Raw genomic sequence first — 121011 nt, 5'->3', positions numbered from 1 at the left:
TAGCACGCTGCTTAAGGTGGGAGCCAGACAGATCCTTAACTGCAGCTTTAAGGCCATACCTAGTTTATACATATATACAAAGAAGTTTCCATAGAAAACACACAGTCACATTCTTTTCTGGGAAAGGATGAGGAACTTCCGTGAGAGTTATTTGGACCCAATTTTCCAGGTCAATTAATTAGAGCTGTCCCTGGCCTGCAACTCTTCAATCTGCTTTGTCTATTGGCTTGTGGAAACCTCTCCCATCATGAGTGATCAAGCCCTTTACAGCTTAGCCCACAGTGCCTAGCCTAGCACAGCTCTTGTATGCTTTGGACTTAGACAGTGTAGGTATCTTACCTCTAATGGACCCCACACCCACTCTGGCACTGTGATCGGAAGGATGGCATGGTGCCTTTCTGTTCTAGGGTTGCAATGTCTGGGGAGTCAGCGTTGACTGTTGTAAGGGACTGACTTTTCTCCCTTGAGCATTGTGACACATTTCAGTTGGAACCTAGCTTTTGTGGGGGAGGGAAAAAGGAAATGTAAAGTTACCCAAAGATTCATCTGGAGTTTGTTCTGTCTAAAAAGCCAAGCCAGGGAAATTTTAAGACAGGTTAGCTCTGTGCAAATACCTAGATGGATGAACTAGTGACCACAAAGGGCATGTCCTTTGGAGGTGACTCCCAGGTCCACAGGAAGTCCCCTTGGGGGACTATCAAGTTAGTGAATGCATCTGTAGTCCAGATAAAAAGCAGGAACGTATCAAGTCTGAGATGAACAATGCAAACCCAGCATTGCTCTTGACCACCCAGGCATATTGAAAGCCAGTCTGATCTGGTTTGGAAGCCCCATCCATAGCTTGTTTGAAGAGTCACTTCATTTTTATCAAGGCCATATTTTGACTGGCACTGTCAAATACTTGCATGGACCCCAACAGGGCTATGACGGCATTTATCCTGGCAACAAGAGGGCCTCAAAGTACTTATGCTTTTGTTTTGACCACTTGGTTTTTGAGACAGGACCCTACTATTCAGCTCAGGCTGGTCTGGAACTCACTATACAGCTTGGGGTCAGATCTTTCTACCTCAGCCTCCATGTGCTGGGATTACAGGCATGCACCACACAACTGGCTGTCTTGGTCACTTTGTGATTTACTCTGTCTATTCCAAGCCTATGGCAGCTGAAGACTTGTATTTTGTCCAGTTTTTAAAATTTTCTTTGAGGCTACTGAGGCCTCTGCTGTGTCAATCTTTTGTAAACAGAACTGTTTACTTAAAAGAAAAAGAGGATATGCCCCTTACCCCTTTGTTGTCGAGTATGCATGTCAGCGAGTAGTAGGCATTGTACATGCGTTCAGTAGGAGAAGAAAGCAACTTGAGCCCCCTTGGAGTCCAACTCGTTTGTCTTATTGTAACTTGTTAGTGGTGTTATTATTATCACAGCTCCAGCATCGGAAGATGAAACCATTACTACATGAAATCGGATAGGTCTGAAATGCTGTGCAATTTATCTCACCCAATTCTCAGCTTCATTGATGCCGTTTTGGCTAAACTGGCGGGCTGAGGCCACCGTGTCTTTTAACATGAGGTAGAGATGCAACTAACATGGAGAACATTAACGTGTCTAGCAGCTCATGTGAGGCCCTCCCTGATCCACGTTCAAGCTAAGACTTGGGAACAATCTTTTATGAAGGGAGACAGCCTGAACCAGTCTGCCAAAATACCCCTTCTAAATTTGCCACAGAGAAGAAATGGGAGTTCCTCAGGGCGGGGAAACCCGCCCTTTGGCATGCGCGTGCGCACTTGTGATGGCGTGACAGTTTCTGGTTCCTTTTCCTCCATCCTTTTTTTTTTTTTTCTTCTGATTTTGTGCCTGGAATAAATTGTCTCTAGGTTGGCGAGTGGTTTTTAGATGCAGCTAAGAGTGAAAACAACATCCTAGACTTTTCCTCTGGGTCCGCCTTTCAGTTAGATCAACAAGGAAACAAATTCGGCGGTAGAAACACCTTCAGTATACCTCTAGGGATGTTCGGTGGTAGCATTGCATGTCGAAGGTCATAGTTTCAATCTCCAGCACCACAGGGGAAAACAGAAAGAGGCCCAGGTCTTCACTGTATTATGCGCCCACCACCAGCTGACTGACTGCTCCAGGAAGATCCTTTCCAGTCATTGTTCATGACATGCTCTTTGCAGAATCACAACTTTCAGGGCTCAGTCAGTAAAGTACTTGCTGCAGAAGCCTGAGGGACTGAGTTTGGATCCCCAGACCCATGTAAAAGATGGATACAGCTAACTCTCACCTCTACACACACATGCACACACACACTTACATCACACACACTACAACATGAATAAAGAAGCCTGAATCCCATGCTCCCAAACTTGCAGCACTTAAGGGGGTGAATCTATGCCTTTAAGATGTGAGTTGCCAGGGACTGCTTTACATGCTTCTCAGATCAAGGCAAAATGGGTTCTCCCATGAGAAGTGTAGAAGAAGCCGAGCAGACAGGGCACACTGGGAGTCAGAAAGGAGATAGAAACTTCTTGCTCTCTTCTGCCAAACTGCCTAATGAGACCTGATCTGTGGTATGTCCTGTAAGTGGGCACCTCTCCTAACTGTCTCCCACTTGTTACCCTTCACCTGAGAGAACAAGCAATGCTTACAGGAGCCCCTTTACTTTACCTCCAGACCTCAGCTCTTGCTCAGTCTGCCTGATACTGCCCCATCCAATCTGTTGCAACGTCACCTGTTCCTTACATGACTGCTCAGCTGGGTTTTCAACCCACCACAGTCTACCTCTTTCCCTTTCTATGGCATCCTCCATCTCCCACGCTAATTTTAGAGCTTCAATCATTGCCTCTTACGTTGTTTTATTTGAATGCCCGGCTTTCATAGTATACCACTTCCAGACTTAACATAGCACATGTAGGGAGGGTAAAAAGAAAGTCATAGAAAAATTGCAAATACTTCTGTTTTAATGTCATATGTGGTTATCTTTTAGTCTTGGCTGTGGCATACAATAATATTGCAGAATTCTCTGGCCCACTAAGGCCAAGTTGCTTTGTCCAGACTGAAACATTCAAAGGCAAGTATATACTTTTCCTGTGGAGACCCACTGAGCCAGACTCGGGCTTCACTAGAGTCCAGTCAGAGTGCAACTGACCTTACTACACAGAAGGGGTGATCTGGGGCCTCTCAGGGCAGAAGCTAACATGTTCCTGGGTATACAGTTTATGGGCCTGTTTTGTCAACACCCTAGCTTTGGGGTGCAGCTGAAGAGCCACAGTTGGGGCTGCATCTATTTAGTTCGTAGGGTCTTTGTTTCATGGTGAGGATGAGGTGACTGTCTACATGTTTTCTTTTCTAATCCCTTTCTCTCTTCCATTTCTAGATCTGGGATGAAAGTGAAGAGTTACTGGACATCCCTTCTTTACTGGAAAGTTGGTCGGTATTTCAATCCCAGTCAGCTCTTATCTGAAGACTTTTTATTTTATTTTATTTTATTTTTTCTTTCCTCAAACACCTGCTTGGGACAAGTAGCCGGGTAGCTGTCACACAGGGGATAAGCCATTTGACTGCTTAACAGGTGGACGAGACCATCAGATAGTAAGTGGTTGACATGGTCTTCAGCATTTGAGCTCAATGCTGTGCCCAGACACCCTGAGTTGTCCCCGAGATGCTCTCGGCACCATCGCTGCCTATTGCCACTGCATCTCCGCCTGAATTATTCACAGCCGCACCACGTCTCACCCTGCTCAATTTCAAATTCAGCCCTTAGAGAAGACGATGCTTATCTCTGGCTCCTGCGCCTTCTGTTGTTCTTCCTCCTGAGTGGATGTGAAAGGAAGTCTAGACTTTGAAAAGCCTCAGGAAAGATCGTTTTGCCCTAACCCTTCACTCTAGCCAAGTCCAAACATTCCTGGCACAAAGATTCCCCTGCTCTTCAGGATCACAAGTAAGGAACCCTCCATGTCTGTATCCTCCAAATGCCAGCGATTCCGTGATTCTCACTCCACTGCACTTCTCTTTGTCTCCAAACTTCAGTAGCCCCACAGTGACCTCATCTCAGCCTGGCCCCCTGTGTATCTAGCTGTGTTAGCAGATGATTAACCTTGAAGATGGGTTAGTGCAGTTATATTGTTCAGGACTACATCTCGAGAGAAGAGAAGGTGAGCATTGGCTTTTGATGAAGATCTTTGTTCTTTTGTAGAAGATGGCATTCACCAGGACCTGAGAGGTAGCCAGGATGTTGAACGTTCATGTGCTGGGGTGTACTTACCCAAAAAGATCTACACTTTTGACCTGTAGCTGTCAGATTCGTATTAGTGCATCATCTCATCTGTATTCTGCTTTCAGTAGCAGAAACTGATTATTTTCTTTCCTCAGTTTTATGCTCATCAACAATTTGGAAAGTTAGGGTTTCTCCAAGGTCACAGAAGGTGAAATAATTTGTTGAATGTTAAACACACACACACACACACACACACACACACACACACACACACACACTAGAGAGATAGCTCAGTGGTTAAGAGCAATGGCTGCTCTTCCAGAGGACCCAGGTTCAATTCCCAGCACCCACATGGTGACGCACAACTGTCTGTAACTCCAGTTTCAAAGGATCAGACACCCTCACACAAACATGCACACAGGCAAAACACCAATGCACATGAAATAAAAATAAATAAATCATTAAAAAAAAAAAACCCATATTCGTGGAAGAGGTAAATGAACACCAGCTGGTTTCAAAACTCAGTTCCCCATCTTTTGTGGGACCAGGCCTGGGTACTCTCTGGGCTAGTTATTCTTGGCTTCCATGATTTAGTTATTGTATGCTTTGGGCTCTTTATGTTCAGTGGCTGTTAAAGGAACTCTGGGCTTTGGCATTTGACTGCTTAGGAACACCATGGATGGATTTAGAGAGCTTCTGTACGGTGAAGGGTGGGACCCCTTCCCTTTCTCTGCCTTGTAAGTACCAACCTCCTACACTAGATTCCCCCTTTGCAGGCTTTTCTCCTTAATAAAAGCCAACTCTGTTGTCAGTCACACCTCCCTTGTTTGTCTTTCTTTTCACTAACCCTGCACCAGGCCAGCACTCTTTCAATGAAGGTTTTTCACACACACCCCCTTTGGGGATTTTGACCTACTCAAGGGTGTCCTCTCTGTCACTGGGATGTCAGAGTACAGCAGAGCAAACTCTTGCCTGGATATATGTTTTCTTTGTGCAGACAGAGTTCTCGTGGTTGAGCCATTAAAGCAAAGCACACATATTCCTCTCTTGTCATAGATTCTTGTTTCTGGTTTTATAGAAGTAGAGGGAAATAAGAAGGCTCTTGCTTCAAACTTCTAAAGTAGGGAACAGAATCCACATTCTATTTAAAGAACATGCTTTCTGATTGCTTGGGTAGAGACATTTTGGTCTGGTTGATTCAATGTGTAGAAATGGATTCACCCATTCCCAGACTTATTGGCCACTTATCCAAGAAACATCCCAAGAAAGCCGAGCATCACCTGCCTGGGCGGAGCTAACGGTGGAGAGTAGGTAGAAAAGGCTGAAGATGTTTCTGAACTAGATATCGGTAGCTTCCAGTGTGGAGTTCATTGCTCTGGATTGGGTTTACATCCTGGCTGGAAAATGTCTGTGACTCTCAGGGCCCTGAAAAGGATACATCCTGCTTGCAGCTTCTCCAGAGGATGCAGTTGCTGTGAGGGTTGTGATATCCCCCCTTTGGGTTCAGCATGCTGCAATTAAGTAAGTAATCTAATTTGCCCAAAAGACAATTATCAGTGGCAGTACCATCTTAACCAGAGTGCCATCCTGCCCTGTGCCTCGAAAGACACCATTTCTTTTTATGATGCTTGTAAAGATGCACATGTTGGAGGAAATGAACCAACCATCTTGTTTATTTGTTTCCTAGGTATGAAAAAAATGCTACGGGAAATATTGGTGCACTTCTGAAAGGGGTTACTTTCTTATTTATTGTTAGTTTAGAAAAGGAAATAGTTGGACTGAACTATTCTCTCTCTCTCTCTCTCTCTCTCTCTCTCTCTCTCTCTCTCTCTCTCTTTCTCTCTCTCTCTCTGTCTCTCTCTCTCTCTCTCTCTCCCCTCCCCCCCCCAGCCTTTGTCAAGAAGGGATTTGCAGGTGCTAGGAAATTCCAGCAGAGGGCAGAATGGGGCTGTTTCTTTCAGAAACCAGGGGGATCCTGCAAGCCCACAGGGTGAGAAGCAGTTGGTGTCCCCATCTGGTTCCTGGGATAAGCTTCAACTCTGGACTTGCGTTGAAGTCATCCACTTCTTTCCAAGTCTCACAGTATGCATGAGCACCAGTCTGTACTGGGGAGGGGCTCAAAAATCAGTAAGCCATTCTCGTTATAGACGTATGACATATTTCCACACACTGAACTGCCCCTCTTGCATCTGTAATTGCAGGGCACAGATTCCCTTGTGCTCAACCTAAAGGGGAAATTAAGAAAGCTTTGCCCTGCTCATCGGGGTCACCCTGAACCTTTGGCCTAAATTATAGTCTAAATTCCTTCCTTTCTCCTCTCTACCTTCCTCCTTTCTTCCTCCCCTCTCTCCCTTTCTCCTTCCTTACTCCTCCAGTGTCTTTCTTCCTCTTTTGGGGTTTTTATTAAAAGTGGTACAAGAGGAAAAGCAAATTTGCAATTTTTCTAAGGAAGAGAAACAAGAGGAATTGTGTGGGTCAGTGCACCTGTGCATAAATCTACATGCTTGTACGGAGCCCTGAGAATCGAAAGGATGGTAAGCTTTCAGTTGTGCAAAGTTCCTCAGTGTAAGCATAGAGTCACAGCAGGTAGAGCCTGGGAGAGATCAGATACAGTCCCATTCTCTCCATGGTGCATTCAGAGAGACTAAAGCTTGGACATTGACCCAATTCCGTTCTGTGTATTGACTTCAGGCTTGATTTAGGTTTTCTCTTTGTTTATAGTCTGAAGGACTTCAGTAACATTTCTCCATTTGAGTCCATTGCTTGCTGGATTTGTCACCTTGGCCAGGCAGCTCACAATGGACCATTCCAAAATGGTGACATGGGGGCCTAAAAGCCCAGCTGAGATAGGGCAAATGTTGCATCGATTTCTCTGTCCCTGGGTGATTCCAGATGCTTTCCATGGAGGCCACTTTGGAAGGTGCTGGATGGTTTAGTGTGAGGGAGACATGACTCAGCTCGGACTCTGATGACTCCGGATGCTTCCTGTGGTTGCCCATTTACCTAGACTTGACTCAGTCTAACTACAATTAGGAGAGGCCTTCATTGATTACTTTCTATTACAAATATATTATTACTTAAATAAAGAGAATAAAGTGCCACTGGAAAGGACTAATTGTGGCTTCTCCTGAGATACATGGAACTGGAGTGACAAGATTCCTTCTCTTGTGTGAGAAAGATGCTTGTGGCTGCACACATTGGCATTTTCATCTCTGGCTTTCCAAGGCCATCTTCACTCTTCCTGCTTTGAATACTTTTGTGGCAGGAAAAGACCACCTCAGAAGAGAGTTACCCTCTCTTGGAACTCTCACTGCTCACGATTTCCCATAAACAAAGGTCCAGTGCCCCTCACCCAAGGGCAGAACACGCATCATCTTTTTGGTTTGGACAGTTCAAGAGGAGGGAAGGCACGGGTCAGTTGGCCTTGGACCTGGTGGAATACCAACAGTTCAGTCTCACCCTGTTGGCTTCATAGTGCATTTTCTAGACATAAATCGCTTGGTCTTTGTCTTGGCTTTCTCTCTTAGACCCATCTAGGCATTAGCTTTGATGCCATAGGGAAGGGAGGAAAACTCCCTAGGCAAAGTGCATGGTGGGTGGGGCTGGGGGCGGGCGGGTAGGCATCATCTCCTCATTCCATTCTTCCATCTGCCCCTGAGCTCCCTAGCTCGAAGGATACAAAGGAAACTCAGGACTGATTGTCACTGACCAATCTCTATCCTACCTACAATACTGGCTCAAGGCCAAGACAGTAAAGTGCTAGGACAGAAGTGTAACTCCTGTGTACTAGCCATGACACGCAGGATGGCACCTGCAATGCCTCGCTCCAGGCTCTGTGCCATGGTGGTTCTGTGCAAATCCAGATTTGTCAGCAGAAACCCCTCTCCCAGCCCAGCTCATCCTTGTTGCTTTCCCCTGGACTGCCCTGGCTAGTCTGGGACCATTCTGGCACTTCAGAGTTGGAAGGAAAGAGAAATATTTGTCTAACTTTCCTACACGTTAAAGCTGTGCAAAGCATCTTAAAAAAAAAAAAGGCTTATAAAAATATAATGGGATCATTCCCCCAAAACTTCCCATGTTATGATATATGAAATGTCAAAATATAATGAATGGACTTTCTAAATATCACCGTCTCTTCCCATGCACGCCGCTGCCTTTGCCCTTTCACGTCTTCAAGCTTGACTCCCCGCTTGGCAATTGGGACAGGTTTCGGCTCTGCTCACCTTTCCCATAACACAGTTCCTTGCAGTCCCAAAGAGACTCTCCAAAAAAATAGACATTTGGAAAAAAGTCCATGGGTTTATACTTAGTCTCTCCCCATATTATTTCTTGAGATTATTACTTTTTTTTTTTAAATAAAAAAATTGCATATTGGTAATACAACGAGAAGACCGTGACGGCCGTAGGGCTGGCGCTGAGTCCGGCCAGTGCTGAAGCGCAGAAGCGAGAGGAGCAAGCTTGGTGCCCAGTGGGGTTTTCTGGAGTCTCCATCAGAGGGCTTCTGCAATGATCCTCTTCTTTAGTGACTTCCTGCTGGTGGTCCACCTTTATCCATCTCCGAGACCCATGTCTGTGTCATGTGACCCTCTCGAAGCAGAGGTGGAATGGCTTTTTTTTTTTTTTTTTTTTTTTGGCATGTGTCCACGGGGGTCAGTTTAAAGATACACATGGCATTTGTAAGGGCGTGATGGGGGCACATACCACAGCAAGCTTATTTGTGTCCACTTCTACTCTGGGAAATATTGTCCATCATGTTGGGGACTTTAAAAGTTTAAGCAGTTACTAGGCTGATTTAAGAGATGTATCTTTTGTTCTGGTGGGTTTTGCATTAATGTTAAGCATGGTTAAATGTTATATATTACACTGCTTTCCTGTTCTGGGGCAGGCAGCACTGACCTCCAAACAGGAACCCCCCCACCCCTCAACCCAATGGACTTGAATTTTGAAAGCTGTGATTTCCCAATCCCCTCCCTGACCCCCACCCACCCCTCATGGTCCCTAGTTGCTGTATTCAAAAATACCTCCCACCTCATGCCCTTGGAGGCTAGATGGCTATTGCCATACCCTGCAAGTATCCACCCCTGTGGTTTCTATTGCACTTGGTGGAGGGAGATGGGTGTGTGCTCTTCCTTTCTTTCTCCCTCTCTCCTTCCTCCCCTGGCTCCCAGCCTCTGTGCTCCTCCCACCACCCTCTCCCAGCCCCCCACCCCACCCCAGAGCCTTCACTTGTTGTGTACATCCTCTCTCCGGACAATCTTGTAGATGATCCAGTAGAACATGTTGAAGATGAGGAAGGCCATGGGGAAACCAATGCGAGATATCTTGTCGATCTTCTTGGCTCTCTGGATGAAGAGTTTCCGCATCTCTTCCGGGGACTTGGATGGTGCAGGAGCGGGATTAGTGGTGTTGTTGTTGTTGGCACCCTTGACAGAGATGCCATCCTTGGCCTGCAGACAGGCTGGGCCCATCCCATAGGCAGAGAAGTTGAAGCGGCCTTCTCCACCCTCATCATCCTGAAACAGATTTAGCATGGGGCTCTACTTAAAATAAGACAAGGGCTGGGCACCCTCCCTGCAAGGCACTCCCCCGGGGGGCCAGGACATGCCATCTGATCCTCCCTTGCCTCTCAGGCTTTGTGTCTCTAGTTGCTGGAGGCAGTCTGGCTGGCTGGGGAGTTCAGCCTTATAGAGGGGCGCCACTCACATGTTGAAACAGATGCAAGCCAGGGGATGGGAATGGTTACAGGCTCTGAGGAATAAGCTCTGCACCAGGGTGTGGGTCTTTGTCATTTACTGACTTGTGACCTCAGACAGGTAAGTTCCTTCTTTATGCCTATTATTTTAAGGTTTCTTTTCAAGGCTTTTTGCACTTTGGAGGTTTCATTGAGTAGATGACTCAAGGACAGCCTAGATTTTGGTTAGAGTTTCAGAGGATGGTTTGGAGACATCCCCTGCTTTGCCTCTGTTGCATCCTTCCCATCTTCCCCACCCCTTGATGGCCCGGGAAGGGACAGAGAGCTCCTGGCTTTCCTGTGTTACCAGCCAGGGAAGCCACGGCTTCTTCCCGCCTCTCGTTCCCATGCCATCACCTCCAACAGTCTTCCAGTTTCCATAGGCTTGTCAAAGGCTCTTTGTCATTCGGCTCCAACTTACCTTTCCGGCCCCGCCCACTTCCCATGTGATCTGCATCTCTGCCAGCTTTGCTGGACTTCTCTTTGTAAAATGCTCTAGTGGTTCATCCCTTCCCCAGCCAGCTCCAGCTTGCCCTGGCCAGTCCCCTTCACCTGTCATTCCACAATGGGACTGAAGGGCCAGTGTGTTTGTTTTGTTTTGTGTGTGTATGTGTGTAGCACGTGTGTATGTATTTGCATTTAGAGGACAGGGGTTGATGTTAAGTATCTTCTTGGATCCTCGTTTTTATTTCTTGAGATGAGGTCTCTCAGTTGAACCCAGAGCTCATCTGTTCAACTAGTCTGATTGGCCAGCTTGCTCCAGATATCCCCGGAGTCTGCCTCCCTTGAGTTGAGATTACAGACAGGTTATGGCACATAGGAAGTTGCTAAGATTCTGGCCCTAACACTTAATCCATGAGCACTTTAGTGGCCATGATGTATCCCCAGGCCAAGGCCAGTGTTTTGGCTAAGGTTGAGTTGCCAATTCAATGTGTGTTGCTGGCAAGGTTCACCAGCTCACATTGCCCTCCTGGACATGGAGAGCTTCCAGGAGAGGGATTCTGTCTTTGCTTGCTCCCCGAAAGTCAGGGTTGATGTGAGTAATCACAGGAGCGGATACTCTAATCTTCCCACACCGGCCAAGATTAAGTGAAATCTTCACCAGCCCCAGACTCCTTATTTTTTTTTCTTAGATTGATTTATTTTTCTGTGCATGGATGCTTTTTTTGCGTGTATGTTTGTGTTCCAAGTGCATGCAGTGCCTTCAGAGGCCAGAAAAGAGTGTCAGGTATCCTAGACCTGGAGTTACAGACAGCTGTGGTCTACCATGGTGGGTGCTGAGAATCAAAGCTGGGTTCTCTACAAGATTAGTTCTCTACAAGTCCTGGCTCCTCTTACAAGTGCTCCTACTGTCTGAGCCAGCTCTCCCATCCATCCAAGCCCCTTTTAAATTTTTCTTCTTTTCATTCCATTGGTTTGTCTAAGTGGGGTTGCATCCTGCATTAGACACATGGCCAATGATCAGAACATTTATGATCAATGACTGCATCTGGTCTAGCATTCATGGTAGAAGAAAGAGAATGTGGACATATGACAGGGCCAAATGGGCAGGGCAAGCACTGCCTGTGGCCAGGAAGGTGATGAAGGCTTCAGACCCAGGCCAAGCAGGGGAATGGTGGAAGCCAAGACTTTCCAGGATGCAGGACCCAAAAGGGGGCCTGGGACTTTACAACACCTAAACATAAACTTGCCCTTACTGTTAGGAGGTAGGGAACAGAAATGGTTGTTTTTGTTTTTTTGTATGACCTTTATTACCACACAGCATAACAAAGCATCTGTGCAGACAGTGTAGTCATGTGTGACACATGGTCTTTATACATCTGCAGCTCTAACTCAGAACTAAGGCACAGAAAACTGAGAGCAACTTTGATTGCTCCAAGGAGAAGCCAGCCTGGAGAGATGGCTTCTTCAGTACTTAAGAGCACTGGTTGTTCTTGCAGAAGACCTGGGTTTGGTTCCCAGCACCCACATAGTAGCTCACATGTGTCTCTAACTCCAGTTCTAGAGGATTTAGTGCCCTTTTTGGTCTCCTTGAGCACCAGGCATACACATAAACATAGACAAAATACTCATAGACATAACATAAAAGAATAAATTATTAAAAAATTAAAAGAAAAGAATAAAGTAGGTATAGACTGGTGAGATGGCTCAGTGGGTAAAGGTGCCTGCTGCTAAGTCTCAAAACATGAGTTCAGTCTCCAAGACCCACACAATAGAAGGAAGGGACAGATTCTTGCAAGTGGTCCTCTGATCTCCATATTTCTGTACATGCAGACAGGGCCATCATCAGAGAACATGTGCATGCATGCACACATATATGCACATACATGTGCACATACACATACACAATGTTCAAGGCCAGCCCAGTTTATATGAGATTGTCTCAAAAATCAAATAAATAAAAGGAATGAACACTTCAATAAATGGGTGGTGTCTCATGTATATAATTATCCATCTATAGACAAACAGGAGCACCACCATAATACCCATTATATATAATGGGCTCTATTGGCATAGGAAACACCAACTTTTGCTTTCCTGGACATTTTTGGGGAGTTATGCTCTCCTTCCTTATCTAGTACACACTGGCAAGGAAGAAGGCTTGGTGCTGTCTAGCTAGACCCATTGTATCCTGGAGAAAGGAAATGCCTAAGCAATGACTGGAAAAGTCTTGCTATTCCTATTTTAACCAGCAGGTGACAGGATGTGCATGCTTATCTGCTGGGAGATGCTTGTGGATGGGATGGGGAAATTGGGACATAGACTGTGGAATCCACCAGAGAGATCTGGAGCTCCTGCTGAGTCTGGCCCCCACAGACACTTCCTAATGATCCTTCTAATGAGGCAAGCCAGGACTTGGAAGATTAGATGTCTTCTGCCCAGCAAATGAGGCAACATATAAAAACATGGAAAAACAGTGGGAGTTGGGGACCCTGGCCCAGATCATTGGCTGAATGAAATCCAGGCCAGAGCTAGCTCCTCACCACTCACCACCAGGACCTCCTAAGCCTGTTTAGACTTCTCACTCATGGGAGATTTCTGCAGCCCAGATCAGCAGGTCTCCAGTGTAAGTCATGTCCAGATGCCAAGGAAGGTCTTCCACACAGTGTGGGTCCAGTTAACTATCTGTGGTTTCTGACACTTGGGCCAAGCGCAGAGCATTTGTGAATGAGGTCATGTTAATTCAGCTATGCATCAGGGAGTGATGAAGTGAACTGGGACTGTGGTGATCTGGAGAGCGTGTGCTCTGTCTAAGGGCAGCCCCATTGCACAGATACACATGAGAATGGGTGCTCAGTTCGGCTGGAGGCAGAAAGCCCAAAGTTCATGGCTCAAGGTGATTTTCTATGTATTTTTCTCGCCTAAGAATGTTTATTTTATGTGCATGTGTGAGAGCCTGTGTGTATGTGTGTATCTAGTGTCCTCTGAGGTCAGAAGAAGGCATTGAATCTCAAACTAGAGTTACCAGTGATCGTGAGCTGACATGATAATTCTCAGAATCAAACCCTGTCCTCTGCGAGAACAGCCTGTGTTCTTAACCACTGAGCCAGCTCTCTAGCCTCCTCTCTTTTCCTCTTTCTGTCTCTCCTTCCCTTTCTTTCCTCCCTCCCTTCTTCTTTCCTTCCATAGTCAAGGCTAGCTTTGAAATTCCTTCACACCCTCAGACACCTCCACAACAATAATTTTGTTGGGCCTACTTATAGAGCTGGATGAGGGGTTACTCACAGGAGCACGGGGGATTCCAAAGCTGCCACACTGGAAAGTCTTCACCCAGCCTGGGTGATGGCTTCCCTATAGCTACCTAGAAGTCTTCAAATAATAGAAAAATGGAGGGTCTTCTTAGCTTTTTACCTTGAAATTTTGATCCTTCTGCCTCAGGTGTCAGAGGGCTGGGATTACAATGGAAATCATTGCACTTATTTTATTCTAGATTATTATTATTATTTATTATTATTATTATTATTATTATTATTATTATTATTATTATTATTATTTTTGGTTTTTCGAGACAGGGTTTCTCTGTGTAGTCCTGGCTGTCCTGGAACTCACTCTGCCTCTGCCTCCCAAATGCTGGGATTAAAGGCGTGTGCCACCACCGCCCGGCCATTTTTTTTTTTTTTTTTTTTAAAAAAAGAAAAGGCCTTATGTAGCTCAAATTTCCCTTGAACTTGATATAGTAGAGGATGACTTCAAACTTCTGATTCTCCACCTCTACCTCCAAGTACTGGGATTATAGATTTGTGCTCATGTCTGGATTTGTGCAGTGTGAGGCATGGAACCAGGGACTTCAAGAGGGAACTCTACCAACAGAGCTACTTCTCCAGGTTTGGTTTTTTTTTTTTTTCTTTTCTTTTTCTTTTTGTTTTGAGACATGATCTTGTTCTGTAGCCCAGGCTGACCTTGAACTCTCTATCCCCCTGCTTCTGCTCACCACCCTCGGCTGCTGGGATTGCAAGCATGTACAATGCCTACAGATGATTAGTACTTCCAAGGAGGGTCCTAGTGTCTAAAGGGCAGTAGGAAGGGCTAAACCTTCTAAGAGGTCCTGTCTAGTCTGAAAAACCTTTGCTAATGCAGACATAGAAGGACCTTGCTGTCTGGAGCCCCCAAGGGCATCTTCTGTCTCAGAAGATTGGCCAGTGGTAGATTGCCAAGAGTTACTTGAATCGTGTTTCGAATGTTTAAATAACATACTAACGGGGAGCTGTGTGTGTATGCAACAGATTTCATCCTTGACACAGGTGTGGCAGGAACAAAACTCAAAGCTTCCTTGGAATCTTTGTCTTTAGCAACAGTCTCCCACCAAGCCAGTCTTTTTTGTAGAGGATGAAGAGACTGAGCCCAGAGCTGGGCCAGCTTTGCAGAAAACAATTTGCAGACCTGCCCCAGCCTGCTGTGTCTATGGGATGAAAGCGGATTATCATCATGGGCATTTGTTTCTTGGTGTCACATGACAATCCCTAAGGCACCGCTGCTGCAGTTTTTGGGGTTACCCATGTAACCCCAAAACTAGGTTCTTATTCACAGGGTAAAAGCGAAACTTTTCAGGATTCGCTCCTGCTCTCAGCTGTGTTACCCATGGAGACAGCCCAGTGAAGCACAGGTCACCGACTGCTTAGAGCCCCTTCTGCTGTTCATCACCAGACCCTCCCTAGGCCACTCCCCAAAGGCCTACCTTGTGATGTCGCCGCTTCCTTCTAAATCGAAGCAGTTCCTTGTGTTGCCGGGACACAAAGTTGACGGCGGCGTATTCCAGCAGGGCCGAGAACACGAAAAGCAGGCAAACAGCCATCCAAATGTCAATAGCTTTCACGTAGGACACCTGCAGGGAGAAAGCACAGGGAGGTGAGAGAAGGGGAAGACTTCCTGAAATGTTGTATGGAAGATTCCAGAAATGAGCAATTTGTAGGTTTTAGGCTGTGCACTGTTCTGAACACTGTGGTGAACGCTAATAATCCTGCTAATAATATAAATCATCCTTCCCCAGAGCAGACACTGTGTGCACACTACCCTTGTACCAATCACTTAGCCATGTGAATTATCAGGTGGACTGTGGCCAAAGCTCAGTTTACTTAATAACGGCCCCAAAGAACAAAACCAGTGACGTTGGCAATCTGGATACGACAAGAGAAGCTACAAAAGGCTTCTTTGAAGCCAAAATGCGAGGTTCTCAATTTAATACAGAAATAAAAAAAATTCTTTGCTGACATTGCTAAGATCTAAAAAATATTTTTTTATTAATTATTTAATGTATATGAGTGCTCTGTCTGTATGTACATCTGCATGGCAGAAGAGAGCATCAGATCCCTTTAGAGATGGTTGTGAGCCATCATGTGGTTGCTGGGAATTGAACTCATGATGTCTGGAGCCAGTGCTCTTAACCACTGAGCTATCTTCACAGCCCCAATGGCAAATTTTTATATAAAGAAAATTTTGATTTTTTATATTATATGGGTATTTTGCAGTATGTCTGTGTACTACATGCATGCAATTCCTGAAGTGTCCTGAAGAGGGCACAGGAGCTTTTGGAACGGGAGTTATATCTAGTTATGAGCTACCATGTGGGTGTTGGGAATTAAAAGCTGTGTCCTATAGCAAAGCTGCCAGTGCTCTTATCCACTGAGCTATGTCTCTAGCCCAAGAATAAAATTTTAAAATGATTTATATTTAAATTATATGTCTTTGTGTGTATTTGTATGTGAGTGTAATATCTATAGAAGCCAGATGAAGTCATCAGATCCTCTGGAGCTGGAGTTACAGATAGTTGTGAGCTGCCCAGAGTGGTGCTGGGAACTGAACTTGGGTCCTCTGAAAGAGCAGCAAGCATTCAACCACGGAACAATCTGTCCAGCCCCACAACAGAACACATTTGTTTACAAAATTATGGTATATATAGGAAAAGTATATGACAGATAGTGTTTTATACCATTTGTCATTTTATGCAATTGCTAGAGGAAGAGTAGAGTGGAGGGTTCCTAGACTATGTATGACCCCTGAGGATATTGTTGTACTGAGTGTGGATGGGGCATGTTCTGCTCTTCAGTAACTTTCCCCAATGCCCACTGCTCTTCCTGGGATATTTGGATGGAAGGAGCAGAAGAGGACAGAAGAAGCACACTAGATATTGAGCAGAATGTCACGGAGAAGATGTGATGCTTACAGAAGAAATGAGGAGAGGGGGATGCCACTTCTCCATCGTCTTCAGCTTGTGAAGCAGAGCATTGTACTGAAGTCTGAGAGGATGTTGGACTGAGCACTCGTGTGAAAGAAGGCTCTTAGCAGACAGCTCTGTCAGGACCCTTGCAAGCTGTCCCTTCATAAAACCAGTGAGCACACTGGCAGAAGATGCAACAGTCCGTTATCTGGAACTCTGTTGATTAACTGCCAAAGGCTCGTAGCAGTCCTGTGAGAATTTATTCAAGACAAGCAAGCAGTGGATGGCTGAGAGATGACTCAGATGACTCAATGGGAACGGACGCTTGCCAGCAAGCCTGTTGACCCGAGTTCAAACCTCAGGACCCATGTGGTGGAAGGAGAGAACCAATTCCCCTAAGTGGTTCTCTGACCTCCATTTATGCCCCATTGCTTACATGTACCCAATACAGACACACAGACACATAATGTGTGTGCATGCAGGTACACACACACACACACACACACACACACACACACACACACACACACACAATTCTTTTCTTTCTTAAGAAGATCTTGTTATATAGACTAGACTGGCTTGAAGCTCAGAGACCTTGCATCTGGCTCTTCCATGCTGGGGTTAAAGTCATGTGGCACCACGCCCTTTGAAAGCTCCTGGTGTGTTTTACATATCACTTTTCTACTTCCCCAACCCTGAAGACCCAATAATCCACTTCACGTTTCTGTCGCATCTGTGTCCTGAACACTCAGGAATTTCATTCTGGAATAACAATACAATATGTGTCCTCTCCTGATTATCTTCTCCCACGTATAATATAATATTTTTGAGGCTCATCTTACTGTTGTGTACAACAGCAGCAGCGAATTTAAAGATTTATTTCATATTTATGTGTGTATATGTGCATGTGTTTGTGTGTGTAGACATACAGGGATGCATGACCCATAGAGACCAGGAGTTCCCCCTACAGCTGGCTGCGCACTGCCCTGTAATGGATGCTGGGAACCCAATGCCCATCCTTGGCAAGAGAAGGAAGTGCTCTTAACCAGTGAGCTGTCTCTCTAGCTCCGGCAGTTTATTTTTATGGCTTAACAATATCCCATTGTATGGAGACATACATGTGTCTGTCTGTTCATTGGATGGTGAGTGTCAATCATTTCTGCCTTTTGGTGGAACAGAATGATGCTGTGAACCACTGTGTAGCGTGGCTGTGTGTATGGGTTTCATTGTCTCTTGGGGTTTTGGTACTTCAGTTTTCTCTGCTCCTATCATAACCCTCCAGACCACAGTAGCCTTGAAAATCAACAGCCAGAAGAGCATAGTAATAACCAGCCCTCAGGCATCCACTGGAGGGGGCAGAGGAGTGCGAGCCGGCTCCAGCCCGGTTCCCAGGGCCCTGCCCTCTTCCTTTGCCCTCTCCAGCTGTTCTCTTAGTGCTCCTTTCTACCACGAGCTGCCTTTATTTGACCTGATTTGGAGAGGGCCCAGTGGGGACCGTTTTTCATTTGTATCTTTTAAATCTGGGGGACATTTGTCGAAAGCAATTAGAGGCGATTGCTGTCAGAGGCACTGAGGCAAAACAACAGGTTAATCAAAAAACTCAAGATGGCACTGGGGACAGAGCTCAGCAGTGGGACGCTTGCCTGGCAAGCTCAAGGGTCTGGGTTCAAGGCTTCAAAAGGTTAAGTGAAAAGTTCAGAAAAGTGAGCCATGTCATGAGATGTCACAGCAGGCTAATCTGTGAGTGCCCAGGGGCAACCCAGGGCTCCCAGGCCATCCCCCAGCAGGAAGTAAAGGCTAAGCTGTCAACTGCCTGGCTGATACTGAAGATACACACACACACACATACACATACACACACACACACACACACACACACACACACCCTAACAGGCGCTCTCAGGAAGAGATGGGGGACACTTATGAGATCTGCACAGTCCATAAAATATTTCTGTCTTGTTTCACATGGTCACCAGGCTCAGTGAGCCCAGACATTAAGTGGTTGACATTACAGAGAATCCAGGGTTCACAGAACCAGTTCAGACAAAGTTAAGAGCAAACACTGACATTAATAACTACAAGTCCTCAGGGGGTGGAGTCTGAGTTCCAAACATTGCCCTCCTCTCTTATGTAAAGTGTGCAATTTGTAAGGTGTGCAAAACCAACAAATAAACAAATAAAAAAAAAAACCCTCAAAACTGAAAAGTTCCAAAACAAAAAGTAACTCTTCCACCAGAAAAATATGACCCAGTTACAGGAAAAAAAAAAAAAAGTGTGTCAAAGAGGTGGCACCCAAGGAAACCAGATATCAGACTTAGCAGATACTTATTTTATTTTTAGGTACTTGTATGCATTATGCCCATGTATGGGTATGTGCAAAAGAATCCCGAGGCATTGGATCCCCTATGGTTGGCCTCATAGGAGGTGTGTTGTGGGAGCTGGGAATTGAACTTAGGTCCTCTGCAAGAACAGTGAGTGCTCTTAATCCTTAAGCCATCCCTCTAGTTCCATTATTTTATTTTATTTTATTTTTTAAAATAGGGTATCATATAGCTGGCATTTGAACTTGCTGTTGTAGCTGAGGTTGACTTTGAACTCCTGCTGCTCCTGTATCTGCTCCTGTATCTGTCTCCTAAGGGCATGCGTGTCACTACCATGCTGGGTAGATAAAGACGTTAAATTAATTATCTTAAATATATTCAAGCAACTGAAAGAAAGAAACTGTGTATAGGCAGTTTCTATATAGTTCCATCGACCTGTAGTCCCAGAACTAAGGCTGTGGGTGGAGGAGCACCGTGAATTCAAGGACAGCCTGAGCTACAGAGCAGACTCTGTCTCAAACAAAAGAAAACAACAAGGAGAAAAGTTGAGAACATTCTCTCACCAAGCAGACTACATTAATAAAAAGATGAAAATAAATAGGGAACCAAATAAAAACTCTAAAGTCGAAAGTAAATGATTGAGATGAGAATTTCACTGACAACGGTGAATGCAAGGAGGTAGAAGAAAGAACCAGAGATGGAGGAGAAGAATCAGCAGCCTTGAGATCATGGCAGAAGAGGGGAGTCACAGAGATTCATGGGAAACTACCAAAGCCAACACATGATGACCAGACCCTCAGAAGAGACAAAAAGAGGCAGAATATTTGACTATCCACCTACTCTGTGCCTATCATCTATTTATTAGTCATGTATCTTTTATCTATTAATCTATCAATAACCTACCATCTCTCTATATAATTTTTTCTTGTATAAGTTCTTCCAAATGTTTATCTTTTTTTCCAAATGTCTGTCTGTCTATCTGTCTGTCTATCTATCTATCTATCTATCTATCTATCTATCTATCTATCTACCATTTTTCTATTTTTTCTAATTTTTTTTTTGTTGTTGTTGCTTGGACAAATGTTTTGACCAAAAGCAACTAGGAGAGGAAAAGATTTATTTGGCTGATACTCCCAGGTCATATTTTATTATTGAAGGAAATCGGGGGGGGGGGGGGGAACTCATGTTCTTGAAGCAGAAACCATAAAAGAATGCTGTTTGCTAGCTTGTTCTTTGCTCACTTGTGCTGAGCTAGCTTTCTTATATAGCCCAGGACAAACCACATAGGGATAGTGCTGTCCACAATGGGCTGGGCCCCCTTTACATTATCGAACAATTAAGACAATTCCTTCATAGACCCACAGGCCAATCTGATCTGTGCAATCCTCTGATTGAGAATCTATTAGGTGACTCTAAGTTGTATCAAGTTGACAGTTAATGCTAGCTAGGAGTGTGTGTGTATGTATGTATGTATGTATGTATGTATGATCTAGTATATATGTCTTGTCCACATATATCATCTAGCTATGCTATATGTCTACCTATGTGTCTATATATCTATTTATTTATCTCTGCATATAGATAAACAAAGCAAACATGGCAAAGTACTAACAATTGGAGAATGTAGGTGACAATCTTGGAGTATGTGTTAGTTGTTTTTTGAGTGTCCCTGTATTAGAACAGAGGTAATGTCTGGCCCTGACTAGAAGCAGTGAATGAATAAAGTTTTCTTGCTATTTTGCAAACTGTGTACACCTTCTCTCCACTTCCAATTCTTTGAATAAGATGCAAAGAACCTAAAAATTGTGGTCCAGATAGCAACTTCCATAAACAATACCACATGCAGCATGTATATGTATGGTGATACACAATGTATGCTCCCCATGTCCCAGGTAGGGATGAAAGGTGATGGAGTCTTCTTCATTCTGGGGTACAGTATTTCCCAATGGTGGTGCCACTCACCTTGGGTAGGGAGGCTCGGGAGCCAGAGCTCTGTGTGGTCATAGTGAGCACTGTGGTGATGCCCAGTCCCACACGAGCTGGTGCAGCATCCATGTTGATCCAGAAGGAGATCCAGGACAGGATGACGATGAGCAGGCTGGGGATGTACATCTGGATCAGGTAGTAGCCCATCTGCCGTTCCAGGTGGAATCGGGCCTCAATGCAGGTGAATTTACCTGCAAGGAATGACAGCAGAGCCATGGAACATGCTAGGAGTAGCAGGGATGTTAGTGTTAGCTCAGCTGGAGTCCTGGTCCAGTCCCACACTATCTGTGTTCACTGGCAAGAGACTGAATTGTTTGTTCTGTGCTTCAGTTTCGTTCTTTAGGGTGAATAGGTTAAGACAGTTGGCCATCCACATCCATAACTTCTACATCCATGGTTTTATCCAAAGTGCAAGTAGGATCATTCAGAAGAAATTCATCTCTCCTGAACATAGACAGACTCTGCTCCTGCCATCACATCCTAGACAACAGGTGAACATTTGTCTCCACAGCATTTACATGGAGTTAGACACTGTCACTTGTCCTGAGATAACATATTCAGAAGGATATTCAGAAGGATGCATGGGTCACATACAAACACTGCTCCACTCTATCAAGGGAACTTAAACATTTTTGGATCTAGGTATCTGAGGGGGTTCTGGAGAAAACCTCCTGAAAATACTAAAGGATGACAAAAATAAAAAAATACATACTTATAAATTATACATACTAAAAATTATACATTTACTTATTACATTTGTGGTGTGTGTGTGCATGTACATATGGTGGCCCTTGTGTGGAGGTCAGAGAACAACTTTTGGGAATGAGTTTATCCTTACACGATTTGGGTCCTGAAGATGAACCTATGATTGTCAGGCTTGGCAGTAAGCACCTTTACCCTCTGAGTCCTCTTGCCAGCCCTCATATAGTAACTTTAATGGTTTTTGTTGGGTGAAGTGAGATGATGCTTATGAAGAACTATGACCACCATCATCACCATCATCACTAGTGTCATCATAATTATCACCATAACCACCCTAATTAACATTACGTTACCATTATCATTCAACATCATTATTAACATCGCCATCATTATCACTCCATCACCACCACCACCACCACCATTACTATTATCACCATCATCCTATTTGTTTGCTAAGAGACAGTGTAAGTGCAGTTTTCAGACCTTTCTGCTCTGGTGTCCCCAGATGTGACTTGATTCTGTTACTTCTTGGAAACCTTTTGTTTGATGACTCTCTATTGATGTATCTTTCTTCCTAAGCATTTATCTTTCTCTTAACTCTTGGGTTTAAAAATGGCTGAATCAACCCCTTCTTCTGCATAAGAATCTGTGCTGGCTAGTCTTTTGTCAGCTTGACACACAAACTAGAGTTATCTGAAGGGAGGGAACCTCAATTGAGAAGATACTTTTATAAGATCCAGCTGTTAAGACATTTTCCTTCCTTCCTTCCTTCCTTCCTTCCTTCCTTCCTTCCTTCCTTCCTTCCTCCCCCTCCTCCTCCTCCTCCTCCTCCTTCTTCTTCTTCCTCTCTCTCTCTCTCTCTCTCTCTCTCTCTCTCTTCCCTTTTTGGTTTTTTGAGACAGGGTTTCTCAGTGTAATCAGCCCTGGCTGTCCTGGACTCACTTTGTAGATCAGGCTGGCCTTAAACTCACAGAGATCTGCCCACCTGTGCCTCTGGAGATGTTGGGGTTAAAGGCATGTATCACCACACCCAGCTTAAAGCATTTTCTTAATTAGTGATTGATGGGAGAAGGCCCAGCCCACTGTGGGTGATACCATCACTGAGCAGGTGGTTGGGTTCTACAAGAAAGCAGCTGAGTAAGCCATGGAGCATAAGCCAGTGAGCAGCACCCTCAATGGCCTCTACATCAGCTCCTGCCTCCAGGTTTCTTCCCTGTTTGAGTAGTTGTCCTGATTTCCTTCAAGGATGAACAGTGATGTGGAAGTGTAAGCCAAATAAACCCTTTACTCACCAACTTGCTTTTTGGTCATGGTGTTTTGTCCCAGCAACAGAAACTCTTACGAAGACAGATTCCCTTTTGTTCCTTCTTTTCTTATATGAAGCATTTTCTATTTTTCTACAGCAAAGTTTAAGCTGTCTACACTGTCCTGCCCAGTTACCTCTGACCTGTCTTTCTAGCAACTTCTCTCTTTCCTTTCCCTAATGGCTACTTCCAGCCCCCAATTTTGTCTGGAGCATGCCATCCCCTCATCCTTCTGAGCTTTGATCTTGCTTTTCTTTGAGCTTGTCTTGCTGGGAGGCCACTCTTCCTTCCCAGGAAATGCCTTTCTTTTTGTTGGGCAGATTCTTCACAAACTGACAAAAGGTCCTTTTCCTTCCTGTGTTCTCAGCTCCACTCATGGGATCTCCTGAACCTTTAAGTCACAGGGCAGCAGGTGAGTGACTCCTAATCACTCCTCTTCTTCCCTTCCCTTCCCTTCCCTTCCCTTCCCTTCCCTTCCCTTCCCTTCCCTTCCCTTCCCTCCCCTCCCCTCCCCTCCCCTCCCCTCCCCTCCCCTCCCCTCCCCTCCCTTTCTCCCCTCCCTTTCTCCCCTCCCCTCCCCTCCCTTTCTCCCCTCCCCTCCCTTTCTCCCCTCCCCTCCCCTCCCCTCCCCTCCCTTTCTCCCCTCCCTTTCTCCCCTCCCCTCCCCTCCCCTCCCTTTCTCCCCTCCCTTTCTCCCCTCCCCTCCCCTCCCCTCCCTTTCTCCCCTCCCCTCCCTTTCTCCCCTCCCCTCCCCTCCCCTCCCCTCCCCTCCCCTCCCTTTCTCCCCTCCCCTCCCTTTCTCCCCTCCCCTCCCCTCCCCTCCCTTTCTCCCCTCCCCTCCCTTTCTCCCCTCCCCTCCCCTCCCCTCCCTTTCTCCCCTCCCCTCCCCTCCCTTCCCCCCTCCCCTCCCCTCCCTTTCTCCCCTCCCCTCCCTTTCTCCCCTCCCCTCCCTTTCTCCCCTCCCCTCCCCTCCCCTCCCTTTCTCCCCTCCCCTCCCCTCCCTTCCCCCTCCCCTCCTCTCCCCTCCCCTTCCTTTTCCTTCTTTCCTCCCCTCCTCTCTTCTCTTTTCTTCTTTTCACCTCCTCCCCTCTTTGTTTTTTTGAGATAGGGTTTCACTATGTAGCCCAGGATGTCCTGAAACTTACTGTGTAGATCAGGCTGTCCTCAAACTCACAGAAATCTACCCATCTCTGCCTCCAGAGAACTGAGATTAAAGGCGGGCACCAACATCACCTGCTTTCTTTCTCTTTTGTGCAGGACTGGGCAGCTTATCTCTTTGCACTCATGTATCAGTGGAACTAGGACATGCTTGTCTGAGGAAAGGGTAAATTTCCTGTCTATTGAAGTTAGTGACTAGGAGATTTTCTGGGGCCCAATGTGGTCAGGACCCTGCCCATCTTTGTCCCTGTCCCCTACAGGGCCTTACTCAGGACTGTAAAAGTGAAGAGTAGAGGGAAACAGGGAGGTTCCCTGCACATCAGACTCTTTCCACCTCCCAGGCGGCTGTCACTAATGCTGCTGCAGGCACAGGGCAGCAAATGTGTCTTTGAAACCTTTGCTTCATTTTCCAGATAGATATATAGAAGTGGATTGTGGCATCCGAATGTAGTTTTCAATAGATGAATGGAGAAAATGACAGAGTATTAACCTTCAGAATATGAAAATCGGGCAGAGGCGGCAGCTTAGTGGGTAAAGTACTTGCTTGCTTGGGTGAGCAGCTGTAACCCCAGTGCTGACGGGGGTGGGGTGCGGTGGGGGGTGGGGGGAGCGGGGCAGGTGGATCCCTGGAGCTTTGTGGCCAGCCAGGCTACCCCAACTGTGAGTCCCGGTTTTAAAAATAAAGTTGGGGAGTGATAGAAGAGGGTACCTGGCATCCACCTCTGACGTCTGTGTGTGCAAGCATGGTAACATACTTCTCCTGGCCCCTCTCCTCCACTTCCATTTTCCTGGACCTGCCATCATCCTATAGCAGACATGCCGCACCTCTGCTCAGCCGGGGTCAGACACAGCTTCTGACCAGTACGCCAGCCAGCATGCCAGAACGCTTGGCCCCTCCCCGCTGTGTGCACAGGAGCTGGCTTCCCATCTGAGATGGGGTATATGTAGTTTTCCCTGGTCTAACTCCGATTCCTTTCCTGAATTCAGCCTCTCCCAGCAAAGGCTGGACTAGGCATGGATGACAGGGAGCTGACCAAGCATTTGTGGCTCCCACTTCTCCACCCACCATGGCTCCCAGCCAATGGGCTGATTTCTAATGGTTACTAACTACCGATCAGAACCACGCCCTCCCAGCCCCCTCTTGTTTGGCTCTGAGGCAAGTACTTTATTTACTCCTTCACTGTCAGAAACACAAGCTTCTATGTGACAGGGCTTACCCTTCAGCTACCAGTTCCCCTATTTACCTCAGCAGTAGGATCCCTGCCCAGAGTAAAGTGTTTGCTAGCTTCCCTCGTAATTAGGTGCCGTCTAAGCTTAAGTTAACATCCCTAGGAGAACATCTCAGTGGTACGTCTTCGTTGTTTTTTTCCAAACCTGTTCCATAACCACCATGGTAATTAAACACAGACCCACACCATTCTATGGCTGGATGAGCATCTGAACTGACCTGGGGTCCTGGGGACATTATGGCTGCTTGCACTCACCTGTGTTGTAGTGCTTGGTGCAGTATCTCAGGTCCTTCTCTTCCTTCAGGATAAACTGAGGCAGGGTCAGTCCATCTGCTACCTGCACAGCTCCTTGCTCCTGCCACTCAAAGATGAGGTCGTTCATGGTATATCCAACTGGGAGACACCGGAAGAAGGGGCGGTCACCAAGGACTCAGCGTTGCACTTAGGTCTGGAGGCTGGGTGTAGCCCCAGAGCATGGTGGAAGTTAGGGGACCCTGCTGTCTTTTCTTCTTCATCGCCACAAGAAGTGAAACTTGTTTAAATTAGTTCCCCAGCCCTCCCACTTAAGTTTGTCCTGGGGCTCACCCCATGGCAAAGGGTGATTGACACCAGCAGTCCCTGAACATGGCATCCCCAAAGCTTCCTGTTTTTGCTCCTCAAGTTTTTCTCTGGGGAGTAAGACTGTCATGTATACTCTCGATGAGAAGAGCAGGTGGTTCAATCAAGGCTATCAGATTTTTGCCCCAGCACCAACTCCCCTTTATTTTTTGGGACATGGTCTCATGTAACCCAGGCTTGCCTTAAACTCACTATGTAGCTCAGTCTCTCTTGAAACTCACAACCCTTCTGCCTCAGCCTGTGGTATACACCACCTAGCTCTTTCCTAGCTTGTGTGTGTGTGTGATATAACATGAGTACATATTCACGCGGTTATGCAAACGTGTGTGTGTGTGTGTGTGTGTGTGTGTGTGTGTGTAGGCCAGAACCTGAGAGCTGATGTTGGGTTGTTCCTCAATTGTGCTCCACCTTATTTATTTTAGAAAAGATTTTATTGTATTTTCAAATTGTGTGTGTGTTTGTGAGAGAGAGAGAGAGAGAGAGAGAGAGAGAGAGAGAGAATATCTGTGTGTGTCTGTGCATGCCACAACCATGTAGATGGCCTTGGAGACCAAAGGTGTCAGATTTTCCTGGAGCTAGATTTTTAGGTGGTTGTGGGCTGACCAGTGTGGATGCTTGGAACTGAACTTGGGTCCTTTGCAAGAGCAGTATTAGTTGTTCTTTCTTCTTCTTCTTCTCCTCCTTCTCCTTCTCCTTCTTCTTCTTTCTCCTTCTCCTCCTCTTCCTCCTCCTCTTCCTCCTCCTCCTCTTCCTTCTCCCCCTCTTCCTCCTTTCTTCTTCTCCCTCTCCCCTCTCCCTCTCCCCTTCCTCCTCCTTCCCCCCCTACCTCCTCCTCTTCCTCCTCCTTCCCCTACCTTCTCCTTCCCCTCCTTCTCCTCCACCTTCTCCTCTTCCTCCTCCTTCCCCTACCTCCTCCTCTCCCTCCTCTCCCTCCTCTTCCTTCTCCTCCTCCCCCTTTTCTTCTTCCTCCTCCTCTTCCTCCTCCTTCTTCTTTCTTCTCCTCCCTCTCCCTCTCTCCTTTCTCCTCCTTTTCCACCTACCTCTTCCTCCCCCTCCTCCCCTACCTCCTCTTCTTTCTCCTCTTTCTCCTCCTCTTCCTCCTTCTTCTTCTCCTCCCCCTACCTCCTCCTCTTTCTCTTCCTCTTCTTCTTCTCCTCCTCCTCCTCTTCCTCCTCCTCTTCCTTCTCCTTTCTTCTCCTCCCTCTCCCTGTCCCTCTCCCCTTCCTCCTACTCCTTCCCCTACCTCCTCCCCCTCTTCCCCCTCCCCTTCCTCCTCCTCCTCCTCCTCTTCCTCCTCCTCCTCCTCCTCCTCCTCCTCCTCCTCCTCCTCCTCCTCCTCCTCCTCCTCCTCCTCCTCCTCCTCCTCCTCCTCCTCCTCTTCTTCTTCTTCTTCTTCTTCTTCTTCTTCTTCTTCTTCTTCTTCTTCTTCTTCTTCTTTTCTTCTGTTTTATATGTATTAGTATTTTGCCTGCATGTATTTCTATGTGAAAGTGGTGAGCTGCCATGTGGTTGCTGGGAACCCAGGTCCTCTGAAAGAGTAATTGGTACTCATAACTGCCGAGCCATCTCTCCAGTGGCCACCTTATTTTATTATTATTTTTTTTGAGACAAGATATCTCACTGAATATGGAGATCATTGATTCAGTTAGCTTGGGTGGAGAGTGCATTCCATCTCTACACCCGTAATCGTGCCTGGCTTTGACATGGTGCTGGGGATCCAAACTCGGCTTCTGATGCTTGTGTGGCAGGCATTTTACCTCCCCCCCCCCCCCCCCCCCCCCCCGTCTCCTGCTTTCAGCAATGTGCTCCACCAGTTTCCCTTTGCTGGAGTGACCTGTGCGGTCAGTTGCCTCCCTCCCCTGCTGAAGTGAGCACCCTCAGACTGTGCTTTTCCTCAGCCATCTCTCTTCATTCCTGGCAGGCACATGCACAAGGGACTTGGCACAGTGCCTCCTCTTGGGAGAATGCAGCTGATGACAATGCCTGGACCCCAGCGAGACAGAGCCAGGGGCCGGGGGAGTTATGTTTCTAATGCATTTTCTCAATGCAAGCCCCTCACTTGGCACTCTGAGTTATAAAAGTACTCTCCTGGGGTCCAGCGATTAGGGGATTTCTGCCTGGCAATGGGTAAACAGAAAATCTGACTCCTTAAAAAAGCGATTCGGACTCACAGCTTTCCAGTTGCATGATACACGTCTGTACATCCATCGGGAAATTCTTCAGGTCCATGGGGCAGGCCAATGTCAGGGTGATTCTGGGAAGAGAAGAGATAGGGCTGATGTTGGAACTATATTCAGGGAGTCTGTGCCTCCATATTTGCACTGGTTGAAATCATTGTTCCAGGGTGGGGACCGACCAGGGGACCAGTGCTTATAGAATATGTGTGTGTACATTTCCAAATTCATGGGATGGGAAGAGAAGGCTTGGCGATGGAAAAGAGGTGGCCCAAAGACATCAGTCAGAGGGACTTCTGTTTTTATGTTTTTTTTTTTTCCATCTACAGACCCATTTTTAACAGGTTGCTAAGGCACCAGGTGCTGCCCCCACTCCCCTCCCTCAGGTTTTCCACGGAGTCCCCAGCCTCAGGTACTCCCATGCTTCTGCAATAAGTCCTGCACATGGCTCTTGGCTGCTTCCGTTCATACACTGGGCCTGTCAGAAGTGAGTTCAGAACTGTCCCTCCTCCCCACCCCCAGCTGTTTCCACACAACTGAGTTCTGTGAGTTCAGGCAGGCACAGGGGGAAAGCAGTGGGCCTGTTATTTATTTTGGGAGTGTTCAGCTTTATAAAGGCTGCAGCCCCAGAGCCAGAGGGAATCCTTCTGTGATATCCCAGGCTGGTAGCCCGGGCTGTGATAACAACTTTGGAAGTCTTTGCTCACACCAGAGCTCAGGCTGCAGAGGGGAGTGGAGGGCTCTTAGACAACCAGGCTCTCTCCGGGTCTGTGCTAAAGCCACATGGATCCAGCTTTTGTATGCTGAGTCCGTTGGCTCTGGGTTTAGCTGCTATGCCATTCATTCCTGCTGTCCTGAGTCCCTCTTCCTTGAGGTACCCAGTTGGAGGTATCTCCACAGAGCATAGCTACTGCCACCTCAGCTGCACACCTGGCCCCCTGGGAACTTCCCTTTCCAGCTCATATCTCCAGTATGCGTACTCCCCTCTATGGACAGAACAGAAGTAGGAGGGGAATGGGGAGGAGGAGGGAAGAGAAGGGGCGGTGGGGGGAGGGGGAGTGAAAGGAAAACCAGCTGGCCCATTTCTGAAGATAAAAGCTCTGAAGTGGGGCAGCTGTCAGGATGGGTTAATTTCCAGATGCTGAATGTCCTTGGGACCATCACTTTCTGCTGACCTGTCCTTCTGTCAGCTTGCACTGGGACTTGGTTTTCCAGAGACATGAAACTGTCCTGGCAGCAGTGAATTCTAGGCAGAGGTGACCCTCCCTCCAGCAGCCTACCAGGACCTTGGCGGCTGACTCCATGTCTTTCTTCATCTAGATGTGACTGGTAGGTTGGATGAAGTCAGCAGAGCTTCTGCTGCCCCTCAGTGGTGAGGGTTTCATGCCCCTTCCCCACACACTGTGAAGGATAAAGTCCCGGTTGTCTCTGAGGGTCAGAATCAGCCCAGGCTTCTCACTTTCCACTCTGCCCCATCCTGGATATTTAAGGTTCCTATTTGAATGAGAGTTAAGACTTCTCCCTCACTGAGGAACTGAAGGTGGAAGAGATGGCCATTTACCACTCTGAAGCTCTTTTAAATCAGAGAACAGCCATTCATGATCAAGAATTGATATGCAGATGGAAATGGTGGCTGGTGGCCATTCTGAGGCTTCAGAAGTTATGGGACCCCACTGGAAAGCTGTGGCTCTTCTGATGTTCCAGAGGGCAGGGAACTTAACACTAGTACCCCATCAGTATCTACTCTCGGACAGCTGTTTTGGATAATTGGCCAAGTTTCCTACATTTTCACATCCCCACTTCTCTGCTGTACACAACGGGGATCATCAAACCTAGCTCATGAGTTATATAATGAAATATTACACGAAAAGTGTTCTGCACCGTCTGTTTCCCAAGCTGTCATAGTTGAGTGTGAGCCATATCTCTACTTCCATTGTCTGTTGTCCCTGTGCCCCGGACAAGGAGATTAGGGACTAAGTGTGTGGGTGGCAGGGAGTGGGAGTCACAGGACACTCTGAAAGTTTAGCAATCTACAGGATACAATCAGGAGGGGGGAGGGCTTGATTCCCAGAACTTAATACAGGGTATGTGGGATTCAAAGCAGGGAGGTGGCAGCTCTGGCTTATCCTTGTGGATGGTACCATTTACATGGTGGTCAAATTTGCCACCAAGAGGCTGTGTCTTGTCAAACTTTGTTCCCAACACTTGCTTGCTGAGAACACTTGGAGGCTGAGAAGTCTATTTTGTCTTTGTTGAAACACAGGGTGACTTAAACTCCAGCTTCCCTCACAAGCCTTTCCCACCCTCTCTCCTTGCTTTCGATGAAACCCTTTCCTAGGATTCCCCGGGCCTTGTCGTTGGCTCTGGAGCTCACCTGATGCTGTAGAGGACGTTGCCATTGCGGGAGATTCTCAGCAGTTTGTTGTCAGTGGTGATCTCATGGAAGTGGGCCCCCTTCTCATTGGCAAAGAACAAGTCAGGCTTCCAGATAGAATCCAACATGGACGGGTCGAGGTCCAGAGAATCGTCAGGGTATTCATTGTAGGCCAGACGAGGGTCATTCCACTGCTGCCTCAGGAAGATGTTGACCCTGTAGTCCTGCAGTCCAAGACAGCAGTGGGGGTGGGGTTAGGCTCTGGGTGTGAACTCTCAGAGGTCCCTCTGGCTCATGGGTCCTAAAGCCTATCCTGGAAGATATTGAGTGTGGCTGCCTGTTTGGGCACCAAGGACCAATATCACCTCTCCCCATCCTCAGCTAAGTATATGCAAATCTGAACTTTAGGAGAAATGTTTTATTTTGAAGGGATTTAGGTGGGCATGGTGGCTCATGCCTGTAATTCCAGCATAGGCAGTTGAGGTAGCAGTACTGCCATGAATTTGAGGCCAGCCTGGGTAACACAGCAAATTGTGGGTCAGGACGGCAGAGCACAACCCTGTCTTAAGACAACAAAGAAACAAACAAAACAAAACCAAAAACAAATTAAAAATAAATCTCAAAGACTAATGTAAAAAGATAAGCTTTTCTTTAAAATTAAATTTTTTTCTTTCTTTTCTTTTTCCTTCCTTTCTTTTTGTGTGTGTGCAGCACACATGTGGCAGTCAGAGGACAACGTGTGGCAGTTAATCATTCCCTCTCACCATGTGGGCCCTGGGGATTGAGCTCAGGCCATTTAGACTTGATGGCAAGCATCTTACCTAGACCCATCTCTCCAGCCTGCTGTTTTTATCTTCCTCTTAACATTTGGTTACATTTACTTGCTATTTTTAGGTGAGGGGATTTTTATTTTATGTGTTTGAATGTGTATATACATGTATGTGTACCACATGTATGCCTGGTATCTGAGGAGGCCAAAAGAAGGAACACTGTTATACCCCATTAGCTCCCACTTTTTTTTTTTTTTTAGACCAGATTTCTCTGTGTAGCCCTGGCTGGCCTGAGACTCACTGTGTAGACCAGGCAGGCCTCTAACTCAAGGATATCCACCTGCCTCTGCCTCCAGAGTGCTGGGATTAAAGGTGTGTACTGAGATGTTCAGTTTACTCCTCTACAGTGTAAATAAGTGTGAAAAGACAAGTTCCAGGTCTTTTATAGCTATGTAGTTTGAGGTCACTCTGGGATGCAGGCAGCTGGGTGGGTCCTGCTGAATCCTTGTTCAATTGCTCTTGCTGATCATAGACTCTGAGAGCCATTTTATTTCCGTTCACACCTGAGAAAGTTGTCAGGAACCTGGGCAGATGTGGCTAATGAGTAGTCTATAAGAAGATATTCCATAAGAAGTCTTTTGGGGCTTGAGAGGCAGAGTAATTAACAGCACCCCCTGTCCTTCCAGAGGACTCAGTTCAATTCCTAGTACTCAGCTCACAACCACCTGTAACTCCAGCTTCAGGGCAATTTGATACCTTCTTCTGGCCTCTACCAGTTGCACCCCACCATAAAAACAAAATAAGATTTAAAAAAAAAGAGAAGTGTTTTAATTTTGCTGGAGAGGTACTGTAAATTTGTAGCCCTTGAATGCAGCAGCACTGTAGACGGAATTTGTAGTGCATTTCTGTTTCCCAAGGCAAAGGCCAGAGCCTCAGGGTTGGGGTCCCCAAAGGGTATCACTGTCCCAAAGATTAATTACCCCGAGTCTGACTTTTGATGCTAACCTTTAAGAAGTAACACACACACACACACACACACACACACACACACACACACACACACACAGGCATATAGCCATACTCATGCATACCCCGCACTTATGTGTGGGAAAACTCTGCTAATTAAGATCAAAGTCACCATGACCAGATAGCCTCTGAGCTTGGTGCAAAATGGGAGACTCCCTGGTTAGCAGGTTTTCTCCTACCTTCTCTGACCTTGCCTTGGGAATTCTAAGTGGGGATTCCTCCCCTACCTGAGGAATGTTACTCAGCCTCAATTAGTTTATAGGATCAATTTCCTTTCTCCTGACAAAACTTGTTCAGCCAGCACCCGAGATTCCTAAAATGCTTCCCCATGCTAATGAGGTATGCTAAGCCCCCAGCCAGTGACCTTTGCCCAACCTAGATGTCCCTATCCTCAATCTCCCAACCTTTTATTCATTCAACCTAAGTAAAGCTGATCTACTTACTGACAAGTGGTTCTGGTGTGGTCATTTGCTGTACTCACAGACCCCTGTGGACTGTATCAGCCAATGGTCCACGAGGATGGGAAGACCCACACCCATGTACCCACTGCATATTCACCCCTCCCCCGCATACATCCCTGTATACACTCTAGCGATAACTCTTTCCCCCAGGGTGCCATAAAAAGGAGGCCACACTTTCTCTTGGGGTGGGACTTCTGAGCCCTCATTAGTCTTGATCTGTCTCTGGCAGGGACGAATGAAAACAAATGATCTCCGCGTGGTCACTCCACCCCTGCCTCCCATGTGCTTCATTCTGGTGGAAATATCAATAGCTTCATAAAACGTTCTAAAGCATTTTATAGGATTTTCCTATAATTTAATTGCAGCCTGTCCCTCAAGCCCCATAGAAGGTGACATTTCGTCTCATAATCTCAGGTCTTATGAGTCTCATGATGGAGGCTAGGCCTGGATATTGTTGTTTGAATTTTTCTTTTAAGTTGTGGAGTTGGAGAGATGGCTCAGCAGCTCAGAGCACTGGCTGTTCTTCCACAGGACTCCGGTTTGAATCTGAGCACTTACATGATGCTCACAGCCATCTTTAACACTAGTTCCAGGGAATTTGACACTCTCTTACAACCTCCATAGGCCCACACGCGCAGACCTACATGAGGTGAAACACCCATACATATTAAATAAAATTTTAAAATTAATATTTGTTTAATTTGTTTACCTCCCCCCCCCCACCGTGTGTGTGTGTGTGTGTGTGTGTGTGTGTGTGTGTGTGTGTGAATCATGTGAGTGAAGACGTCGAGGTCAGAGATAAGTTCTCTCCTTTCACTATGTAGGATTCTGAACTCGAACTTGGGTTGTCAGGTGCCTTTAAGAGCCATCTCAACGATCCTGGATGTTGGGTTTTGTTTGTCTTGCATTGGTGGTGGCATCTTTAAAGTTGGCCCCTCCTTTCCTTCTCCTTTGGAGCTTACTCAGAGAGTGTGTGTTAGGATGGAATCTGGGAAAGTCATCTGGAAGTGAACAGGCTATGAATGGTTGGGCAGAAAAAACCGCCAGTCCCCAGATCCCAGCCATACTTTAGATGGTCCTGCTAGTGACATGTCAAAACTGTTCATGGAGCTTCGAGGAAGAAAAGGAAATGACATTTCTTAAAATGTTTTCCATACTGTCACACACACTTATTTCTCCCAAATGCTCTGAAAACAAACACCAAGATTCTCACAGCCGTGGAGAGAACTAAGCTTGAAAAGGCTGAGGCATGTGTCCAAAATCAGGGCTCACAGTTGGGAAATGTGGGGTTGGGATGGCATTGACCAACCCTCTGGTGAACACTTGACTTGGATAGAGGGAGTCTGTTCTTGCTTTGGATGCTCTGTCCTTGTTGCCTGGCAAATTCTGTGAACTCAGCTTAAGTCCTGCCCTCTTTAAGAGCTGGATGCAGCAGGTATCCCCAGCTTTCATGCTGAACTCCCAGAAGGATGGAATTCTCAGAAACACTGATCTGAGTGCTTCCTCCCTGAGAGTGGCTCCTCCCTCCCCCAAGCATGATTGGCAGCAATTGGGAAGAATAATGGCGAACTCATGCTTTTCCACATCATCTCTGCCACTCCTAATGGTCCTCGCCTACTTTCATGTCCTGTCATTTTCTTTCTGCAGAGGTAGTGCATGTAAACAAAGAGAAAGGTGCATCGTTTGAAAGAAGAAAACAGGTCCCAGAGGATCTCATTATAAAAGGACTAATGAGTGTCAGAGCAAGAGACTGGGACAGCATATCGTAAGGTTCCTGATGCCTGACATCTTCTCTGGCCAGTGGCCTCCAGCTCCTGACAGATTCTCAGGCTCCTGACTTCTCTCTGTGACCATTGGCTCCTCCTGGACTTTGCTCCTCAGATAGGTTCCCACTATGGTGCTTTCCATCCTGGGGTTGGTAAAGAGTTGTGGGAAATATAGTTCAGAAGGGATGGAAACGACTGGTGCAATGGGCTGACAACCAAGTGCTGCTTTGGTTTCCTAGCCTTACACTTTGCTAGCCTGGTGTCTGACGCACATGCAAGTTTAGGGGGTCAGAGAGGCAACAGTGGAATTCTCTTACCCAGGATTTCTGGTCCTACTTCCTCAAAGGCAGCTCAAATCTCCAAAGTGGGGGCATTCAGAGGTGTAGTCCAACTATCTTCATCGTCAACTCAACTATCTTGTAAGACTTGACATTCCCTGACACTCTCATTTCTTTCTTTCTTTTTTTTTTTGGTTTTTTCGAGACAGGGTTTCTCTGTGTAGTCCTGGCTGTCCTGGAACTCACTCTGTAGACCAGGCTGGCCTTGAACTCAGAAATCCGCCTGCCTCTGCCTCCCAAGTGCTGGGATTAAAGGCGTGCGCCACCACCGCCCAGCTGACACTCTCATTTCTGATAATTGGACAACCAGTAGCTTTGTTTATAGGACCAAGGAGAGACATTAACTCACCCATCTATCCATCATCCATCCATCCATCTATCCATTTGTCTGTCCATCCATCATTAGTCTATCCATCCATCCATCCATCCGTCTGTCTGTCTGTCCATCTGTTCATCCAGCCATCCTCCACACATTTGAAGGCTTCCTATGTCACTTATAATTGGATTTCCCCCTCTTTCCTTCTTTATGGTTTCTAATTTAACATTAAGTATAACACCTAATAAGTGCCTCTAAATTCAGAATTGTGGTGAAATAGGAAGCTCAAAATGTTTGGACAGGAAAGATCTCAGAGCTTGTGAGGTGTGTTATTGGAAAGGAGATGTGGAAGGCAAGAGGCCCGCTCACTGTTTTCAGAAGCAATCGACATAGAAGTAAGGAATGGATGGAAGAAGCAAACTCAGGTTCCTATTTCCTTTTTTAAAAAAATGTGTAGCTATCCTCAAACTCTCCATCCTCCTGCCCCAGCCTCTTGAGTGTTGGTAAGTGTATGACACTGTGCTTGGAGCTGTGCACTTTTTAAAAGGCAAACAATGCTTTATTACTTTTTGGGTAGTATGTGTGTTTACACATGTTATAGCATGGGTGTTGGGGTTAGAGAACAATTTCAGGATTTGGTCTTCTCCTGTACTATGTAGGTTCCAGGGCTCTAACTCAGTTTGTGAGGCTTTGAGGCATTTGCCTTTACAATCAGAGCCATCTTGGAGGCCCCTGTGTAAATTTTGAAGTCTTAGCTTTCTGCTCTCAATAAGTTTTTCTTTGCTAAACTCAAATTGACTCTTAACATTGATTGGGCTGAGTTGGATACAGGCAGGCAAGTGGGCTAAAGCGGAAGTGGAAGCGGAAGCAGAAGCAGAAGAGGAAGCAGAAGGTTCTGGTTTCAGCCTTCAGAGAACTCAGATTATTCAGCATACAAGGCAAACTGTGGTTACAAATATCCACTATTGGAAGCTCAAAGTATCAGAGGTCTTAGGATGTACTAACAACTGTTATCAGATGCGGACCTGAAGTCACAAATGAGAAGGTGGCACCTGAGATGTCCATTTCAGTCTGTCTTTTCTCCTGAAGCTAGCTTCTCAGAGCAGCTCTCATGCTGAGATAAGGGTAGTAACTGCTTATGGTATCTGCGTAGCCAGGAAAGAAGCCAACAATGTGTGAGGGCAGAGGTGACATGTGAACCCTTAGAGCAGCCATGAGGGATGGGGCCACAGTTTCAGGGTGTTTAAGATTAGAATGAGGAGAGTCAGGGGTTAAAGAAATCTCATGTTGAAAAAACCCAGCACAGAGAGAGCTGCGTAGACAGGTGCATTCATGTTTACTCAACCTGGCATAATAACAGCTTCCCCTTATTGAGGACCTACTGTGAGCCAGGCATTGTGTCTAAGGCTTTTTTTTTTTTTTTTTAATTCTGAGAATAATCCTGTGGCATAAGCATATTTTAACCTGATTTAAAAAAATTACGTATATGTATTGGTGTATGTGTTTATGGGTGCACATGTGTGGTCGTTTGAACATCTGGTTCCCAGCTGGTGATGCGCTCAGGGAAGATTATGGAGCCTTTAGGAAGTGGGGACTTGCTGTAAGAAGTATGGTACCGGGCTATGAGGCTTTATAACCTAGCTTTACTTCCTGTTCTCTCTGTTGAGTGTGATGTAATGTTAGCACCCAGCTTCCTGCCCTTGCCACCCATGCCTTCCTCACTCCGTATCTCTAGAACTGTGAGCCAAGACAAAATTTTCTCCCTTAAGTTGCTTCTTGTAAGGTTATTTTATCACAGTGACAGAAAAGAAACAAGTACATTGTGTGTATGCAAGTGCAACTGTGGGTGGAGGCCAGGCATCTACTGTTTGTTTGCTCTATCTCTCCTTCTTCCTCCCCCCTCTTCTCTTTCTCTGTCTCTCCTTCTCCCTTTTCCCTCCTCTCACCCTCTCTTTCTGTCTCTCCTTCTCCCTCTTCCCCCCTCCCTCTCTCTCTGTCTCTCTGTCTTTCTTTCTCCCTCTTCCCCACTCCTCCTCTCTGTCTTTTTCTCTCTCCCCTCTGTCCCTCTGACTTTCTTTCAGTCTTTGAGATAGAGTCTCTCATTGGTCTAGTACTTGGCAAGCAGGCTAGGCTGGCTTACCAGTGAGTCGTAATGATTCACCTGTCTCTGGCTTTTAAAATGTGTATTCTGGACCATACTCAGGTCCATGTTTGTAAGACAAGCACTTTGAGGACTGAGCCCTCTCCTCAGCCCTCAACCTGATTTCAAAGACAAAGAAGGCTTATAGAGATAAGTCTGCTCAAATCAGAGGGTTGATAAAGAAGGGTTGAGGGGGTGGAAGTGGCTGGAGTTTGAACCTCATTTGTCTGATTTGTCTTATTAGATGAGAGAAAAAAGTTTAAGGCATATGAAATAGGAGTTCAATTGTCCCAGCTTGCAGTTGTTATGACTCTATACATGAAATTCCCAAAGACTCCAAGAATGGCTATTGGAAGTGGTAAATGAACGCAGTCAAGTACCGAGATATTTGCTGAGAAAACAATCAATCAAGCAATCAGTCAATAATCAATCAAACAAACCCAGCACAGCATCCTACTCACAATCCCTACAAAATTAATAAAAAAATGAAACCCTAGGAGCTGGGAAGTAACTCAGCAGATTGCTTGCCTAGTGTACACCAAGCTCTGGACTCCATTTTCGGCACCATATAAAGCTGGTGTGGTGGGGCACACCTGTATCTTCAGTGCTACGGAGATGGGGTAGGAGGATCAGAAATTCAAGGTTGGGTTGGAGAGATGGCTCAGTAGTTCAGAGCACTGGCTGCCCATGTAGAGGACTCCCAGAACCTGCATGGTGGGTTGCAATTGTCTGTAACTCTAGTTACAGGGGATCTGTTGCTCTCTTCTGACCTCCTAGGGCTCTGCATGCATGTGGCCCATAGACATACCTGTACATAGACACATTCATACACATAAAATAAGTAAATTATAAAAAAAAAAAACCAAAGAATTTCAATGTCATTTTGGCTACATATGGAGTTTGAGGACAGTCTGGGCTATGAGAGACTATGTCTCGTATACAACTCCTGCCCCCATTCCAGTTCTAAGAATAAACTTAACTCAGGATGTGAAAGACCTCTTCACTGAAAATAACACACACACACACACACACACACACACACACACACACACACACACACAAACCCACGATCCTGAAAGGCAGAAGGAGCTTCCGTGTTCACAGATCGAAAGAACCATTGTTAAAAGACTCCCACCACTGGAAGCATTCACACATGTGCTGTAACCTTCACAGGAACAACAGAGACAGGCTTCACAGAACTAAAAGGAAATAATCCTAAAATTCACACAGAAGCACAAAAGCCCAAACAATCTTGAGTGGAAAGGACAAGACTGGAGAGTAATGGAACCTGGTTTCAAGACATCCTGCTGAGCAGTAGGTAAAGGTGCTGATGCCAGCATAAGAACAGATGCTTAGATCCATGAAGTGGGATACAGCACAGGCAATAAATCCAGTATCTTCAGCCTACTAGGTGCTCTGACGCCAGCATAAGAGCAGATGCTCAGATCCACTACGTGGAATACAGCACGGGAAATAAATCCAATATCTTCAGCCTACTTCTTCTTAGTAAAGGTGCCAACAAAAGATACTGAAAAAAAGACAACTTCATCGACAAGTAGTGCAGGGAAAAACTGGGCATTCAGATGTAGAAGACTGAAATCTCACTGCGTACCTTTTACTCTGTTCAGAAAACTATCTCAAAATAGATAAGAGACCTTAATGCAAACCGTAAGACTTTAAACTACTAGAGGAAAACATTGGGGAAATAGGTTCTGATGGTAGCACAGGCTGTGGTTTTTCTGGGCAATTCCAAAAGCATAGGAAACAAAAGGAAAAACCGACAAACTTAAATTAAAAGGCTTCTGCATGGCAAAGCAAACTGTCCACGGAATAAAGAAACACACAGTCTGAGTAGTGCTCTTAACCACCAAAAAACATGCCTAGCTCCTGGAGATCTTTAAAAATCATTGTCATCACTCACAACGGTGGAAGGAGGAGCTGTCACAGACTCTGTCGCCTGCCTCTGGGACCCCTTCCTCCTACTGGGCTCCCTCATCTGGCCTCAATAGGAGAGGATGCACCTAGTCTTACTGCAACTTTATGTGCATGCCAAGGCTGTTTGATAATCACGGGAGACCTCCTCTTTTCTAAAGAGAAACAGAGGAAGAATGGATTGGGGAGGGATTGGAGATGGGAATGGGGGAGGACTGGAAAGAGAAGAGAGAGGGGAAACTACGGCCAGGATATAAAGTTAATTAATTAATTAATTAATTAAAATCATTGCCATCATTTTCACACCTGTGTTTCTGTTAGAAAGAGCTGTGGCGACTTCAGTCTCAACTACATATTACATACACATGGTCCAAAAAAGCTAAACAGATTTCCCAGGATACAAAGCAATTCCATGACTGAGGCAAGGCTTATATGTTGTCAACTGGACGGAATCTAGAGTCCCTCGAGAGATGGACTGTGCGGTACCATCTTGATTGTGTTGAGTTGGTATTGCCTACCATGGGTGGTACCATTCTCTGGGGAGGGGATCCTGGACTATATAAGTGAAGAAAAGGAGCTGAATGCCAGCATGCACTCACTGCTCTCTGCTTCTTTCTCTGTTTAAAATTATTTATTTTTAATTACGCATATGTGCATGTGCCTGTGTTTTGTATATGCATAGATGCACCATGTCATGTATGTACAGTGTCCATGGATACCAGGAGAGGGCACCAGATCCCTTGGAACTGGGAGTTAGGAAGGTTGTGAGCTGCCATTTGGGTGCTGAGAACAGATCCTGGGTCCTCTGTAAGACCAGTTAAGTTCTCTTAACCACAGAGCCATCTCTGCAGTCCCCCTTCTGCTTCTTGACTGTGGCTATATTGTGAGTAGCTGCTTCAAGCTCTAATTGCCTTTCTTTCCCCACCATAGTAGACTGCACTTTTGAATTGTGAGCCAGAATAGACCCTGACTTCTTTAAGTTGTTTCTGCCAGAGTATTTTTATCACAGCAATGAGAAAGTAACAAAGACACTAGTCATTTTGACTTCCACCTCACTTCTTTTTCTACTCTGTGTTGTGTAACTTTAGAAGTTGTCTCATAGTCAGGAGAACTTGGTTCCAGTGAGTGGCAAAGCTGAGATTTGAACCCAGTAAGTTAGTGCTCTCTCTGAGTTCCTGACCACTTAGTGCCATCAGGTGTAGCATGGAAGTGTCACAGAGGGCAAAGGACAGGCAGCTTCTGTCCCAGCTCTCTCAGTGCCCACTTTCTGATTTGGATCAAGAACGTGGCCCACCGTGTGCCTTCCCCCTGCCCAGAGCTGGCGGAGTCAACCCTATTCTTTCTTGGGGTTCCTTCAGCCTTCTTGATGGTTTCCAGTCAAGAGCATTAGAGGCACATCTCACTGTTGCTCCTGTGTTGTCCCCTGCCCAGGCTCCCTACATGAACTTTATCCTCCTCTAGGACACCACACTGCTGGGCTCTTTCCCAGCTGGATGTCACACGCTAAAAGTTAGCTTTGCAGATACAGGAGCCATGAGGGTGGTTTGGATGAGTGGAGCTAAGGAACCTTCCCTGTCTTTATAGGATCGAGAAAATCCCAGTATGACTCCAAAAATCATATAAAAATACTGTTAGCACCTGCTTTGATTGGATGCTGAATATTTGTTAGAACTTTATATGAATTGAGTCTCTAAACCTTTCTCATCCAAGTACTTGGGGCCCCACGATATCTATTTTGCAAGGAGGACACAAGTTCACTGGCTTAACACCGAGGTCAAATTTTTATTTATATTTAAATACTTATTTTTTGTGTATGTCTCTACATGTATGTGAACATATGTGTGCCACAGCACACATGTGAATGCCAGAGGACAACTTGAGAGTCACTTCTTTCTTTCTACCATGTGGGTCCAGGAGATTTAAGTCAGATCGTCAGGCTTGCCTGTGGATGCCTGCGGGACGCCTTGACCTACTGAGCCATCCCACCATCCTGAGGTCAGGTTCCTACCTGAAGCCACACAATTGGTAGGCACCAGGTTGGATATATGGTATCCAAGACTTTTGGTTTTCAGTTCTACACTATTCTGATAATTGTGTAATGTACTTTGATTTCTTTTTCATAAAAGAAAAAACAGAAGACAGGTGTGCTGTCCTTTTAAATGTATTTGAGCTACACAATCAGATTTTATTTATTTTATGTATATGAATACACTGTAACTGTCTTTAGACACACCAGAAGAGGGCATTAGATCCCATTACAAATGGTTGTGAGTCACCATGTGGTTGCTGGGGATTGAACTCATGACCTCTCATGACTTCTGGAAGAGTAGTTAGTGCTCTTAACCACTGAGCCATCTCTCCAGGCTCCCTCCCCCTTTTTTAAATTTTGTTTTTAGATTTTATTTATTTTATTCAAAACATTTTAAAAGCCAAGTTCCATCAACTTTATATTAAGTTTATTTTCAATTCAATATTGATTATTATATTAAAACATTTTAAAGTGTTTCAAAATTAATTATTTGCTATTTAAATATTAAATATTCTGTTCAATATTTTAAAATGTTACTCAATATAAAATGAATGTAAATTAAAAAAAACCCTCTATGTTAGAAATGAAGAAAAGAATAGAGCATGCAGAATCTATCAGGACCCTGCTGAGCTGTGTCACAGTGTCTGATAATCAGAGTTAGGAGAATTCTCATTTGGGAAATTGAAAATAAGTTTGGAATGCCAGACATAGTGGTGCACACCTTTAATCCTAGCACTCAGGAGGCAGAGGCAGGTGGATTGAGTTCAAGGCCAGCTTGGTCTACAGAGTGAGTTCCAGGACAGCCAGGAGTACCCAAAGAAAACTTGGAAACAACAACAACACAAAAACCAAAGAAAGATAAAAGAAGAAAGGAAATATAGGTGGGTTTATAAGAGGCCATTGAAGGGTGTAGACGGGAGCGTGGGTGTTAATCTTGAGTCTGTCATGACAGTGGTGAGGTACCACTCATGCACTTGGAAAGGAAATCACTACGAAGGCTGAAGGGAGGCCAGGGAGGTTGCTTGGTGGGCAGGGTGCTTATTTCACAAGTAGGAGGACTTGAATTTGGATCCCCAGCATCCATGGAAAAGCCTGGCACTGTGGTGTTGTACATCTACAACCTCAGGGCTAGAAGGCTGGAGACAGAAAGATTCTGGAGAGTTACTAGCCAGCCAGTCTAATTGAAATGGAGAGCCCCAGCATCACTGAGAGACCCTGTCTCAAAAGAGAGAGAGAGAGAGAGAGAGAGAGAGAGAGAGAGAGAGAGAGAGAGAGAGGAGAGGAGAGGAGAGGAGAGGAGAGGAGAGGAGAGGAGAGGAGAGGAGAGGAGAGGAGAGGAGAGGAATAGAGGAAGACACCTGGTGTTGACATTTGGATTTCACAGGCACTCACACTGGTGAGCACACTCACCTCCGTGTGTGCCGTGAGTGATGCTATCCACTCCCTAAAGGCCGATGTGCCCAGTACTATTCTCTTCTACAAAGAAGGACCAAGACTAAATATATATTTGCTTTTGTAAGGGGGATCAATGGAATTTAGCAGGGGAGAAATATTAGTCTTGAAAGCCACAGAAACTCAGGATGACAGTCTGGAGAGGCAACTAAGCTCGCTGATCGGTGACCTTGGCTTCCCAGCCAGGGTTAGCTCTGAGCCAGAAGGAGGTCAGGATGCAGGGTAAAGGTCAGTGGAGCTCCAGAAGAGGCTCCTAGCCAGAGGGGAGTCTCACGGTCCTTAGCTTTGAGGCTGGTTTAGAAATCTGCTGGAGTCCATGTAGCAGCACAGCCTCAGGGGAGAGGCTCCTATAGTGTCTGCCTTGGTCCCTTGGGCTTGAGCTGCTGTATTCCAGCATCACCTCGAAAATGGATCCACCACTTCAGTGTGCCCCTCCATTGCAAAAACACCTTTCCATTCCCAAGGCACCACCAGCATCCTACTATGTTCATGCCGACGGTGCTGACCAGGCCCAGGAGTATACTTGTGACCTTGGGACTTAAGGTTACACATTGCTGTGGTTTCCATGGTCTTAAGCAACCCCTGTGAAAGGGTCATTCAGTGCCCAAAGGGATCATGACCTATATGTTGAGAACCACTGCTCTATGAGAATCAGGCATTCACATGGCACACAGATGCACATTCAGGCAAAAACACCATGTACAGAAGATAAAGTGAAAAAAAGCTTTTGAAGTCTCCAAACCTAAGATGGCACCAAGAGTAAACTACTTGCACCCATGCCCGATGACCTAAGTCTGATTCTAGGACCCACACAGTTGGAAGGAAACAACTGACTTCTGAAAGTTGTCCCCCGACCATCACAGAAACGCTGCGGTGCTCTGCCCTCCCACAAACAATCAAACAAACAAGGCAATGAAACTAGACTCTCTAAATAGATACAACCCCAAAAGGCCCTTTCTGGGTTACTATGGAAAAGACTATCAACATGCCAGACAGAACCTGATGTGGTGGTGTACACATTTAATCCCAGCACTTGGGAGGCAGAGGTAGGTGGGTCTCTGTGAGTGTGAGGCCAGCCTGGTCTACATATGTTACAGCTCTATTGCCTACCTGGAGACCCTCTGTCTCAAAAAAGTCAATAAAGAATTCCATAAACAGTAAAAGAGGAGCATCAAGTGTCATAGAAAGAAATACTATTAGACTAAACATACATTTCTTTGCAGCTTAGGAGAGAATGGGATGATACATTCAGAATAGGAAAAAAAAAAAAAAGCCACTCTCTGAGAGTCAGACCAATAACTGAGATATGATTGAATAGCCTCAGTGAGACCCAGCCTCAGCCATAGTCATTTGTGGCTATGAGACAGGGTCTCATGTAGCCCAGGCTGGCCTCAAACTCACTATGTAGCTGAGGACGATCTTGAACTATTGATCCTTCTGCCTTCACCTCCAGAGTGCTGACTTTATATTTGTGAGCTGCTGTGTCTGATTTTATGTGGCACAGGGGATTGAATTCAAGACTTCGTGCACACCAGACAAGCACTCTATCAACCGAGCTACACCCTCGGCCCCTTAGGCATGTGTTTTAATTTAATAAGTAGAACCCAGATGTATTGTAGTGCATCTCATTTACAGGATGATTTTGTAGACATATTGGAATAATTCGTAGTACAAGAAAAGGAAGGTCATGGAGCAGGATTTTGCAGTTAGTAATGCAGCATCATTTTAAGGAAAGGGTCTCCATGTCCTGATGGGCACTGACTAATCTATGTTCACAGTGAATATATATGTGTACACGCTCATGTGTGTGCATGCATGTACATCTACACATGTGTGCGCATGCATGAGGAGGCCTGAGACTGGCATCTGGTATCTTCCTTGGTTGCTCTCCACCTGTCTGAGTTAGGGTTTTACTGTTGTGAACAGACACCATGACCAAGGCAAGTCTTATAAAGGATAACTTTTAACTGGGGCTGGCTTATAGGTTCAGAGGTTCAGTCCATTATCATGAAGGTGGGGGTATGGTAGCATCCAAGCAGGCATGGTGCAGGAGGAGCTAAGAGTTCTACATCTTCATCTGAACACTGCTATGGAACTACTGGCCTCTAGGAAGCTAGGACAAGGGTCTTAAAGCCCACACCCACAAGGCCACCCCTACTCCAACAAGGCCACACCTCCCAAACGTACCACTCCCTGGGCCAAGCATATGCAAACCATCACACCATCTTATTTTTATTTTTGAGACAGGGTCTCTTACTGGGACCCAGAGCTTTCCAACTAGCTGACCAATGAGTCCTAGGGATCCTCCCATCTTCTGCACGGCACTGGGACTATTGGTGAGTCCTGGCCATCTTTTTCTGTAGGTGCTGGTGACTGGAACTCAAGTGACCATGCATACACAAGTATCTTACCTTCTGTCTTTAGTTTTAAATCTTATTTATTTATTTTCATGTATATGTATGTATGTTTTGCATGAATTCATGTGCATCACATGTATGCTTGGTGTCCACAGAGACCAGAAAAGGGAATAGGACCTCCTGGAACTGGAGTTGTAGGCAGTTTTGAGCTGCCATGTGGGTGTTGGGAATTTAACCTGGGTTCTCTAGAAGATCAGTCAGTTCTTTTAACCACTGAGAGATCTATTCTTGTCACAGGAAAAGGGCTACTGGGTGGTCAGGGAAGATGTATTTTAGATACCTTTCTAACTTGGATGAAATTTCTAGATAGTTTATTTCTCTTTATTCTGGTTTTGTGATTGACAAAGTAATAGTTGCTTGAACATCTTAGTGTGTGGACAGAGGCAAGAGAGTTCCTTTGTGAGCATATGAGCAAGCTCCATTGTAACTGAAATCACTTGCCAGTCTGGTCGCTCCACTTCAGTCTATTTTAGATTATATGGTTGAGTGGAGTCTCCTTGAATTCGGTTTGATGGAGAGCTATATACTCTGGGCTATCACAAACTCCTGGCTGTGGCTTCTTCTCAGTCATAGACTGAGAGCAAGCCACGAGAAAATGCCTCTAAGACTGCCCACAGACTCATTTTTTTGCCTGTTGCAGAATCTAATGCTCTCTGCCTTCTCTTCATCATTGGTGGAGTGTTGAGTGCCTCTGTAAATGCAAAGGATGCACCATGGTTAGAAAACATCGGAAAGACGTCAATCATTTCCATGTGAGTTCCTGTGAACTCAATGCCATCCTAGTTAGAACTGGAAGGGATTTTTATACACTTAAAAATGTTGATTTGAAGTTCACTGGGAGGAAAGATAGACTCCATAAAAGCATGCTATGTGAGTGCTGAATGATGTAACAGTGAAACTCAATAATTTATACAATCAATATGCAGCAATATTGTTGCTATAGTTATTATATATTGTTATATAGTTTATAGTTATAACTATATATAACTCTATAACATATGTAACATATAATATATATTGTTATGTAACTATATAATATATAATATACATTTTTTATATTATGTAGTTATAGTTGCTAATATAGTTGTATTAAATATATATATATATAACTAAAAACCAAATTATACAGCTAGGGTACTGGAGCCCATCATGGTGATGATCCCACACAAAGGGCCTTGGGTACTGTAAGGGAGAAAGTACTGTGGTATGAGGCCTTTATCAGTGAAGTATTGCAGTGAGACTTGTGGAAGGTGCTGGACCATTGAGACAAGGTATATGAGCAGCTGTTCTTATACCTTCAACTGAGAAATGCCATTGAGCCACTCCAGGAGACTAATCACTCAGAGTTCTATGTGCAGGTGGATTTGGACGGTAACTTCTTCATTGACACAGTGGTCCCAGATATTTCACATATCTATGTGTCTCTGGGACATGGCTTTTTCCTGGAGTTGACACTGGCTGAAGCTTTCAAGTTCATTGACTGAGAAAGTTCTCTCCTCACAGAGCTCAGGATTAGCTTCGCCAAGGACTCCATGAATATCAAGGCCCATGTCTGCACAGTGCTAGGAGGACTGAGAGAAGTGCAAGGCTTGCAGAACTTCCCAGAGCCACCTCCCCACTCACTGCTTCCTCTTGCCCTCCAATATTAAAGAGCCTGAATGCTTTAGAATCAAATAGCCCTTCTCTCCTGCCTAACTCTCACTGACTGACTAGGTGTCCTAGAGACAAAGTGCCTGGAAGACCTATCTGTCTGTAGAATCTCTAAAACACCCTAGAGGTCTCACATCCAACTTGTGGTTTCCTCCTGACTTTATGCTTTGCTCTCTTTTGTCACCTTGGGAACCTTGACCCCCTCCTCTTCACGCTTCAATTCCTTCTTCTAGATATTTGTTTCTGTGTCCTTTCTATTACCATAAAGAATGAACTAATTAAAAAATATAGTGTATATAGAAGCAAAAATGGCTGGTAGGGTCAAGAAAAGCTAGTAAGAGAACAGGAGAGGACTTTGCCAGACATGACTATGGGGTTTCACAGTGATGTAAGGTGTGGTATTGATGTAGTGACAAGACAGGAGAAGGAAATGGATGGAGAATTGAGGCTAGGATTGTGTAGGTAGAATTCACTTTATGAGAAAGACAGTCTTCAAGCTAGTGGAAAAAGCCTGTAACTTAAAAAAACACAAAACCAAATCAAACACCAAAGGTGTTGAAATACTTGCTCCTCAATAGTGAAAGAAAGAGTTAAGCAACCAAGAAATAAACACTTCACAGAAAAATAGACAAAGTGGATTAGAAAGTTACAGATGAAAAAAAGAAGGAAATCTAAGGCTCTGCAAGCAAGAACACTCAATGCTGCACAAGTATGAGGATCGACTTTCCAGTCCCCAGAACATGCATGGGAATTGAGGTGTGACCATGGATGCCTGTAACCCCAGCCCCGTTGCAGATGGGAGCAGGAGAGTCCCTGGGGTTTTACTGGCCAGCCTTGTTAGAAAATGGCCAACTCTAGGTTCAATGAGGTAACTTGTCTCAAAAGAATAAGAATAAGGCAGAGAGTGATAGATGAGGGCACCCTATGTCATCATCTGGCCTCTGGGTATGTATGCATGAACATGCACGCGCGCGCGCGCACACACACACACACACACACACACACACAGACACAGAGAGACAGAGAAAGACAGAGAGACAGAGAGTGAGACAGAGAGAGACAGAGAAAGACAGAGAGAAAGAGAGACAGAGAGTGAGACAGAGACAGAGAGAGAGAGAGACAGAGAAAGACAGACAAAGACAGACACAGAGAAAGACACACACAGAGAAACCTGTATATTATTCAAAATGCTCAATCAATATAAATAATGAGGCTCACATTTGCCGAGAACTGAGAGTGCAAATTAAAAGTGACAATGAAGTACCATTTTGAAAATCATATTTAGTGATGATAAAATGCTTGATAATATCCTGGGTGAAGGATGAAGAGAAATGATCGCCACTGCAGGTAAGCAGGTGATGGAGGCTTCACTAGAAGGGGCTGGACAACAATATCTCTCAAAATACTTTCAATAAGTGCACCCAGAGCTGGAGAAATAGCTCAGTGGAGGAGGTGCTTGCTGCATAAGCACAAGGACTGAAGTTTAATTCCCTAGCACCCACATAGAATGTCAGGTGTGGTGGTGTGCACCTAGAACCTCAGTGCTAGAGTTTAGAGACAGGAAGATTCCTAGGGCTTGCTGGCCAGCCAGAAGAGCAGAACTGGTGCACTCCAGGGTCAGTGAAAGTCTCAAAATAATAAGACAGGTGCTGAAAAGATGGCTCATTGGGTAAATCCCTTGCTGCCTAAGTCTAATGACTTGTGTTCCTGGAGCCTACATAAAGATGGACGAAGAGAATCTACTCCTTAAAAATGTCCTCTGACTTTCACATGTGCAACTTGGCACATGTGTGCGCATACACAATCATTAAACAAACAAACAAACAAGCAAGCAAGCAAACAAATATAATAAAATTTTTAAAAAGGTGGAAGAGACACCAGGGTCCTCTCTCTCCCATCTCTTATCTTCCCCCTTCCCTCTCCTCCCCTCTCTCCTATCTTCTCTTCTTCCTATCTCCTCCATTTCTCTCCTCTTTTGTATTTTTCTCTTTCATTTCCTGCCTCCTCATTTTTCAGAGGGAAGAAAATCTGAAAGGACACAGCAGAAGGTAGCTCTGTCTCACTGGAAACTAACCCAAATGGCATCTTGACTTTGGATTCTAGTCTCCAGAATTGTGACAAATTCTGTCACAAGTGACAAATTATGTCAATCACTAATGTTTGGGTAGCCCACTCTATGACATTTTGCTGAGGAATGCAGCAATGTGCAGCCTTGCAATACATCACACCTTCCCTGGCTATATGTGTTGATATAGTAACAGAGTGCTGAGCTGGTACCTGAGGAACAGAGCCCTAGAGAGCCTTTCGGTCCACAGCAGACTGTGGATGAGGAAGAAATGAACCTTTGTTAATTGAATACATACATGTTGGATTCCGCACCCTGGGGAAGTCTACCTTAAGAGAAGTCAAACAGAGCCAGTGCCCTAGAGCTCAATGTCACACTTAGCACCCACAGGGCTGGAAGTGGGGAGGTAAGAACACAAGCAGAAAGCCAGGATAGCAGACACAAAGAAGCAGAAAGGTATCTCTTCGTGCTTCTGTGTTGGATTCCTTGGTTGATAGCTCAGTGGTTGATGTCTCGTACTTTTGTAGCAATCACAGAAGGCTTGCATGTCCAGTGCTTTATGTAAGCCCAGGCTCCACTCTTAGAGACAGGTGCTCAGATGGAGCTGCACTCAGAGGTGTTTTATGGTGGCAGAGTATCCTAGTTTCTTTTCTGTACTGTGATTAAAACACTCTGGCCATTATCAACTTAGGGGAAGAAAGGGTTTATTTTATCTTAAACTTCCAGGTCACAGTCAATCATTGAGGGAAGACGTGACAGGAACTCTAGGCAGGAACTTGAACAGAATGCCATGGAGAATGCTGCATGCTTAATTGCTCACAAGCTCATGATTAGCTAACTTTATTGTACAGACGAAGATTGCCTAGGGTTGGTGCTGCCCATGGTTGACTGGGCCCACTTATATCAAGCAAGACAGTCCTTCTTTTCATAGACACGGCTAAAGACCAACCAGACGTAGGCAATTTCTCCATCAAAACTCTCTTCTCAGAAGACTCTCAGCTATGTCAAGTTGACAAAGCTGAGATCAAAATACATTGTGCAGCTGCATGTACGCTTCTCTTCATGTATACATATGAGGCCAGTGCATGTATATTCATAGCCATACTCCACATGGACACTTCTCTTTGATGTTACATGTCTATTTTCAAAATGGTATCTGCATATACACATGCATGTGTGTTAATCTACACGGCCCCACAATCCCATAGTCCACACACGTACACAAATACTGCCCAGGAACATAGTTCCTGTACTACACAATGCAACCTCATATGCACATACATACAGGAAAGCTCGTTGCTTCTGGCTGCATTCTAGATTTAGGTAAGTTGCTACTTCATAGCTGTAATTTTGCTGCCTTTATGAATCGTAATGTAAATATCTGATATGCGACTCCCAAAGGGGTTGCGACCCACAGGTTGAGAACTTCTGATCTAGATATTTCTCTTGTAGACACAGAGTTGCTGTAGAAAGGGTCCTTCTCCATTTCCTCTTTTTATTTTTCCCTGCTCTTTCTGCTGCCTTCTGAGACAGCTCCGGGAAGGTTAGATGAGAGCTAAGGGGGTCTTTCCCCTCCTCTTGGTGGGATGAGTTGAGACCACTGGGGTCCTTCTTCCTATTCATGCTCTTGGGTCTGTTATTCTGGTGAATAATGCCAGGTTCCCTGAGGGAAAGAGAGGGAAAAGGTGGGAGGAAAAGAGGGAGAGAAGGAGGGAAGGGAAGGGAAGGGAAGGGAAGGGAAGGGAAGGGAAGGGAAGGGAAGGAAAGGGAAGGGAAGGGAAGGCTCAGACTGGGCTCTCCAGTTGCTTCTAAAGATATACTACTCTCCTGCTGTTCTGGGGAACCAATGGTACCTGGGAAGGTTCTGACATGGTGATATTATTTACACCACTATAACCCCTTGGTGCTCAGGCAATTCTCTGTGAGGCTGGAGAGGTAGAGCCCTGGGGATATGTGGTCAACAGCAACTCTTAAAATTTTATCTTTTATTCGCCTGATGTAATTGTCATCTTGGTGGCTTACTGCCTCAGTCTGCTAACCCAGATCTAGTCCTGGAAGCTTTTAGCCTTTGTACAGTCCTATCTAGGCCTAGAATGTTTTCAGCATCTTAGACTTGATGCTGAATAAACATACCCTTTCTAGATTTTTTTAAACTTTGGCTGATTCATCTTAGCTGTTCTGGCTCAAAACCCTCTCCACACTGATTCAATCTGACTTACCTCAGCTTCTCCTGAACTGCTCTGCTTGGTCTCATACTAACTTTGACAATCTATTCTAATCTTCTGGCTCCTTCTTATTCTCTGGTTCATTCTGTCCTTGCCTGGGTCTAGTGTTTCTCTCTCTACAACCTGCCTCTATACAACTGTTCTAGTAAAACTGCCCTCTCTCTCTCTCTCTTTCTCTCTCTCTCTCTCTCTCTCTCTCTCTCTCTCTCTCTCTCTCTCTCTCTCTCTCTCTCTCCTCCCTCTTATAATTTCTCTTTCCTCTCTCTTCTCATGAGATTGGGCATATCGTATTTTGTCAAATCTTTCTCTGATTTGTCACTTTGTCTGCCACTCAATTAGACACCAACTTCAAACATCAATGCTTCCTTCTACAAACTAACTTTACCTTCATTGTTTGGGATTAAAGGTGTGTCCTAAGGCTGAGCCACACCAGAACTAGAAACAGGCTTTTCCAGTAAACAACACAATCTAGGGGTTCACAGTGTGATCAAATATCCTGCAACAAATCCTCTTTCTGGTAGGCAATATTTCATTCTCTGTCAGTCAGTGAGCTCCCACTCAGTTTAGATGCCCTAAATGAAATTGGACAAGCAAATTTGGATGATCTCAAGAGTACAGGAGAACATGAACTTCGAGGTGAGGGAGATCTGAGTTCAAATTCTAGCTTGGCTACTTACTAGTTGTGTGTCTTTAGGTAAATACTCTAAAGTTTCTGATCCTCAGCGTCTGCACTTCTTACTTGGAGTGATCTTGCCTACTGGATTGTTGGGTCTAACTGAGATAACAGAAGCAGAATGCTCTACACAGAGCTTGGCACACAGTAGCATCTGAAGGATTCTCATGAACAACCTGCTGCTCTTGCTGTTAACATGAGCCCAGGATGGCTCTGCAAATGCACCCTAAGAGGCTTGTGGGGGGGGGGGCATATGCACAGGGAAGTTTGACAGGATCTAGGGCAGCAGTTCTCAACCTGTGCGTCAAGACTCCCCCCTCCCCCCTTGAGGCAGCAAGCCAGCAGTGGCGCAGTGGCTTAGGTGCCGGCCTGCAGAGGACAGCCGTGTCCTTCTTCCTGAGTTTGAATCCTGCTATCTCTTCCTGTGTGATTCTCTCTGAGTCTCATGGGGGGAGGGAGGAAGAAGTTTTGGCCGGGCGGTGTGAGGGGTTGAATGACCCTTTCATGGGGCCACCTAAGATCATGAGAAAACACAGATATTTATGGTTTATAACAGTAGCAAAATTATGGTTATAAAGTAGTAACAAAAATAATGTTATGGTTGGGGTCAGCACAACGTGAGGAAGTGTATTAAAGGGTGGCAGGGTTAGGAAGACTGAGAACCATTGCTCTTAGGGAAGAGGAAGGTTCAGGGAGAGGAAACTGGCTATGCACAGAAACCACCTGGGTCTTTGAAACACTGTTTTTTTCCTGTGTGACCTTCCATAAGTGGCCTTGAACTCAGAGGGATCCCCCAGCCTCTGCTTCCCAAGTGCTGGGACTTAAAGGCATGTGCCATCTTGGCAGTTAATTTCTACAAGTTTTTCTCTAGGTATAAGATTTTAGATTTCTTTCTGAGTCATATGCAAAGTAAATTAAGCAAATAAGATAATTAGGAAGGTGATGACAAAAATATCATAATATTCTGAAGTGTGTGGGATGCAAGGGGGCTGCCTCTCCCCTGCTTGATAGGCAGGGCCTGAGTCCTGTGGGTCATCCCAAGGGAAGTGCATAGACCTGCTCTTTATTCTGCTCTGAACACTGACATTTCTGTGGGCTCCATCTGTGGGTTGTCCCCAGAGTCATCATCTCCTGTTTTCCACTTAGAGCTTAGTGTGCTATGGTTGGGCTTCCACTTTTCATTCATCCATGTATGTATGTATGTATGTATGTATGTATGTATGTATGTATGTATATATGTATAAATGAATGGGTGTTATGTATGTAATGTAATGTATGTATATATTTGTGTGTGTTTGTGTATGTATGTATGTGTGTGTGATTATGTCCTTTCTTACAGAGTTGGCTCATTTCCAAAAGCAGATGGTCAAGCTCCTAGTCTGTTTAATTAATTAATTAAAAATTAATCAATTAATTAAAAAGAATAAAATAATCAATTTTTAAAATTTAAATGGCCAAGGACTCACTGATGAGGGTCTGCTGACTGCCAGCGAGTTCCAGGGACCTGCCTGTCTCCACTTCCTCTGCACTGAGATTACAAGTGTGTGCTCACATGCCCAGCTTTTAAAATGGGCTCTGGGGACTGAATTCTGGCCTTCATGACTGTGTGGAAACTCTTTTACTCACTGAGCCAGACTCTCCCCAGCTCAGTAGTCTTGCATGCACACCCACACCTTCTTGACCCTCTCAAGACAAGTTTATTTGCAAAAGAACAGATTTTGGTCTCTCTGCCCTATGAAGAGCTCAGTGATATTACAAGTCTACAATGGGAAGGACAGATCCAGTGTTTGTAAATGTTGAGGACCAAGCAACATCTGGACTGCATAAACAGTGCATCTGCTTTGGCTTATTTATTTAACAGAATGAGTGTCTGCAGCTGCATTGCTGTGTTGGCTGTTGAGGTTTGATCATTTCAGGAAACAAGACAGACGGACATCAGTTGGCCATAAACGTCCAGTATGATCTGGGGAGGGACAAGCAAACAGACTGGTACAGCCCTAAGTGTGACAGTGGGAACTGTACCAGAATAGAGACTTGAAGATGCCAACGAGGAGCTCCTGAAGGTGTTCAGCTGTCTTTGAAGTTGCTATGTAGCCAAGGATGACCTTGAACTTCTGATCCTTCTGCCTCCATCTCCCGAGTGCTGGGATTAGAGGCGTGAACTAGCACACAGTTTATGTGGTATTGAGGATCAAATCCAAGGCATCCTGCATGCTAGGTAGACACTGTACCAATTATGCCATCTCCTCAGTCCCACAGACGAAGTTTTCTGCTCTCACAGACAGTCATGGTGTAATTGTAAAAAAAACAGACAGGATTTCCTACTGTCATTTCTGGTCATGCGTAGTTCAAATTGGTATCTATGCACTGCATTCTGTCGGGATGTTTGATTTTGCAAATTGCTGTTTAGACTGCTGACTTGAGTTTTATAAAAAAAAAATTGAGTATGTTTTGGTTTGGGATTAGAGCAGAATTTCTAACAATTTCTGAAAAGGTCTTAACCACACATCTGCCATTTTTGACTATATTGATGTGATATATACTGATGGATTTTGGCACTGATGATTCTGAATCAAAATATTGACCAACTCTGGCAACTGCTGACAATGCCCTGTATCCTGCGCTGTCAAGTATCTGGTCAGGATTAAGTTCTTGGGGCTAGGGAAGAGCTCTTTGCAAGGATAAGAACCTAAATCAGAATCCTCAGCATTTACATTAAAAAAAAAAAAAAAAAAAAAAAACTGAGCATGAAAGGCTGGTGTGGTTGTGTATACCTTGAATCCCAGCACTCAAAGGCAGAAGTGGGGCAGATCTTTGTGAGTTCAAGGTCACTATGGCCTGGACTACATAGGATGGTCAAGCATAAGAAGTTCCAGGCCAGCCAGAGATGCACAGTAAGACCCGTACTCCCTTTTAAAGCTAAGCAAGGCTATGAGCATTTGCACCCTCAGCATGGATGAGCAGAGACATGAAGATGCTAGGAGCCTCCCTAAATGGCAAGTTAGAGACCCTATCTCAAGGCAACAAAGCAGAGAGAGGTGAGAGAAATAGAGGAAGATACCTAATGTTCTCCTCTGGTCTCATGATGATACCCACTCACACAGGCACAGGCACATACAGGCACATACAGGCACACAGGCACACAGGCATGTAGGCACACACACACACACACACACACACACACACACACACACACACACACACGACACACAGATACACACATATACACGCACATATACAAAATTCTAATTTACCTATTTAAAAGCAAGCGAAGTATATCTATTGCTTTAGTATAAACATTTGTTTTTGTCTTTAATAAATGGTAAAATTATATACATATTAAAGAATTGTCTTAAGATAAATATCCTTATGATTATCAGTGAATATTTAATTTGTGTACTTATTTTATATACTTATAGACTTAGGATATGTAAAAGTTTATTGTGCACAAAGGCTTCTAAGTAGAGAAAATGTAAGAAGCTTTGGTAGGGAAAATGAGAGGCAGATGGCCATGCTTTGGGGACATGGGGTGGCACTGTGTGTTTTAGGAAAGGGACTGGCTGAATCTCAGTCTACTCACAAGCTGATTCCAGGCTGTTCTATTTCTTATATTTTTTTTATTATTTATTATATTTTTATTTTTTCCTCACAAGCTAGATAACTCCCTCCATATGAGTACAACTGACTTATGTTTTGTCTTGAGTGACTGAGAAACATTTTTAAACTGTCATTTCATACATTTGGAATTCCTAATGTCATATCCACTCCTTGAGGAAATGTAAAAGACGGTGACATTGGCAGAATAAGATACAAAATTACCCATAAGTCTGTGGCTCAGAGACTATCACTATTAACACTTACCAATCTTTGCCTTGTGTCCCCCTCCCCAGAATGCACTAAACAGAGAGCAAATAGCACAGTGGGCCCAGCCCATCATTTCAGCATCTACAACCAGCATCTTCTTCCATTTTGTGGGTTAATTTGAAAGTCATCAATGGTTTTTTCACTTTTTTTTTTTTTTTTTTTTTTTTTTTTGGTTTTTCGAGGCAGGGTTTCTCTGTGTAGCCCTGGCTGTCCTGGAACTCACTCTGTAGACCAGGCTGGCCTCGAACTCAGAACTCAGAAATCTGCCTGCCTCTGCCTCCCAAGTGCTAGGATTAAAGGCGTGTGTCACCACTGCCCGGCTCACTTTATTTATTTATTTATTTATTTTTGAGGCAGGATTTTACCATGTAGCTTAGTATGGTGGTTTGAAAAAAAAAATGGCCTTCATAGGCTCGAAGAGAGTGGCACTATTAGGAGGCGTGTCATTGTTGGAGGAAGAGTGTCACTGGGGGCTTTGAAGTCTCAGATGCACAAGCTGGGCCCAGTGTAGCATTCATTCTCTTTCTGCTGCCTGCTGATCTGGATGTAGAACTCTCAGCTCCTTCTCCAGTGCCATGTCTGCTTGCATGCTGCCATGCTTCCTACCATGATGATAATGGACTGAACCTCTGAAACTGTAAGCCAGCCCCAGTAAAATGTTTTCCTTGATAAGATTTGCCGTGGTCATGGTGTCTCTTCACAGCCATAGAAACAGTAACTAAGACACCCAGATAGGCTTTTAAGTCATTATCCTGCTGCCTCAACTTCCTGAGAATTACAGCCTGCTGTCATTACAGGTGTGTACTCCCAGCCAGGCACATTTCCTTTTAATCCAAATACTTACCCTGTTGCTGGATGCGTGCATGTGTGTGTTCAGATGGATGCACACATATATGTGTGTGTGTGTGTGTATTCAGGTAGATGTACATATGTGTATGTGTGTAATGTGTGTGTGTATTCAGGTGGATGTACATATGTGTGTGTATGTGTGGAGTATGTGTGTGTGTACCTGTGTGTGTGTGTGTGTGTGTGTGTGTGTGTGTGTGTGTGTGTGAGAGAGAGAGAGAGAGAGAGAGAGAGAGAGAGAGAGAGAGAGATATTTGGGTGTGTGTGCATATGGATTGTGTGGAGGCCAGGAATCTACCTTGATGCTGTTCTGTAGGAGCCATCTACCTTGTTCTGGAGACAAAGTCTCTCACAGGAAACCGTGGCTCCCCATTAGACTAGTCTGACTGGCAAGCCAGACACAGGGATCTGCATGTCTCCACTCTTTCCCTTGCCAGTCCTGGGATTAGAAGCTTGTGCCACCATAACATCATTTTTTTTTTTTAAACTTGGATTCTGGGATTAAACTCAGGTCTTCAGGCTTGAGAGACAACTTCACTGACTGATCCATCCACTTCCTCAGCCTTATCATTTAATTTTGAAAACTTTTTGTGACTTTGTTATTTTGTTTGAGACAAGGTCTGGATGCCTAGAACTATTTATGTAGACCAGGCTGGTTTCAAACTCACGGAAATCCTCCTGCCTCTGCCTCCTGAGCCTGGGATTAAAGGCATGAACCACCACATACAATCCCCATTGTGGTATCTTTGTACACACAGATATAATAGACTTTAATCATAATTCCCTCTATTACAGTCTATAATTTTGTTCTTGTGATTCTGAAGGTTTGTCCTGTGCTTACCTTGTTAGCAGCTAAACCCTCTTCAGATGTTAAACCTTTATCCAAAACATCGGATTGGACAGAAACTAAAATACCCAATTCTGTGCCTTCTTGGGGGCATATCCAGTTTAGAAGAGAAACATTACCAGGGCAGAGACACCTACTGAGGAAACAGCAGCTGCTGTAATGTACTCACCATGGTTGTCTCAGCAATGGAGCCGAAGCTGTTGATGAAGATGTTGCAACTCACATTCACAGGAGGACCTGCCAATAAGAGAGAGTCTCCACTGAGTCTCAGGCTGTAGAAAAACTAACTTCAAGGATAGACCTCCCTAGAGGGCTAAGGAGCCCCCTGCTTGTTATCTACCCTACCCTTAAGTACCTGGAGTCCCCAGGTTGCACTTAGCATCTCTGCCAGACTAGACTCCCCAGTTCCCAGGTAAGGGGCAGGTATACCTCACAGGAGGCTGAGCCAAGCTGTACCTTCATTAACACAGGGTGATTCATCATCCTGCCATCTGGCTGAAATCCCTTCCCCAAGCCCCACCAGTGCCTTCTAATTTGTGTCTGAGATATATTTATGGCTACAACATTTGGAGGCCATCTCGGGAATTGCAAGGAACAGCAAGTTCTTTGCCTTGAACTTATGAACTGAGAATGAAGGGGTGATGATGGGAATTACCAGGTGAGGGAATCTGGGGGGAGCCTGACGGACAGTCTGCAAGCCTTTGTCAAATACTTTGTGGACAAGTTTTTTTTTCCAGCCCTGATATGTCCAGGAAAGAAAGGAATGAATACCACTACCTTGGTATTTTTTCTGAGGGGGACTCTGACTGGCTGAAGCTGGGACCTTTCATTTCACACTGTGAATGGTAGTAGTTACCATGGCAGCTGCTTCAATGAGACCTTGACTGGTATGATCTCACCATATCCTCCCACAGCTCTGTGAGAAGGCTAGTTGTGAGGAATAGGAAACTGAGGGCCAGAGATGCCAAATTATTCATCTATGGCTTTATTGCCGGAGAGTGGTGGGGCCGGTGTTCCGGTTCTGACCAGTCTGACTCTTAATGGCTATACCATAGGAAACAGTCTGAGAGGGAGGAAGAAGCAGAATTATACAGCCAGGAGCAGAATCCAGAGCCATTATTGTTCAGTGTGTATTCGTGAACATGTGCATGTGTGTGTATGTGTGTGTGTATACACATTCACATATGCTTGGTTGTTATTCTTTAGGTACCAACCACCTCCCTTTTTGAGACAAGGTTCCTCACTATATTAGTTGCTTTTCTGTGGCTTTGATAAAACACCATGATCAAAAGCTTACTTTTGTATGAAAGAGCTTATTTAGGCTTATGTTTCCAGGTGATTAAGAGTTCATCATGGTGGAGGGACATGGCATCAAAGGGTAAACATGACGACAGAAGCAGGAAGCCAAGAGATCACATATTTAACCTCAAGCATGAGGCAGAGAGAGAGAGAGAGAGAGAGAGAGAGAGAGAGAGAGAGAGAGAGAGAGAGAACTAGAAGTAGTAGGGACAGGCTACATACTCTCAAAGACAATCCCCAGTTCATACTTCCTTCAGCAAAGCTCAACCTTCTACAAATCCCAAACAGCAACAGCAAGTGTGCCAAAGCCTACGGGGGAGCATTTCTACTCAAACTACCACAGTAGGCATGACTAGCTGGCCAGAAAGCTCCAAAGATCATCTGTCTCCACCTCGTAGCACTAGAATTATATGAGTAGGTTTTACCTGGCTGCTGGGAATTGAACTCAGGTCCTTATGCTTGCAAGGCAAGTACTGTACCAACTGAGCTATCTACCCAGCTTTCCCTGATCCTTTTATGAAACCCCTCATATCCTGTAGCCCAGGCTGATATGAAACTCACTATAGTGGTTCTCTGCCTCAGCCTTCCGATGGCTGGGATTTCCAGGAGTATGCCATCATGCCTGGCAGAGTCTAGAAAATTAAACATGGGGTTTCCATATAAGCAAGCATGACACAGCTGGAGAGGAAGACCATGAGCAAGAAGGACCAAATGAGCAGAATTCAGCCAAGAAAAGGTCTGAAGACTAAGTCAGGAAGACCTCGGAGAGGAGCTGACCTTGATCTGACCTTGAAGGTGCTTAGGACTTGGGTAGGTCATAGACCTTCAATTGAAGGGTTTTAATCTGTAACTGCCTTCAGAGTCCATCTCTTGTTGATCCTAGGAGTTGCTAAGACAGGAAGAGCATGGTTGTCTCCTCTTCTCAAGGGAGCACAGTTTGTTTTAGTCATTCATCTGGGCTCAGAGGGCAGTACAGCCAGGCCTGGAACCAACGTTTTCTGATTGTGGTAAGAAGAAAGCAGATAACGCCATGTGCTCTGGTACCTAATTCATCGTGTTCATCCTCAGAAAGTAGTCCACAGCTTGCATATAGGCTCAGCTAAGATTTCCTTTCTCTTAGAAGGAAGGCTTGATGGATAGGAGGAAGTCAGGTTTCCCCTCAAGGCAGTGAGTGTCAGCCTCTGGGGTACATGGTCAACTTCAGCCTCAACTGCTGGTGGGGCTCAGGATAGCCTCTTCTATTTTCTGAAACCTGATTCTTCCCAGCAGTTTGGAGAGAAGGCGGATATTATTATTATATCCTCCTCCTCCTCCTCATTTTTGAAAGCAAATTTGTTCAAAGTTGGTCTAGAAGAATATTAAGGAAATTTCAAATATTCACCTCTACCAAGGGCTCAGGGAGGGTCAAGAGCTTTTATGGACACATAGGGACACAGTAAGATAGTGGGTGGGAAATCCCAGGGAAGGGTGAGGTATTTCTCATTACAGGGCCTCATCCATTTCCCTCTGACTTCTCCTCCTCCTCCTTTTCCTTGTTACCCACTGCTGAGGATGAAATTTAGGACATAGCCTATGCTAGGCAAGAGCTCCACCACTGAGCTGCCCTCCCCCCTTTAAAGCAAGTATACCTCTGGCCTCCTGGGACATCTGCATTTCCTTCTCCAATGAACCAATTCATAAGATGAAGAAAAGGGAGAAGGGCTTCCAGAGAGTATTATGAGTGAAGGATAGGCATTTAGAGGATAAGGGAAGGGTGGTAAAGTAAAGAGAAGGTCAGGGGACAGCCTGAGTGGAGTCAGAAACTGGTGAGGGAAGCCGGGTGGCCTGTCTTAGCTCTGACAGTTTGCCGTCATCTCAGGAAAGCTAGCCTAGAGCTTAGTTATGGGCTAGTGAAGCTGGGTCCTTGCTTTCCTGACTTGTGCATGGCTGAAGCCATCTAAAATATTCAGTCTCAGAGCATATGAGGAGCAGTGGCTCATGCTTGTAATCTTAATACCCAAGAAGCTGACACAGGAAGGCCAGAAGTCTGAGGTCAATATGGGCTCCAGGGTGAGACTGCTGTCTCATACCAAACCAAACCAAACCAAACCAAACCAAACCAAACCAAACCAAACCAAACCAAACCAACAACAAACCCAACTAAAACCAAACCAAAACAGAACAAAAATTGCAGAGCCCTTGGCTCAGCCCTTAGCAGTGACTCTTAGCACAAGGTATATTGTTTAACAAGCCACCTGGGTGATCCAAATTCATAGCTAGGCTTGAAGGTTGCTGGAAGGGATCACAGCCTTCTTCAGAATCCAGTGCTTTCAACACTGGATAACTGTGCATATTGTTTGTCTATGATGGCTGAGAATTACTGCTTTGTTAGGGTTACCTAAACAGAGGCTTATTTCCATCATTGATTCACCCCCAGAACCATGGTTTTCTTTTTATTTGACTTCCTATCATTTAGATACCCTAAAGAGTTACTGCTCATGCCCTGAGGTGATGTGCACAGGACTCTGTGCAGCCAGCACTGTGACTCCCATAGAAACGAGATGCTGATGAACGAGTGTGGGGGAGTGCCAGCCAAAAAGACCCCATGGGGAGGTGTGGTTCATGGATATAAATCCAAAATTAAATTATCTTGAGAAAATTACAACCCGGTTGCCGTTGGCAGCTGGATAATGTATATATTTCATTAAATATTAAAGTTTAATTTTGCTTTTGTGTATGTTTGCATTGGGCTATGCCCCTGATCCGGGAAGCCACTGCCACACACAAAGCCTTAGTTAAGGTGAAGCCTCAGAGCTGGGAAGGGCTGGTCCTTCTCCTTCCTGACTGTAGGCCAAAAGAAACCTTCCTTCCTCTAGTTGCTTTTGTCACAGTAAGGAGATCAGTGCTCTTCCTAGCTTTAATAGTCATGTGAAATGGTGAGTCTCATTTATGAGAGGAACTTGCAGAATTATTTGTCAGTCCACAGGAATCTCCTGCAGGTGGGTTTGAGTAGGAGGCACCTTCTAGAACAAAAAGAAATGGTGGATCCTTGGGTCAAGGACAAGGTGGACCTATTTCTCACTGGCATCTCTTTTTTAGGACTCTTGGAGGAATCATAAAACCCCAAGAATCATGCCTCATGTCTGCATATGCAGCCAAGCCAACATTATAGAAATGTGAAAACTGAGGCCCAGACAAAGGGAGAGACTTGGCCCAACTCACAGAGCAAACCTATGTTTGAGCCAAAAACTTGACCCACATTTCTTGTGTTACAGTCTATGACACTAGACATAGCAACATAGGCCTTAAATCACTTACTGACTCCTGGAAACCAGAAGTACTATTGAGTTGAGTTCTCTGAGGCTCTGGACTTGTTGGGAAAAGATATTCCATTGACTAGTAATGTCTGCCTTGGGTGGAGAAGGATGTGTGGGGCTCATAGCACGTTGTATCATGGGAGAGTTGTTTCTTGTAAATCTGAAAGGAATGTTTTCCTACCTTTAAAGTTGGGCCTGATTCTGGCATCATACCCAGAAGTCCTCCCCATGAGCTTATCCAGGAAGTCCGAGGGCGACATAGGCTTGGGTGCAGAGCGGGCAGCTTCAGCCTCTTTGGAAGCAGCAAGGCTAAGAAGAGAGAGAGAAGCACAAGGTTGATGGCGGCTCTTCTCCGTGCTCTGATCAGACCACAGCCTTGTACATGGAGTACTCCGTGCTTGAGCTGGGTCTTTAAGGAGGAAGGCACGAGCTGCACTGTTTATCAAGCCCCAGTGGAAGCCAGCCGGGGGCCTGGCAGACAGCCAGTGTCTGACTGAGACTGAGAAGTCTCCAACTCCTCACAGTGTCTGCTGTCATGAGTCATCACAGTGGCTGCTGGGTCTCCTTGGGAGAGGAGGCTGAGAGGTTGGGTCTGGGTCTCCCTGAGAAGAACACTGGAGGGTCGGTCTGGCTGACTCAGTTGTGCTTTGGGTACCTGCTGTCTCACAGATACGTGGGCTATTAAAGCATCTCAGAGATAATGTAGCCATTTCCTTTAAAGTTCTCTTCAGAATCGGCTATTGTAAAGATAAGTTAAGTAGATAAATAAAAGTTGCCAAAGTAAAATGCATTTGGAAATACAAATTTACCCACCTCCCTATCTTTAGCAGCCCCCCACACTTATACACATGGGTGTCTAAATTATAAAACAAGCATTTTAGAAATCCACCATTAGAGGGCTGGGAGATAAGCTCAGAGGTTAAGAGTGGTGGCTGTTCTTCCAGAGGTCCTGAGTTCAATTTTTAGCAACCATATGGTGGCTCTTAACCATCTGTAATGAGATATGGTGCCCTCTTCTGGCATGTAGGCATACATGTAGGAAGAATACTGTATACATATTAAATAAATAAACCTTAAGATAAAAGGGAAATCTACCATTAGAAACTGAAGGTGGTACACACCTGTGACCTCAGCACTCCAGAGGCTGAGGCAAAAGTTTGAAGCTATCCTGTGCCACATAGACATCCCCCCCCCAAAAAAAAACAAAGAAAAAAATGGAGATGACTTTTTTGATAAGTCCGTATCTACCCACATTGGTAGGTATGTTGTTCTTTCTGAGTACCTTTCTTAACCCTGTGCTTAAAGTGTAAACCAAGGTGTCTTTAGTAAATCACATTTTGGCACTTAAAAAAGTGTGTGTATGAATGGACAGAGCTGAGGCCAAGTAGAGGAAGGTTCCAACCCAGGCGCCAGAGTTAATCAATACCAGGTGGATACCTGGTACCCCTTAGTACCAGGAGTTGGGAGGTTGGAAGCCAAGTCTCTGGTGATGCCTCAAGGTATTTATGTCAGGCCTCTCTTCCCTAATGAGGGAAGGCTAGTAACGTCTAAGCCAAGTCCTCAGGGGTGTCCAGTCAAGTAAGGGTTGAGGAGTGATCACTTGGTTTGCTTTGGGTCCCTAAGAGGCCTGAGTTCTACATCTTCACTGAGCAGATGGAGGGATCCATGTGCTCCCCTGGGAGAGGCTTGTAGGTCTTCAAACTTGGAGGAACCACAGAGCTAAAGTATGTGTGTGTGTGTGTGTGTGTGTGCATGTGTGCCTGCAAATGTGTGTGTGTTAGAGTGTATGTGTGGGATAGTCGTGCATGTGTATATGTGTGATGGTGTGTGATAGTCCTGTGCATGTGCTCATGCATCTATGTGAGTGTATTTATATTAGTGTGTGTGTGTGTGTGTGTGTGTGTGTGTGAGTGCGTGCGCACACATGGTGATCGGATGACAATGTGAAGGAATAATTTTTCTTGTTCACATGTGGGTCCTGGGGATAGGATTCTGGCCGTCAGACTTGTTGGCAAGTGCCTTTACCCACCGTACAATCTTGCCAGTCCCAACTGTTTATTTTTGAAACTTGCTATATCTGGTTATATCCAAGAGCAGGGATCACATGATTTTCTTTATTTATTTCTTGTTTGTTCTCTAATCCCCCAGGTGTCTACCCTGAAGTCTCAAACTTAATTGGTGCTCAGTGATTTCATGGTGACTGAATGATGATCGAGACACCCATTAATTAATCAAATATTCCTGCTAATAGGAAGTGTTCGTAAATATTGGTACACGGGTTAACAATTTAAAAATAATTAGACTATTATACACAGTATAAAAACACAAACATAGTCTGGTGTTTCTTAGGAGATTTGCAAGGTATGCTGGGATTTTCCAAGCATCCTTGCTCAGGCTCTGGGCATGCTCTACTCAGGTCTCCAAGCACTGTGGTGAACGGATGAGGGACAGGCATACTTTTGTTATTGTTTGTGTGTGGTTAGGGTGCAACTGGAATCCTGGGATGGGATCTGCTTCTGCATGTGCTGATGAGAGTGTCATGCATGCCAGTGGAGACTAGTAACAGCTGTGAGCAGAGATTAGAGTGTGGGTGTGGAACAGATAATGTCACAGAGCTTGGTGTGTGCAAACATGGAGTTACCTGTATCTGTGACAGGTTAGGCCACTTGTAGTCATGTGGGGGGGAGGGGCAATGTGCACAGGGATGGATGAGTGCAATGCAATGGCTGATGCACATATTATACATGGTTTGTTTTTCTGTGCATTGTAACATATAATGTAGTAAGGGCTCCCGTCAGTTCTGCTTTTGTTGTCCCAGTAGCATTTGCTTTTGTCGTCTCAGTCGCAAGGCTAGCAAGTAGTAAGAGAAAAAGCCATGGAGGAACACTGCCTAGTGGCTTGCTCTCTAGGGTTTACTTTCTCATACACTCTAGGACCACCTGCGCAGGGTGGCACTGCCCATCATTGGCTGGACCTCCCCCCCCCAATCAATCATTAATCAAGAAGACGTTTCATAGGCTTGCCTGCAGACCAATTTGAGGGAGGCAATGCCTCATCTGAGATTCTCCCTTATTGGGTGATTCTAAGTTGTGTCAAGGATAGGGACCATAATCAGCCGGTACAATGGCAACTAAATGTAAAGGAGCAAGCTTTGTGTAGTGGTGCCTGTGCTGCTTGCCAGTGTCCACAGCCTGAGGATGTCCTCACCAACAGGGGAGATGCTGTGGCTATGTTGGAAGCATTACAGATACACACAGACTTAGCGATGACTGTCTCTGAGATAGTGAGAGCAGCTGAGAGAAAGCTGATTCAACCATGGTTCAAGCAGGGTATGACAGTACACCCCTACAATCTCAAGGCTTGAGAGGGTGAGGCAGGGGGTTTGTTATGAGTCCAACATAACACAGTGAGATACTGCCTGGATAAAAAACAGAGCGGGATCCAACATCCTCTACTGGCCTCTGCGGACAAACAGAACACACATACACATACACATAAAATAAATCTTAAAAAAGTAAACCTCCACTCAAAACAAGAAACAAAAAAGCAAACAACCCAACAAACCCTAAATACAACATTATTGTGTGTGTTCAGCAACAACCCCCAAATCTCCAAGGTTTCCTAATATTTTCCCCAGAGACAAAGGCCCCATCTTGATGTCAATATGGCCATTTCCCTGTGCTGATAATCCTCATCCGTTTCTGCCTCTGTTTGGACAGTGCAATTTGCACAGGATTATTTTAAGCCTCTCCCCCATGTTCAGTGGATCTGTGCTCTGGGCATCTGTGGACAGTAAACACAGCATTTAGAGCCACTGCCTCTGGGGACTTTAAGTATTTACTTAGAGTCCGTGACCTACTGGACACAGGAGCTGAATGAGTCTGAAAATGAGGCACCTGACTGAATACAAGTACTAAGATTTATTTTACTAAAGACTGTGTGTGTGTGTGTGTGTGTGTGTGTGTGTGCAGATGCCCATGGAACCCAGAAGAGGGCATTGGATCTCTGAGAGTTGGAGTTATAGGCATTTCTGAACTGTCTAACATGGGTGCTTAGAACTTGAACTAGGGTCCTCTTCAAGAGCAGGAAAAGTTCTTAACTGCTGAGACATCTCTCCAGCTCTCAGATGAATTCAGTGAATTCTAATTGACAGAAGGTTTTGGGCAGTAGATGTAATTTATTTTCTTTCTTTCTCTCCCTTTCTTTCTTTCTTTCTTTCTTTCTTTCTTTCTTTCTTTCTTTCTTTCTTTCTTTCTTTCTTTCTTTTTGAGACAGGGTTTCTCTGTGTAGTCCTTGCCGTCCTGGAACTCACTCTGTAGACCAGGCTGGCCTTGAACTCAGAAATCCGCCTGCCTCTGCCTCCTAAGTGCTGGGATTAAAGGTGTGCGCCACCACCGCCCGGCTTCTTTCTTTCCTTTCTTTCTTTCTTTCTTTCTTTCTTTCTTTCTTTCTTTCTTTCTTTCTTTCTTTCTTTCAACAGAACATGGGGAATCTGTTATCTTCTGCTCAGGGGATGTGCCTCTCCGGGGCTTTAAGGAACCACAGTTGTGACTCCCAACATGACAGATACCATGTGTATCTGTTTGGTTCATTTTTGTCAACTCAGTACAAACTAGAGTCATCTGAGAAAAAGGAATTTCAATTGAGGAATTTCCACCCTCATATTGGCCTGTAGGTGTGTCTGTGGAGAGTTTTCTTTATTAATGATTGATGTGGGAGGGCCCAGTCTATTGTGGGTAGTTCTACCCCTGGGCAGGTGATCCTGGGTTGTATAAGAAAGGAAACAGAAAGTCAGGGGAAGCAAGACAGTAAGCAGCGTTCTTCTATGGCCTCTGCTTCAAGTCTTGCCTTCAGGTTTCTGCTGCAATTCCTGCCCTGGCTTCCATTGCTGACAGACTGTAATCTAGAAGCCAAATAAGTAATATGTTTCTTCTTTATTTTGGTGATAGGTGTTTATCACAGCAGCAGAGAGAAAACTAGGACCCCATGGAAAGGCTTAGGTACAATGTTCAACTACAAGGTGGGGCAATGGAAGAGCATGGGGACACGGGAACATGAGACCTTGGGTGAGTTACTTTTCCTCATGATTTTCAGGTTCCTATGATGTGGAATGAGACATAGCATAATTTGAGAGGAGACTGAAGCCTGGAAGGAAGCACTGTCTTATAGGTGGGAGCTGGATCCATCTCCTTCAGGAGATGGACACATACTTGTCCTGGCTTTTTCCCATTTAGCATCAAGATGTCTGCCCAGTGCCAACTCATTTTTCAAGACTTTTTGGGGGGGTCAGGAAGAAAGGCCAGACTGGCATCTAGAGTCTCATTCTCCAGAGAATAAGGAGTATGAATCTGAATTTAAAATAAGCTAGGGCTGGCTAGGACATGGCAACTTCCACTACACTATATGTAGCACAGTGCTACTGAGAACCACTCCGGATTAGCTGGGGGCGGGGGTTGGACGTCCTCACAATGCTCCATGCAGAGGGAGTCTAGAGGTAAGGGTAGGAAAAGTGATAAGGATTTAGGGTAGTGGAGGAATCAGGAGGATCTAGGTAACTGAGAGAAGAATTCTGGGAACTGGAGGAGGAAAGGGAAGCAGGAAGTGTGCACAGAAAAGGAGAGCCTGAGGGCGGAAGTGTTTGAGGGTGATTAATGGCTGCAATCAAGGGACTGGTGAATGTAGAGGTTGGACACTCAATTTAGTTGTAGGAGTTGTGGGAGGCAAGAGGGATTGTGGGTAAAACAACATTTGCTTTCAGTCATCTAGGTTGGTGTGGGTTGCCTTGAAGACACTAGAGGCAGAGTGTTGGGTGGAAGGAACAGCTTATCTAGTTTAGAGGTGAGAGAACTTGGGAAGAAGAAAGAATTTTAGTGTGTGTGTGTGTGTGTGTGTGTGTGTGTGTGTGTGTGTGTGTGTGTGTAAGAGATGAGGGTGAAATACTATACAGGTTGGAATTGCAAGGATGGAACCATTGGTCTATGCCCTTATGGTGGGTCTAAAGTTAAGGGTAAAATGCTTGCTATGTAAGGGTGAGGACCTGAGTTTGAATCTCTGGAATTCATGAAAATTAGGGCATATAGCCAGGCACTGTGGTGCATACCTTTGATCATAGCACTTGGGAAACAGGCAGGTAGATCTCAGTTACAAGCCAGCCTGGTCTACCTTCTGGTTTATTAATACGTATCTACTATATGCATCAGGTGTGTGCTTGTGGGGTATGCAAATAAAAATGTCACTGCCAACCAGAATAATTTCCCATATGAATGTCTCTTTTAGTGCCTGGCACAAAGCAATGATCCATTGTCTGTCATTAAACAAAACAGTCTTCTCTCTCTCTCTCTCTCTCTCTCTCTCTCTCTCTCTCTCTCTCTTCTCTCCTCTCTTTCATTTTTTGTGTCTGTGCAAGTGCCTGTGCACATGTATATGGACAGACACCTAGCATTGATGTCATCCTTAATTGCTCTGTGCTTGTTCTTTTGAGACAGGGTCTCTCACTGGTGAACTTAGAACTCACTAATGAGGCCCATGATGACTGGCCCAGGAAAGACCCCAGGAGTCTTCTTGTCCCCATTTGCCCAGTTCTGGGATTACAGTTGTATATTGCCACTCTCAGCTTCTTAATGTGGCTTCTGGGAATTGAACTCAGGCCCTCAGGCTTGCAATGCAAACACTTTATCCATGCAATCATCTCCTCAGCTTGTCCCCTGGCTATTGATTGTTCAGGGGACAGAACTGGTAAGACTCTGCAGCTTTTAGGAGAGGTAGTTGCCATCTGGCTTAGATGGTACCATCAGACCCCTGTGGTAGGCTGGAAGAGGAAGGCAGTATTTGGTTGATTTAGCGACATTGTCTGAGTTCTTAGTCATTTAAGCCTCTGTGAACTTTTAGAAAGACCCGACAGACATCTGCCACTGTCCAAGTGGTGCTTTTGAATGAAGGGTCTGGCAGATGGTGGGGAGGTACTCTCTTCCGAGCTTCTGGGAAGAGGTGGCTCAGCCAGGCTGGTGTTCTTGGCTTGATAGACTGAACTCATTTCTGCCCCTAGTTTTGGTCCTAGCAGGTTTGTCACAGCAAGGGTCACCCCCAGCTTCTCCTGAGTTGCATCATCAGGTCAACATCTGGCTTCCTCCAGCCAGCTGTTGTGTGGTTCTGATTTTATTTGATTGCAGTAAGGGGCTTAAGCCGGTGGGGGAGAGCCTGACATTTTATTACTCTCACTTTGCGATCTGCTAAGCAGTTCCAGGGAGCAAACTGCCACAGCCACAGGCTTTAAGTTTACTCTCTCCAGGGTCATAGGGAACAAGATGCCTTTGCCTCATTCTGCTTTCCATGACTTCATGTGGGAAAGAAGCACACGTATTTCAATGTGATTCTCCTTTGCTATCGAGATAAAAGTCTGTTCAGGGAGCTGCAAAGAATCTTGGAATTCTTCCAGTCCTGTGCCTGTCCCTTGGAAGATCTCATTCTCCAGAGATTGTTATGTTTGTTGTTGTCAATTCCAGTCTGATGCTCTCCATAGCCTTCCTCAGCCTGGTATGAACCAACTCTCTTTAAACGTCCCCACAGAGCAAGGCCAGCCACAGAATGATTCTAGTGAGAGGGTTCCCCCCCTCTCAGAATTGTGGAAGTGCCAGGCTGTGACTTGCAGGGATATCAGAAAAAGAGAGCTTCACTTTCTCACCTCACCCTGAACCTAGCACCCTGAAGTATCCTGGATCCCCCAGCTTGGTCTACTTAGGCCATATTTTCTTAGACATTGTCCAGTCCTGAATAAGCCATGTACTGCATCTTTCACATTTCAGAAGGCTTCCCTCAGTGACAAGAAACATCATGAGATGAACACAGATTGTAATTAACATGCACTCTGAACATGCGGTATCTTATTTTGTAGGAAAAAAGCCTATCCTATTTTATACATAAGGAAGCCGAACCTTAAGCATGTGGCTTGACCAGCCCATCTTGTGGCCCTCCATGGGGGACTTGCTAAATGATGTCTATGTTTTCATTATTCTCTTCTCCTCCCACTCTACATTCATCTGTCAAGGCTTAGGTCATGGAAGCCCCAATTCTTCTATGGTTTGATACCAACCCTCAGTTTTATAGTCTTCCCCTCAGAATAGGGTTTTGTGCAGACAGGACTTAGCACATAATCTCATAGTTAGTTGACATGGTTTTCATAAAACAGGGAGCCTAGTGCATGGTAAAGGCCCCAGATATACTTGTTAAATGAATAAAATGCACCTGAGACTCTGGATAAGGCTTAATTTATCTGAGTAATCATGTTTCATTAGTGGTTATATCTGTCTAAAGTCTACAAATCCCTAGGCTCATGGCTATAATTCCAATACTTGGGAGGCTGAGGCAGGAAGATTGCTGTAAGTCTGGGGCTCCATAGGGAGTTTGAGGCTCATCAGGGCAACAGAGTGAGATTTTGTCTCAAACCAACCAACCAACCAACCAACCAACCAACCAACCAACCAACCAACTAATCAACCAACCAGACAAACCATTGACCCCTAAATTCTGGCCCTGGTATCTTCAGTAAGACCCTTAGAAAGATTCTTTGTGTGTGTTTGTGTGCATGTGTATATGTGTGTACATATAGAGGTTGGAGGTCAATGTTGGGTGTCTTCTTCAACTGTTTTTCCCCTTATTTTTGAGACATGGTTTCATCACTTTGGCTAGACTGACTAAATTCTCCTGTCTCTGCCTCCCTGTCATTGGGATAGCAAGTGTGTGCCATAGCACCTGGGTATTTTTTATGGGTGCTAGGAGTCAAATTTAGATTTTCATGCTTATATGGCAAGTACATTTCCATCCAAGTCATCTCTGCAGCCCAAATTTTTAATCTTCTCTGGGAAAATCCAGGGCAAGGAAGTAGAAGGCATTCCTTTTTATTTCTGGAATATTCATGAACATTCCGTGGACAGGGCAGTTCGCCATGGTCAAACCCCATGTCTGTGGATAAGTCCCATATTTTTGATACCTTATATCATGAATTATAATTCTACATCAACTACTTCTCTTGGCTCTGACCTTCCTTGTGTATCTGATTGGACAGGGGTGGGGTATGGATTGGGCTGGGTTGGATGTTGACTGGCATGGATGAGACGGGGACACAAGAATTCAGAGACCTCTTCAGAGGCTAAGGGACAGGCCAGGGTTGTTGCCGTGGCTGAATCTAAGCTCGTAGCAGGCCTGGTATCATCAGCATGCACACCACGAGACAGCCTCAGCCGGGAGAGCGGACGGCTCTTATTACCTTCAATGCAGCTTTCTGTTTAATCAGATAAATCTCACTGGAGAGATGTGTGTGTGTGTGTGTGTGTGTGTGTGTGTGTGTGTGTGTGTGTGCAGAGAATAGAGCTCAGAGCCTCTAAACAGAAAGTTTAGGGGAAAGAGACTGAACAGAGGAGGAGAGGTTGGTGATTTGAGGTCACAGGTGGAGAAATATAAACAGAGGACAAATAGGACTGAAATGGAGATGTGTGTCAGAGAGCTTGTGATGGTGGTGGTTCCTGTTCACTAGGCACTTTGCATATATTAGCATATTTAGTCTTCTTAATGACCCCATAAAGATGACATCATCATCCCGTTTCACCGATGCAGAAGCTGACGCATTCCCTTTCAGACATTTAGCCAAAATTATGTGTCTAGTAAAACAGCAAGCGTAGGAGCCCACCAGTCTCTTCTGCCCACATGCTTCTGCCACAGCTCTTCTGCTGCTGTCCTTGCTTCTGATGTCATGATGTCAGCAGCTGCTCTGTTCCAGTTATTGTTTCTGTGATTCTTTGGAACTGTAGGTGAGACCCTGGGGCACTCAGGATTGAAACGCATGGTTTCAGAACAACATGGACATCATTCTTGACCCATGACTGTCTTGGATCCCAACAGCATACCCACAACAGCATCATCAGGCAAAGAGGCTTGCCCAGGGTCGTCTGTAATGCCACTGAGGGCTCCCTGGATCTGACATGGGGCATCTGTTTGAGAACTTGATCATTCTCAAAAGGCAGCAAATGGATGGATGAAATCTTTTTATTGTTTATGAAATTATCTCTACCAAGACCTGTCTCAAGTACATCAGCAGTTGTCAGAGGGAGAGAGGCGGGACTTGAATCCCCAGTGCTTGAGATATAGAGACAAGAGGACTGTTAGTTTGAGGGCAGCAGGAGCTATAGAGTGAGAAGCCTGTCAAAATGCCCAGGACTGGGCATGGGGTTCAGCAGCAGAGTGCCTACCTGGCACATGTGAAAAAGAAAAAAAAATGAAGCCAGCTTTCTCCATGCCTTTTTTTTTTTTGTATCTCTTCCCAGTTCACTCATTGTTAAAGCAGGGTCTGCCTTTACTGTCAGCTGTTTGAATGACAAAAGGTCCCAGTGCTGTTGTTTTTTTTAAACCAATGTTGTAGAAACAAATGTTAATTTCTGAGATTAGTCAAGGGTTTTCTTTATTAGGCACTTCAAGTTAATAACCATCGAGTTTGAGATAGTGTTAAGTTCATTAGTTCATTTATTTACTTACTAAAAATAATTATAGAGTACTTATTACATGTCTGAATAGTCCATGTTGAAGCAGAGTTTAAAAATAACTATATCCGCTGGTCCTTGCTGGGCGGCTATAAAGTACCAGACATGAAGTTAATTGTATAACTGCTAGAGAGATGACTCAGGGGGTAGAAGTATGTGTTGCTCTGGTATAAGGACCTGAGTTCAAATCCCAGGACCCACACTAAGCTAGGCATGATTGTGCTCATCTGTAACATGAATGTCCCTGTCACAGGATGGTAGGTAGAAACAGGAAGCTAGTGGGACAGTTGGACTGGTCCATGCCATAGCAAATCAGAAAGAGATTGTCTCGAACAAGGGAGAAGGCAAGGACCAACATCTGAAGTTGCCCTCTGACCTTCAAACATACACCCTGGCAAGTGTGTGCCTGCTACCCTCTCACACAAGAGCAAGCTCACACACACACACACACACACACACACACACACAAGCATTGTATGTGATATTCCCTCTCTCTAACAGTTAGGGATGAGGAAGCTGGGGGTCCCTGAGTTTCAATGTCCCTCTCAGGTCCTCACTCTTACTTGTAACAGTGACCAACTTGTGACAATCAATACATCCTAGGAACTCTGAAACTAGTAGGTGGAAATCTATCGGTAACAAATAAGAGCTGGAACACTGATTGCAAGCCCTTTAAGGCTCAGGGAACCCATGGAAGTGTGATCCATCAGAAAGGATGGAAGGGCTGGAAGAGGGGCTGAGCTGTGCACAAGGCTGAATTCTGGGCCTGCCATGGCTGTTGCACTCATGAGCTCACAGGAGTTGGGATTCCCTGTATAAGTTTTGTGTAAGATAACACCTTCTTTATTTGTATTAGTCCCTTTTCTGGTGCTGTGATAAAACACCCCGATAAGAAGTAACTCAGGTGAGAAAGTATATAAGTTCCAGGGGGTTAGATAAAGTCTGTGGAGATGGGGAAGAGGCTTAGCAGCAAGGCTGGTCCCACTCATACCCACTCTCCAGAAGCAGAGAGAAAACAGGAAGTGTGACCTGACTGTAAACTCCCAAGCTTACCTAGGGCTGCATTGGCACACATACACACACACACACACACACACACACACACACACACACACACACACACAGAGAGAGAGAGAGAGAGAGAGAGAGAGAGAGAGAGAGAGACAGACAGACAGACAGACAGACAGAGACAGACAGAGAGAGAGACAGAGAGAGAGAGAGAGAGAGACAGACAGACAGACAGACAGACATATACACACTTGTTGGTAAGACACTATACAAATAAAAGCTAGTTTTGTAACACAGCATACTTTCTTTCTCCTGCTGTTTCTCTCTCCCATTCTCCAGAATGATGGATATTTTGTTGTAGCAATGCAAAGTGACTAACACACCATAGATCATGATTTGTGTGTATGCATGTGTAGTTACGCACATGTGGAAGCCAGAGGACCATATTGGATGTCGGCCCTAGGTGATATCTACATTTTTGTTACTTGAAATAATGTCTCTCTGGGCTGGAGCTCATTGGTTAGAGTAGGCTAACTGGCTAGTGAGTTCCAGGGATTGGCCTGTCCCTGTCTCTGCCTTCCCAGTGCTGGAGTCAAGAGCTCATGTGACCTTGTTCATTCCTTCCTGAGCTTCAGGAATTGAACTCAGGTCCTTCTGCATGCATGACAAGCACTTTACGGAGCTGTGCCCCCAGTCTATGAATATTTTCCATGTGAAGTAACATATAGCAAATACTTTCATTTAGAAGGTCATGTGTTCATCACATGACAAGCACTGGACTCCAGTCAGGTTATAGAAACAGCTGTGACATCAGGCACTTGGGCATGGCTAAAACTCTCATGCTCTGGAAAGATCATTTCTCTCCTCTCCCCAGACTTTCAGCATGCCTCCACAGGTTTCTCTCCCCACTTAAATCTGCTCCACTGAGAAAAAAGAAGAAATAAAGAACTTGCATAAAAATAAAAAGAATGACTTTTGGGTAGAAGTTAAGCACTGGACTCTTGCTCTGCTGTGGAGTAGCTGGGTGTCTGATCACAATAAAGTTCTGTTCCTTCTACACTTGTGAAATGGAGATACAGTACTTGTTTTTAACTGGGGTGGATCTGGATTTTATGGAACAAGTATTCTTTTTTTTTTTTTGCAATTGTTATTATCAGTATTAGAATGCTCCTGTGTCATCAGTGTTAAACAGCCTTCAACCCAAACACAGTTGACTGATCTGAGCTCTGTGATGCTGAAACATGGAGGGCCTTCTAGAAATTTCTGGGATCTTCTCTGTGCTGTACCCTGGAATCTCCTAAGGCAACCCATCCTCCCATCTAGAAGTACCTTGCATCTCTCAGGTGAGTATCCTTCTGTGCCCTTAGTAAATTTCTCTGCCGAGTAGTAAGTTAATAGTCTCCCGTTAGCATTTTGATAAGAAGGATGGGGATCTGGTGTTGAGAGGGCAGTCATTGCTCCTGTAACCACAGTGCACTGTGGGATGCTGTTCAGATGCTGTTTAGTGGCAAAAATGCCTAGCCATTGCTGGCTGCTGACCTTCAGATCAGTGCTGTGCAGTGCTTTTAAGCACAGCATTTTCCTCCAGTGATGGAGGCGATAGACACATATTTGAAAAGTCCTATGAGGATGCAATAAAGATGGAACCCACCTGGATCCTGTCCCTTGGACCCTGTCATCAGGAATTCTTTGGATGGCATACTGGTAAACTTCTTCTAGTTTTTCTTTCTTCTGTATAGATGGTTTTGTTTCTGGGTTTTTTTCATGGGAGATTCTGAGTGAGCATCCCCCAACCCATTACCAAACCTCTAGAATCATGATTTTAAATGCCTGCGCATGCCAGCGTGTGTTTGTCTTTCTCTTTCTCTTCATTCCCTGGTCCTTCTGTGGATCGGCAAAGACAATGGTTGCCAAGGCCACACCATTTTGGAAAGCGCCTCCATTTTGGATAAGCCGTGGCAATTCCAATAGCTACAGTAATTATTTAGTTTTCAAACTAAATTAAGTTGTCTCTCTAGAGTCTTGACTTCTTTGGCCTGTGGAACCCCAGTAATGGTAAGTCAGGAAAAATGTCTATCAATCATCTGACATTCTTTAACTGACTACTCATTGGTTAACTACACAATGGCTGACTGGGACCAAATAAGGGAGAGTTCAATCGACTCCCCACCCCTTCCTCTAAAGTGTACATACAGAAAGGGGCCTCCCCTGTCATGTGGACCAGAACGTGCCTCAGAGCCACCATCATGCTTCTATTGTCTGGCTATCTACAGCTTTAGTGACTTTTGATGAATCTGTTACTCAAATAGTCACCTGCCTCAGTGTGACCCTTGAACAGCAGACCAAAAAATCTTTTGGCAGCATTTTCAAGTTTGTTCCAAGTCATGCTGAAAGTCCTGGTGTGACAAATCTCTGCTCTTGTCATAGAAACAAAGCTGGCTGGCGAGTGCTGGCGAGTCCACGGCTGGGCATGCTTCTGAGGTAGAAGGCTGGAACAGTGGGGCGGAGCCCCCGGCCCATATGACCTTCAGGACCATCATGAGCAGAACATTAGAATTTTTCTAAGTTTTCATTGTGCAGGTTGACAAGAGGGGAGATGACCCTTCTAACTTGCCTTCTGAGGCACTTGCTCCTATTGTCCAGGTAACCACAGTCGCTGAGGCGTGCTCTCGGAAATGGGGTGGCCTCGGTGGCAGATGGTCCGGATGCCCACATGGTGTGGCGCATTGTGTTGCTTTCCCTACTGAATCACTCTGTTCTCATTTTCCATCACTTTTATCCTGATAGTTCCCACGTCCTTGACCACTGAAGACACAGGAAGACCATACACAGAACTCAATACAGATCCTGCCTTTAATCACACAGTGACTTTGGGCAAGTCCCTTCAGTCTCATAGGGCCACTTATTAGCAGGAAAATAATGTTAACAGAGTGCCCTTCGGGATTGTTAGGGTTAAATAAGAAAGTATGTCTTTGGGGCTGACTGTACTGCTGGGCACAGAGAGTTTGGTTTGTCTGATAGCCATCACCATGAGTTCAGATTCCCACAGAAGGCGTATGTGGCCTTCATTGCCATTTGATTCCAGCCTAGATTAAGACTCTTCATTCTGAGAAACCCCAGGAGAATCTAAGGCCTGTAAGAGGCAGGGAGGGCAGGGATTGCTGGATGTGGGCTGTACTTCAAATCTTGGCTAATTTATTGTGTTCAGTTGTAGGCCCTGCATTTTAAGAGGGATATTAGCATCTGGAACAGATCCAGAAAGGAACAACTGGGCTGGTAAACAAAGTTGAAATTGACCTATAAGGAATAATTAAGGACTCTGGATGTTTGGCTGAGAGAAGACTTGGGCAAAAGGGACCAGTGTGCTGGGCTGTTGTGGGGAAGCAGGGACCTGACTTAATGAAACAATGGTCTGGAAGTCTTTTTTTTTTTTTTTTTTTTTCTATTTTTCCAGGCACTGAGTTAAGCCGTTTGCAAATATTAGCTATTTTTTCTTCTGCAAGATGCTCTGTGAGGTATGTGTTTGTATTCCTGTTGCAGAGAGGAGGTGACTAAGCTGCAAGAGGCAAAAGTGATGTGTCAGGAAGTTCCATGGCCTGTAGGTGGCAGGGTAGGAGCAGGACCAGATAGGTGTGTGTGTGTGTGTGTGTGTGTGTGTGTATGTGTATGCTTACATATGTGTATTTGTTTATATGTGTATGCGTTTGTGGTGTGTGGGTGTATGTGGAGATGAGAGGTCAACCTCAGTGATCATTTCTCTCAGGCACTATCTACCTTGATTTTTTTTTTTTTTTTTTTTTTTTTTTTGAGACAGGGTCTCATTGTCTTGCGGTTCTCCTAGCAGGTTAAGTTAGCAGGCCAGTAAGCCTCAGAGATCTATTTCTCTCAGCATCTCCAGTGCTGGGATTACAAGTGCAGTGCCTGCCATCATACTAGGCTTTTTATGTGAGTTGTCTGGATCATATCCTAGGCCCTTTTGCTTATACAACAGGCACATTACTGACTGAGCTTCTCCCCAGCCCCAAGAGTGTTCTGCTTCTGTAGTTTTGTAGGCTTGTTCCAAGCAACCAGGCAAAGCGAGCGAGCGAGCTAGCGAGATGCTCTGAGTACGGCTGTTGCATGCACCCGAGGACGGGATAGTTTCACCATCAGAGCTTTCCCGTAATGGAAGAGGCTGTCTGAGGCTGGGTGAGTTTCTGGCCACTGTTCAAGTAGGAGCTGGAATTTTACTTGGCCCTGTGATCTACAGAGGACAACAGAGATGGAGAGTACTGGGACCAGGCCTCTACTATGCACTTGTGTATTTTTCTAATGCATTGATTAAATATTACTCTTTGAGGGGCTTAGTGCTTAGGAGTGCTTACTGCTCTGCCAGAGGACCTAAGTTCAATTTCTGGCATCTACATGGTGTCTTCTTTGTTTTGTTTTCCAAGACAGGATTTCTGTGTGTAGTCTGGGCTATCCTGGAACTCACTTTGTAGACCAGGTTGGTCTTGAACTCAGAGATCTGCCTGCTTCCTACCTCCTGAGTGCTGGGATTAAAGGTGTGTGCCACCACTGCCCAGCTCCCACATGATGTTTAAGGAATCACACACCTCTGACCCCAGCAATTAGCACTCACACGCTCACATTGTCTCCCCCAAATATACATGGCTGGGCAGTGGTGGCACACACCTTTAATCCCAGCACTTGGGAGGCAGAGGCAGGCGGATTTCTGAGTTCGAGGCCAGCCTGGTCTACAGAGTGAGTTCCAGGACAGCCAGGGCAACACAGAGAAACCCTGTCTCAAAATACAAAAAAAAAAAAAAAAAAAAAAAGCTTTTGAGGCAGAGTCTCAGATAGCCCATCCTGGCATCAGATATACTATGTAGCTGGGGATGACCTTGAACTCCTGATCTTGTCATCCCTCCTTCCCCAGTGCTGGGAGTACAGGTGTATACTTGGTCTATGTGGTGCTGGGATCCAACCCAGAGTCCCTTGCATACTGGGTAGGTACTCTACCAACTGAGGTACATTTCCAGCCTTCTTTTATGTTTTGTAAAATGATTTATTTTTTAAAAAATAAAATTATATTTGGTGTATAGGAGTGGTTTGCTTGCATGTATGTCTGTGTACCATGGGCGTGCCTGATGCCCAGGTGGACCAGAAGAGGGCACTAGATCCCTTGGGACTGGAGTAACAGATGGGCCAGAGTTGCTACATGAGTGAAGGGAACTGAACCTGAGTTCCAAATCTCATGGTGCTAGATCAAAAGGAAACCTGGAGTTTGTTGTAGCAGAACTGTGGTGAGGGGAAGCCTGCCACTAAATTACCTCCTTCCTTTCCCACTAGACAAGTCTGTGATGTGGGCAGAGCTCCTTACTTTTCCTTCTTGGGGTCTTTCCTTTCTTCCGTTCTACCTCATAGCATAGTCAAAAAAGCATATTCAGATGGAGGATGATTTCCAAATAAAACTCTGAGCTTGAATAAGTAAGCTGAATTAAAGGAGTCCTGTGTTGGCTAAGATCCTAGCTTTAGGTCCTTCATTCAAAAAATGGGGTGAGAGTGCGTCCTACTTCATGAGGTTGCTATTAAATCAAATAGTTGTATAGCTGGAGTACTTATCTTCTTAGGGTGCTAGGAACGAAACCCAGGGCTTCGTACTGGCTGAGTAGGTGCTCAACCACTGAGATACACCCATGTCTTGTCACATGGAGCATTCAAAAACTTCCTGACATATGGAGGACTGTACGCAAGTGTTATTTGCTAATGCTACTAATTATAAGAAGTCTTACTTAGGGGAATTCTTGTCCATAAGGCAAAGTTGTCATTCTAAAGTAAAATTCTTGATGATGGAAACAAGATTATCCCATACCTTCGCTATTCATCTGCACAGCACCAGCAGAAATCATGTTAGACGTTGGGCAAAGTTGTTACGGGAATGAGACATGGAGTCCTAGGCTCTAGTCTGGTCTGGACACTAATCCACTGTGGTTTTGGAGAAGTGCCTTTTCCCGTGGCTTCAGTCCTCCTTTGGAATGGGAGGCACTAGGCATGAGAGAGTTCTTTCCATGTTTAGCTTGCTTCTCATTTCACCTCCCATTGCCCCTCTCTTTGAAGGTTTTATGAAAAAGCCCTTCATATTAGGTAAGACTCCAGTGACCTCATTATGAATGTGTCTTTGCCAGTTCTTTGTTCTACAGTACCAAGCAAGTCTGGTGTTGAGGAGATGGCTCATTTGATAACATGCTTGTCATGCAAGCGTGAGGACCTGAGCTGGAGTTCAGAGCCTACCTATGTCATGTGCTTTCATTACATTCTAGCATGTGCTTGTTATTTTAACCCTGGGGAAGCAGAGGCAGGAGCATCCTTGGGGCTCTCTAGCAGGCCAGCCTAACCTAATTGGTGAGTCCAGGGCTGCTGACAAAGCCTGTCTCAGAGTCTTGTAGACTATGATGAATTACAACTAAGGTTGTCCTCTGGGCTCCCTATGTATGCACAGAGATGTGTACACCCAAACCCCAGCTCATATGTGCATATATACATCAATACACAAAATTAATAAATTAAAAACCCAAGTCTATAGCCTAACTCTAGCCTTCCATCTTCCAATTACTTTGTACTTTCAGGATCATGACTTCAATGGGGAAAGCAGCTTTTAGTTGCCCAGAAAATTTCAGCAAACACACCAAAGGGTCTCAGCCTTCAGGCTTATTTACTCCAGGGTGAAGTGCAATTACCTCAAGCTATTACCATTATTATTATTATTTTTACTTTTTACCAAATAAACTTCTTTGATGCTTGAGTTTTCCCAACCCATTCAGTCTCATCATTTACCTTGGATAGTAAATAGGTTTTTATTAATTTTTGTATGTATGTATGTATGTATGTATGTATGTATTATATATATGTGTGTATATGTATGTGCATGTGTATGTATGTATATATATGCATGCATGCATGTATGTATATATGTGTGTATGTATGTGTATGTATGTATATGTGTGTATGTATGTGTGTGTATGTATATGTGTGTTTATGTATGTGTACATATGTATGTATTTTTGTATGTATATGTATGTGTGTGGGCATGTATGGAGGTCAGAGGATAACTTGTGAAATCAGCTTTCTCTTTCCACCATGTGGATCAAGCTCATGTGGTCAGGCTTGGCAGAAAGCACTTTTACTCACAGAGCCATCTCATTGGACCATATCTTGGATATTTTGACTTTCCTTTATGGAATGGGACCACTTTGTGCTTCTTTCTGGTCATTTGACATGTCTTTTAATCTCCTCATCTGTAGGAAGATATAGCTTTCTCCTATCTTCCTGTCTGCCTGTGTTATAGGCTCAGAGAGAAGAGGGGTGTGGATGAATGAGTAGGCACCTGGGGGCAAACCTTTGTGAGCTCTGACTCATTCTCCTGTCTCAATTGGTTTTGTAATGTTACCAGATTCAGGAATTATTGTATGTGTGTATGTACTTGTTCTTGTGTGTGCAGGTATGTGTGTATGTGTGTGCAGGTGTGTTCATATGTAGGTATGTGTGTGTGCATCTCCACTTATTTTTTGAGATAGGGCCTTTCACCAAACCTAGAGGTCACCAAATTGGCCTGACTGGCTGACCCATGACCTCTGGGTATCCTCTTGTCTGCCTCCTCAGGCTCCACACTGTACCTAGTGTGGGTACACTATGCCCATTCTGGGGATCAAATTCAGGTCCTCATGTCTGTGCAGCAAACATGTCACTGACTGAGCGTCAGACTCAGAAACGCGCACTTCCTTGCTTGTTCATTTAGCTTGGTATTTAAGCCCCTCTAGAAGGAAGCATTCTGCGGCCAGAACTCTACCATTTGTCCATGTGTCTCTCCTTGTAACTTAGGACAATAGCCTGCTTCTATCGGGAGCTGCTTTTTTTTTTTTTTTTTTTTTTTTTTTTTTTTTTTGTGACCCACTTTCAGCTGAATAGAAGGCCTCTGGGAGGGGACAAGCAGAGTGTGAGGAGGCTGAAGCTGGGTGACAGAGCCTAGAACTGTCCACTCTTGTCCTTGGGCTCAGAGTCAGTCTTTCTCTTCTATTCACCTCTTTTTCTCTGTGTTCATTGCTCCCTGTGAATTTGTCATTTGCTACAGCCCAATTTAACTATTCTGAGTCTCATGAAACCGTCCGCATCTTTATACTATCTCCCTGCCTCCAGACAGTTGGACTCCTCTATGCTCTGCCCACCCTTGGCACCCAGCCCTCTTTAAATGCTCATTGTGCTGGTCTTCTTGCTTTGCACAATGTTCAGGTACCACAGGCAGTACCTACACTCTGCTTGCCACCATGTCATTATGATTTGTCAGATAAGAATTACTAGTTTCATGTCACAGAGGACAATGGTGGCATCAGAATCCTTCAAACGATCTTGTTCCACATTCAACACATGACATTACCAGGATCTCCTGCTACCAGCTGAAATGAAGCCTTATGCCGCGACAGCTGGAAGGGCCATCATCTTAATGTAGTCTCAGCTCATCTTAGGCGTGGAAAATCTAAGACTCAGTTAGAGCAGAGGTCTGGGGAGATGGCTCAGTTGATAGAGTGCTTGCCTTGTAAGCATCAAGACCTGAGCTTCATTGCCAGAACTCACGTTAAGAAAAAGCCAGGTGTGGTGGCCTGTGCTTATATAATCCTAGCACTGAGGAGGTGGAGACAGGAGGATCCCTGTGATTCATCGGCCAGCAGGTCTAGTCTACTTGGTGAGTTCCTAGCTAGGGAGAGATCTTATCTCAAAAAAGAGGATGGTTGATACCTGTACCCTGGCTTACACACACACGCACATGCACACGCACACGCACACGAAAGCACGGCAGAGCTTGCTAGTGGAGGAAGACCTGGCTAGCTCTGACCTCTAGGTGATCCAACCTGAGAGGGTATGGGACATCTTATCTTTTACTTAGCTTCATTACAATGTTTCAGGAGGTGTAGCTTTTTAGATGTTGAAGTAAAAAACAAAAACAAAAACAAAAACAAACAACAACAGCAACAACACCTCTTCAAGCCTTTCTTTCCAGATAACATTGTGTCCCTTTTCATGTAGAGAAATTTTCTTTTCTAGTAGCTTTTTTAGGCCACAGAGAGGAATGAAGTCCATGCCTTCTTTTCTGACGACATCACATGCCTCCAGGATAGTATGGCCATAGAGAAAACCACCTTAGAAAGTTTGTTTTGTTCTATGGAAGTGGCTTTTCTGCAAGTCTGAGGACATGATGGGAAGCAACCTTATCTTATCTGCAATGACTCAGATATTTGGGGAGGGCCAGAGCTCAGACAGGCCCTGGCAGGCTGTGAGACAAAGCCTGAAGGACTTCCTACAGCTGTGTCAGAGCCAGAATGGAGCCACCACTTTTAACCCATCCTCTCCCCATGACTCATTTATTGGAGCAGAAAGGGCTCACGGTGAGACATGGCAGTACTTTAGGGTTGGTTGGGTGGAATCCTCCAGGTCCTGGGCTTCTGCCTACCTAATGACAGGAGGAGGCTGTAAACAGACATATAAGGACAGAGTAACAAACACTGTGTGTGATGTACTGGAAGCCACAGGCATCGCACAGCTCATGAGGGGCAAGAACAGGTTGAAACTTTGAGAGACACCAAGGAAGACAGCTTGGTTCTTGAGGGGTTTTTAGTCCAGTGATGAAGCTAGAAGGTCACCATATGCCTGGAAGCCACTTTGCCCAAACTGAGGGCTAGGGGTAATGCTTATATTTTCAAGGACTTAAAAATATTTTTATTTTTGACTTTCATTATTTTGGATTAAGTGTATGTGTCACTGTATGTTGGGCTGCCTACAGAGGTCAACATGTCAGATTACCTTGGAACTGGAGTTACAGATTGTTATGAAACCCTTGATGAGGGTGTCAGGATTCGAACTCAGGTCCTTTGGAAGAGTAGTGTGTGCTCTTCTTTGTGTGTGTGTGTGTGTGTGTGTGTGTGTGTGTGTGTGTGTGTGTGTGTGTGTTTGGTTTGTTTTTTCAAGATAGGGTTTCTCTGTGTAGTCCTGAAAAACTCTGTATATACCAGGTTGGCCTTGACTCCCTGAGATTCACCTGCCTTTGCTTTCTAATGCAGGGATTAAAGTCAGGTGCCACTAGCTCCAGGCTTGAGTGTGTTCTTTTTAATGGCTAAGCCATTTCTCCAGACAGTTTTTCAGGGACGTTTGAAAGGTAATTTCATGCTCAGTTGGCGGTAGGGATAGTAGTTAACCAGGGGATGCCAATGAAGAAAGGGAAGCTGGAGTTGGATCTTGAGGTATGGGTAGGATCTCAGGTGTGGAGGGAGTTACTGTATGTTGAGGGCTTATATTCTTCTACATAAAAGAATTAAAAGTGTTTAAAGTGGACTTCTGTCACTATTCCTAGCTATTAAGATAGTTTTTGAGACAGAGTCTCATGTAGCTCAGTCTGGCCTGGAACTTGTCATGTAACCCAGGATGACTTTGAACTCTTGGCCTTTATGCCTCCACTTCTTGAGTGCTGGGATGACAAGCGTTGTCTACAAGGTCAAGCTTGTGCAGTGCTGAGGTCAAAACCAGAGCTTCTTGATATCAAGTAGACTAACTGAGCAATATTCTCCAGCCCCTCAGAGACAAGAAACTTGAGATAGAGAAAGACTGAGAAGTAGCCAAGATCCCTCGATAAGGAAAACAGGATCTGAACAGCCGCATTCCAACTCGGAGCTGTTTTGAGTGATGAATAACAGGTTTGGATTAACAGCATAGCTCTGAGGAGCCCACAGGCTTACCTATATTCAGCGCTGAGAATAAAGCCAGGCACAAATGTACTAACATTTTGATGACTGTTGTTATACAAAAATAATCTGAAAGGATGGATATCAAACTGTTACATGATTCATCCGAGGGAATAAGATTCCTGTGTACTTTGGTCCTCAACATTCTTTCTTAGGTTGCTTAACGAAAACAAATTATAATGTTTATAACAGAAAAAGATAAAGAAACCCAGCAGCAGGGCTGTTTCAAAAGTTGATTGGCAGAGACTTGGTGTGTATTGATTATTTTTCTTCCACTTCTGGCCTGCTATAGGCACATGGGGGATGTCTCTGTGTTGCTTAAAGAAATGCTAAGAACAGGTGGTAGAGCCAACGTGACTCAGGAGGGCTGCCTTCATTCATGTGCATTCCCTGTGCCTTGTCCCAGCCACTTGTGACACCTGGTCACCCAGCCTCCTGGTCTAGAGAGGTTCTGAGGAGACTGTTGGCTCTGTTTTCTGGCAGCCAAATGAGGAGGCATATGGTAAGGTGGACAGCACCTGAGGCGGGTTTCCTCTCCAAACTCACATCCAGAAGTTAAGGGCACACTAAGGATACTTGATCCTCCATGATGGAGGTATACTATGTGGCTGCACAGGTTGTTGGTCTTTAAACAGGGGACCAATAGTTCTTGCTATTCTTTTCCAGGCTAGAGTGTTTGCTGCCCTGCTTGGGCTCTCGATCAAGAACCTGCTGCCATCATCTAGGTAGCTCTTACACTCAGATGATTTGGGGACAAAGAAGAAAAGGTGCGGTGGGAGAAAGCATCCACACTCTCAGAAAGAACTGTGGTTTTAGCCCTGCATGTGGGGCTGGAGGGTAGGCAGCATCTCTCCTGTGGAAGGGATGAAGGTTGAAAACTCACGTGTGTGTACAAGTCAAGGACACTGTTACCATCTATACATGCCTGCAAGGAATTGGCTCTTGATTCTTTTGAGTAACAGAACTTGTTTCATCCATCTTCCTCATCTGCTTCAATGTCTCCTGACTCCAGCCTGGTGAAGTGTGGGATCAAAGGTAGTGTCCTTCCTTCTCTGTCTCCTCTCTCCTCCCCTTCCCTTATCTCCCCTCTTCTTTCCTCCTCTCCTCTCTCTTCCCCTCCCCTCATATTCCTTCCCCTCAACTCTCCATCTCTTTTTCTCCTCCTGCTGTCTTCCCTCCTTTCCCTCTTCTCTCCTTCCTCTCTCCTTCCTTCCCCTTTCTTTTCCCTACCTTCTTCTCTTTCTCTCTTCCTTCCTTCCTTCCTTCCTTCCTTCCTTCCTTCCTTCCTTCTCTCTCTCTCTCTCTCTCTCTCTCTCTCTCTCTCTCTCTCTCTCTCTCTCTCTCTTTCTTTTTCTTTTTGTTTGTTTCTTTCTCTCTAAAATAAGGTATCATGTAGACCAGCCTGGCCTCAAGCTTGCTCTGTAGCTAAGGATGACTTGAACTCCCGACTCTTCTGATTCTACTTCCAAAGTACTTGGATTACAGGTGTGTACCATTACCATGTTTTATTGGGTGCAAGGTATAAAACCCAGAGCTTTGTGTGTGTTAGGCAAGTACTCTACCAGCTGAGCCACATCGCCAGTCCTCCAAGTGCTTTCTAGAGTACTAGTTGTCACTTAAGAAAGTTACATAATCATTTTTATGCCTCAGTTTTGTCACCTATAAAATGGGGGGTTGTATTAAATAGTACCTGCATCCTAGGATTCCTGTGCGAATTGTGAGGCAAGGCACATGATGCTATCACCATACCCAGCCTTCAATACACACTCAATAAATTCTAGTGATTTTGTTAACTTGCTGTTGTTACCCAGGCTGAGATGGGACATCATGAGAGATGGCAGAGAGAAGGCTGAGGAAGGATTGTCATATGGCAATATCAGCCATCTGTGTGAAATGTGTGTTTTGCAAGCACTGGAGGAGTCTTTCTTCTCCCATTCCCTCTTTCTCTGGGAAAATGCCATGCATGTTTGCAAAGATGCATAATTTAGGACTGACTTTGGTGGGAAAAACTCAACATCAATGCATAGCAATATGGAGGAGGCTAGGAAAAAAGGGACACCCATAACAGTGATGATCTTGCAGTGAGTGAGGATTGAGGTGGGACTGTGGTGTTATAGCAGGTGAGGATTTCCAGACACCTAGACACCTTACAAAACAGCAGAGTTACTCAGGCAATGTGGTTTTGTGGATAATGATATACTGAGTATGCAGCTTGATACTTATACAGATATGTATATATGTATGTAATGTATGAACAAAAAATGACCAAGGAAGAAAATAGCTGAAAGGGCTTAGGGCATATTATCAAAAGGAATTTTAGCACTCTCAATCTCTCTCTCTCTCTCTCTCTCTCTCTCTCTCTCTCTCTCTCTCTGTCTCTCCCTTTCTTCTATTCTTCTTTTAGAGCTGAAGAGAAGAGGGTCTCACTCTATATTATATTATCCTATACTATATACCATTTAGTTCCAGGCTAGCCTTGAATTCATGGTAATCCTTCTGCCTCAGCTTTCTAATGCTGTGATTATAAGTATCTCCTCTTTGATCCCTGGTAGAGAGGAAAGACTTCTAGCTCAGTACCCACAAAATCCCCAGGAATGTGAGTTTGAGAGATTCAAGTCATTGTGGTTATAAGCAAAGATATCTGGCTTCTTTCTAGCATAAGACTGTCTAAAAAGGAGGATAGGTGCATATTATATGGTTAAAATAATTCAGAGGGGCCAGTGTGATGGCTGAGGTGGTAAAAGTGCTTACTGCTAAGGCTGACAACTTGAGTTTGAGCTGTGGGATCTACATGGTGAAAGGAGAGAACAGATTCTTGCAAGCTGCCCTATAACCTCCATACCCTGTGTGTATACATTTGCACACACATATGTGTGCACAAAATAAACACGTATGGTCATTTTAAAAGTAATTAAGAACAAGAGAAAGGGGCTGGAGAGATGGCTCAGCAGTTAAGAGCATTGATTGATCTTCCAGAGGTCCTGAGTTCAAGTCTCAGCAACCACATGGTGGCTCACAACCTTCTGTAATGAGATTGGATGCCTTCTTCCAGTGTGTCTGAAGACAGCTATACTGTACTCATATATATAAAATAAACAAATCTTTAAAAAGAAGAAAAGAACAAGAGGAAGAATGTCTACCTCTTGAGAAGAATATATAATAAGGCTCTGTAATCTCCAAGGTCTGATGGGAAATTGCCAATTCTCTTCTCCTAAGGTTGAACCCAACCCCTGCTCATTATGTAGGCCAGGTGGTTTTGAACTCATGTCCTTCTTTCTCAGTGTCCCCAGTGCTGGGATTACAGGCACATATCATAGCACCTGGCTTTACCCTGTGACAATCAGCCAGGTTTCTTGCATCACCCAAGGGCTTACCACGTTTTCCCTCTAAGCTTCAGTTTTCTTGGCTATGCCATGAGGTAGGTACCACTGTCCTGGAACTGTTTCCTAATGTGATTGGGCAGCTTACTCTGCAAACTGAGGTGCTACTGCAAGAGCAAGGTGGCTTGCCGCAGTCCTCTGGAGCTGGGGAGGAAGGGTTGCAGAAGGGAACACATAGCAATAAACACACACAGAACAGAGCAGTCACTCTCATGGGTATGAGGTAGCAAAAGACTCTCTGCAAAGGTGGGTAAGTCAAAGGGGTGCAGAAGAAAGGACATGATCCTGGGGTCAGAACAATGGTAGGATTGTACAGAGCCTTCCACACCTTTGGGAGTCCCAAGCAAGCCACTAGTGAATCAGGTACCTAGGAAGCTGGGTGAGTGACCCGATTCCCCTGAGTCCCTTCTGTCATCAGATTCACCCCTCACTTGGTCCCCACAGATGCTCATTGCAGTGCCCTAAGTCCTCTGGGGCCTGGATGCCATTCCCATCTTTGGGTGCCTCTCACTCTCTGCATCCTCTTAGTGTGTGGCTGTGGTGTGTGACTGAGAGCTGCATAAAGACTCAGAGACTGCATTGCCATCTCAGGATAGGGCTGGCTGCCCAGGAGAGAAGCTGTCTTGAGTTGTGCTTATGTTTAGGAGAGGGAGACAGAACTGCAAGGAATGACGGGAGACACCGTGGCATCATCAGGGCACACAGGCTTTGCACACAACACACAGGGAATGCGTTTAGGGAATGATGTGTGACTGATAGGTCAGGGAGTCCTGTCCACTGCAAGCAACTTCTGCATCTTTTGTTTTTTATCTGCAACGTGAAAAAGCTCCTCCACATGTGGCCTCAGTTGGGGTGACACAGGGCCTTGCTACTCCTACCTTCTATTTGTGTTAGCCTCTGGGTCATGAGAGGGCTGGCAGAAAGATCAACTCTCAGGTCCCAGACTTCAGAAGTGGCATCTCCAGCAAGGCTCTTGGCACCTGCCGGGCACCAGAAGTTTGAAAAGCTTCACCTTAAAGGCCTCTGTGAGCAATTCGGTCTCTGACTCCATCCCCAGAGAGTCTAACCCCATAGACTGGTGGGGAATCTGGATATTACTTTTAAAGTGTAGTTACTTTGTGACACTAGGGACTCTATTCAACACTCCATCCACCGAGCCACTTCCCACCCCCAACTGTTTAAATTTTAAAACTATCTTCAATTATGTTTGATTGACATATGCAAAACTACATATGCACACAACCTGAAGGGTCTGGAGATCTGTGTGCACTTGTGAGGTTATTGATCCCCTAAGTCTCTCCTTCACCTCCAGCATCGGCTGTTGTCTCTTCATGCGTTATTATTTAGTAATAAGAACACTTTATGTAAGCTTGAACCTCTCAAGCTTGGGATCTGTCTCTTTGACAAGCCTTTCTTAACTAGTTTTGAGAGGTCAGTTTCGAGATCTGCTCAGAGTTCATGCTGCTTCAGACTCCTTAACTTGGAGGGACAGTGTGACCCTCAGCAATGAACGGGTGGGAACTCTGAGGATGTAGTTTATGAGGATGAGATCCCTCTGGGGTGTCCTGTGGGTTTCCTTCATACCTGAGGCAAGAGGGAGAGAGGACTGTTGCCCACTTCATGGCTGGGATTCATAATTGCCAGCAGCACCCCGTTAAGACGGTAAACTCATTTAGTAACAGATCCTAGAGAACAGGCTGGATTCAAAGGCTGAGAGTGGTAATCTAATTGTGCTGAATTAGCTTCAGACAATATCAACTTCAGAAAACCACAAAGGGATCTTTAGACACCATTTCAAAAGCTTTGGTGCCGCAGGCACCCCTCTTAAGGGCTCACATTCCAGAGCCTGGGAGCTGTGTGGCTAAGCCCCCTCTCCTAACCTCCAGCCACTGTTCCCTTCTAACGTTTTCTCAATGAAGTTGCTGGCACCCTGTCGGGTCTTTGGTTGTGTGTTAGGCTTAACAGGGGATGGGTTTGTGGGAGACAGCTGGAGTTCAGGGCAGAGAGGCTGTAAGTGCCAGAAACAAAAATGGTGCCTGTGGCTTTATTTGTGGATTGGTAAATTTTCTGCTATGTCCTTATGGTGCATTCTGAAGCCAGTTTCCTTCCTTAAATGCAGGTTTTTATGTAACTAAGGTGGTTTCCTTTTAATAATCCTTTGCCACATTGTGAGTGTAGGTTCATTGCCCAATTTAGTTATTATCTGATCTATTTTGAAGAATGAGAAAAGCACCACCAAGTATGTGTTCTTGGCCTGATTTAGAGGTCCAAAATTTTAGGAGGCAATTTAGGAGTCAGGATGAGAGGAGGTGTAAGCATTGTTAGGGTTGTCTCTGACCTGCATTTTATTTATTCTTTTACAAGAAATCACTCACAAATTCATAATCCATAGAAGTGTGAATTTCTATGTCCTCCTGGCAGGTAGACTCCAGTCCCCTTTTCTGACCTCCATAACCACTGTGATAGCTCCTGCACCACTCAGTAGAGATTCCAGAAAGTTCTTAGCTCCCGAGAGCCAGAATTTCTGTGTACATTAAAAAGAAATCTATTCTCTTGCAGTTGCATAGGCTAAATCAACTGAATGGTTCCCAATATAGAGGCCGTGGGTACATCAGAGATACATGCGATCTTAAGGAGGACTTGGAATCTACATAAAACATTTCAGAGACTATAGCCAGTTTTGTATTTACACCTGCCCAAACCCTATGGGCTGACTATGGAACACCATTGGTCCTTAGCGGTGTTCCATCTTAGGTCAACTCAGTGAGAGACATTGCTTGTGCTGTGACAGTCAGTTTCTGACAGTTATGTGTTCTCTTGACTAGTGACAATGGGCAAATAAGTCAAGGATGAGTTCAGTAAACAACCAAAAAATTAGGCTTTACCTTTGGGGATGGGGGAATAAATGTTAAACAGTCACTGAAAGAAAGAGAATCTGACTTTCTCAAATCATTTTTCAGATAAGGCAGTGGTAGAGAATCTCACCACTCTGAATGTTTCTTGGCCAAGGAAGATTATAAGACATTCATAATCTTTGTCAGTCACTGCGTCCACTTTAGGGAAACTTCAGAGAGAAAGGTAGCTGGTTGACGTCCTCTTTCTGACTTCTGAGGCTGGGAGTAGCTTGCAACAGCTATTATTATTATTATTATTATTATTATTATTATTATTATTATTATTATTATTATTATTTTATTGTAATAGTTGGGATATGCTTCAATGACTTTAACCCTAACTATACTATTACAGGGAAAGATTGGGAGAAGGTCATTGCAAACAGGGACATCTAAAAATTTCTGAGAGTGCAATTGGTGGCATCCTTTCATTTTACAAGTAGCAAAGTCGGACCCAGAAGGGTCACAGAGGCTTCTCAAGGTCACACTGAAATAGTTAAATTCCTGATCCTAGGTCTGCTGCAGCTGGGGCTGCACTATCTAAAGCACACTTAAAACCCTGCAGAAGAACCTTTGAGCCTGGCTTATGGGAGACAGTATCATCCATCTTAGAAATCATATTGGCTTCTGCCAGCTGATGAAGGAAATCAAGTTAATGGCACCACATCAGTGTGGTGCTGTCATAGGCTCTGTCCACAGACTGCCTGGAGGTGAGCACTGCAGACCCTCTGCTGTAGGAGAAAAGGTCTGTCTTTGCAGGGATGGCATGTGTCCCTGCATAGTAGCTGGTTTTGAATGGGACATGCAACACAATCACATGATTAGTTAATACCTGATGAAGGGTTGAAGGCAGGGTAGCCACTGGGGCCAGTTCATCCGGAACCTTTGTGAAAATGAAGCCCTGTCTTTGATAATGGGTTGCTCAAAGGCTGAAGGGAACTTACAAGGGTTGGGTTTAGCCATCTGAGTTGAAAATAGAGTCCCCACACCGGAGAGCCTTCTTACGACTGTGCCGCAGAATGAGAGCAGAGTTGACTCTGGAAGTCAGAACCCATGGACTATAGCTGTTCCACCCTCTCCCTTGCTCCATTTAGCTGCGGCCTTTCATAAGACCATCCCTGAAATAAATTTCCCACATGTCCCTGGTGGGTCCTTCCCAATTCCTCAAATATGCAAATGTTATGTGCAAATCTATAATTCCATGTATTGGCCTTGTTCAAACTGCTGGTTGGGAATGAACATATGACATTTCTTTCCCAGATTTCCTAAGCCTCCAGAGGGCAGGTGAGCTGATTGACAGTTTGGCTGTCCCTGATGCAGACTTGCCCCACAGGCTTATTTTCTTAGGAAAAAGTCCTTGGGCCATTTCAGAAACTTCTAGATACGTTGTTCTGCAGTATCCCAAAATACAGTGGGAAGGGCTTGGGGAGAACATAAATGTTACCAGGGAGAAAGATCAAGGTGGTTGTCTGCCCTTCTTGGTAAGCTTGGGAACCTTTCCAAGAGGGCATATCTCAGGAAAGTAGTCATTTATCTTTCCACAGTGATAGAGATATTAAACAATGTATTTACCACGTTCTTTCTCATCCTAGAATTGACAGAAACATATTCATTTTGAGGTTTTGATCAGCTTTCTTAGCAAGGGACTGACACGTAGGATCTAAAACCTCAGCACAAGGCATCATCTACTGGGATGGGAAACGGAAGTGGTACATAAGGAAAAAGTGGTGATCTTCTGGGAAAATCACCCATGATTTGGTTCATGCCTTTCTGTAGTTACCCCTTGCTGAAGCTCAAACTAGATCCCTTTCTATTTCAGTGGGACATGCTATGTATTCTACCAGGTGTTGTTACCTCAAGCAAACTCGACTTTTTCATTATTATGATTAATGCATCGGAACAGCTGATTAAAAATTTATTTATTTTTTATTGTCATTCAAAACTTGGAAAATCCTGTCCCTTCACACTGTACCCTGGGGTAGTTTGCAGTGTCCTGAGACATTTTTGGTTGTCACAACCAGGGAGAAAAATGCTACTGGCACTAGGCAGACTGCTACAATGCACAGGGCAGACGTCATGACAAAGAATTACAAAGATCAAAATGCCAAGAGTGCGGGGGCTGAGAAGCATTCTTATAGACCATGTCTGTCTGAGTTATTTAGGGGGCAAGGAACTGTTGGGGTTATACTAGTCTCATCTTTGCTATAAGCCTCTGTCAGGGCTCTGGGGATCAAAGCCATGCTTTCTTTGGTTTAAAGGTGGGTTGAAAAAGGAATATGTTTCCAGTACTAAGCAATTAATCAAAAACTGAATATTAGTTTTAGCCCATGTAGATATAAGGCCCTGATCTCCGAGTGACACAAAATTTATGTTATTAGATCACAGGGTGTCACATATTAAATTTAAAATGTTAGGCTGTTTAACGTGAAAGCAGGAACTTTAGCCAAATTGCTTCCACGTATTTGTGGGGACATGGCTAACAAACACTGCATTGATGGCATCTCCTAGGACCCCAGCTGCCTTTCCAAGGTCTCCATTCACTTCCTGCGTTGGTAGCACATGAAGCTTCCACACCACTCACTTCAGCTGTTTTTGTTTGTTTTGCTGTTGATGTTGTTGCTTTGCTGGTTGCTCACAGACACGATGCAGCAGCACTTTAGGTAGCACCCTGGTGACCCCCATGTTTTTCTGCAATCTCAAACAGGTGAGTGACAAGTCTCACTTGATCTAAGAAGGGCCTGGGAATATACACTGGCTTGTTTCAATTCCAAGCCTGTCCCTTGGTGAGAAGGAGTAGTTATTCTCATGCAACCTGCAAGGAAGCTGCTGGCCTCTGTTTACCCTAAATTCTAAGGGTTTTTTTTTTTTTTTTTTTTTTTTTTTTTTGTATGTCTCACCTAAAATTTAAAAGATGAAAGAATTAGAGATGCAAATGCCATTTTGAACAAGGACGTCTTCCTTGGTTAACTCCCTTGTGATCCCCTTTGCTTCATCTTTCTGGGAAATTGCAAAGGGTCTGAACATTAACTCCTGAAATGAGGCAGCCGTCCTCTGGCTTTGATAGTGCAGCAGCAGCAGCAGCAGCAGCAGCAGCAGCAGCAGCAGCAGCAGCAGCGTAATCCAGATCTCTCTAGTCATGCCTCTTGTTTCCTCATAAGCACAGTGAGTTCTCGATCATGCCCGCTGCTGCTTACATGTGCCTTCACCCATATAGAGGAAGGGAGACTCTCTGCTGGGCCACCACCAGTTCACTTGAGGAATTAACACAGCGGAGCCTCACCCTTTATCTGAGCGATTACAATGCAGACCTTTTAGACCGAGTCTCCTTTTGGTGAAAGCTCATGTCTGGGAGAGTAAAATCAAGAATTGCATCAAGAAAAAAGGGATGGGGGTGGGTGGAAAACAAGACTCTTCTAGTCCTCCCACCTCACCCACCCCACGATGTAGGTAAATCTTACAAGGCCTTGGAATGTTGGACTTAAAAATACATTTGGCTCTTTACATTCTAAGCTGTGGTTGGGACAGTGGGGTGCTAAAGAATATTTTAAGAGGGCATTAAAAGCTTTAGCAGTGGGTAACCCTGGGAAGGAAGGGGGCATCTTTTCTTAATCATCTCTAGAGGAAAAAGACACAAAAAGAGGGTCAAATTCAGAAACTGTCACTTGGGAGAGAAGGCCTCCCTCATACCACCAACCAATGGATCAGTCAAACCAGCAACTCTTTGCAGTGTAATAAAATCACGCTTACATTCTGTTTTACTATCAGAGAAGATCTTATTTGGTGGCCGTTTAGTTTTTAGAACAAGCAGGGTGGGTTTTTTTTCAAATGCCTATTAACTCACCACAGTGGTAAGACATGAGAAGCAGACACGCTAGAATGAGGAAGATTAACGATCTCTGCAGAGCTGGGAAGAATATTTTTCAATTCGTATAGATGGAATTTATCATCACCACCTCTGAAGATGGCATGATTTGCCCACTTACAAAAGGCCTATCTGTTTCAATACTTCCTAAAGATGTAATTTTTCACTTTTCACTTGGACTAACTCAAGAATGCCAAGCCTGTAAGCAGAGAATTAGTCAGTGGGTGGGCGTGGGAGCTTAGTTATGGCAGCAGGGGTAGGCATCCATTCATAAATAAGAACTGCCCTTTGGAGTAGCGGAGGGTCTGCTGCAAGAGTTTGAAAAGAAGCGTGTATCAGGGAGGATGGAGTCAAAGTTTTAAAAGGAAAATATTTTCTAGTATCTATTCTTCTTAAATAGGCCCAATCTGCACTTAAGTTAGGGCTTTGCAAGCTGAAGCCATAACTGCGTTATCCCCTAGCTCCAAACTACAGAAACCCCTGACCCCGAAGATAAACAACAAAAAGAGAGACAGAATGCTCTGTTTTGTGTCCAGCCAGTCCAACTGCAACCTTCCGCGTCACCGCTAGTTGTCACTTCGCTCCCAGACGGGAGACCCGGGGTTTCCAGCACTGCGGTTTGAGAGAATGCAGTCCCAATTAAACTAAAAAACTCGTGAAGCTTCCCCTTAAGTCCTCAGTCGAGTGAAGGGTAATGAGCAGAGGGGCTAGGGGGCTGAGGGGGCAGTTTTGAGGGGAGTGCAGCAGGCAGACAGACCGCAAAGAACAGGAAAACCGCTGCCGGAGCAGCCACTGTCTGGGACCTACAACGAACCAGCCAGACACCCTGCGGGTGGGGGGTGGGGGAAGGAGAGGAATGGAAGGGCCTTCAGTACACAGCACCCCCTCCCCAATTGATGATGCCGCGGCAGAGTCAGCCTCTTTACTCTTCCTGAACCCCTTTTGCACCATAGGATAGTGGTCAGTACAGAAAATCGCGTACCTGAAAAATACAATGGTCTCCCAAAGGTAGAATCGCAGAGTGTTGAAGCTGTACATCTTCCAGATTCTTGTGCTGTAAAGTCCACGAGTTATGGAGCTGCAAAAATGTTTCAGATGGGCACTTACGAAGCCAGAGAGCGCCACTGGGGGAAATAATCCAGATGTTTAAGGGGGCAGGGAGTAGAGGGACGAGGTGGCAGAGCCGGGGGAGAATTGCAGCCAGGCAGCTAAGGTACCGCGGACAGCGGCGGTCGTGCAGGTTCAGCACCACGGAGAGCGTCCAGCCCGCTGCGGGCGGGAAGAGCGCGGCTGAAGCTCAACTCGCTGGAGGCTCCCTGCGGCGCTGGGAGGCACGTTTGGGGGTGGGTATATTTTCTTCTTTTCTTTTCTTTTTTTCTTTAGTCTTCTTCTTCCTTTTTTACCCTTGTTTTTCTGTCGAAATAGCCAGCTCCATGAAAGGAAGAAATCCGTGGGGATCAGAGCCCTGGCCTCGGACCCTTAGACCCGGCTGGCATCTTCCTTCTGGCCCTGGGCTGGCCCGAGGGGTTTTAGGGGTGGGGGGGGGGGTGGAGCAGGTGACGGTGCTGGCTTCAGTTAGATGTTGGAGAGTGTGCCAGGCTGGCGCATCGCGACCGAGTCCCGGAATCTCGTTCCCCTGCCTCCGTTCCTGTCCGCTGTCGCCTTGCAGTCCGTGTTCTCTGGTCCCCGCCGAATAAGTTGGGATCCCTGCAGAAAAGGTGTCCCATTGCTTGGGGCTGCAGGAGCAAGAGAGCCTACCACAACTTTCAGGGGCTGCTGGGGTCCATGGCTTCCCAGCAGGGCTCAAGAGCCCAAGCTTTCAGAGGCATCTGGAATTTCTAAGCTTGCCCATCTTCTTCTGGCCAGACTCCCTCAGATCTTCAGACTTTCTTACTGCATTAATTTAACAAACTGGAGGCGTAGAGGATGGTGGGGGCGAGGACCGACGGGAGGGGGTGGAGAGGGGAAAATGGGGGGAAAAACTCCTTAGAAGCTTCAAACCCTCCCACTCGGGGTGTTCATTGGCCCGCAGCTGCGAAAACCATATCTTCTCTCCAGGTTCGGCCAATTGCACGTTAGGCTCTGGGTTGTGTTTAACCCTTGGAGTGCCGGCAGAAAACAGCTTCCTGCACTTCCCAGGCCTCAGGGTCTTTGCAGGTCTTCTGTGGCTCCAGAGAGGTCATGGAATTTATCTTTTAAGTCTTTCAAAATTCTTACCTTGATTTTTTTTTAATAGCTGTATGTAAGTAAAACACTATGAACCTCAGTCCAGATGTGCTCGGGCAGACTCAGTTTATCATTTTTTCCATTAATTTGTTTATTCATTTCACATCCCAATCTCAGCCCCCTCTTCCTCCTCTCCTCCAAGCCCCACTCTCACATGCCCTCCGCAGAGAAGGGAATGCCCCCTCCTGGGTATCAGCTGGCCCTGACACATCAAGTCACAGCAGGACTAAGAGCATCCTCTCCCACTGAGGCCAGACAAGGCAGGCCAGTTAGGGGAAGGCTGGCAACCGAGTTAGAGACAGTCCCTGATGCTCCAGTTGTTCAGGGACCTACATGGAGACCGAGCTGCACATCTGCTACATATGTGTAGGGGACCTAGTCCAGCCCATGAGTGCTCTTTGGTTGGTGGCTCAGTCTTTGTGAGCCTCCATGGGCCCAGGTTGGTTGACTCTTTAGGTTTTCCAATGGTGTCCTTGACTCCTCTGGCTCCCTCAAATTTTCCACAAGACCCCTCAAGCTCTGCCTAATGTTTGACTGTGGGTCTCTGTATCTGTTTCCATTTTAAAAGGGTTAATGGAACCAGATTCCTCAATTTTATTAAAGTGCTGAAGGTATAATATTTGAGCCCAGAAGACTTAAGAAAAAATGTCTGGTAGATAGAGTAAGTCTTCTTCCAGGATCACTGTGGTGAGGAAATTCAGGGAAAATTTTCTTAGTTTCTAGGGTTAAAGGGGAGCTGACCTGCCTGACTCTTTTGAAAGAGATAGAAGATACACTCTTTCATCTGAACAGAGGATGTTTGATTCACATCGTACAGGCTGGGAAAACTGGTCTCCAAATTAATGGAAGAGCCAAGGAGTGATTGCATGTATCTTGTTCCTATGGCACCCCCTCCCCAAATTTTTCTTCACCTGCTTTTTTCTCTACCTTATCTGACTTTCAGAAATGAGATATACATTTCACAGTTGAGCCCATCTGGAGAGGTAGAGTTAATCAGATTTTCTCCCAGCTAGGGGACTTCAGTGGATTAATAGCCTCTGCAGGATTTTCTGGCCCGCTGGAACTCACTGGGATTCTGGGGGCTCTCCATTGCAATGCTGCCTAGGAAAGACAGGCCTATTTATCCAGCATATTCAGGAATTCCTTACTTGGGGCAATGGTTCTTTGTTCTCTGCAAGTTCAGGTCTTTTCCCAAGCAAAGCTTCCTTTCCCAGCTCAGGATGAGACTAGCAGAACTCTACTCTTTTTGTACTTCAGAAGCAGGTGCCAGGACTCTTTCATGGCTTTCCTACACCAGGGTTCTCTCTCTCTCTCTCTCTCTCTCTCATTGTGTTGCCATGGCTGGCATAGAACTTAGAACTAGAGCTAAATATGTAGACCAAGCCAGCCTTAAACTCATAGATTCTGCCTTCTGAGTGCTGGGACCAAAACTATACACTACCACGCCTTGCCTAATAAGGGTATATATCCCCATGTGTAGAATTTATTTTTGATTTGTCATCTACATTAATTCTGAAGTGAACTTGAAGAGTTTATTTGTATTTATATATTTCTGTTTGCAGTTGGTTTCTGTCCACATATATTTATGCATTCATATCTGTGTGTTTGTGTCACACATATGTATCAATATGTGTCAATGTGTGGTGCCCCAGAGACATTAAAACAAGTAAAAAAAGTCAGCAACTGTATTCTTGCTTCATCTGGCTAGGAAACGCTTGCACAATTAGATATGAATACAATGTCTAGCATTTTCTGTTATTCCTTCCATGATGGAAGTTTATGTGTGTGTGTGTTACTGATGGTGACTATTTCTCAGTTTGTGGCCTATGCAAGAGAAGAGAGTGACTATAGCACAAAAGAGAGGTAGTTGTGTTTTGTTTGCTATGAGATCATACTCTCATTCAGTCTATACATGAATTGACTATGTCCCAGGCATGGGATAAATGGTGTCTGAACTCCTAGGATATGCAGCTGCTTCAGAGATTAGTGAGAAAAGCCAGGAAACTAAGGCATAGCTTATTAAAGTTTTCAAAGAATTAACTCTTTGATTGATTTTATGTATTATTATTATTTATACTCAATTTCATTAATTTCTTCCCAAGCATCAACTTCTGGGATGACATGAAAATAAAAATTTCTGTGCAGCCGAGGAAACAATCGGCAGAGTTAACAGACAATCTATGGAATGGTAGAAAATCTTTACCATCTACATTCCAGACAAGAGGCTACTATCCAGAATTTACAAAGAATTGCAGAAAATAAGTCCCAAGGAAATAAAACTACCAATCAACAGATAAGTGAATAATTGACTAGGCAGTCTTCAAAAAACAAAACAAAATAAAAACCAAAATCTCCCACACATAGTCAATAACTGTTTTAAAAGTATTGAGTAGCCCTAGCTGTCAGGGAAGGGAAATTAAAACCACTGTGGTATACTCACCCCAGTCAGAATGGCTATCATCAACAAACCTGACAAGAAATGTTGAAAAAGATATGGCGAGAAAAGAACTCTTATTCACTCTTGTCGGGGATGTGAATTAATACAGCCATTGTGGAAATTAATTTACAGATTTCTCAAAAGCTAAAAATAAACTATCACATGACTCAGCTATTTTATTCTTGAACATATACCCAAATAATTTTATACCCTGTCATAAAGACATTTGTACTCTGTGTTTATTGATTGCTTATTTACTATAGCAAAGAATTGGAATTAACCTAGCTGCCAATCAACAAATGAATGAATAATGAAAATTATATATATAAATATATTTATATATTATATATTTATAACATAATATATATGTATATTTAAAATGTATATCTTGAAAGTTGTTCACTGGCTTTCATGTGGGAGTTATACTTTGTATTTTACCTACACAATGCACCTCTTCCACACAAAATTAAAGAATAAAATTGTAATACAATTAAAAAAAAAGAAGAAAGGTAAGGCGTATAGAGGACATATATAGGGGACATGGACTTGAATGTACAATACTAAGTAAAGTCACACACTCTCAGAAAAAAAATCTGTTTCTTATCATATGCAGGATTTAGCCAATACTATATGTACATATGTAAATAAATATGTAGATGGGTACAGTAGAACATGTGGAAGAGAGAGTAAGAATGGTCAAATATAAGGGGATGAAGAATAACCTGATGAATACAGGTAATAGGCACGAATTATGAAAGAGAATATAAAGTTAATTGTTTATTTAGTTCTAACTTTGTCATGGAGAATTTTGTTTTGTTTTTGGTGGTAGATCAGTATATAAAATATATTTGATGCTGAAAGTATAAAATTGAATATAAAGCTTCACAGTTTTCATTTCAAATGCTAATTCTAACTATATGTAAGTTCATTAAGTTTATAGACTTTGGCTTGTGATATTTTTATTTATTTTCATTTTTTAAAATAATAAGGTTTATAAAATTAAAGACAGTGAAGGACTAGTGAGACAAGTACCCAATAGTTGCAACTTTACACTTTCAAACAGATTTATTTTTACTTTCTATTATGTGTATATGTGTCTGTGGGTTGGTATGTGCACTTGAGTGCAGGTGCTTATGGACATTAGAAGAGAATATCAGATCCCCCAGATCTGGAGTTGTAGACAGTTGTGAGCCACCTACCTACTGTAGGAGATGGGAACTGAACTCAGGTCCTCTGGAAGAACAGCAAGTGCTCTTAACTGCTGAGCCAGCTCCCCAGCCCCAGCTTCACACGTTTTAGCTGCACACCTCAACTATTTCTCATTTGTCAAGATCTTTCTGTTCTTTTGTAGTTCACTCATGAAGATAAACCACCAAGGGGTTGGTCATGGATTTATGTCTTTATTTTAACTCTGGATAAATAACTAAACTTCTTTAGGCTTATGCCAAAGGGGAGCTGTAAGATCCATGTTCCACACCTCAGGGAATTGCACAGAAGGAATGGTCATTACTCTTATCTTACTGCAACTCTGCTGTAAACCCAAAGTCTGCATAGGATGAAGCATGTTGACTTCAGTGAGTGGTCCATTTCTGTCCATAGCTATACTGCAGAACTTACTCTAAGATAAAACTGTAATACTTAACTTGCTCCTTACAGGCACCAGGAGCCAGATTAGAAACTTATTAAATATGGCTAAATTTTGACACACAGTGATACTTAGCTTGTTATGAGAAAGGATTGATTACTATGTGCCAGATAGGAAGTAATTCAAGCCATTGAGGACAGAGCAGGGAAGGAAGCAGAGATTTCTGTTCTAGCACAGTACATCTTCTGGTGGAGAGAAATAGAGGGTGGGCTGAGCAGTCAGGAGGATTAAAAAGAAGAAAGCTGAGCTAGTGAGATGGATCAGCAGGTGGGGGTGCTTGCCAATAGACCTGATAATCTGAGTTCAATCCCCAGACTAGCAGAGAGAGAGAGAGAGAGAGAGAGAGAGAGAGAGAGAGAGAGAGAGAGAGAGATCTTGAAAGCTGTCATCTGTCCACCGCAAAGTTGTTCACTGACCACCAAGTATGAGCTATATACCCTGTGTGTACTTCCTCACACACACCTCTCCCCATACAAAATAAAAGAATAACAATGTAATACAATTTTAAAAGAAGAAAGTTAGGATACATAGTAACATGCAGATATGCCTTCGTCTGAGTGGCCAATTCTGGGGATTCTCTGAAAGAAACAGCTGTTGAAAGGAGTGGGGATTGAGACACAGGAGAGTTTCCTAGGCAAGGACAAAAGCTTGTAGAAGACAGAGGGAGGAGGGATGTATTGGAGAGTACAAACCCTTGGTATAGCGGGCCTGAGGGGAAGAGAGGTAGAGAGGCAGAGACGCCTTGGGGCTGGACTACTTCCAGTCAGGGGCTTAGTATTACTCCAAGATACTCTAAGGACTTTGGGTTTATTTAAGTGCATTAGGGAGCCACTGGAGGGATTTCTGACTGTGATGTGTATGTGCAAATTCGGTTTTTGTGTATTTGTGTGATTTGTGCCTGTTTGCGTCAACCAAAGCAAGAGGAACTCATCAGGAACTACTGAAATTGTTCTTGGTGTCTGGTCTTTTGTTCAAGTGTTTATGGACAGAGGGAAAATTAATCCAGAGAGATTAATCAACTCCCTCTTAGACCAGTAGCAGCTGGCAGAAGAACATGGGGATCTTAATTGTAGCTGAAAAGTCTTTCCACTGCTTTTTGTTCCAACCAAGGGGAAGGACATACTGAAAGAGGATCAAGGCAATCTAGAAAGGAAGGGATTCTACCTGGATTATTAATTATATACAGATAAATACCATGTATTTAGAAAGTGCACTTAATACCCTTACCATAGCAAGCAGCTTAGATATGCCTGGTTTACCTTAAGCATGTGCAGAACTCAGAAACTCAGACATTTGCCTACAGTTGGGCTGAATCATCAAGCACCATGCTTATTTGATTATAGTTTATCTACACACACACACACACACACACACACACATGCACCCACACATACACACATATTCACACAAGTACATACATACACACACATACATGTACACACACATATGCACACATCATAGGAGGTGCTCAGTAAATCCTTTTTGCAGGAATGAGTGAATGAATGAATAAAAGAAAAACAGTTTCCAGCTTGAGGGCTTGAAGATAAGAAAGGGTGAGATTTACCACTATCACGTGACATCTGGTATTAATGTGGTGGAGGGTGGGGGTCAGGGGGAGGGGGGATGGCTGTTTTCCTAGGCTCTGACAGGCATCAGTTATGTTCTGTTAATAAAAAAACGAGACAAAATAGGGTCTAGAAATGTGGTCCAGAGGTTAAGTGTGCTTGCTGCTCTTACAGAGGACCTGAGTTCAGTTCCTAGCACCCATGTTCAGTGACTCATAACCACCTGTAACTCTGGTCCCAGAGTACCTGATGCCCTCTTTTGTTCTCTGAGGGCACCTACATTAACTGGGGCACATAAAGACAAGCAGGCAAACACATATAAGCATTTATATACACATTAAAAAGACAGACATGATGGCAGATGACTTTAATCCAAACACTCGGAAAGTAGAGGTAGTCTCTATGAGTTTGAGGCCAACCTGGTCTACATAGTGAGTTCCATGCTAGCCAGGGCTACAAAGTAAGACCCTGACTCAAAAAGTAAAAAATAAAAGAAGGGACACTAGGCTTCCTAGGATCAGTGGCAACAGACCTCTTTGTCAGGAGGAGCAGAAGCTTGCTTACAGTTCTAAGAGACCTTTCTACCCAGGGTACTGATTAGGTTCTCATGGCCCAGGAGAGCAGAGTGACTGACTTGTCTAGATCTCAGAACTTGAGCCTATGGGGATATATCTGAACCCTGCACTCCCGGGCCTAGTGTGAAGGAAGAGAAGGGAGGCTCTGCCAGGAGGAAATGAATGCGTGCTATCAATGCCGATCAGACCAGGCTTCCTGCCCCAGCAGCTTGACATCCACATGAGACCCTACATTATCTTCTGAGCCCTCATTTCTATGCTTTCCTTCAGCCGCCTCTCCCCCTTCTTCTCAGTCTGGCTTTAACTCTTATTTCATCTTTATTCAGTCAGTTCTTCTTGCTTAGCCTCTTATCTCTTAGAGCTTCCATAAGGACTTTGCATATTACGGAGTCTTGGCAGAGGATACATTTTTTTTTCCTGAGTCTGTTCTTTTACTTGAGTTCATTCATTTATTTAAAGAAATCATGTATATGCTGAGCTTCAGCTGTGTGTGTATTGAGGTTTGTTTCCTCTTTAACTAGTGTTTATTGAGGATTTTTTTTTTTTGTTCGTGCCAGGAGCTGTGTGAAATGCGACCAGAAGAGCAAAATATATGCTCTTCTTTTCTCAAGTGTTCATCCACTTGAAAAGAGGAGGGGCCAAAAAGAAACACTTGCAGTTTATATTTTAAAATGACTCGAAGGCCAAGCATAGTAACACTTGACCATAATACCAGCAACCGTGGATACTGACACAAGAGCTCCATCCATGGTTGGGAATGAAAAGACAAAGAGAGTGACGGCTCAGTACCAGCACCAGGCTTTCTCTGCTTCCTGTCCCACTGAGATGTGAACAAGCAACTTCACAGCCCTGCTGCCATGGAGCAGCCTGTGGCCACACCTTCCCTCCATGATGGACCATATCCCTTCACAAACTATGTGTCAGGAGAAGCCCTTCCTTTCTTGAGTTGCTTCTTTTCAGGTACTTAGACAGAGTGACAAGAGAAGGAACGAACACAGTAGCCCAGGCTAGCCTTGAACTCACAATCCTCTCCAAAAATGCACCACAGGCACACCCAAAGTGTAGCTCGTTAATGTCATTGACATTTCTTGGTGTGTGTGTGTGTGTGTGTGTGTGTGTGTGTGTGTGTGTGTGTGTGTATGTGTTGAGATAGGGTGATAGGGTCTCATTATGTAGGTCTGTGTGACCTGGAACTTGCTATGCAGACCAAGTTGGCCTTGGACTCATAGAGATTGCTTCCCTGTGCCTTCCAATTGTTAAGTACACAGGTGTGAGATGCAGGTGTGAGATGCAGGTGTGAGCAGCAAATGCTCTTACCATTGGGCAATCTTTCCACCCCAAAACATCATTTTTTTCCCATGGTACTGGGGTTTAGAACTTGGTGTTTGATGCATGCAAAGCTACACTGAGCTACACTCTAGCCTTTCTGTTCTTTATTAGCATCTATGCAAGACTGGTATTAGAGATTGGAGATATATCTTAGTGGCTAAGAGAACGGCTGCTCTTCCAAAGGACCCAAGTTCAGTTCCCAGCAGCCATGTCTGGCAGCTCATAATCGCCCGTAATTCCAGCTCTAGGGGATCCAGCGCCCTGCCTTGGCCTTTCAGGCACTCTCATGCATGTGGTACACATTCATACACATGTAAAAAAGATTGGTGTCATTTCTTCAAATGTTCACAAATCTTCACTGGTGAAATTCTTAGGATGGGCAGGTTTCTCTGTGGAAGCTTTCACTTTCAGGCTAATTTCTTTCTTTTTTTCTTTTTTCTTACAAGATAAAGGTCACTCTAATTTTTGTTGTTTCTAATAATTGTCTTAAAAAGCTGTGTATTTCTAGACATTCATTCATTTCATCTAAATGCTTAAATTTATTTACATAATATTTGGTAATCCTCTGATTTTGTTAGTGTGTAGACTTGTGAGATCCTTCTTATTTGTCATGCTGGCACCATGTGCTCTTTCTTTTTCTAGATACTTCTAGGAGAGCAGCCATTTTACTAGTCACTTCAAACAATAAACTTTAAATTTTCCTGGATCATTAATTTGTTTTCTGTTACATTTTGGGGGCTCTCAGCTTGTTCATATAGTGAGGGTTCAATTTGGTTATCTTCTATATTCTTGGGATGAATAGTTACATATTTGACATTCAGACTTTTTAAATTTTCTATTTAATAATTAAATATTCAAGACTTTAAATTTCCCTGGGTGTTGTATCCTTAAAGTTATGGGAAGTTATATTTCAAAATTGTTGAGACAAGGTTTCTCACTGAATCTATTAGAGCTTACTGATTGGTTAGACTGGCCAGCCAATGAAATCCAGGGACCCAGCACTGAGGTTATAGACCCGACCTACAACACTCAGCTTTGATGTGGGTTCTGGAGATCTGAACTTAGGTCCTCATGCTTATAGGCAGCCACTTCACCAAGTGTACCATCTCCCCAGCACCTTGTTGGTTAATGTTATTAGTTGATGGATGTAGTTTGCTCATATTCAGCCCTATAGTCCTATCTTTTCTCTTCTACTAGTTATTTGGTTCAAGATATTTGCTAGTTTATGTGGTACCTAATTCTTTGGTCTTCAGAGATATTCTCTCTCTCTCTCTCTCTCTCTCTCTCTCTCTCTCTCTCTCTCTCTCTGTGTCTCTCCTTTCTTTTTGGGGGGATGATCATAGCATCACCCATATGACTTTGCAAAACCTTATTTCTTTGTCTTTCTCAAGAAAGAAATTCTTGAGAACAGAATGTGACCAAGTATGGCCTCATACTTTTGATCCTCTTGCTTCCAGCTCCTAAGTTGCTGGGATGACAGGTTTGCAGAGGTTTACGTGCTTCAATGGATCTTCCCACATGTGGGCAAGCACCTCATCAAGCCAGCCACATATCCAATCCTCTTCAGAGGTTTTTTTCCCCCTTAGGTATCCAGTTTTGTCATTTGTTGGCCTTTTGAACTAATCTCCAATGTATGTTGTTTGAAGACATTGAGCCATTGTTTCCTGGCTTACACTCTATTTTGAAAAAACTTTCAGTAAGTTTTATCTGATCTTTGGAAGTCATTAATCTTTTGTTTTTCTGGTTGTTTTAAAGGTTATTCTGTTTTTGACCTATAACCAATTTTATGTGGAGTAGCCAGGTTTAGTGTGCATTTTAAATGCCTTACCTGGGACATGGGTCTTGGTGTATTTTCTCAATGGCTCTTTTCCACCTCCTTTCCTTTGCTTTGGTCTCTCCATCTGGGACTCTGCTATACATGTGCTAGACCATGTTACCCTCTGCTCGATCGCATGTTCTGTTTTCTCTTTCTGTCTTTCCGTACCAGTCAGAACCATTGCTCCTTCTTTTCAGTAACATGTTCTGCTGTGTTTAATCTGATTTAAACTGATCTGTTGAGTTAATCTCTGTTGTTTTAGTTTTCAGCTGTAGCACAGTCGCTCGGTCTTTCTTTCTTTCCTTCCTTCCTTTCTCCCTCCCTCCCTCCCCTTCCCTTCTTCCTTCTTCCTTTATCTAGATTTACCTTTATTTTTACTCATGTGTCTCTGTGTACCATCTATGTATGGAAGCTGATGGAGGCCAGAAGGAATGTTATATCTGGAGCTGGAGTTACAGGCAGCTATGAGCCTCTTCCTCTTCCTCCTTCTCCTTTCTTGAGCGTGCATTCATGTGTATGCATGTGGGTGTGCTCATGCCATTGTGCATGTGAGGAGGACAAGGGATCATTTGAAGGGTCACTCTTCATCCTTGACCTAGTTTGAGGCAGGGTCTTTGGTGGTTTTCTGTTGCCGATGTTGGGATAGCTATCCTGCAAGCTTCTAGAGATTCTCCTATTTCTGTCCCCACTGCACCCAACTCTGTGCTCTGTGAGTGTCTGCTTCTAGCTGGTCTCAAAGCACCATATCCCCGGGTCTTTTCAGTTAAGGACCAACTAATTTATCTTGTGCTCAAGCCAAATTTAGTTGTATTTTTCTTTTCTGTTACATTGTAAAGAGTCCTGATTCATACATACTTCATAAAGACTGGTTGGCGATTGATTGTGGGTGTAGATTTTTGCCTGACATAGGAATATAAAGCCTGACTAGAGTGTTCTGAGTGACTTTGAGGAAGAGGTCCCCTGCACTCCCTGCTACAACTCTCCACTGTGATTTTCTGTCTCTGGGGTCTCAGTGGAGAGAAAGAGCCTGATAGAGGTGTTGCTGATACTTGGATGTCACCTTAGCAGAAGTGACATCCATTCTTAGCTGGAAGAAGTAGGCTCACTGGAAGGCATCCTTCAGTACAAGCTGAAAGGTGAAGGTGGTGTCTTCTGGAGAAACTGAGGCACATGTCACTGATGGTATTAAAGCAGATATTGAGTTATCGAGTCACAATTTGAAACTTTGGAGATGTCAGAGCTGGTTCAAGTCTCTCAGGACAGATCATTTATCTAGGCTCCCTCTCTACTTACAAACACCATGTAGAAGCTCTTTGGTGTAGCTGTGTTTTGCTGCTTTTGGAATCAAAATTTATACTTGGGAGGTAAGTCCCCACTCATTTGCTATGCATAAGGCAGTAGGGGCAAAGTATGCATGTGTGTGAGATTTTGAGGTCAAATTCGGTGTTTTCTACTTGCTAATAGGTGACCTTAGCAGTTACTTAACCACCTCTGAACTTTTTGTTGTCCTATGTATAAAATGGTGGTGACAATAACAGCTACCTCATTAAGCTATGGAGTTTAAAACACTTAACACAGCCACAGAAAAGCATGTGAATGTTATCAATATCCTCACCCCACCTTTTTATTCTTGGAAGTCCCTGGTCTGTGTGGTGGCTACCTTTATGTCAATATGACAAAAGCTAGAGTCATCAGCAAGGTGGGAACTTCAGTTGAGAAAATATCTCTATAAGATCGGGCTACAGGTCATTGTGGGTGGTGCCATCCCTGGACTTGTGGTCCTGAGTTCTGTAAGAAATCAGGCTCAGCAAGTCATGAGGAGCAAGCTAGTAAGGAACACCCCCTCCAAGGCTTCTGCATCAGCTCCTGCCTCGGGTCTCTGTCCTGCTTCAGTTCCTGTCCTGACTTCCTTTGATGATGAATTGTGGTATGGAAGTGTGAGCTGAATAAACTCTTTCCTCCCCATGTTTCATTGGTCATGGTGTTTTACCACAGCAATTGTAACCCTGACTAAGACAGTCTGTGTAGGGGTTGGTTTTGATGTTTTGATTGAAAATCTTACATATAAACACTAAAGGTCCTGTTCCCCATTTGGTTCTTAATTAATCAATAAAGATGCTAGTGGCTAATGAGCTGGGCAGAATAGGTAGGACTTCCAGTTTTCCTACAGGAAGGGAAAGACAAAAGATTCACTTTTTAGAGAGAGAAAAGGCCACCAGTCACATGAGATCTCCGGTGGGGTGACTACTGGCCACTTCCCAAACTGGGCCTGGGGTGGCAGACAGGAGGTTAGAAACATAACTAAGCTGAGGGAAAATTTAGGGTCTTGAGCTGCGACTAAAGGTAACTGAGCAACTGAAGCTGAGAGCAGATTTAGGGTGCTGAGCTAGAACTAAAGGTAACTGAGCAACCAACGTTGAGGGCAGATTTAGGGTTTTGATCTGGGAGTGAAAAGAAGGGTGCAGTAGCAGAGGAAGGCTTAGAAGAGCCCGACCATTGAGCTAAAGCAATATAAAAATAAATCAATACATATGTGTGTCTTTCATCCATGAATCCGAGGAAACCTGGGCGGGGCTAGTAGCATGGTCTGCCCAGAGCTTAAAGTGGGTAGCAAAAACTACACGCTACAAGTCTGTGCCCTGCATTTTTTTGGGACTGCCTTAGTTAGTCCTTTTTGGTAGCTTCAACAGCTTCAGGCTAGAGAGGTCAGAGTCCCCGAAGCCCCAAAGCCTACAGCTGAGTTGACAGCTAACTGAAACTTGGGATCCAAGCCATCAGGGCCTCCAGACAGTTCCCAAAGCCAACAATATTAGATAAAAATCACAGTATCCTCTCTCTAGTCTCTTCTGGGGTCTTGGCTGCTGGCGTTCATTAAAGGCAGTTTTCTCTAGATTTCAGACAGTGTTTTAAAAGCTTGGAGTCAAACACTGGTCTCCCAAAGGGCTGGATGCAGTTTCTTCAGTTTTCCCTCAAATCCCTGACCTGAATTTCCAGCAGCTGGGTTATTAGTGTGTCAACAAAACATGTGCCCCGGGGATAGAAAATCCATTCTTGTCCTTTGGTCATTTAGAAAACATCAAGAAGAGAGAGAAAGAGAGAGCGAGAGAGAGAGAGAGAGAGAGAGAGAGAGAGAGAACCAGCTTCCAGCACCAGCACACCCTGGGCTTGAGAGCTGAGAACAATGCTCTGTCCTACAGCCTTTGAGATTTAATGAGAGTGTGATAAAGTTTACTCTGAAACTCTCTTCTCTTCACTCTTATTCTGCATAAAGTAATCAAGGAGACATTGTTAGATATTTTTATCAATTTTAGGTAGTGTTCAAATTGATGGGTTTCATGTCTCTTGACCATACATACCTCAAATCCTCTCTCCTGCAGCTGTACTCACACACACAACCCAACCCACACATACACATCATCAAAAATAATAAAAACAAGTCTTTAGAAAAGACTTCTCACATCTTCTGCAGGCACTTTCAAAGCACGTTCAGCAGTCCTTTTGAAGTCCCCCAGGGATACAAACTTGGGAGTGTGGACTTCTGAATTTTGCTTTTAGCCTGATAAGTTCACCTAATATCTCACAGTGAGGCACATAGCAAGCCAGAGCCTGCTTGTCTCAGTCATGTGAAGTCCAACCTTGGCTCTTTTCCTCCCTTCCCATCTATCTATCTATCTATGTATCTATCTGTCTATGTATCTATCTATCTATGTATCTATCTATCTATGTATCTATCTATGTATTTATATATATATATATGTATGTATGTATCTATCTATCTATCTATCTATCTATCTATCTATCTATCTATCTATCTATCTATCACCTGTTTGTCTGTTTGTCTGTGGCTCTACCTCATCTTTCCAAATCCCTAAGACCTCAAGCTGCTATAGCCACTCAGTTTCTACCCCGGTGCTTTCCCTTCTTGATCAATGTTCTAATTTTCTGTTGATGTGATTTAAAAAAAACCTGACAAAAATCAACCAAAAGAAGAAAAGGTTGATGTGGTTTTTCTTCATGTTATCTCTCATCATTCTGGGAAGTCAAAACAGGAACTCGAAGCACCTATGTTCACAGTCATCAGAGGCAGAGGAAACACACTGGTTCCTGCTCACTTTCTTGTGTATGTATCAGTTTTCTGATGTTCTAAGGCGTGTATTTAATCAGTTTTCTTCACTCTGACATGGTTCATGGGGCAGCCTGTAAAACAGCTGATCACACAGTGTAGGGGCCAAGCCCATGGACATCAATTAACAAGCAAGACAGCCCATAGGCCAACCTGATGGAACCAGTTCATCATTAAGGTACTCCACTTAGGTGACTGCAGGGTGTGCCAAATGTGACAGTCAGAGCCAATCAGCATGGCTCTCTGTTCAGCTATCCTGTTGTATGCCAGGCACCATAGTCACCAGGGATGGAAGAATTCATCTGAAAACTTGTTCCCTTCTGAACACTGTTGTATTGCATCACCCCCATCTTCTTCCCCTGGTGCCCCTGCCACTCTACAGTCACCCTAGCTCACAAGCTAATTTTGTCTTATAGATGTTTCTGGTAGCCTTAAGTGTTACCTTTTATGGGACAAGATCAAAGGCAGGTTGTCAGAGACAAGAAGAGCCTGGCATGGAGATTCAGAGGTCTTGGGGTCAGACTGTATGTGTTTAAGGGTCTGTTTTGTCTCTTGTTAGTCAAGTGATCCCGGGAAAGTTCATGAACTATTTTTGGTCTTGGCTTCCTAATCAATTAAATTTCATAACTTCTAGGGTTGCTGTGAGAATCCTGGGAGGTAGTTAACCAGGTGTGGAGCAGAATGCATGCGGTGTTTGAGTATTAATTGAAATGACAAGTAGTTTCAATATTTTATTTCACTTTTAAAAATGATTTTATTTTAAATTGTGTGTGTGTGTGTGTGTGTGTGTGTGTGTGTGTGTGTGTGTGTGTATGCAGGTGCCCACAGAAGTCAGAAGAGGGCATCAGATCTCTAAGGAGCTAGAATTAAAGGTAGTTGTGAGTCACGCAATATAGGTACTGGGGACACCTATGTAGGTCCTCTATAAGAGCATTTTACTCTGAACCTCTGAGCCACCTTCTTAGTCCCTAATTTGTTTACTTAATTTTAAATTACGTTTTATTTATTGTGCGTGTGCATGCACACATGCACATATGTTCATATGTATAAGCACACACATGTCTCAATATGCTTGTTTAGGTCAGAGGATCATTTGTGAGTTCTATTTTTCTCCTTCTATCATGTGGCTCCATTAGCTCTAACAGCAGATGCCTTTGTCCACTGAGTGCTCTCACTGGCCCCAACGTGAGCAGAGGGTTCTTGGTGGTTTTTTTTTTTTTTTTTTTTTTTTAGCAGCTGGTACAAGTAAGGTTCTCTATCTGTAGTTATCAGAATCATCGACTGAATACTTTTCTTGTTCCTGGTATGTGCTAAAATTTTACCAAAGCTCTTGTTATTGAATCTTCTCGAAATCTCCCAAAAGAGGCATTCTAGCCTGCCTGAAGACATCATCTGTGGAAAAGTTAGGAGAGCTGAAACAACTCAGCTTTTGCTTAGGTAATGGAGGAATAGAGAGAGTTGGGGTTTGAAAACCACAAAGTCTGACTTCTAAGCATTCACTTACTTATCCAATAAAAGCCTGTTCGTTTCTTTAGCATCCTTTGAGCATCTCCATGGAGGGAGGTTGGGTGTGGTGGTTTGAATGAGAATGTCTCCCATAGGCTCAGATATTTGAATGTGTGGTGCCCAGCTGGTGGAATTGTATAGAAAGGATTAGGAGGTGTGGCCTTGTTGGAGGATGTGTGTCACTGGGGGTGGGCTTTTAAATTTCAAAAGCCCTTGCCAGACCCATTCTCTCTGCCTGATCCTGCAAATCAGGATGGTAGCTCTTAGCTACTCCTCCAGAGCCATGCCTGTTACCACACTCCCAGCCATTAGGTCATGGACCAACCTTCTGAAACTGTAAGCAAGCTCCAAATTAAATGCTTTCTTTTATAACTTTATTTGGTCATGATGTCTCTTGACAGCAATAGAACAATAACTGGGACATTGGTCAGTGCTGGAGGCGCAGTGTGAAGAAAATGGTATGCTTATAGGGGATCCATCAACCTGGAAAGAAACTCCCATCATGTGAGGGAAGAATAAAGGATGAGTGCCACAAAGGGACCTGTGGCGGGCAGGATGGCATAGATGCATTCCAAATGTTTTGCTGCCTTCCCTATGTTTCTATGAGGGACAGTGCAAGGGAGAAAGATGCTCTTACCATGATGTAGACCTACCATTTCTGGGCGTGAGATGGAAGCTTGACTTTGTAGATAGGCAGGTGGCTCACAGAGAGGCAGACACTCTAGAGAGTAAACTTGACCAGGTTAAAAAGGGTGGGAGTGGAGCTTTCTGAAAGATGGATTGTCTTAAGGTCTCAGCAGAGGATATGAAGAGGACAGAGAAAGTGGAGCAGTCTGAAGAAAGTGTGAGAGAGCATCTTGCGGAGGTCATGGTAGGGCAGGTAGAACAGTCAGCAACGAGGGAGGCTCAGGAGGTGATGCTATGACATAGGAAGGCTATATGAGCCTGCAGTGATGTTATCTTCTCATGGAACAACCTTCTGGGTCAAAAGAGAAACCTGACAATTCAGAAATAGCTAATAGGCTTTTAAGAAGCCACCTTAAGAGGTGGGGATTTGGGGAGTTGTTTCCTGTTGCACAGGGGCACTCAGAGGTCTCATTTCTCTTCTCTTACTGGAGGCTGGGAACATGAAATTGGTAAGGTGAGCCCTTTTGAGCCTCAGTCTGTGTTATACTAGGGGGTGCCAGTCATCAAGGAGGTGTAAGAAGGGGGTCCTGTTTCTCAGGTGGGTCTGTCAGGACCAGACTTCCCAGAAGCACCCAGAAAAGGCCTCCACAAGGCACTCTCTACAGCTGCATTGCAGCCCTGATGCCTTCCTCTGTTCATAGAGAGGTTATCAGCTATTGACCCACCAGGGAGCACTGCAGGAGGGAGGCAGCTCCTGAAAGCTGCAGTTGCTTCTCCAGTGCATTTGCTGCAGTCTGCTGAGGAGCACAGGTATGGGTGACTGTGTGTGTGTGTGTGTGTGTGTGTGTGTGTGTGTGAAGTCACTGGGTGTAGAACAATCTTTCTAAAAATTGACATTAGCATCTACTCAGAGAGCCCTTGCTCAATGCTTATGAACTCATTTTATACACAGGAAAGCATTAGAAAAGCAAGATTTTTGTAACTTTCATTTTTTCCTCTTATTCTCTTTTGATTTTTTTGTTTGCTTTTTTGTTTTTTGAGACAGGGTTTCTCTGTGTAGCTCTGACTCTCTTAAACTCAAATTGTAGACCAGGCTGGCCTGTGACTCTCAGGGCCCTCTGCCTGCCTCTGCCTCCTGAGTGCTTGGATTAAAGGCCTGCATCATCATTGCTTGGCTTGAGATTTTTGTTACTTTCAGTAGTTCTGACTTCTGCTTTTTGAAAGACACCATGTATTCATTCATGTGTGCCGATTTTGGCTCTGCATAACCTCTTTTCTCAAAAAAAAAAAAAGATGATTTTATTTTTGTGTATATGCATGTCTGTGTGTGTGGTTGTGCACATGTGAGTGCAGATGCCCATCGAGATCAGTAAAGGGGGTTGGATCCCCTGGAGCTGGAGTTATAGGTGGTTGTGAGTCGCCTGATGTGGGTGCTAAACTCAGGTCCTCCACAAGAGAAGTAGGTGCTCTTAACCCCTAAGTCATTTCTCCAGCCCCATCTTCATATTTTCTGATGGACACTGGAAACCACTTCTATTTTTAAAATAAGGACTCTTTTTTCCATTTTGTTTATTTATTTATTTATTTTACATCAAATACCTCTTACCTCACTGTTTTCCATTACATTCTTTTTGTTTTTCCTTTACTGGTGATTAAGAACCAATGCTTTAGCTCTCCAGCCTCTTCCCTTTTCTTTGGAATGTCTCCATCTTGGCCACTGGAACAAATTTCAACCCCTACCTAGTGATTCTTTCCTCAGGAACAAATTGTACTTCAGGAGCTAGCTTATACCGAAATCAATCAGAACATCCACGTCCCTTACTCTTCTGGATCTCTATGTTATGAGAACTCCCATAATGCCACTGTGTCTTTCCCAGGTAGGATTAGCTGTAGTTCTGAAGGGGATGTTTGCATGAAAGATCAAATATGGCGGACAGAGGCCTTGGATGAAAGGAGCAGGGGAAATCACGGGCCTTTTACTGAGCACTTACTGGATAGGAACACTGCTGAGGTGTTTTATGTTTACTTTCTCTCTTAGCATTTGTTCTTGTCACCCTATAAAATACTCTGACAAGTAGAGAAAGGGTTCATCTGCCTCAGAGCTCAAGAGTGCAGTCTGTCATGCATGAAAGTCAAGGTAGCAGGAACCTGAAGTATCTGCTTGCGTCATATTTATACTCAAGAAGCACTTGCATGCTTTTCAGTGCTCAGCTTGCTTTTTCCATTTTATGCATTCTGGAATGACCTGCCCAGGGAATAATGCTGACCACAGTCAAGAGAGCTTTTCTTATATTGATTAACATGATCAAGGCAACCCCAACAGGCTGCCCAGAGGCCCATCTTCCAGATGACTCTAGGTTCCATCAAGTTTACAAGTTTACACTAACAAGTTACCCAGATCATTGGGTCTTATTGGTTCTTTAAGCATTATGAAAGAGGGAGATGAAGCGATCCCCGTGTAAAAGACTGGAGCGCAGGCTGAGGTTGAAATCTTCAACCTGGCCAAGATCTTCCTGTAGGAAAGTGATGGCGATGAGTTGGTGTCCACCCCTGGCTCTTCAGGAGTGGGAAGGTGAAACTATAATCCTGTAGCGTCACTCTTGCATGGGATATCTTCCCCAACTTAATACCCTGGTCCCAGGCTCACGGGGTTCCTGTGCTGTATTTGTGGCACTCGCCTTTTGTTTCCTCAGCTAGACTCTGAGCCCAGGAAAGGCAGAGACCCTGTCTTCTTGCTCTTTGCCATATCGAACCTGCTCAGGACTGCTGCTGAGAGAGGGCTGCAAGGCTTTGAGCAATGAATGACGGACCTTAATGAGCTTAGGTACCTTGGGGCACTCACATGGAATCCAGAGGGAAGGAGAACGATGCACTTCTCAGCCGTCACAAATTCCTCTCCCACTAGCAAAGCCTTGGGAAAAGAATGGGCTGGGGAGGTGGGAGAGTCATTCATCCAAGTTGGAGAAACAAGGCAGCAAGATTTATTATTTAATTTGAGAAAGATGTAGGAAAGAAGTTGCCTGCCATGTATTTCTTTCCAATTAATCCAGTGCTCCTCTGGTTTTAGCTTTTCATACTTCATCTTAATGATCTCACATTTGAGACCCAGCTCTGATGTGATTTATTTCATATTTCCTTAAAAACAGCCCACCTTTCAAAACATGTGTGTGCTTACTGTGAAAGGAATCTTTACAACACGCTCGTAAACACGAAGCCGTTATCGCTTGCTTAAATACGTGGGTGATATGAGAATGGGTGGAGCAATAATGGAAAAACGTGATCACACTTTAGAAGATTGCCAATGGACTTGAGTCAGGGCCAGTTTTGTTGTCTAAGAAAGGTAACCAAGAATTAAAAGACACAACAGTGTGTGTGTTTGTATGTGTTTATGTATGTACATTTGTGTATATGTAGATGTGACTGTATGTATGTATGTGTTTATGTATGTGATGTGTATGTATGTGTGTGGGTATGTGTGTATGTATTTGTGTTTGTGTGTATGTGTGATGTGTATGTATGTGTGTATGTGTGTATGTATGTGTGTGTATGTGTATATGTGTGTGTGTATTTGTGCATGCAAGCATGTGCACTTATGTGCCCTTAGAGGCCAGAGAAATGACTCAGTGGTTAAAAGTTCTTACTCTTCTTGCATAGTATCTGAGTTCAGTTCCCAGCACCCATATCAAGCAATTCATAGTAACTCTAGTTTCTCCTGGTTTCTAATGACCTCTTTTTTTTCCTCCAAAGGCATCTGTACACTTGCACACCTGCACACACATATACATATATACACACATGGGTACATATGCATAAATAAGAATAAACAAGTCTTTATAATGTGTGTGTGTGTATGTGTGTGTGTGCATATGTTGGGGCACTTGTGTGTGTATGTGTGCATGCCTGTGAGACCAGAGGACTACTGTGTGAGTCATTGTTTAGGCCCTGTCCACTTTGTATTTTGACACATGGGTTCTCATTGTTCTAGAACTGGCCAAGTTATGCTAGACTGGCTGACCAGCAAGCCTTAGGGGTCTACCTGTCTCTGCCTTCCAAGTACTGGGATTACAAGAGCATACCACCATGTCTAGCTTTTTGAGGTGGAGTCTGGCGATTGAACTGAGGTCCTTGTACTTGCAAGGAAAATACTTTACCAATGGAGCCATCTTCCAAGGCCCTTGTGTGACATACACTGCTACCACATTGCTTTACAGTTGGAGGCATTTGGAACAAGTGGTCTCACCAAATGACTCTACTCTGTAGTGTCGTGTCTGAGACCTTCCTAGACACACATAAGCACTCGAGAGGAGGACGACTGTGTGTGTGCTTGTGTGTGTATTTTTTATAACATTATACACATGTACAACACACACACACACACACACACACACACACTGTTAAGTTGGTCTTATATTGATTAGAAGGCACTCCATCATTGAATGTGGCCCTTGTCTCTCCTTCAATGTCACATCTTAGACTAGTAACAGCAACCTTCCTCCTAAACATCCAGGATGCTTTTGTTTCTTCCTGCCTTCCCTCATGGCCTCATTTTCAGAAGGCACACTGCCTGTGGTCAGGCCCTGATGTCTAAGGCCACCTCTGCTCCCAGACTTAGGGGGCTCAACTCGGGCCAAGCTAGAGACTCCTGAGGTAAGCATTGCACCCAGAGGAGCAGGTGAACTGAGTCCATCTAGGAACCTCGGCAAGCAAGCAAACTTACTTGAAGTCACCTTTTCAGCCTAGAACATTTTATTCTGGTGAAATCTTTTCCCTGCCCCAATTCACTCACTGCAAAAACTAACATAATTTATCTTAGATGCGGACATCAGCTTGGTGTTGGCTTTTTTCTTTCTTTTTTTTTCTTTTTGGCTTGAGTAGCAGCTAAGCCTAAATCACTTGAAGAAAAAAAAAAAATGCCTGCATCATGTTGCTAATTTGCAGTTTGGAAATAAAAATTAATGTGCGTATCACCACAAAGGCTGAGGAGAGAGAGAGAGAGAGAGAGAGAGAGAGAGAGAGAGAGAGAGAGAGACAACAAAGGCTCCCATGGAGTTTCCTTCACCCTGTTTCTGTTGCAGTCATAGAGAGGTTTGGATCTTAGGTTTTAGGATCAGAAGACCTTATGGTTCTGGTTGCTCCCCACTGAAAGGGAAGACACTTAGAATCAGACAGGAGAGAGAGTGGGACAGGGTAGGCCTGTGGTTCTTCACTGTTATCCCCATAATAACTTAGGAGACAAGAATGATAAGCCTCCTTCTGCAGATCAGAAACACTCCCAAGGTCACAGGCATCCTCTGAATATCAGAGGGAAGCGTTGGACAGAACCACCCTGATGCTAATACTATGCTATATCTGTGGTTCCCCTGTAGGCCTAGAAGTTTGGAAGTGACTTTGAGGTCTCTAATTCATGATGGGACTATAGGACTTTCCACAAGGGTCCCCAGCAGTTTGGACCTCCTTCTGGACTCATTGTCTTGGGAAATCAACTCGTTCCATAGAAGAACATTAGTGGAGTACCACAGTGCAAATAGTCTCTCTTAGGTCTGGGGAGATGGATCAAGTGATAAAAATCCCTTGTCACATGAGCATGAGAGCCTGAGTTCTGATTCCCCACTGCTCATGTCAAAGCTGGCCTGGGCAGACAGCATGTGCCATTTCAGAGCTTAGGAGGCAGAGACAGGAAGATCCCTGGTGCTGAGGCTGCCTGGTCAGTTCTTTGAATGAAACTAGTGTGTTCCATGCTCCGTGTGAGAACTTGTCTCAAGAAACAGAGTGGTGGGTGATTGAGGAGAACGCCTGATGCTCACCTCTGGCACACATGTGTACCCTCCAAAACAAAACAAAACAAAACAAAACAAAACAAAACAAAACAAAACAAGAAATATAAGAAATGGTCTTTATTTCTTCATGACCTCTTTGGAAATTAATTTATTAAATTAACAAATTTCTTCATGTTGTGGTCACCCCCAACCATAAGTTATTTGTGTTGCTACCTCATAACTATAATTTTCCATCAAATACCTTTGGAGTGGAGGTTCTTTTCTCCACTTCTGTTCAAAAAAGTGGCAAAAGCAATCATCCCTCCTCCCCCTTTTGTGCAAATATAGACAAGATAAGATAGCTTTTCTTCTATCTATGAACAAGCGCCTGGTGCTCAGCCCTAAATGGACATTTACTGCAGATCTTCAGGGCTTAGGGTACATCATGGAAGGTGAAGGGTTGGGGGGCAGAAAGACTGCAAGGGCAGGGGGATGGGAGTAAGTGCTGCTGTAGAACATTGTAGAACCTTCTAGACATGGCATGGCTCCCAGCAACATGAACTCACATCTATGAACTCACAGCAACAGTGGTCACCCAAAACCTGCACAAGATTGGGCCCACCAGCATTCCATTATAAACAGGGAAAGGCTCCAAAAGGCCCTGGCCTCTTGAGAAATGTTTCTCACCCTTCCTAATGCTCCGACCCTTTAATAAAGCTTCTCATGTTGTGGTCACCTGCCCCCGATCATAAAGTTATTTTTGTTGGTACTTCATAATTCTAAATTTTTCTACTGTTATGAATTGTAATGTAAATATTTGTGTTTTCTGATGGTCTTAGGCAACCCCTGTGAAAGGGTTGTTTGAACCCCTAAGTGGTTGTGACTCACAGGTTGAGAACCTCTATCCCACACTTTGCCTGCCTCCTAGATTTAAACATTTTCCCCATGAGCAAGGAAGCCATTCATTAAGGAGTAGATAGAAAACTCCAAGGTGATTTATTCAGGTCAGGCAAGGCCAAAGGCCTGTGTAGGTCAGGCCAATAGTGCTCCCTCCCCAGGATAGACGAACAGCTTGACCAAGACCCCAAGAAATTGCAGAGCCTCAGTGAAGGCTGTGTGCAGATGGTGGCCCTGCCTTCCCTGCTTGTGATGCATTTGTCTGCAGGGTTGGGAACATGCTGGGACAGAAACAGATGGCTGGGGTTTCCCAGGCTGCCTGTCCAGTGAGTAATGGTTTCCTGTCAGCAGCTGCTGGGTGCTACTGAAGATGCTTCCAATGAAGAGAGGCTGAAGCTAGGATGTGTGTGTGTGTGTGTGTGTGTGTGTGTGTGTGTGTTTGTGTGTTTTATAACTTCATACACATGCACAATGTTCTTTGACCAATGAATTATTATTCTCTTATTATTCTTATATTCTTTTTCCATTCCATTTAATTTCTCCTCCCCAAGCTCCCCTCCTACTTGCACGGCCTCTTTTGTATCCTATTGCATTTAATTAGGGGTTGCCTGCAAAAGCATAGGTGTGGGGTTATTTGCTTCAGTGGCAGCAATGAACTAACACATATACCAGCAAGGAATATGACCTTCCTCCCTGCAGCTGTATGTAGATCATCTGAGAGGGCCTTATGAACTCCTTCCCTACCCATGATGCAATGCTGGTGGACTTAAACTTGTGCAGGTCTTGGGTAGCCACTGCTACTCTAAGTTCATGAATGTAACAGCCATGCCATGTCTGGAAGACAGTGTTTTGGAGTGGCACTGATTCCCATACATTCTTTCTGTCCCCTTTTCTTTGATGTTTCCCAAACCTTGAGGGGGTGGATGAGATGTCCCATTAGGGTTGAGCACTAAACTATCACTTGTTCTTGGCACTTTGGCCAGTCGTGAGTCTCTGCACTAGCTGGGAACGGTTTAGCATCATGTCCATAGCCCCCTCCTCCCAGGGCTACGACCTCCCCAGCTACAGGCTTTTGTGCAGGTTTATAATATCAGATATGAATGGAACAGAAGTCAAGCCCAAGCAGAAAGTGGTTGGTTATCTCAGTAACCACCATGTCATTATTGTACCACAGGGCACATCTTGCCAGGCATGTTGGTATTGCAGTTCACCAAGTTCACAGCTAGGAGAGACCACTGCTCACTTTTCTCTCCCAGCAGCCTTCGTACCACCTTCTAGGACTTTGAAGTCTTGATAAATATTTTCTTCTGTGTAGGCCTTCATTTCATTTTGTCTAGGAGAAACTGATAGTACCAGTGATTCCAAATATTTCAGTCCCCAGGAAAGAAAAACACTCAATAAACCTTCAATTTTTGCTGGAACTTTACCACCTATGTCCCTGGGTGGATGGGCACACAGACTACCTGTCTTCTACAATGGGGAGAGGACAGGCAACAGTCCTCTTCGGGGGGCTCACTCACACCTTTTCCCTGTAGCCTGGTTATTTACCACACTTTTATCTCTTCTCTCTTTCCTGTCCTTGGTCAAGACCCCTAACTCTAGTTCTTGAGCACCAGCCATGCCATCTCAGGCACCGGTTGGCTGCCTCAAGCTCTGTCACACCCAGGGCCCTGGAGATCATTTCCTGGGTGTATTGGTTCTACCAATTGTAAGGCCATCTTTTAGGACTCCATTCTTTTCACATTGAAGGTAGAACCTCTGCAAAAAAGCAGCCTGAACCCTTAACCTCTGGGCTTTCTTTCCAGTCCCTTAAATGCCTATTTTTGGAGCATATATATAAGTATGGGGTGCTGATGTGGTCTAAGTGTTCTCTCAAAATTCTCATGTTGAAACTATTCCTTAATGTGGGAGGATTAAAAAGTGTGGTGTTCAGTGATTGAGTCATGGGGATTCTGTCCTTTGGTGTCCTTACAAGGTTACAGGAATGGTGTGCGTCTTCCTCATGTAAGGACATCTAGGAGAAGACATCATCTTTGAGGCAGTAAATGGTCTCTTCAGACTCTGAGTCTATCATTGCCTTCAGACCCTCCAGAGCTGTGAGGTGTAGTTTCCATTGTTTTAGAATGATCCCTCTCAGCTGCTTTTAGTCACAGCAACTGAGAGGTGCTGATACAGGTGAGTACCTTTGTG

The 121011-nt window shown here is 44.6% G+C and overlaps 1 protein-coding gene and 1 pseudogene across 2 annotated transcripts; one reads left to right on the top strand and one right to left on the bottom strand.

Annotated features, from left to right (window-relative positions):
* Positions 1–8845: 8845 nt before the first annotated feature.
* Positions 8846–95723, bottom strand: Glra1 (glycine receptor alpha 1). 2 transcript variants are annotated; one of them, XM_034505208.2, is made up of 9 exons: positions 95302–95723; positions 62059–62186; positions 57452–57519; positions 30466–30689; positions 28089–28171; positions 25555–25692; positions 20883–21097; positions 15121–15267; positions 8846–9726 (listed from the first exon to the last, which is right to left on the bottom strand). In XM_034505208.2, exons 1-9 carry the CDS (start codon positions 95355–95357, stop codon positions 9436–9438), a joined length of 1350 nt encoding a protein of 449 aa, XP_034361099.1. In that variant the 5' UTR covers positions 95358–95723; the 3' UTR covers positions 8846–9435. The 2 variants fall into 2 exon arrangements, with proteins under 2 accessions (XP_034361099.1, XP_034361098.1); XM_034505207.2 differs by having other exon boundaries at positions 8846–9750; positions 95302–95592.
* On the top strand, positions 37898–46761 carry LOC143442918 (protein UXT pseudogene; annotated as a pseudogene).
* Positions 95724–121011: the final 25288 nt, after the last annotated feature.

Source organism: Arvicanthis niloticus, chromosome 6 (genome assembly GCF_011762505.2).
Source record: "Arvicanthis niloticus isolate mArvNil1 chromosome 6, mArvNil1.pat.X, whole genome shotgun sequence".
NCBI lineage: Eukaryota > Metazoa > Chordata > Mammalia > Rodentia > Muridae > Arvicanthis > Arvicanthis niloticus.
Note: the sequence above shows the minus strand (reverse complement) of the source record. Positions and strands in the feature narration are given on the sequence as shown.

What these genes read in the sequence shown, in the direction of transcription:
- Glra1 (XM_034505207.2), bottom strand. Translation starts at nt 95,357, where the DNA reads ATGTACAGCTTCAACACTCTGCGATTCTACCTTTGGGAGACCATTGTA. An exon ending in CCATTGCTGAGACAACCATG is followed by an intron (nt 30,690 to 57,451) that starts GTGAGTACATTA and finishes CTTGGACTGCAG; the next exon opens with GACTACAGGGTCAACATCTT. An exon ending in GGAAGCGGCGACATCACAAG is followed by an intron (nt 9,751 to 15,120) that starts GTAGGCCTTTGG and finishes TATTTTAAGTAG; the next exon opens with AGCCCCATGCTAAATCTGTT.